Here is a 144,179-nt window from a genome sequence, read left to right on the forward strand (position 1 = left end):
GCCTGCAGAGCCTTGCAGAGACCAGGGCCTGTCAAATGTATCTCCTAGTGTGGGTCCTGGTCTAGGCTCGGGGTAGCATCACTGTAGCTATGCAACTGTGGCACTGTGCCCAATCCCTGTGCCCAAGCAGATCCTGTCAGGTGGCCAATATGCAGCTCTGGTGGCAAATCCTGCCTAGAATGTCTCATTCCTTTGATTAGATTAGGAATGGGTAAAGAAGTAATTTAATAATCTATGCCATATATGCACTTGGCATCATTGTCAATATTTATCTTTGACTCATGAAAGGTCCCTTACTCCCACAGCCCGGTTGCCACCTTCCCACGGGTCATATTTGTCCTGAACAGGCTTATTGCATAAATAAGAGTACCACAGTGCAGACAGTGTGTTGATTCTTCCCGGTAGGCCATGATATGTGACTCAGTAGCTTGGTAACATAGCAGAAACTGTACAATGCATGCCTTTGTTTTGTGGATGCCATCTCTGTAGGATGGAAACATATGTCCAAAGGAGTGTTCTGTAGTACAGGTACATACCACAGAACCCCACCCCCCGAAGTGCCATGAGTTTGCATTTGTTAAGGGACATGTCCACACATGGACAGGGAAGACGCTTTTTATGCCCACCATGTCAGTCCCTTCATTGTTCCACAAGTGTGATGTTTGAGTTTGTATTCTGGCAGTTGCCTGTAGGGAATGCATGCAGAGAGTCATTCTCACACAGTATCAATGTTTTGGTCCATTCATGCCTAATGAGTTTACCCTTCAGAAGCCACATAGGTGTGATGTGTTTCACAGTGGCTCACATCACAGTCCGGCTGCTAGAGCATGGGCTACATGATGTCAGTAAGGTTGCTTAGTCATTGTAGGGCCTGAACAGGGTAGTGTGTTAGCCTGCAGATGGAGAAATATATGCCTGTAGTCATGTCCCTGTACCTATTGGCTTGTATGTGTCACACTTGGGGAGTATTGACAAATGGGAAAGTCCTAGATTGAAGTTACTGTCATGTATATGACTCAACAATTTGTGATGAGACTTGTGATCATGATCTCTTTTTTTGTCTCTTGCATCCATGCAGTTCAACACCCATCAAAAGAAGGGATTATGGAGAGCAGTTACCAACTGTCAACACCAGAGCAGTACGTGCTCTATTGGCGACAAAAATGCAAGAAACCAGCACTCTCAAAACAAAGTAATTTATGCATTGTGCTGACATGTTGTGGTTTAACCTTTTGCATTGCAGAGTTCAATCCTGAAAACTTATTTTTAATATGCTTACACATACTGTTCCTTTGCAATGTATTGCTGCAGGTTTTCAGAGTGTGTTAGGGTGTGGCCCCTTTCCAGGGCCTTCCAGAGACTTTCCCTGCAACATGCCTGGGCGTGGTTCTGGGCTGGGCCAAGACTCTATAAAAGAGAGCTAGCCCAACTCCCAGTGCTCACTATTCAGAGGTCCCGGTGCAGAGCAGCAGCTTCTTCCTGAGCTCCTGCCCCGGCGGCGGCCTATTTGGATCTTCCAGTCTTCTGCCCTAATCCTTCATTGGTGATCATTGTTCCAGGCGGTAAGACAGTGGTTGGACTGTCCCCACACCGTTATTTAGAATTTTCATATTCTTGGTTTAAATTCTTAAATGAGTAACAGATTACTTGCGCGCTACCATTTCTTGACATTTATATTGTAGTTTACAAATAGGCAAGACGCGCAATTTATTTCATAAAGGTTTGACTTTGTTATTCATTGCGCGCTACCATTTCTTGACATTTACATGGTGGCTTAAGAATCGGCAAGACAAGCAAATCATTTTATGGTGTATAAACATTGTTGTCCATTACGTGCTACTATTTCTTGACATTTACATGATGTTTTACGAATTGGCAAGATGCACAACTCGTTTCATGAGCATTTAACTTTGTTGTTCATTGCGCGCTACCATTTCTTGACATTTTACATGGTGGCTTAAGAATCGGCAAAAGAAGCGCGATTCGTTTCATTGTATTTTGATCTTGTTATTTATTGTGAGCTGTTATTCCTTGACATTTACATCGTGTTTTACGAATTGGCAAGACCCGCGATTCGATTAATGATGATTTGACTTTGATATTCATTGCGTGCTACCATTTCTTGGTATTTTACATGGTAACACTCGAATTGGCAAGACGCACGATTCTCTCCTCGAGTTTAATTCATGTTGTTTGTTGTATGTTACTATTCTAAGATATTTATTATGTAATATTCGAGTTGACAAGTTATGTGATTTTTTTCCTGAATCCATATTGTGTTATTCATGGTGCACAATCCTTTTATGGTGTTTATTATATATATATATATATATATATATATATATATATATATATATATATATATATATATATCTCTGCAATATACGCAATTTGTGTTGAAACATTTTAAGAGTACACAGAAGACCAGAGTTTCTAGATGCAATATTGTATGGTCCTAGTATACATTATCAAAACAGGATTTACATGACTGGTTTAAAATTTAGTCAGAATATTTTTTCTGATTCTCATGTAAAGGAAAGTACTTGAATAAGAAAGTTTTCATTTAATTCATCTTGATTCCCCTACAGGTATCCGGCCATCTTGAAACTTAGTAATTTTAAACTTAACTCTTAGATTGTTCATGTTTTCAGGGTGACTAGGCTTAGAATCATAGTCTAGTATTGATTTCAGGAGATATAATTTTCATATTGTATATTCTAACCTTTTTCTTACTACAGGTCTCCTTCCCAGCTGTTCCCTTCCTAATCTCCTCTTCCCCTCTTGAACTCTCTCAGTCTCTGTGATTTATCTATCAGAGTCTTGGAACTGTTCAGTGGTGGACGTGTTGGGAACGTGCACAGACCCCGAGGATCTGGTGACTCTGACAGAATAGTGAGCCCACAAATTATTATCCTGCTGGCTTGTGTATGTTCTCAACATGGCCACGCTAGACGAGTTAGTCAAGGCTATCACCCAGCTCCAAGCAGAGGTGGTATCATCCAAAGAATTGACAACTAGCTTAGCAGAGAGAGTGAGTCAGTTGCAAGATAAGGTAGAGAAGAAGGAACAAAGTCCCACAGGTGTGTCTTGGCCAGGTACTTCTTCTCAGGCTTCTGGAAGTAATCCGATTTCCCTAAATGTTCCTTCTGCAATTCCTTTAGCTCCCCCAGAACGTTTCTCAGGTGACCCTTTGAAAGCGCATTCTTTCCTGGTTCAAGTAGAACTACACTTCACCTGCAGACCAAATACTTTTCCTGATGCCCAGTCCAAAGTAGCTTTCTTGTTATCATATCTGTCTGGGGATGCAGCTACTTGGGCAATTCCTCTTGTGCGTAAAAATAGTCCCTTGTTGTATAACTGGAGAAATTTTGTTCATGAATTTGAGAGAGTTTTTGTTCATATAACTGTAACACAGTCAGCAGATCGTGAATTATTAGATTTACGCCAAGGAAATCAAGACCTAGTGTCGTATTTAGCCAACTTTAACCAGCTGGTTGCCGAGACATTCTGGCCTGAAGAAAAACAAGCGGTCTTGTTTTACAAGGGACTCAAAGAGGAATTGAAAGATATCTTAGCGCAAATCGATCCACAACCTACAGACTGTCAAGAATTAATAAAACTTGTCTTGAGACTTGATCATCGTTTAGCAGAAGATAAAGGAATGCGCAAAAAGATTAAAAAATATTCATGGCGCGTTCATGATAACAGAGACTCAAGAACTCCGAAAGAAAGAATGCCGGAACCAATGGAAATGGGAACCATCAGAAGACCTTTGACCAAAGATGAAAAGCACCTCCGCAGAAAAAATGGACTATGTCTTTATTTTGGGCGAAACAGTCATTTTGAGAAAGATTGTCCAATCAAACCAAAGAACAAGCAAGGTCCAGTTCAGAAGGTCGCAGCCAATGCACCAGTCGAGTTGGAAAACTAAAACACCCGAGATGCAGAGAAGGGTTGCTCTTGGGTGTCACCGTGGACCCTTCACAATCTATACATCTGAAACTGGAAATAAGAGTTCAGGTCAAGAAAAATATCTATTTCAAAAAAGCTCTAGTCGATTCTGGGGCTACTGGGAATTTTGTTGATGTCCAATTGGTTCGTGCATGGGGGATCCCATGTATTGAAAAGAAGACCCCAGAAATCATCCAGGCAGTCGATGGAAAACTCTTGACTGGAGGTCCGGTAACTCTCCAGACTATCCCCTTGTCGATGATTTGTGAAGATAAGATTCAAAGAAAGAAACATAAAGAGAAAATCATCTTTGACGTGATCCATGCTCCCCAATATGGGATTATCCTCGGCTTGCAATGGTTAACTCATCACAAACCGGAGATCAATTGGCAGAACGAAAAATCGTGTTCTCATCTGCGCTATGTAACGAACAATGTCTCCAAAAGATTCAAGTACCAAAAGTTTACAAATCTTACATAGCTACTGCCGCAGAGAAAGAAATTCAGCTGCCCAAACAGTATTCATCTTACAAAGATGTATTTGATGAGAAAGGAGCAGAGACTCTACCTCCTCATAGATCTTATGACTGTCAAATTGATCTAGCCCCCGGTGCGATACTTCTACTTCCCAACTGTCGTGTATGTGCCCTGTCAGAACATGAAAATCAACATTTACGAAAATACCTCGATCAATTTTTGGGGAATGGCTTCATTCACCCCTCTAAGTCTTCTGCAGCTTCGCCTTTGTTTTTTGTTCCAAAATCTAATGGAGAAATTCGAACTTGCATCGACTATAGGAGTTTGAACAAAGTCACCATCAAGAATAAATATCCTTTGCCCCTAATTCCGGTCTTATTGGAACAAGTAAAGAAATCAAAAATCTACACGAAGCTTGACCTTCGAGGTGCTTATCATTTGGTCAGAATGAGAGAGGGTGACGAATGGAAAACAGCATTCAAGACAAGATATGGCCTTTTTTAATACACCGTCATGCCTTTTGGTCTGTGTAATGCTCCAGCAGCATTTCAATTTTTATTGAATGACGTTCTTAGAGAGTACCTCAACATATTTGCCATAGTCTACATCGATGACATTTTGATCTACTCAGACAATGAAAACGAACATGTCCAACATGTCAAGAAAATTCTTGCAGCCCTTCGAAAACACCATTTATATTGCAAACTAACCAAGTGTGAGTTTCATGTTACCACAGTTGAGTTTTTAGGGGTTATTCTTACCCCTCAAGGTATGGTGATGGCAGAAAAGAAAGTAAAAGCCGTATCTGATTGGCCCACCCCAAAGACTGTTCGTGATGTACAATGTTTCCTGGGGTTTGCTAATTTTTACCGGAGGTTCATAAATCATTTCTCCCAGACAGTGGCTCCACTCACTAAGCTACTAAGAAAGAAAAGTTTGTATGGTCCCCAGAAGCTGATCAAGCCGTCTCGACTTTGAAGGAAGCTTTCTCCACTGCTCCAGTCTTGACTCATCCTGATGCAAATCAACCTTTCATAGTGGAAGCTGATGCTTCGGATGTAGCAATAGGAACCGTCTTATCACATTGAAATAGAGACACTGGTCAACTTCATCCTGTAGCTTATATGTCTCGGAAGTTGAACAAAGCTGAACAGAACTATGTCATTGCTGAAAAAGAGCTTCTGGCGATTCGTGACGCCTTTAAAGAATGGAGACATCATTTGTTGGGTGCCAAATACACTGTTACAGTATATACTAATCATCCTAATCTTCAATTCATGAGTTCCACCAAACTTTTGACCCCTCGGCAATTACTATGGATGCTTATTTTTGCCAAATTTGATTTTGTAGTAACCTTCTGGCCTGGTAAAGATAATCGCAAGGCTGATGCCTCGCCCCGTCAAGAGTCTACCACGTTGCCTGCATTTCAAGCCTCCAGAGCTATCATTGCTCCTGACAAGGTTCTATGTATCATAAAAACTGAAGATTTCTTTGAAGGAATTTGCAACTCTTTCACTGTTGAAAAATGGCAAACATGGGCCCAAGCAGATCCCAAAAGGTCAATCAAGCAAGGTTTACCCTTTCATGACGCTCGTTTGTTCGTACCCACTACCAAACTTCGCAAGATAGTGTTTCATTGGTTGCATGTTATACCTACGGCAGGTCATCCAGGTACTCCTAAAACTCTTGAACTGATCCAACGCTATTTTTGGTGGCCTACCCTAACAAAAGATGTAAAAGCAATAGTAAACAACTGTGAAGTTTGTGCTCGCATTAAAACAAGTCATTCAAAACCAAAAGGGTTGTTACATCCTATTCCAACCCCCAGTCATCCATGGGAGCACATTTCTTTAGACTTTATTACCGGTCTGCCTGTGGTTCAACAGCATTCAGTAATTCTGGTGGTAGTAGATAGTCTCACGAAATATGGACATTTCATCGCCTGTAAAAAATTGCCCACATCTAGTGAATTGGCAACTCCTTTACTGAACAGAGTGGTTCATTATCATGGACTGCCAAAGGTTATCCTCTCCGATCGGGGGTCACAATTTTCCTCCAATTTCTGGAAGACATGGTGTAAAACACTCCAAGTGACATCTACGCTATCTACTAGTCACCATCCTCAAACAGATGGTCAAACGGAGAGACTAAATCAGACCTTGAAACAATACCTACATGCCTATGCTGAAAAGGCACTTCATTCTTGGACATCTATGCTCTGGTTAGCTGAGTTAGCTTACAATAACTCATTCCACACTTCTATTGGTGTCACACCCTTTTTTGGTTTATTTGGCTATCATCCTGACACCTTGCCCATCACAATTCCTCAAGAAAGTTCTCTTACTCCAGCTGTGTCAGAAACCATTCAGCATTTACATCCAACCCAGAAACTGATTCAACAGCATTTAGAAAAAGCCAAACAAAAATATAAAAGGCATTATGACCAGAAACATTGTGAGGGACCGCAATATCAACCAGGTGACACAGTGTGGCTTTCCACAAAACATATAGACTTCAAGAAGAAGCACATGTTTAACCCTAAATTCATAGGTCCTTATACTGTCCTTCAGCAAATCAATCCGGTGACCTATAAACTACAATTGCCCAGATCTTTACGGATTCATCCAGTGTTCCACACTTCCCTCTTGAAAAAGGCAGTCCAAAAGGTCCACCCTCATCCAGCTCCTGTTCTAGTACAAGGGGAAGAAGAATACAAAGTCAAGAAAGTGATGGATTCTAAACTGAGAGGGCGTAATCTATGGTACTTAATCTCATGGAAAGGTTATGGTCCTGAAAGTAACTCATGGGTTTCCGTATCTGATGTTCATGCTCCAGTACTTGTGAGACACATTAATCGTCTTAATCCAAGCAAACCAGGCCCTAGAGCGCGTCTGGAAGAGGGGAGTACTGTCAACAACGGAGCAGTATGCGCTCTATTGGCGACATAACTGCAAAAACCCAGCACTCACAAAACAAAGTAATTTATGCATTGTGCTGATATGTTGTGGTTTAACCTTTTGCATTGCAGAGTTCAATCCTGAAAACGTATTTTTAATATGCTTACAAATACTGTTCCTTTGCAATGTATTGCTGCAGGTTTTCAGAGTGTGTTAGGGTGTGGCCCCTTTCCAGGGCCTTCCAGAGACTTCCCCTGCAAAAAACACTGGGCGTGGTTCTGGGCTGGGCCAAAGCTCTATAAAAGAGAGCCAGCCCAACTCCCAGTGCTCACTATTCAGAGGTCCCGGTGCAGAGTAGCAGCTTCTTCCTGAGCTCCTGTCCCGGCAGCCTATTTGGATCTTCCAGTCCTCTGCCCTAATCCTTTATTGGTGATCATTGTTCCAGGCGGTAGGATGGTGGTTGGACTGTCCCGACACTGTTATTTAGAATTTTCATATTCTTGGTTTAAATTCTTAAATGAGTAACAGATTACTTGCGCGCTACCATTTCTTGACATTTATATGGTAGTTTACAAATAGGCAAGACGCGCGATTTATTTCATAAAGGTTTGACTTTGTTATTCATTGCGCGCTACCATTTCTTGACATTCACATGGTGGCTTAAGAATCAGCAAGACGCGCAATTCGTTTTATGGTGTTTAAACATTGTTGTCCATTGCGCGCTACTATTTCTTGACATTTACATGATGTTTTACGAATTGGCAAGACGCACAACTCGTTTCATGAGCATTTAACTTTGTTGTTCATTGCGCGCTACCATTTCTTGACATTTTACATGGTGGCTTAAGAATCGGCAAAAGAAGCGCAATTCGTTTAATTGTATTTTGATCTTGTTATTTATTGTGAGCTGTTATTCCTTGACATTTACATCGTGTTTTACGAATCGGCAAGACCCGCGATTCGATAAATGATGATTTGACTTTGATATTCATTGTGTGCTACCATTTCTTGGTATTTTACATGGTAACACTCGAATTGGCAAGACGCACGATTCACTCCTCGAGTTTAATTCATGTTGTTGGTTGTATGCTACTATTCTAAGATATTTATTATGTAATATTCGAGTTGACACGTTATGTGATTTGTTTCCTGAATCCATATTGTGTTATTCATGGTGCACAATCCTTTTATGATGTTTAATATATATATATCTATATAGTACACAGAATACCAGAATTCCTAGATGCAATATTGTATGGTCCTAGTATACATTATCAAAACAGGATTTACATTACTGGTTTAAAATTTAGTCAGAATGTTTTTTCTGATTCTCATGTAAAGGAAAGTACTTGAATAAGAAAGTTTTCATTTAATTCATCTTGATTCCCCTACAGGTATCCGGCCATCTTGAAACTTAGTAATTTTAAACTTAACTCTTAGATTGTTCATGTTTTCAGGGTGACTAGGCTTAGAATCATAGTCTAGTATTGATTTCAGGAGATATAATTTTCATATTGAATGCTCTAACCTTTTTCTTACTACAGGTCTCCTTCCCAGCTGTTCCCTTCCTAATCCCCTCTTCCCCTCTTGAACTCTCTCAGTCTCTGTGATTTATCTATCAGAGTCTTGGAGCTGTTCAGTGGTGAACGTGTTGGGAACGTGCACAGACCCCGAGGATCTGGTGACTCTGACACCAACAAGGTGCGAACCGTGGGGGTCCACAGCAGGCAGAGCACCCACTGCAGGAAAAGGTGGGAGGAACTGAGATGCTGGGCCTGGAAGATCGCTGAGGTCCAGCTAGGGATGTCCTCCCAATGCTGATGGGATGCCCATCAGATCAAGACCCCCTAATGGCCTGCATTTTGGCGGTGATCTATCCGGAGCTTGATGGGCGATTGAGAGCAGCACAGCAGCTACAAGGAGATGAGTACAGGACATATCCCTGCCTGTCACAATGCCAAATGACTGAGATAGGTTCTGAATGCCCCCATTGACACATAGGGATGAGCCACGTATCACACGGCAGGTGAGCGATTGTTTGTGTAGACACATAGGGGGTGATTCTCACCCTGGCGGGCGGCGGAGGCCGCCTGCCAGAGTTCCCCCTCTAAAATACCGCTCCGCGGTCGAAAGACTGCTGAGGGTATTTTGGGTTTTGCACTGGGCTGGCGGGCGACCGCCAAAAGGCTGCCCGCCAGCCCAGTGCAAAACACCCTTCTCACGAGGACGCCGGCTCAGAATTGAGCCGGCGGAGTGGGAAGGTGCGACGGGTGCAGTTGCACCCGTCGCGAATTTCAGTGTCTGCAAAGCAGACACTGAAATTCTTTTTGGGGCCCTCTTACGGGGGCCCCTGCAGTGCCCATGCCATTGGCATGGGCACTGCAGGGGCCCCCAGGGGCCCGCAACACCCCATACCGCCATCCTGTTCCTGGCGGGAGAACCGCCAGGAACAGGATGGCGGTATGGGGTGTCAGAATCGTCCATGGCGGCGCAGCTTGCTGCGCCGCCATGGAGGATTCATTTGGGCAGCGGAAAACCGGCAGGAGACCGCCGGTTTTCCACTTCTGACCGCGGCCGAACCGCCGCGGTCAGAATGCCCAGCGGGGCACCGCCAGCCTGTTGGCGGTGCCCCTGTCATTTTAGCCCTGGCGGTCTTGGACCGCCAGGGTTAGAATGACCCCCATAATGTTGTGCATACGGATGTGCCTTGCATATTGGCCCAGGAACCTAGGACACAACTGGGAACAATCCACAAACCACTTGCTCTGCAGGGAAGACATATGGCTGGGTACATTGATCAAACAGCTACTGTTTGTTGTTGTAATGTGTGTAATTTCTGTGCAACAGACCACTACTCCTAAATGTTACATGCCTAAGGTAAGTAGGTGATGGATCACTGTTCTCAGCCACATGTCTGCGTAAATGTGTAAATACTGTAGACATCTGCCACCCAGAGGCCAGTTGTCTTCAGCGAATGATGGGTGCTGCTGCCTCACTGCAGTCTGAAATATGAAGTTGTCCAACATACATGTGACAGAGCTTACAGTGTTCTTTGGAAGCAACTATAGGTTAATACTTTCCCTTGGTAAGCGGGGAATGTCCATTGACATGATTTATGTGTCATCAGTGTTGCCAACATTCCTTTTGCCTACATGTCAGCATGTGTCCCTTTCTTTTTTTTTTTTAAACATTTGTAAACTGCTGTTTCATGCATGGTCTATCTATGTTGATGAGCTGATGTCTATATTCCCTCATATATATGTGCATGGCAAACTGTTTGTGGGATAGTACATTTACAATGGGGTACATCTCATGTTGTGCCACAGACAGGAATGTGTCTCCTCTGTTTATGGGCTGACACATACCTTTACCCATCATAGCAAATCATTTGGCATGTACAACTGCAGTGGCAATGAGGAACATGACAGGTAGGCCTAGAGCTTAGAGCTACCACAATATGAATATCTATGCCCTTGATGTGGAATCATGTGGAAAAGTGCACTGCACATGTGTAATGGGTAAGGTTTGAGCCCTGACTGTTGGCCAGCATCAAGGAGTGACTTGCAGTTATGTTGAAATCACGTGTTTGGGTACAAGCATTCATTCACAGACAGACATCTGGGTCTACATTACCATAATGGGGACAGTGATGTACCTTCCAATTGGGCAACATGTTTAGGGCCTTCAACAAGTACTTGCACATCTCAGGGCCTCTCCAACATCCAAGGAACTAATGGTGTCTACTGATGTACTCGGAGTATGTCATTTTGAGAGGTGCCAGACATTCGCGGTGATTACCCTGGGGCTTACTCGTTCATTGTGTTGTGGATTTTGGGTACATCTCTCTCTGACATATTGCACACGATGTCTACAAAGTCCATTTCCATGCACGTGTGGCTTATCTGAGCAACATTTACACTACCTCCATGACTCTATTGGGACCAATATCACTTGGTGAACTGTGCATTATTGATACGTTTCCAGTGTGACTTGGCTATTTCCATGTCACCTTCTCGAGGCTATTATATTTTTTACATCAACATGGTAGGATTTTGTATCACCATTTCTTATTGTTGAATCATTATGTATGTGACAAATAGATGTGTGCATGACCTTGTGTGGGATCTGTGGAAATGCAGTTGGCACAGACCTACTATTGTATGGCAACAGGTAACTGAGGTCTGCTCTATGGGGCAAAGCTTTGAGGTTGATCGGGTCTTCTACTTGTTCAATGGTTATTGTGATTGCACAACTTCAGCCATGCAATTGTAGTTGTCTGAGATCATGAATTTCCTGTGGGAAACTGTTGACAGTTCATATGGCATGCATGCATATGGTATGGTACATGTATGGGCCACTTAGGTGGAGTTTGTTGCTGGGGCCTACTTGATATCCTGGTAATATTTGTTAATCTGAGCTGTTGTTCAAATGTGATCATGGACATATGATGACCCTATTTCTCTTTGTATTTACAGCATTAGCACTGGCAAGCGAAGGAGATGGGGTACAGCTGATTGGGGAAGCATCTGGCCACAGGACCTCGGGTCAAATCACCACCGACACAGAGGGACCCAGTGGTCTGGAGAGGGAGGGGAGTGCTATGGGCAAGACTAGTTCCTCATCATTAGCAGATTCTTCCTCCAGTGGACACTCCATAGTGGTGGCGGAGCCATCCGGGCAACCCCTGAACTATCTTTTTCCACCACCCATCCTATTCCTGCCCTCTCCATTGCTTCCAACCCAGTTTGCCATGCCTCCTCCCCCAAGAGGGTGAGCGTCTCCTTTGTCACTGGCACCTCTGTCCCAGCCCCTGTCACCCCTGCTGCCTTCACTGAGGAGGATATTGACCTCCTAAGAAGTATCTCTGTGGGTCAGTCAGTGGTGGTGAATGCCACCCAGGGATTGGCAACTCAACTACAACAGACAAATGCATTCCTGGAACGCATTCATGGTACAGTGGCTGGCATACAGAAACCTTTTCAGGATCTGGCCTCCTCACTGATAGCAGCCAGTAACTCCCACCTTCCATAGCCCCTCCAACTCCCTCTTCTCAATCCAAATCCCCCTTACCCTACCTACCCAAAACACACAGACAGATCCACATGCATCCACATCAATACACAAGAGCAGCACACACAAACACAAGCACCATAAAACACACCAACGTGTAAGCAAACAACATCCACCCACAGACACAGCATGTCACCATTTCCCCTGACACCCCTATCCCCACAGCATTACACACACAAACATCCAGCATACCCACAGGCACCACACCAACAGTCAGTGACATACCCACCACACCCATCATACCCACAGGCACCACCCCAACAGACCCCCAAACATCCACCACAAGCACTATACCCGCAGACACCACAATAGCAGCCACACATTAATCCACTGCATCCAGTATACCTGCAGTCACCACCCCAACAGACACATACACATCCACCACTCCATCCCCCAGCACCTCCACCTTCCAGACTACCAGTACACACAAACACTCTCACTCACCAACCCAACAGACACTCACGAAACACGAGCATACCTCACAGAAGCACGGAACCACAGCATCCACACCAACACCTCAGACAATCACTTTCTTGACCTCCAAATCCCGACTACCTACTGATGGCCGTTCATGTGTCCCCATGAATTTTTTTATGTTTGACCTTGTCCTGTCCCCTGTTCCCTCCACCCCATCCCAAAACCAAAAAGACCCCAGACTTCTCCCAGCCCCTTCATTCCACCTCCATAGCCTAAACTGCCCCCTCCAAGCACCCATACCTCTCCCCCAAGAAGAAGTCCACTCCTCAGAAAAAGCAGAACACCCCTCCCAAACCCAAGACCAAACCCCCCTCCCAAACCTGCCCCTCCTCCCCCCAGGATGATTCCTAAGGTGCCTTCCTGCCTGCTTGATGTCCCTTTCTGTGGAGGTTTCATTGCAGTTGGGAGTAAAGTGAGGGCACCCTGATGTGCCTGTGCATCACACTATAGACTGGCCAATGGGCTTGGACTTTGAAAATTTAAGGTTATGCCTACAGTTGTGTGTGTTTAAGCCTGCTTGCTGATCAATTTGCTATTGTTTGGGGCATCTGACTTTGTGGGCACTGCTGGTGTCCCCCAGGAGAAGGGTTTATATTGAATGGATGGATACAGGGGTGTGAATGCGTTGGTGGTGTCATGGCATTGTGTGGTGGTTGTTATGGTAAGTATTTCATCTTGTGATGTCCAATGTGAGCGTGTATGGTGTTAGATTTGTCCCCCTGATATGGATTATGTATTAATCTGATGTGTGTCAACTTGAGTTTTTTGTTTGTGCTTAGGAGGCATGTTCAAAGTGATATGTGTCCCACTGCAGCGTCCTTTCCTGATTGTTCCTTGTGGCCCCATCCCTATTGTGCAGGTATTGTTTGCATAGTGAGGTTTATATATTTGTCTCTCTGTCTATTGTTTATCCCATTGTCCTTCCATTGTGTTGCATAGCGGGTGATGGGTGTGTCCATTGTTGGGCTATTTATTGGGAGTGGTATTTGTGTTCCACGCCACATCCCCATACATATGTGAGTTGAATGTGATGAGAGTCCATGGCATATGAGGAATGTGAGTGTGTGAGTTGAATTTGTATATGTGATGTTGGTGTGTTGTTGGTGCTGTAAGACAATATAGTGTACCCTTTACTGTCCCTGTGCCTGAGATGGTCAGACTTGTATTTGTTGTAGTGTTGTAGTGCAGTGCGAGTGACCTGCCAAAGAGGGAGAGCCGTGACTGTGAGTGTGTCCTTCTGTGTGAATGACTCCAACTGTGGACACAATGATACGTGTACTTAGTGCCCATTGCATGACCCCATCTCATGTGGAAGACGGTCCAACGATCTGTTGTAGCAGTTGATGGCACAGGTAGGTGTGTGTACTTACGGTCAGCTTCACCCACAGTGGTATGGCTTTTGTGCACCTTTGATGATCATGCGTGATGGGCTCAATGGCACCAGTGGACTTGTAAGGTTGCCTGCAGGTGAGTGTCTCCCTTTACACTTTCTGTTTCCACCTGCAGGGATGTGGTGGTTGGCCTGCCACAGTCACATTGGTGGTGTGCAACCTCATAATGTGCCTTGTGGCAACACAGGCTCTACTGGCCTGTTTGTGTTGCCTTGTGCCTTTGGTGGTCTGTGCTGCCTGGTGGTGCCAGTGCTACTGTGGCAGTCTTTGCTCCATAGGCCCGCATGAATCGTAATCCGGCGGTCTGACTGCCAACATGACGGTGGTTGGACTGCTCCTGCCATGGCGGTCTACAGACCGCCAAACTCATAAGGAGACCCTTAGTCAAAATGCCACCCTGAAATAGACATTTGGACTGCAAGCACCTCACCATCCGACTGAGTAGTATCTGAATGAGATGTGTTTCAGGTAACAATCAATCACACAAATTCTTGAAATTGGAAACCTTTTTTATTATCGAATGCCACAGAAGAGTCTACTAGGAAACGGGGGATATATTTTAAAGATTTGGAGGCTTATTTACAACGTTTTAGTGCAGAGCAGGGCATTGCAGCTCAGCAACTCACTTTGCTGCTCTGCCCTACATGAAAAGACAAGGGCATGAATGCGCTGTATCTATGAGACACGGGTCCTTCCTGTCCATCTACACTACGCTGGTGCACAATTAGCTGCCTTGCGCCAAAGCAGTCACCTTTGCACCGTGGAGCAAAGGTATCTGCGTTGTATTAATGATTGTTTTTGTGCCGGAATGGACACCTTTCTACACAAAAACAATCAAAGGAGGGATTATCCTCCTGTGTGTGATGCAGAACGCAGGTTTAGAAATCCATGTAAATATGGGAATGAGTGAAAATCTATGAGTGTTGCATGGAAACACCCACTGCAACGCCCATGGAACAGCTCTTTGGTGCAGAGTAAGTCATTGCGTTGCCTTACTCCGTATCTACAAGGGCATGAAAAGCCACACAAAGTGGCTTTGAACGGCCTTGTAGATATGGGTCTGCAGTCTGCGCCACTGATACATCACAAAAAGTGACAGACTGGGGGTGCAAGCCGCCTGTAAATATGCCCCTTTTTTTCACAACTTGAAACTTTGTCCTAGGGCACACAATTTGAATAGTGGCTGCTATGAATATGAATGTTACTGTAGAAACACAATTCACCAAAATTGTGAAAAAGATATTTTTGAAATATATTGGTAAAATTATAAAGATTTATTTATGTCAATATTTGCAATCCTGACCTCACTTCTTTGGCTAACTAAACTAATCTTAGCACCAAAGAAATATCCTACTTCGAGTATTAAAGATGGTTCACACCTGCATACCTTGTGTGATCAAAACAGCAGTATTCTGAAGAATATCGGTATATGTATCAGCAAGTAAATTAATGAGCCTGCTGAATCAAGGCTTAATAGGCCTTCTAGTAGCCTTCAACGAAGGAAGGTGACAGTGCAGTATGGCCTCGGAGGAACATCTCTGGTGCAAAGTTCCTCTCTATTTCTTCCACTCCATCCATAGCTTTTATATCCTATCTGATTACTGTTGAATTTAAAAAAAAGAAACTATAAGCAGAAAAGGCCTTGATACTGCTAGCGTGTTGGTCCTTAATAAGTAAACTTAGAAGGTGATGTGAATAGGTCGATTAACCTTTTGATTCGCATAGAGTATCCTAGCTATGATATGACCAATGTTTTTGGTAATCAATGCACAATATTTATAACTAAGAATCAAATCATCATTCAATAGTCAATAAAAGCATGGACCATCATACCATGACCTTTCAGCCATGAATAACCACACTTCAGTATACGTTTTAGTAATTTTATTTCCCTATTGATTACAATTCTAAGTCATGAGATTAATTCAAGCGCAATTCAATTCAAATAAAATCCAGCATCAATTTGTTAGAAGACTCCAAAGACATAAACTGATCAAAGCTTGCATCAGAGTACGTTCTAAAGCATTAACACAGGCCAATAAAAGAATCAAAGATAATAAGCCATTCCGGGTCATGAAGTTCAGCAAAACAGTCCGTCAACCATTTATCTCTGTAATCTTGTCAACGTCATGTAAGGAAACCCTCACGTAACCCAGATTAGAATCAGCATGCGGGGCTTCATGCAAAACAATTTGGAAAACAAGAATTTTGAAAAAACATCTAACTAAGATCACTATTTAGACAGCGCAGTTGGTACCTAGAAAGGAAAGGCACAAAAATGCATTTCAGTCACATTGTCACATCTACCTATCCACGGTATGGGTCAGCAACAGAGTCAGTCTTCGTCCTCAGGTCATCAGTCGATCAGAATCACATCAGGCTCTCAATCAGAGAGTATGAGTCCAATGAGGGAATCTCGAATCGCCTCTACGACCTTGCAGTCTTGCTCCCTAACATTTGAACTCTCTTCTCTCTGTCACGTTGTTATATCAAAGTCACCTAGACTATCCTCCAATTTCCAATTGTTCAATTAGTCGTACGTTGTTATCCTAACCAATTGTATCCATGTACTATATCTATGAATTCTAATATTTCACAGTTCACATGTCGTTGATTGGTCTGCTTTACAATGTTCTCATCATCCGGCTTGTCAGGTATCAAAAATGTTGCATCTTCTTCTCCAGTCAGTGTCTTCAGTGTTCGAGTCCTGGGAAAGTACATCTCATGCACGTTGAACATTATTAGTTACATTACAAGAGACATCATCTCCTGTCCGTCAGTTCTCACAGAAGCTCCAGTTAAGCATTTTATTAAAACAATGAGCAGTTTACGGTCAGTTCATTTTGTCAGCATTTTCCATTAGAAGTTAAGAAATTGAGCTTTCTGCATGAGGTCTGGCAAGAGTAGGCCAAGACACTCGCTAAGTTAAGGCCTACAGTTACACAGAACATAGGTTACAACTCTTAATATGACATATTACTACATAATCTAATACGTTTTCAATATTTCACGAATGTTAATCACTCATTTAGTACACTTTGTAAATACTGGTGGCCATTCTCCGAGGTCACAATTTCAAACGTGCACATTATTTTCTACGTTATTCATTTTCTACTAAATTCATTAATCAGAACACATAAACATTCATTAATAATTTCTAATTAAGTCATTTGCATTAACAGTACCCTCTCAATTACATATTCTGAAATCGTGCTCTTTATTTACTAACAGTAAGTGATGTTATTAGTTTTCATGAATCCTTTTGCATAACTTCAAACCAATTACTGGAAAATAGAACTCCGGTCGGACAAAATACATAAATCAATCAGACTTGTCACATTGCAATGAATAATTATGTGAATGAGTGTGCATTCTATATTCAACATTCACATCTAAATAACTAATGTATGTAATTCAAACAGGAAACTACCAAAAAGAAAAAAACATAATAATTATAGCAATCACATCCATCATCTGAATGTGACACCAGTCATCCCCAGATACCCATCAACCCCTAAGAACTGGAATGATTAAGTGCATTTGATCATCAGCATTAATAACAGGCTTCAGGAACATGGTAGAAGGTGGGGTCTGCCTTGGAAGCTTGTGTGGATGTATGTGGTCAATGTGCATGGTGGAGGTGTTGCAATAGTGTGTCTTGTTGCTCTCCTGCATAGCCACAATGCAATTAAATGTTGTGAAAAGCAGTGACATCTGGTGAAGCTGTCCTTAGTCTTTCAAATGCCCAGCTCAGTACAGTGCACAGCAGGAAGCTAATTCTTAACCATAAAGCTAGCAGTGCATCTCCTTCCCCTCCAGCTGGTGACTGCCGTTGCTGTTTCCTGACACACTGACTGAGGGGCAGTAAGACAATCCTGGCTCAAATTTGTTGCTGCTATAACTCCCACACTTTGTTAGTGTGTTGTTTAGCAGAGGCTGGACACCCCATAACTACTCCCTCCCCTGCTGCTTATTCCAATTAGTGAACTCTAGAGTGTGCTGACACACGTTCTTTTCTTCCTGAATCAGCAAGCACTATAAAGTGCTGATTTCTTACACCCTTTAAATTTCCACCCATTTGAAAATTTCACACACATTTATAATGTGTATGCTTAGTAGGTGTGGCCAAACTAAAGGCATGATTTAGATCCTGGTGAGACTCCCTTTGTCTCTCCTTGTCAGCGTTTACAAGTACTCCATCAAGCTGACGAATTGCCACCCTCTGTATTTAGATGTGTGCCGGCTGACCCTCTGTCCGTGTTCACAGAGTGTTTTCCGTTGCATTGCTCACCACCAATGATGCCGCAGACTCATCACTGTCACAGTGGTGGGATTGCGCCATGCATATTAAGATTTCACAGTGGCGTTGTCCTAGCAGCAGATTCCTGGTGGCAGGTTTCCGTCACTGGATGCGTTTAACATTGAACTACACCTGTGGCTTTTTGGATGGATGCGCATCACACACCTGTTGTGTTTTGGTTAATTGTTTTCACCTGCATACCACTCTATAAAACACACTCCATTTCAGACCATGATCTTTAGCCATTTCACCATAGCACATATTTTCCTGGATGTTTAGTCAGAGAATTCAGGTTTGTTTTTGCTCCCCTTGTTTCTTGTTAATTTTTCTATTTTTCCTTTACTTGTGGGTTAACAAATTATTTTATTTTATTACATTATAATGGTATGGAGGAGAAATCCCTATTTCACTAGAGGGAGAATAGTCAGTCAGAGGATATAATTATTAGAGTGCTGGTTGGCAGCTCCCTTGTGCATTTCACCCAGACAGCCACAGACACAGGACACTCAGTCACATCTGCATTCATCTTCATACTGAATGGGTCTTCCTGGGCTGGAAGGGTGGAGAGACTGACACTTACATTTCAAAGGCTAGAGGCAGCCCTCACACAATGGACTGCTAAACCCCCTACTGGGACCCTGGCAGACAAGACAGGACTGAACTGAAAGGGGAACTTGTGCACTTCAAAACCACTCTTTGAAGTCTCCCCCACTTCAAAGGCATTTTGGGGTATATAAACTGGGACTCTGACTCACCAAACTAGGCACTTCTGGACCTACACCTATACCCTGTCAGAGAAGCTGCCTGACTGCCAAAATGACTCATCTAGGTTGCTTTGCTGAGAAGGACTGCTGCCCTGTTGTTGCCCTGCTGCCCTGCTGGCCTCTGACTTTCCTGAGAAGGACCCTACCTTCTTCAAAAGAGCTCTCCAAATGTTTGGATTGAGGTTGCCTCTTGTTTTCTGAAGTCTCAGGGACAAAAAAAGGTCATCTCTTCAGGAAACTCCTTGTGTGTCGTAAATAGACTTACTGCCTGCCGAAATCAACACGAAGCCTGCATTGGGACCAAGAAATCACTGCACAGCTGACCAGAATGACGCAGTCCCGACGTCCTGACTGAAAATTCTACGCAGTGCCTGCCTTGCAATGTAAAATTTGACGGATATCCTACCAGGTCGACGCAGCGCCTTCTTCCAGCACGTCAAAGATTTTCCCCACATCATCCCTGGGTGTCAAAATATCCCCGCTCTGCAGTGAGGAACCAAGATTGAGTGTGAAAAAATGATGCAAACCCTTGCAGTGTGGAAAGGAACAACACATCGTCTGTGTTGTGCTAAAAAATTTGACGTACCCATGTCCTTCAAAGCTGTTTAATTTTCAGATTATTGCCCTGCTAGACATTTGAATTTTTTTCACATTTCTCCTTATTATTGGGTTGTGTTGAAAGTTAGGTATATTTCACGTATACTTTATAACAATTTTTTAAATTTCAGAACATAATTTTACATGCTGTTTTGAAGTTGTTTTGTCTGTATTGTAAACTGTGTTGTAACTTATTTAAAAGACTACTGAAAAGTGTAACAGTATTAATTGTCTTTTACCTTTTTGATTGCATCATTTTTTGCATCAAACTAACTTAAAGTATAATCCAGACAAAAAAAATGGGTGTATTTACTCATAGGTCCAAACACCCAGAGGACGTGGACCACCATCTGCCACATCACGTGAAGATACCTCCACTCCAGACCAGGAACAAGCCTTTTGTGAGGATTCCACTCCTGCAAATCCAGATGATGAAAAGCAGCCTGGTCCATCTTGTCTATCTAGGAAGACAGCTCCAGTGGGTCTCACTCGGCCCACACTTCCACCCCCCACCCCTGCTGTTACAACTCCTGAGACCCTTGAAACCTCCACTTCCTGTTTTCATAGCTAAATAACCCCAATCTTGTGCACCCCCATTCCTGACTACCGTTGATCCAACACCACCACCATTGATTGATTGATTGATTATATTTGTTACGTTAAATTTTTGACATATATATATATATATGATTTTAAAAAAGTGTAAATAAAACATTTTAGATTGAATATTTACACAGTATACTTTTTTTATTTTTGTATTAAACATTCTCAACAATAGAAGTATAGGGAAAACTGTGCAAATATCGATTTTTATCACAGTAATGCACTACATAGTTCATTTTTGGAAAAACAAAGAAATAACCTTAACATTTTCTATATTTATATAAACTAGCCACATTCACAAACTCACATTTTAACAATCTAAAATGGCAGACGTCTGACCTTGCTGTCAGGACATTTGGAAGGAGACGAAAGTCCGTGGAAGTGGACCCGGTAGTGGGTGCAAAACCCCACGACGGATACAGCCATAGGCTAACGTATGTGAAAGCAACACACGAAAGCCAATGGATATGTCCATTTCAGTGGAAGTGGATTGGGTAGTGGGTGTGAAATCCCACAACGGATACAGCCGTAGGCTAATGTGTGTTAAAGCAACACTTGAAAGCCAATGGATATGTCCATTTCTGTTGACAGTCTCACACATGGAGTACATGTACGCGGTGTTAAAAAAAAAACTCAATTGCATGCTAACAGTTCTAACACCTCCTCAACTTTTACTGCCTCTTGGAGCTATAGTATCTGATACATCAGAAGACAGGGCCCCAAACATTTTGCCCGACGATCCGGAGATGCTGGCAGATGCGGTCCTGTCCCTGTATAGCTAGCTTTATGACTCACCAGAGGAACAGGTACATGTTTAAAACGGCAATTTTATTACAAGCAACTTTTTTTTAAATCTAAACACAGACTAGAATGTCCTGTTTAGTTCCTGAGTGAAGTATCATGATTGAAGTGAAGTTTCTGTTTATCGGAAAGAAAATTCTGCTGTGCATTTTTAAGCACATTTTAAAAATACAATACCACAGAGTTAGTATGTGTTGTGTGCTTGACCGTGCATATTTTTGGTGAGTATTTCGATATGTATGTTTGTATTTTTCAATAATATTTAACATTTAAAAAAATAATAATGTTGATTCAAACATGAACATATATTTATATTATGAATAAACACATATATTTTTACATATAAAAAAGATTTTAAATTTCAAAATTTCCACAAATGACTCAGCCTAGATGATGTCTCTGGCCTGGAGTAGTAAAATAAGGACATAACAAGGGATAAGGTTACTCAACAGGGCACTACAAATATGTGTTTTTTGGTAAAATTTAAAAAGCACACACTTTAAAAATATAAAAAGCTATGCCTTTTTTAGTGCCAAGAATGTTTGTGAGTGGTTTCTCAACTTTGTGTTACATCAAAACCTGAAAAAAACAAAAATCAGTCAGAAGTTTTGTTCTTTCATCTTTTGTATCCATACAGGTCATCTCCATCATAAGAAGGAGATATAGAAGGCCATCATCAAGAAGGTGTGGATACTGGGGTTCTACAAGCAGGGCAGCAACCACTGCAGGAAGTGATGGGAGAACCTACAATGCTGGTCCAAAAGGTCAGCAGAAGCCATCTCAGCCAGTCCTCCCTACATACCAAGCATATATGTAGCACCCTGACCCCCTAATGCCCCACATACTTGCAGTGGCCTATCCCCACAAGGATGGGCAGTTGAAGAACAGACCGCAACATTAAGGAGGTAAGTTTTTAAAAAGTTTTTCATGTTAAAAAAACAAATTTTTGTTACAGCAACAAACGTTGCCCTCAACATTAAGGGTGACACATGACCAACACACAAGAAGTGTTCTTGAAGGTGTCAATGTTGCAGAACATGTATCATGCTGTGTATTTTTTAATGATTTGTTAAGAGGGATACCATTATATTTATGGTCACTTACAAAGGACTGTTCTGAGCAGACACGTCTGCTTAAAATAAATGTAACATAATGTTGGTACATTTTATAATGGATAGTTGTACTAAACAGGGCGAACATGTTTTGTGCCAGGTGTGGTGCTCCAATACAATTGTGAAGGTGGCTATTTTCCCTCTATTACAGGTGACATAGCATAAAATACACTTATGATACAGTGGATGTTTCAAAATTCACAATTGTGAGTTCGAATTTTGAACAATCAATAATAAACCTATGAGCCAAAATGACCCAAAACTTCAGATTAAATAACTATTTAATAAAATTTGATCAATAACATAATAAAAAGATGATTTAATTTTAAAAACATTTAAATGTATATGAAATGTGACAATTTTACATCAGTCAATCAGTGATTTCTAAAGTGTGACTAATCACTCGTGGGGTCTCAAGGCGCTGTCTCACTCATTCAAAAATAAAATGTAAGCCAGTCTGTTTTTAGTCAGCTTCGTTCTATATGCATAATTCTTTCTAAAAAAACAGACAGGAATGTGAACACATTTGTGACAGGGTAACACATAGCAATCAATTTAATGGCTAAACATTAAATGAAACAGCCTTCCAATGTACTCAAATATTGATAAACATTACAGTAAATATTGACAAACATTGATTCCTATTTTTTTTTTATAAATTAAATGTCTAATCAACCTTTTTTTAGCCTTGTACACACAATATACAAAGTGTTTTTGTGTGATCATAAATTTTGTTAACATGATTTAACTATTTAAAATAACAAATCTGAAACATTCCAAAGTATAAAACAGTTACAGGAGATTGTAGAAATAGATAAGAACATGATCAGAATTGAATCAGGAGTAGTAATAAAATTACAAAACTGTGACCAAATGGTTTCTGAACATGTTCCCTAAATGCATACATGCAGGAGATAAAGATGTACATAAGCCTAAGTTTAAAAGGCTTGAATCAGGTGAAATTTGAAAAATTAGGAAATGTTTTGATAACAAACAACATGATCAGTTATAGTTACACAGATACAATAATACTATTGTATAGCTCTATACAGCAGCTTCAAGGGCTGTCAAAGGAGGCATTGACCAAGAAGGTTGGGAAGCAGCTGACCACTGTGTTTCAGATACAGAAACATCACACACCAATGGACACAATGGCATAGAGAGTGAGGGGACTGGAACGGAGGTTGTGACATTTTCAACATCTTCAGATGTCTCCACAAGTGACAAGACCCTAGTGGTGGTAGACCAAACTGGAACTGTTAACACATCATCCTTGTCTACCACCCAGAGACACATCTCCACCCCCCTCCAGTTGGCCAAAACTGTTCCTCTAAAAGGGTTGGGGTCACCTTTGCCACAAGCACCTCACTTCTTCCCATGTCACCCTGGCTGCACTGAGTAAGGAGGCTATTGACCTCTTAAACAGCATCCCTGTAGGCCAGACTGCAATAGTGTTTGGCACCCAGTGGTTAAGCTGCCAAATGCAATAAATAGTTACATTTCTAAATGCCATATGGAGTTCAGTGGATGGCATGTAGAGATTGCTTGCATAAAATAGCAGCCACCTCACTTACCCCAGCCTCCCAACCCCAAACCTTCTGCCCCAACTCAGGTTCCTTCCTCATCCCAAATCCCAACCCCCCACCCCACTCTCAGACTCACTCACTTCTTTGCAGGCACCCACTCCAATGGACATAAGCAGCAGAATCACACACACACATAAATACAAATACATAAAGAAAAATAAACAAAAACACTCACTATTGACACTATGCCCAGAACAACCACAACCACCACTACACTCACAACCACCACAACCACCACCACACCCACAAGCACCATAACTACTACCACAACCACCGTCACACCAACAACCACCACAACCACCACAACAACCACTACCCTCCCACAAGTACAACAAGCACACCAACGCCACAATACACTCATCAAAAACAATACACTCACACAAAAGCACACCTGCACACAAAACAAAACCAACCAAAAACAAACGTACAGACTCACCAGAATATCACACACCAACCAGAAAACATCCATCCATACATACACAACAAACACCAGGTCCACATGCAACTGACAAACATACAGAAGCAACCACATCACCCAATACAGACCCCTGTACCTCCACCACCCAGTCCTCTACTACCCCTCAACCCTTACTTCTCCTTCCGAATTCTTCTATTACTTTTTCTTGACCCCTCCGAAACCGAAACCCACCCCTCCCAAGAAAAAGCCTTGAGGTGCCTACTCTATTCCCAATAGATGCCCATTCCTAAGGAAGTTTCTATTGAACTATGTATAGGAGGCAAGTTATGGGCAAAAAGCCAACTATCTGTTGTATTGGACTACAATGTTGTACTTAGTTAATTTATTTTCATGTCAACAACATATTTTATGAGAAAATTATCTCATTTCTGAATAAAACTTTTAATTTTACAAACTTTGTCCTACCACCATTCGTGTACATTAATTGACTATTAGAATTTTTTATGATAAAAATGTGAAATACATATTCCTACTTACATTTATGACAGTAAATACAACATTGTTTATTATAACATATTTGTAAAGTCTAAACATTAGAAAAAGTTGATAATGTAACGGACATAAACATTTTGGTGCAAGCATTCATAATGATAACGGGCTTACACCAAAAAATACAAATCATATTTGTAATTTTAAGTGTCAATACTGGTGTGTTTATTTTCAATTAACAAGTAAAAACAAAACAGATATTTATTACACTTCAAAAAAAATTTGAAATTAAAGGTAATACAATACAGTTAAGGCCTGATTTAGTGAAAGTGGCGCCCCACCCAGTGCAGGGCTATTTTTCTTGTGCCCCTTAGTGCCTCCCTAATTCCTCCATATGTGCACTATAACTAAGATACAGCGCACTATGGCGATAGTTAGGGAAACTAGCGTCAAAATGTTTGACGCTAGTTCGGACTTTTGCAGGACTAGCTTCAAAAAAAATTATGCTAACCCTGCAAAGCCCATTTAGGCCCATTGAAAACAATGGTGTGCCTCCTTTTAATGTCTGCTTTGAGCAGGCATTAAAAGTGCCAAAACAAATGACACAAAGAAATCTCTTATATTTCTTTGCGTCATTTTTTCAGCCCCCCTAACAGGGCAACACCCCTTTTGCATACATAACGCCTGCCGCAGGCATAATGTAGTGCAAAGGGTTATAAAGTGGTGCAATGCATGCATGTAACCTGGCGCAGTGATTTTGGCCTTTTTAGGCCACATTAGAGTAAAAAAAGGAGGCTAATGTGCAGCAAGCAGGCGCTAGGGGCTCTTAAATCAGCCCATAAATGTACTAAACAAGGGGATATGTAACATAAGTAAATTAGTTATGATTTGAGCTTAAAACGTACGTTTATATTTACATTTATTTAGAAAAAGGTTTTACCTTGTCTAGTGCTATTTATGAATAATATTAGATGTAAAATATTTTTTTAAATGTGTAATGCATATGTTCATAATTTGTTAGTTTATGATAAATAAATAAACACACATGTATGAACAAATTATGTATTTAGAGTTATGTCACATTTTGGGTAACTGTCCAATATCATGATGGAAGCGTGGACTACATTTGGAAAAAAAAATGTTAATACAGGTATGTTTCTATTATTTCTGAAACAACATTACACACATGCATTACACATAAAACATTTTTGAAAATGCACAAGTCTAGAGCAAATGTAAACATACAATTCACATGATAATAAGTGAAAAACAAAGCTTACCGTTGCTTCCAGCAATGACGGGATTGATTAGATTCGTGGTCAAGCTGCAAATAAACAACTTGGACGATTATGTTCATGATGGAAACAGATTTGGAAAAAATTTAAGTTTCTACTTTGCATACCTTCAAAAGTGCCAACTCAGATGTGGAGGTTTACCCGCCACAGTTACATCGACTGGAAGGCACATGGTGATTGGGCCGGAGAAAATATTGGCTGTACAGTCCGGCAGCCGCTTTTGCCGCTATCATGTCGTTGACGTGGGTGGAAATTTCTGGTGGAGACGGCAGGACACTGACAGACTATCATTTATAGATCTGCCAGCATCTGAATTTAGTTAGCGGACTGCCTAGAAGACGGATGGATTTGCCAACCGAAAAGTGACAGAGTGACTAGGGGCCATATGTACGAACACATTTTCCCATTGACACACAATGGGAAAAACCCTTTGCTGCATCTGGTCCTAGATCCGCTAAAGATCTAAACAGGTCATAATAGATTTGACAGCTACTACATTCCACGGCACAGAAGTATGACACTCATTTTTTTATGTTTAACCAAAACATCCTTGCCTATAATTCATATAATACTGCAAATAATATTCTTTTAAGTACTCACGCACCATCATGTGTGCTTAGCGTCAAACTCCGTAGTTGTTTGCCTGACCTCAGGCTTGTAAAGCTGTTTGAAATCAAGAAAGCTGATAAGCTCACTCGACAACCATTTCATAGCTTTGTCCAAAAGGCTGAGTGGGGCACAATAGGACTGACAAGGTTTAAGATCAACAATCCCGTCAAGTCCACCAACTCCGTCATACCCACAACAAAGCATGTACCACCTGGATGCTGTGTGAAAGTTGGCTTTGAGTACATGGTATCAATCAAAGTATTATGCATGTTGATTGATTTTGAGACCAACTATATTTCTTGGCTTCTGTAATTCATTTAAAGAATGTATGAAACCTTCATGGTTTTTAATTTATTGATCCCGAGCCTTCTTGAGACTCAAGCCTTATTTAATTGGGGCTATTTGAAAATACTGTTTTGAATCTTATCAATAGGGATACATTTATTTGCCCATTTTTGCAGTCAAAATCATTCCTGTGAAGCTGCTTTATCTTTATTTTAGTAGATTACCTGAGGTTGCATCACCATCGGTGAGTCAAAACCGATGTTCCATTGGTGTCTGACTGATGTACGAGTGTCTAATGTAGAGGTATAACTACAAGAAATCAGCCTACCAAACACAATTGTATTAATTAATTGTGAGAGTGGAGAGCTGACCACTGGAGCCTCTGTAAACAGTGGAGGGCAAGCATTAAACGTAGTGCAGTCTCAAATACAGAATATATCGAGCCTTGGGACAGCCCTCTTTCTCTTAATTGTATTGACGAAATAAAGGGACTGTCATGGAACAAATCAACCAGTGACTCAAGGATTTCTGAACTAATGTCTCACTCTAGAATACAGGAGAATAGGATCTCTAGTGTAACTTATTTCCTGTCAAGTTTAACAGAAATCAATGTCTCCACTGTGACATCTATTAGAAAACCAGGAATAGACATAACTCACCTCCTACCAAATAAACTCAAGGGTCATAATCGCTTGAAGTGACATTAAATAAGTATATCTATAAATTTACTAAAGAAAAGCAACCTAACTTCTTGTTGATGCTGTGTTTTGTAGTACTATATGTTAGACCTGGCATCCTTGGCTTGGTCTCCCCTGAAGTTTTTGGTTTCGGACCTCCTGTTTGGATTTTCTAGGCATATTACCACTGCTGACCAGTGCTAAAGTACATTTGCTGTTTCCCTTAAACAAGATACTATTTATGTATCCATAATTGGCACATTTAATTTATTTATGAGTCCCTAGTAAAGTGCACTACGTATGCCCAGGGGCTGTAAATTAAATGGTACTGGTGGACTTGCAGCACAGATTGTGCCACCCACTTCAGCAGCCCTTCAAACAGGACCCAGGCTTGCAGTTGCACAGCCTGTGTGTCTGCAGTTTTAAACTGCCATGTCGACCTGGGCAGTTAACCCACTTGCCAGGCCCTAACCTTCCTTTTTAGGGTTGAGCCCACAAGTGAGTGCGCTAGCGCATGCGTCTTGCATGCAAGACTCTGTTGTGTTCAGTAAAGGGCGTGGAGCCTGCTCGTCACTCACCATTTGTTGGTTTGAGTGGCACTCTTTTTTACAGCCTTGAAATTCATCAAGGCACACTTGGCATAATTTCTATTCCTATGTGTGGAGCCGGGATCTAATTGATTTCAACTTAATTAGTGCCCATCCGCTTCTCCGGACGTGATTGAGTTACTGTTTTGTTCCTTGAACTTCTTGTGCCATGAAAGCAGAAGGCTTGTGTCTGGCAAAAATGTGCCCAGCAGGACAAAATATTGCAAAGATTTATTTTTTAAAACTAACTTTCTTTTATTTTCTTAAGTCCTGTTATCCCAGTTTCCACTCATGTTTTCTTTTGTTTTTCGCTTGTGGGAGCTGTTGTCAAAAGATGACAATTAACTTGTTCGAAATATGTGAGACCATTTGCATTGCAAATGCTTGTTATTACATGAGTCACCCCCAAGACTGGCCCTGGACCACCCCAATGGCAGGATGCAGTGTATTTAGAAGGTTGGGCATGTACTTTTAAGTTTTACATGTCCAGGTAGTGAAAAACTCCTAAATTCCCTTTTCACTATGCAAGCCCTATCTCTCCCATAGGTTAACATTGGGATTCCCTTATTACATTTTATAAGTGTCAATTCCAGTAGGGAAGAGATGAGAACCCCATGTTTGATGTTCAATCACAATTTAAAATCACAATTTATGGTGAAGGTGGATTTTAAATTGTAATTCTGAAAGTGCTACTTTTAGAAAGTTAGCATTTTCTTCCTTTAAATCATCTATTGCCTCTTGCCTGTCTCTGAATACATGTCTGGGTGGGTGACAGCTGGGCTCTTGTGTATTCCCTCCAGACAGCTACACACAAAAGGAGATAAGGTGTGGCTGAGTGTCCATCTGCTTGTTGATGGCCCATCCGGGACAGGATGGGAGGGTGGAGCTGACACACCTGAATGGGCTGTGTCCTGAGCCCTCACAAAGGGCTGCATAACCCCTTGTAGTGTGTCTGGAGCCTGGGCATGAATGGAAGGGAATTTGTGCACTTCAAATGTCTCTTTTTGAAGTCTCCCCACTTCAAAGGCACCACTGAGTATCAGAAATAGACTTGTGACCCTACCAAATCAGCACACTTCTAGACTTGAGGACATTCTGCCAGGAAAAATGATTGCTGTGCTGCTGAAGGTACTGCCACTCTGCTGGATCCTCTTGGAATTTCCGGGACTCCTGTTTTGCTCTGCCTGCTCTGCTCTGCTGCCTGCTGCATTCATTGCCTGGGAGTGAGGAGGACTAGACGTACATTTCTACATCTCCAGAACCAAAGTGACTGCAAGGGCTTGCTGGCTTTCCCCCTGTTCTGAAGTCACAGGGACATCAATGACTTCACACAATGCTGCTACAGCCTCAGGACTCTACCTTCTGTAAGTCCTGCCCTGCCAAGTGGTGCCAATACAGACCTGGGCCCTTGAAAGTGGGTTCTTCCACTGTCTCTACCAAAATCCATGCATGGCAGTTGTTGCCCCGGTCAGAACCAACACACCTTCCCTTGACGCCGATGCATCGAGGACACAGCTGAGGACATAGACATTATATCACTGGCTGTGCAGTTCGATGATGACCCATCACCTTCATTTCAAAGGTTTGATGCAGCACCGCTGCTCGAGGTCATCACATTGATGACTGCATGGCTACACGACAACGCATTCTCGACTACACGGATTGGAACCGATGCACCGCCTTCACATCGTCCCGCTGCTCCTATCAGATCTTTGATGTCGAACAAACTCTCCACACAAGGTGATTTTTCATTGGGACAAAGTTGGCCCCTGTAGCCAGGTTGAGCTCCATTGTGGTGACCTGAACTTTTGCATTTACTCAGCAAAAGACTGCCATGTTGGCGGTCATCCGACCACTGTATTGAATCACACTGAAGACCGCCACTAAACAGCCACAAATCTGACACCGCCAGGAAACAGGTGGGTGGGAAAGAAGGGGTTCCACCAACAGCACTGCCAGCCCAAACAACTTACAGCCACCAGATTACAACCCACACAGTGGTTCTGCCATGGCAGAAAACCATTGGCGGTGCGAACCACAGCACACAAAATCTCACTTCAGACAGAATACAACACCACATTGGCCAGTTCAAAAACCCTACACCTGACACAGACACACACACACACACACACAGAAGACACATCTACTCACTTCACTATAGAACACACCCCCACACAACCCACAATCTTTTGCAACTCAAACAACAATCGCATACACCGAGATCAGGCAAAAATCAACAGACACCACCTTTATAGTTTAGGGACACATACACATCTCACTCAGCATACACCATACAACTGCACGAACAACACAATACACACCTAACAAATACACACACAACACCAGCAACACAACCACCACCATGTTGCGACAAATGCACCCACGCTTCACAGACGATGAATTGAGGGTCATGGTCGATTAAATTGTCAGAGTAGAGCCACAACTGTTTGGAGCACAGGTCCAGCAAACATCCATTGCCAAGAAAATTGAGTTTTGGCAGAAAATTGTCAGCAAGGTCAACTCAGTAGGCAAGCATCCATGCACAAAGGAGGACATCAGGAAAAGGTGGAACGACCTACGGGGGAAGGTGCGTTCCTTGACAAGACACCACCAGATTGCCATGCAGAAGTCTGACGTGGGACCCCCACCTCCTCAACCAGAGTTCACCTTGTGGGAGGAGAAGGCCTTGCACATTCTCAACCTAGAGGGCCTGACTGGAATACCCAGAGGACTGGACACTGGTAAATAACTACCACTCCCCTGGCACTCATACGTCCTGTCCAGCATGTTTCCACACCACCCAAACTCTCCCCAATTCACTGGATCTCCCACTAAACCTCCCATCTTATCACCTAATGGCCCTCTCCTGCATGCCACACACCACCCAGCCCTAATGCCCACACAGTCCCTAGCAAGGGCCTGGCTAGCAGTGCCAATAACAATCACCATAAGTCCCACAATGCACAGGCCCATCTACATAAAAAACCTGATATGTCCACTTCACAGCACATCTCTTGCATGGATGACAATTACACTAGCTATACTAACTGGATTCTTCGACTGAGGACCACTACATGGTAATGACAGCGATGCAATGGCACTACACAATGTCAAACAAGTCCAAAGGCAGCCACAGCACTGTCACCAAACCTAATGCCACTTCTCCAGATCAACAACCCTGAAATGGACTGTAAGGAGATAAACCCCATGCACCATATGCACAGACAGAACAAGTTACCATGCATACACAAATACCCTCCTCCCACTTGGACACCATGCTACAATGTACAGCCATCGCCACTCACATCTAGCAAGCCTGATTTGCCAGAAGCAAACAGCGCACACCTGTCATGTGAATCATCACACAGGACCTCAACCCACCAAAAGTTACCTAGATTGATTGACACCAATCCTCAATGGAGTATGGTACACATGTCACAGTTCACAATCCACTAACAATGTTTGCAGTGCTGTATCTGTCATTGACATTGCTGGGAATCATGGCAAGCCACTGTATGCATCAAACAAAGAGATAACCAATCACACGTTCACCATTTAACTCTCTCTCACTCCATCCACAGGTAACCCACCACTGCCTCCATTGAGAGGATACCAGAGACAGCCAGCCCTTCTCAGGATGAAGGCCTCAGTGAGGACAGCGCCTCTGGATGTCTGAACATTGACGACTTACCTGATCCATCTGGGACACCTGGTAAGTCTACCACTCTCTACTTCACCCTGCCCACATCAAATCCACCCTCCCACCCCATGGCATCAACAGCACAGCCAACCCTCTGTCCCCAAACCTGTGTCGCATGGCCAGTTCAATCAATAGTGTGCCCCACAGTACAGGGACCTGAGTCGATCCCTCACACCCAAGACAATGAAGGTCCTGGTGACACTGGAGTGAGCACACCGTGCCAGGGGCATGGGCACATGGGGGCAGGCGGTGTGGGAGGGAACCTGTGGGCCAGAGGAAGGGCATCCAAAGGAGTCAGCAAACCATCTCCCAAGTCCTGAGAGCATACCAACAATCCCAGGACAGGATGGGCCAGATCATTACCATTCTGGGGGAAAACCAAAGGCTGCAGAGGGAATACTACCAGGGCCTCATGCAGCAGTGGCAGGCGTACAATGCCACCATGTCCTCCACTGCAGGGGTGCTCAGGGACCTCAACACCACCATGCCTGCTTCCACCACTCAACAGCAGGAACCTTCAACTAGCCACATCACACCTGAGCCTTCCACATCCGCCGCTGCTAGTGGAATTGAATCTCTGCCAGGGGAACCACAGACCTCTGGCACCCCTTCCTCTGTAGCTGATGACTCCCCCCACCACAAATGTGGACATCCATCTAGACATCAGGCTGGAGCAGATGCCAAGACTAAACCCCCTGCCAGGGAGTGAAACTCTCCTGATTTCTATCCCTTGTGTGCCACTGAGACACCCTGTTGACTGTTCAATGACATTATTCCATTTTCCCATGGACCTTGGACGCTGGACCTGTGCTACCTACAGCTGTGCCACCTACTCTGATGATTACAACTACCATGACCGCACTCATCACCTGTTTGTCACTGTATGCACCATAGATTGTTCGTTTACATTTCCCCTGTATGTCCAATAAACACTATTGGTCACAGCAACAGCATATGTGTCTTTATTTGAACATGTACAAATGTTTTGTCTGCAAATTGTTATGAGGGTATGTCCCCTAACCCAGCAGGCAGTGTAATGGACAGCAGAGGGAGACATCCTCTGCAGGAGACACAGCACAACAGATATGTCCCAGGGCAGATGTAAGGTTATCACTATTCCAGACACACACTACAGTAAATTAATGTATCCAACCTGAAAAAGAGACTATGATGTGGTGACCGACAACGCACATATGCAGTACATAGTTGTCCAGCCCAGTGTAGATTGCCACCGAAGCAGGGCAAAACAGATGACATTTCTACATCCCCAATCACAGGAAATACATGACAATTTACTGTAGCTGTCATCTGTCATGTGCAAAACTCTATTCTGCAAACAGTTACCAGGGGCTGATGAGCATGAATGCCTCAAACCATAAGTAGCCGAGGCATTTATTGACATAACACAGTCAGTGGGTGGAGTAACATGAGAAAAGGAGAATGCAGGACACATAGCTCTACACAGGTCTGTCCATAGGAGATGTGAATCTACCAACCTGTAGTTAGTTCACATGTAAGATAAGATACATGTAAACTCTGCACCTTACATTCAAGTACTCACTTCCCTCAACACACACATAGGGATAGGAACATATTACAACACCAGTGATAATACGAATCAGGACGACCATTGTCATCAATTAATGTGGATACTCATCACTTTCAAATACACAGTCAGCATACCTGTATGTCACTGGAAGTACTGATTGATGATCTCAGTCCTAGAGTCAGCTGCACCATCCTCATCTGCCTCCTCATCACTTTCCGTGTCTGCATTACCAGACACTGGTCCACCTGACTCGTCATCATCAGCTAGCAATGGTATCCGATATCTCAGGGCAAGATTGTGGAGCATGCAGCAGGCAACTATGATGTGGCACACCTTTTGGGAAGTATAGAGGAGGGCACCTCCAGAGACGTCCAGGCACCTGAACCTGACTTTCAAAAGAGCAAATGTCCTTTTGATTGTACACCTCGTCCTGCCGTGGGCCTCAATGAAATGGAGTTCCCCTTCCGTGGCAGGGTACCTCACTAGTGTCAACAGCCAGGGAAGGTTAGGATAGCCAGAGTCACTTGTGTGCATAAAAGTGAGACCCGTTACAACACAGGTACAACCACAGGGAAGAATGTGATGACAGGTGCCATAACACAGACACACATCCAAAAGTATACATACCAACATGCCAAGCCATCTCTGTGTGTAGTTGTGCCATCATGTGTGGGACATTGCTGTTCCTCTGAATGTAGGAGTCATTTACAGGTCCTGGAAATTTGGCTGCCACATGTGTAATGTACTGGTCTTCCAGACATTCCATTTGAACATTGATTCCTGTTCCTATACACCTGTTCATTGCACTGGGAGGAACCAAGTCTATATGGGTGCCATGTATGACCCCTAACACATGAGGGATGCGTCCCATATCATAGAAGTCTGCCTTCACGTAGGCCATATCTCCACGTTGGGGGAAACCTGATGTAGTTGCCCAGGTGTTTCAAGAAAGCACAAAGTACATCCTTCAACACAAGACTGAACATGGACTGTGACATCCCTGCTGTCAAGCCCATTGTATTCTGAAAGGACCCAGTGGCAAATAAAGTGTAGCACTGACAGAACTTGTACTGTGGGAGGGATGGCATTGGGATTGTGTATGACAGGCAATAGATCAGGCTCTAACTATGCACATAGATCCATGATGGTATGACAATTCAGACAATAGGTCTGGTGCATGTCTCCATCTCTTCATGGCAGGGTATCTAGGATAGAGAGTAGAAAATGTACTAAGTGATTAGTACTTCACACATGTAGGCAGAACATGTCATCATCACACAAACCTAACACTGTAGACATGCGTTGCACTGCTGACACATTCCATTATGTGTAAGCTGAAGCGTCACTGTTACATGCATGTCACATGTATTAGCTAAACTATGAAGGCACAACATAGGCCTACTCCACAGTGTGGACATAAATGTGTATGACACACTTATTTAGGGACAGCAAGGCATGATATGTGCACAAAATGGCAGCCGCCTGGCCAGCTGCACAGGACAGTTGGAAATGACCTAAGTCCACCGGCGTATGTCATGGCAGTAGGTGATCGCAACCACCGTGCAACTTCCAATAGGTTAACATTGCTGCCAATGGGGGATTGGGGCCAATAGCGATCACCGCGGGTGGTGACGGTTCTGTACGTGGTGGCCGTGACCTTTATTTCCTGCAGCCTTGCTCACTTGACTCCTGACACCTCTTGCAAGCAAGACCTGTTTCCTGTCTCTGGGAGCCATCATGCCACATCCTGCAGGTGATAGGGCCCCAGCCGTCACCCCAGAAGAGCTGGTGAAGCTCGTGGACGGGGTCCTACACCTGTATGGACAGCTCCATGGAGCACCAGAGGAACAGGTGATGGTGTAAGTGGCAGGTGTACTGGGGAGGGAGTACATGCATGCAGGGGGCATGGAGTTGAGGCATGTGAGCTGAGAGGAGGAGCATGTGTGGGCACTTGGTGAGTCAGATGTGTATTGTCCACTGCTGTTGGTATGAGGCATGTGTGCCTGATTTCTCCTTCTGTCTGTGTCATCCATGCAGGTGAATGCCCATCAGAAGAAAGGGATCTGGCTTGCCATTGCCAAGCAAGTGCGGACCCTGGGGGTCCAGAGCTGGCAGAGCACCCACTGTAGAAAACAATGGGAGGACCTGAGATGCTGGGCCCGGAAGACTGCGGGGCCCAGCTGAAGATATCCTCCCAATGAGAGAGGGGTGCCCATTGGATCCAGACCCCCTAATGGCCTGCATTTTGGTGGTGGCCTACCCTGAGGTGGATGGGCATTTGAGGACAGCACAGCAGCCATAAGGGGGTGAGTACTGACTGTATCCTGGAACTTGACTAGGCTTAATGGGGATTATGTGCCTCACTGTAGGGAAAGTTACATTGCTGTAATTACATCCTGTATCTACCTATTGAAATGGGTATTATGCATCCCTACTGAGTACATATAGTAGATGTGCTGGCATGATTTACTGTCAGTGTATGTACATCTCCCATTTCTAAACCTCTCCACATTTGTGGAATGTGGAGATGGTCAAATGACATAGCCACATATGTGAGACCATCCTGCCTGTGTAATGCATGTGAGTATTTGTTTCACCCTAAGCATTGAATATGACCAGCTCCATCCATCTGCATTTGTGGCTCTGATGTGCCAGTCTACACTCATCTGTGTAGTATTCTTGTATATGCTACTGTGTGACTCTAGTTAGATCACAGGGACTAGATACATCATGACCTGATAATGGTATTGACTGAATGTGGGGCTTCCATTAAAGTTCCACGACAGATATGGCCTTTATGAGACTGTATAATTGATTGATAGCTGTATTGCCATATATAGGTGATCTGCTGACTGTAGGGTATGTGAAGTTTGACAAACAGGGATACTGATACATGTCCAATTTATGATGTTTGGTTGCAGACATCAGGCATTTCTATGTGCAATACTTGTGGGGATGTTACAGTTGGACCAATGGGATGGTACTAGAGGTGGTAAGTGCCTTGACATGTCTTGTATATGTCACCATGGTATGTATATGGGATGTATGACAATGGCCTAGCAATTGATATGCTGCATTGTAGAGATACTGACTACATCAAGTCCTAATGGTGAGTTAGGGGCACACCTGATGGGCTCAGACTTCTCTGCTTGCCTTGGCCAATTGAAGTGGCAGATTAGGAGAGGTTGGCCTATTGCATGTCACATGGCATGTGGATGTGAATCTAATGTTGCATTTAGTCTCTCCTTGCTGGCTCATGTAGTAGTGGGACGTGTAAGTGGTGTACAGACAGTAGTGTTGGTTCATGTGTGCTTAATGCATCATGACATTTACAGTCTGAGATGTGTGTTGCCTGGGCTCTGTGACATGCATTGTCATTTCTGATAGGTGTGGCTGCATGTGTTGTGGCATTGTAAGTGGACCATGATGTAATATGTGTGTTCCTGAAGTACATCTGTTGTGACACTGCACTCAGTGATTGAGTATAGATGTGTCCTATGTGATCTATGGGCCTTTGTAGATGCACTTGACAGCATGATCAGTTGTGATATATATGTGTTTGGTGTCTGCTGATGTGGCCCTATGATTGGGACAGACTAATTAAATGGCTAAACCACAGACTCATTTTTTACACATCAGATGTCAAATGTTTGGGTTTCTGGCTTGTAAAGGCCAATTCAGTGTTGATTTCCATATTGGCATCACAGTACAGAGTGTTTGGTCTGGCATGTAATGTGACAGGCAGATGCTGTGTGGTCTGTGAGTGGAGTTGTCTTCAATGTAATGGATATGTTACAGAAGGCATGGTCTGATCATGAGTTGTAACTGTAGTGGTCAGAACTGTTTTGTTCAGTCAGCTGGACAGCCAATGGGCAATATGGGCATGGAGAGATATGCTATGCGTTCAGGCTTGCAATTTATACTGCATCCAGGGCATGCTGTGCCAGCAGAAATGGGTTTTGTGGTCATCATGTGAATGACTCCAGTTGTGCTGTCTTAATTAAATATTGATGTAGGTGTGAGGGTTGCAATGCAGGTGTGAGTAATAGTGACATGTTGTGACATGATGCAGATAATGTATATTGGCACCTGCAATGGCCGAGCCAGTATTGTCACAGATGTCATTGTTGACCAGTGTGTATGTGAGCTATTAGTTAACTCTTTTTGCCCTATCTCTCTCTCTCTTTCTCTATTTGTGTGCATCGGCATCGTCAGGCGAAGGAGAGGGTGCATGGGCCAGTGGGGAAGCAGCAGCCCACAGGGGCCAGGAAGCCGCAACCAGCAAGAGCGGGGGACCCAGTAGGATGGAGGGTGAGGGGAGTGCCACGGGGAGACTGGATCTTGACAATACCTGGTAGTGGCTGGCTCATCTGGGACCACCCCAGCACCACCTTTGGCCACCACCCACCTTACTAGAACCACCCTTTCTGCAGCTCCCCACCCCGTTGCCCGTGCCTGCTCACACAGGAGTGTGGGCATCTCCTTCACTCAGGCACATCTGCCCCTGCCCCAGTCAGGGGTGCTGCCTTCAGTGAGGAGGCTATTGACCTCCTGAGGTTCATCTCTGTGGGTCAGTCCACCATTGTGAATGTCATTCAGAGACTAGCAGCTCAAGTCCAACAGAGCAATGTGTTCCTGGAGGACATTCACAGTGCCCTGGCTGACCTACAGAGATCCTTTCAGGCTGTGGCCTCCTCACTTATGGCGGCCGGTCTCACTTTGTCTACGGTCCCCCCCCCCTCCACCTACCTCTTCCCAATCTCAAACTCCTCTCCCCAAACACAGGCAACGCACACTTACACAAAGGCATGCATCCACCTCAACAGACAAGGCTACCGCTGGCAAACACAAGCACCACAGGACCCACCACTGGCATGCACACAGACAACACCCACCTGCATACACACCAACATCAGCTACCTACACAGACTCCCCCCGCCCCCTCCTTCACAGACACTACTCCTGGCACACTTGCAGCCACCACACCACCATTCACGGACCCAGCCACAACACCTGTCTTACCCACAGCCACCACAATGTCAGACCCCCAGACATCCACCCCAGTCGCAACATCTGCACCCCCCACAGTCATGGACACCCCCACATGCAGCACATCTACCATAACTGCAGACACTACCCCCAACAGACAGGCACTCATCCAGCATGGCATCTCCCTGCACCTCCTCCTCCCAAGAAACCTACACACCTGCACTCACCCACCCATCAGACACCCAGCACCCACAAACATTCCACACCAACACATCTTAAAACCACCCCCTCTCCCTCCTCTCCTAAACCCTTTTGCCATGACCACCCCCATGTGTCTAAGAAGCATTCCCTCACTGAGTTTTCCTTGTTCCCTACTCCTCTCCTACCCCCAAGCATTCTTCCTCCCTCCCTAAGTCCAGCTCCTCCACGTCCAAATCCTCCCCTGCTCCCCCTGCTAGTGCCCATGCCGCATCCCTTGCCAAGAAGTCTACCCCTCCCAAGCCCAGGCCCAAGGAACCCCCCCTCCCAACCCCAAGGCCATGTCCAAGGTTCCATCTTCCAAACCCAAGCCCAAAGACCACCCTCCCAAACTCAAGCCCAAACCTCCCTTCCCCTAATACCTGAGGTGCCTGCCTGCCCCCTTGATGCCTCAACCATGTGGAGGTCAATTTGCAGTCTGGAGTCAAGTTGGGGCACTCTGAGGCGCCATTTGTGCCTTTGGCAATTTGGACTGGCCATTGGCCTTTTATTTGTACATGTGTTCATAATTATTTATTGTTCTTATTTATTAATACATCTGGCCCAACATGTTGTTGGATTCGATGTTGACCTACCTGTTCTGCCTTTCTTTCAACATGGTAGTTTGGTGTTTGTGGGCTTTGGTTTGTGCGTGTGTGACATGTGTGTGTTGGTAGTGCTAGCTGTTGTGCCTGGGCTGCAAGTGTGGATGTGGCCCTGCCATTTGTCAAGCTGCCATTGCTGTGTACTATGTGTGAGATATGTTTGTGTTTGTTACATGCATGTATGTAGCAAAATTGTGTATTGTTTGTGTAGAGATGTGTAATGGGGTGTTATGTGCCCTTGTGTGGTTGTTGTGGGTGTGTCCTTGTGTGTGATAACGGCTGTGTCAGAGGTGTTGTGTGTGGTGTTTGTGTGTTGTGACTTGTGCTTCGTTGTATGACAGTGTGATTGTGTTTATTGGTTGTCTGGTGCTGTTACATGTTGTTCTTAGTATGTGTTGTCATGTAGATGTGAGCAATGACACTGCTTGACGAAGAGTCTGTGTAGTTGCGGTTGTGTTGTTGTTGTGTGTACCAGTGCTGTTATGAATGGTTATGTTGGACAGTGCTGGTGCTGTGTCTGCGGGTTGGTGTGTGTTTGGCACGTGTGTGTTGGCTGTGGTTTGTGTAGTACGGGTGTGCGTCTGTGTTGTGTGGGGGTGTGTGTATGTGCATACGGGTGTGTGGTTACATGTGTGACTCGCTGTCGCAAGCCATCCCGGATGTGTCTGTTGCGTCTGTGTATGTAGTTTGGGATTTCCCTCCTGTATGAGGTGTGTGTGTGTACTCACTGTTGTTGTCTTCATTGCCGTCACTGGTTCCGGAGTCGTTGTGTGAGCAGGAGCAGTGGGAAAACTTTCAGTTCAGGTTCAATGGTGGCTTCAGTCAGGTATGTGTTTGAGAAGGTGCGTGTTTCCTGTTGTAGAGTTGGTTTCTGCCAAGGTTTTCATGGTGGTGCGACCGCGATGTGCAGTCTCATAATATGTTCGGCAGGAATATGGTCCCGCTGGCCTGAAGTTGCCTACCGCCATCCGTGGCGGCATGTCCGCACTGACAGTACTAGCGGTGGTGTGGCTGTGTTCTTTTGGGAAGGCCGCCATGTTCATAATTTGGCAGTCTTTACTCCCAGCCCGTTGGCGGTATGACCACCGCCAACATGGCGGTCCTGAGACCGCCAAACTTGTAATGACCCACATAATCTATTCTACTAACTGGGCGTGGAGCTGTTATGTGATGTTTTCACTGTGTTACTGTTTCAAGTGTTGCACAAATACTTTACACATTGACTCTTATGTTAAACCTGCCTGCTCTGTGCCAAGCTACCAGAGGGTGAGCACAGGTTAATTTATGGTGTGTAATTGACTGACCCTGACTAGCATTGTGGTTCCTGCTTGGACAGGATACATACCTCTGCCAAGCAGAATCCCAGTTTCTAACAGTACAATACATTTCTTGGCTGCCAATCATCTGACAAGAAGGCTCTCTCTTACTCAGATGTATTTCATTTTGGGAATTTGCTCTCTGTTTGACCCATTCAATTCCAAAGAAGTTGTTTACCAAACCGTCAATATTGGCCAAGTTGGAGAAGGCCTGGGTGGGCTAGGGAAGCCACATGTGTTTAGGCACTTTTTTTCTACACTAGCTCAGGTGAACTATGACCTATATTTACATCAAATACAACTATCTTCTCTTCTTAGGCTCCTTTTCCCAACCTTAGCATATGCTTAGGGGACTATATTGTTAAGAGCGTTTTTCAAGGCGGTTGTACTATAAAGCACATTAGCACCCACTATATGGGTAGTGCAGCACTGTGCAAATGTATAAAATAAATAAATACAAAAGTCAGGCTTTAGGAAAAAAGCACTGCTTTCAGTTGCAATGTGTTGCCCAAATCTGCTAAATTCTACAACAAATCAATGATTTCATAATTTCTTCGCCATAAAAAGACTTTATTTTCCCATATGTCTTATTGTTGCAGGTAGCTCCAAATGTTCCAGCCTGGCAGGTGCACCTTACAAAAACATCATACATCACGGCGCCAGGTCGCTAATTTCCACAGATCTTAAAAGCGGTTGAAAATTATGTTCAAACCAGCAATAATTAGCAAGTGGACAATATGAATAATCACACTCATTCCCACAGAGATTTCTTGTGTTCACAGACCAATCAATTACCTGCTTCACTGAACCGTCCTGTTGTTAATTTGCAGGGCTTTCACCCCTAGGTGATGGAAATACCTGTCCTGTTCCCAGTCTCACTCTAAGTATGGTTTTCATTAAAATGTATATTTCATGAGAAAATTTGTTTGTGAAGCATTCCACACAGGTCACTTACATCTAAGATCAATTGATAACATTCAGCCTAACGAGCATGGTCTGTGGTGAAAGAGAAAAAAAATAATGTTTTTTATTCTACATTTTGTATTACCAGCCGGGCGTGCGCTCACATATTTAAAGGTTTGTGCCAATTATTAAAATGCATTTGCAATTTTACTTACTGAAACAGAGGTTTATGGGCGATATACGTTTCCTTACTGAAGCGATGGATCCTATTTGCCTCCGTCGGCATTTCATGTTCAGAAATTAAATAAGCGCAGCATGGCAAAAGTAGACCTTCAAGAAGAAATGTTTTTATAAGTGAGGCTCAAAATTTGGTTTTATCATTTTGAGGAAGAAAAACTTTGCGGTAATTTTGTAACTCTTCTGCGTCCCTTTCTCCCTTTCAACTTACCCTATAAAATACATGTCGCCCATGATCAGGAATAATGTAACACGATTCAAAAGCAATTTGAAGGGGCCATTAATAAATGGAATCCTTGTTTTATAGGTTACTAAAACTGCCGCCTTCCCATGATCCATGTATGCAGCGGTGCATGCACCTCGGGACCCCGACCAATAGGGCGTGGTAAAAAAGAAAGGACGCAGTCACTCAACAGAACCCGTCAGACTGAATTTCAAAATGCTTCAGTTGTGTAGCCAGGCTGTACTCTCAATCAACACAGGTCCGCTCACAATCAGACCACACTTTGTGGGTGCAAATTCCACTCCTACAAATGTGTGCTAAAGAGGTGTTTGGAAATTAGTGGGCGCAAATTTAGTATACAATTACGTATGAATGGGTAATACTCCACAAATTGAATGTTATTCCTATGTCTGTGTCTGCAAACACCATATTTCTACAACTTGCACCCACGATTTGCATCACTGGTTGCGGCCAAATAGTGTTAACAGGCTCATAGTGGTCAGGACCAAGGAGTCAAGAGTCAGATAATTTAGGACATCAAGTGGAAACAGCACCAGGAACAATCAATATATAGTTTAAAGCTGCTGGGTAAAAATAAATCAGGCAAAAAGAGAATCAAGAGGAAATTAGGTTCATCTGTTAATTAGTTGAATGCATTGTCACACGTTTAATTTACTTTGTAAATTAAAACTAAAGATCATTAAGGAGCATATAAGAATGGCATCAAACTCAAATATCGAGCCCGAATTTGCTCGTAAGTAGGGGCATATTTTCATATCAACTGAAAACTCAGTCATATGAATAGCTACTATTTACCACATTAGAACTGATGGAAGTGTGGTATTAAGCGTGATATAAAAGTGTTTACTGGTTCTACGATTATTATTATTGTTATTAATATCGCAGCAGTTCAAACTTTTTAAATACAGTTGTTTTTTTGCACCACTGATATTGTTGCTTTGTATGTTTCCAAAGCCTTTTAAAGCCACTTATCCTTTTCCTGTCTGCAAGTTGTGTTGCAAAGAAGTTATGCTGAATGACCAATCTCTTGTTATAGAAAGCTTGGTTCACAAGAGTCGCTCTGAAACATGGATGCCATATGACCTCTAGGTAGCAAGGTATAGCCGATCTACGGGTTCGCCTTTACGCCTGCAACACACAATTGACTCCTACTGCAGTTAAACTCCATGACATCTAGACAAAAATTAGGTACACATAAAGTCAAGGCTTTAAGATAAGAGATAAATCGCATTTGAGTGAGAAGCAGAAAAAGTTGAGGATAGGCTGTGCCCCAAGAGTGGGGCCTGACAGGCCCTTCTGACACTCTGGCATTTCCTGTTTGGCTGCAGTCTAGTGGACTATTTTCTGAATAAGGCGCACTGCCAACGAATAACCATGACCTCGTGGCCCCATTCTAGTTAGGGCGTAAGGCACTGAGGGGCTTGCTTAACTATTTTGCCATGACTTTTTTTGGTTTTCAGTTTGGCCCTGCCCAAACTCAAAGTAAACAGAAGAAGCAATATTGATAAAAGAAAAATATATTTTCCCTCTTATTGACCCTTGAACAAGCACCTCAAAAAGGTAAGCAAGTGTAAGTACTAAGGGCCAGATGTAGCAAAGGTTTTTACCCATTCTGTGTCTATGGGAAAAAGTGTTCGTACATATGGCCCTAAATTCATAAACATGATTCAGAGACATAATTGCTAACAATGTCCTTCACTCCCTTTTAAAATGATATGTGAAAGTACACGTTCTATTCATAATGTTAAAGAGCAGGTTCACGGCCGCTGTTCATTTAAAGCCTGTTGTACAAAGGACTTAGTTGCAAATTAATTGCTGTTTCAGCATAGCCCTCGGATGCGATCTGATCCTTTTTTATTGATAAGTCACAGTGAAAACCCTTCCTTTGAAATACTTTACATCATGGGAGCTGATTCACTAAAATGTCAGGGGTAGTGAAAGTGGCCACACATCCGTTCACCTTAATGGCATTACAGGAAGTGACATCAGATGACCTATCACCCCAAATCTTCACAGGGAGTGGTCATGTGACCTTAAATTGAATCAGCTGAAGTTCTATAGTAACTGCATGATTAGTATCACAACAGAATCCAAAAACACGTCTATTTTAGATACCACCTAACTTAGGGTGCCACCATGATCTTTGAAAGTTGTCGGGTGTTACACTTGCCCATAATTATAGAGAAGCGAGTGAGTCAGACCTCTTGTATGGCAGTATGGGGCAGGGGGTTTCTCCCCAAGAATATTTTGTTAAATAGTACGTTTTAAAGTACACTTTTAACAAAAAAAAGGTTCTGATAGGGCCTACCAAGCCCAAGAAATCTAGGACTATATCCTATTTTTTTTAAATGTGCAGTTGGGTGTCCCATGTATTGAAAATTACCTCCATTGTTCCTGGGACAGCCTTTTGTAATGGGTGTTCCTCATATGCCATGGGTGCTGCTTATCATAAAAGTGGTGTACGATATGCTAGTGCAAGAATTTTGCTGTGAATGCAGTCCATTTATCATGGGTGACCCAATATGAAAAATTACCTCCGGGATAGTATTTTGTCATTGTCACCACCCCCCTATTAAACCCTTTATTATGACAAGAACTACTTCCAAAGTGCTACCAACATTTCGCCATGGTTATCCCCTATGCCAACAATTTCCTCAAGTATGCCAGCAGCAGATTTGCCTGCAGGTGCACCATATGCAGGAACTTCCTCTAGTTTGGTATTACCAGTATTTTATCATTGGTGCCCAGTGTTTGAAGAATTACCTCTAGTATGGCAGTACCAGAGGCAAGTATTTTGTTACAGGTTCCTATTTTTTGTCATGCTTAGAAATGGCTCGGGTATTCCACCAGTGCCAGCATTGGGTGCCAAGATTACTTTCAGTATGTCATGGCCAGTGGCAGACTTGCAAGCATAACACCACATACTTACGTATGCTTACTTACACTGACTCACTCACACTCATTCTGACTCACAGACTCTCATTTATTCACACTTACTTGCACTCATTCATTCTCATTCACTCTCTCCCACTCACTTTTACTCTCACTCATTCTCATTCATTCATACTCGCTCTCATTTTTACTCTGAATCACTCATAGATTCTCACTCACTCACATTCACATGAACTCACTCTTCCAATCTCTCCCTTATACTCAATCACTCTGGCTCATGTGAAAGCTGAATTTACTTACTAATGATTTTCATGTATTTTAAGTTAAGAGTTTGTCTAGAATTAAGCTAACATAGAAAATAATGTGCGACCTGGAAAATGTGCCCACTTGAGTGGTGCCATTAAATACAAAGTGGTTTTATTAAATGCATATTATTAATTGAAGTGCATGCATTAAGAACACTATGCATTTGCTTATTAATTAGAGGCCATAAGTTGTCGAGGTTTGGGCCTAGTCTGCATAGCCTCATATTAAGCTGCAATGTTTAATAAAATTTTGGGAGTGTATGTCCAGAGAGAATAAATACATTTATTGTTCACACTGTGTTGACCAAACATTAGCAGATGTCTTTAACTTTCTCATGAAAACTGCCTGCTAGAATGCCTTGTGTTAGAAGTCGCTACTTTGCAAGGTTTGATGCGTTAGACAGTGACGTTCCCGGGAGTTAAGAATGGATGCACTGACTGGAGTACGGATCGCTACAAGAAGATTTTAGGAGTTAAACAGTTCCTGATGTTTTATTGCTATCTTTAACTTTATTGCTTAAGTTTTCTAATGCTGAACGCTGATGCATTAGATATTGCTTTTTAAATGGTTCAGATAGTTTAGAGTCCGCCATGTCAGAACCATTCCCTTTCATTGCCTGTTGCCAATGCTGATTGAGCTGATGTCCAACGGACGAAGATAATCGCAACTTGTGATTCGCATGAGGAGAGGTATAACAAAATGCTATTTTTCTTGTTGTAGATTTTGTTCTTTGTTTTCTAGGTACCAACTTCTATTTTGATAGAGCTAGATGTTTTTCTAAATTAACTTTGACTAAAATTGTTTTGCATGAAGTCAAACATTCTATTCTAATCAGAAGGTTGGTTAGGGAGACCCAAAATTTTTAACAAATTGCTATTAACAAAGAGTTGATGTTCACTTGCTGAATCTAGATGTATGCTATTTCTATTGCACAGGTATTCTTGCTATTAATATGTACTGTAACTCTCGAATGCTTAGTTATAAATGCTGTAGTTAAATTGAGATTCTTTAGAAGATTTGGCCAAACGGTGCTGTTTACATATGTTTACCATTTGGTTTTTAGATTAATTTAAGTTAAGTGACAACCACCTTGAAACACATCGGAAGCCAGACTGGGGAAAGGCATGATTCCATCCAAGGCACAACAGCCAATCAGGTATCCCTCTTTCTGGCTGATTTTAGGGATCCTTTCACTGAGATACCTTCAAGTGAGCGCTGTGGTGAGTAAATAGATAAATAATTTAACTTTGGCGTGGCCTGTTGAATTTCTCGAGAAACAACAAGGTTGACTATGAATTTAGAACACGGCTAGCACTCCTTCAACCTATAAGAGCAGGACAGAAACACGTCATTATGTGTCCACTGAATGTCCCATTGTTTTGAACTGCTTTTATTTGACCTGTAAAAACAACGTATCTGTCTTTAACACAACATGACTCAAAGAAAGCCTAGCATTAACTGATCACATGGTGTTTAATGAGCAGGGCCACTGGAATTATGCAATTGTGCGGAAGCCTTGATTTTCGCATTTTTTTAGGTTTGCCTCAAATTTCCACATAGTCTATCATCTGCCTCATAATCTGCAGATTTTAACAAAAAAATAGTGTCCAGTTCAAACGTTAGTAAAAACACAAAAACACGTGTTGCTGGTGCAGCGGAAGGCACTTTGGAAAGGATGACTGGTCACGTTTCTGAATTTCTTGTTATATTTGGGTGTTAAACTGGTACCAACAAGGTGAATCTAATGTCCAAAGTTTACAAGCTTAAAATTGTAAAAATAATGAAATATCAGTATCACAAAATATGCTGCATATTTACCTTTTCTTGCTCTATAATTTACTCAACCCTGTGGCATATTTTAACCCTCCTCTGCAGCTTAATTCAATTTGACATGATGAGAAAACAGCAGGCCCATGCAACCTTATATCATGTGAATGTTGCTTTACGTGAGCACATTTTTTGTAAAGGGGAGAAGGGTATGATTGCAACGTGTCCTGTGCAAGCGCGCAACAACCATTGGGCTAAGAGGGATTTAGCCCCAGGCGAGGCTCGCACAAGGGAAAAGGGACAGGGCAGTGCATGGCGGGAAGGCAAAAAAAAATTCAACTTACCTTTTCCACACGCCACGCCGCTCCATCCGCTCTGCTCTCCTCCGTCTTGCTGCAGGCACAGGCTCCCAGCCTTCCCTGTGGCCAATCCTGACGCTGCTCAATGCAGCGTCAGGATTGGCTGGGACCGCCCAGCCAGGGTGATCCCAGGCAGACTGGGAGCCTGTGCAGGCTCTCTCTAGCCCTGCATCACAGTGCCGGGTTAGAGAGAGCCTTCTGCGCATCTGTGTTTTGCAGGCCAAACACATATGCGCTCTGAGGGGAGTGCTCTGTACACATGTTTCTGGGTTTAGCCCGTCATCAGTGGGGAGAAGCATGGTATAGGGGCTTGCTTGAAATAATGCTAAATGTCTTCTCGGGTTTAAGTACCACTCATGGCGCACAGGTGCCTCCGAAGGCTCGTCAGTCGTGGCTCAAGGGAGCTGTCAGTAACACAGTTTCAAAGAAAAGGAGCACACTGCCTACACTCCAGCAACAAAGTATGACCCCAAAGCATCATGGTAAATGCAGTCAAATTTGTAGTCCATTCAAACAGTAGAAAAGTCTTTCACCTACGTAGGTACAGCAAGTGCTGTAAATCCCTGTACATGTGTTTCTAGGGTTTATCCTGTCTTCAGCAGGGAGCAGAATGGTATAGGGGCTTCCTTGAAATGCTGCCAAATGTCTTCTCAGGTTTAAGTACCAATCATGGCGCACAGGTGCCTCCCAAGGCTCGTCAGCCGTGGCTCAAGGGAGCCGTCAATAAGACAGTTCTAAAGAAAGGGAGCACACTGCCTTCACTCCAGCAACAAAGTATGACCCCAAAGAAATTTGCAATTTGAGTGTCAAACCTTTAAGTAGCTTAATATAGCACCCCTCAGTAGGTTATTGAGAACCTCCATTTTATCCAATCTTACCAAGACTTCTCAGAGTCCTATCTCTGCCTAATGTATTTCCATTCTGTGCATTTTCTTTCTGTCTTCTCTGCCTTCTTTTCCAGAGAGAGCAAGTCAAGCCTTCTATTTTCTCCTCAGTGCCTGCACAACAGCTTTAATTGACCTAGTTTTATCTCACAGCTCATGGTGCAGGGCTTAGGTGGACTTAAGCGAGGCACAGTCAGTGATCTTCCTTTAAAGGTATTCATGTAGCTCCTAAGAGAGATTCTTCCTCCTTTTTAGCACAGATATTTTCTGGTTCCCTCTTTCCCAGCAATCATACCACAGTGAAGTGACAGGAAAGAGGGTGATAAAATCACCAAATGTCAGTCCACACTCCACTAGGTGGTCTCCATCCTTGTTCCCTGTACAGAGGCAGATGTTAGAGTCAAAGACAAGAAAATTCTGTCTTAGATGGCACGTTGAATATTATTGAAGCGATCAGTAGTGCTGATTACCATAGTCCTGGAGATTATAGAGATATGTCCATAAACCTGAAGGAAACTGTACAACTTCTCATTTCTGCTCATGTCAGCATTCCCATGTGAAGCACCTCAGGGCTAAGTCACTGTCATATTTAAATCTTGAACCTAGTAGAATGTGCAGTCTCCTCAGCTGAAAGTGATCTTGATACTTCTCTGACTGCCACAACGTACATTACAGTATCAGCTGCTTAGGGACTACCAACACTGACTCTGATTCAGCTTGCGCTGATGCACAGGTCAGTTTGCAAGCTGCAAGATAAAGGTGTGCACATTGGGTGATAATGCCATAGGAGTGCCAAATAGCCTCCCTCACAGAAGTGCAACCAGTGTCCAGACGCACATACCCTTGACAACAATCACAAGCTGTTCTGAAGACATGCACCACCAAGAAAACAGAGAGCCATTGTGGAATGCCAACTGAATGTGACCATCCTGGTCCCTAGCCAGCCCCACACGCCTTGCTCGATTTTTTTATAGGCAATTTTGTGGGTTATAAATGGAAATAGCAGTAAATTACTCTATTATTGTTGTAATTTTTTTAATGGCTGGACATTATTCTTTGCTCAAAATATGTCAGATAGTTACAGTTATATTTGCTCTGGTGACTTAGTAAGCTAGTATATTCACTCCCGAGATAAGTATTTGACTCCCATGGTCACCAGCTAGAATGCTCATGCATCCACTCAGCCTTACATTTTTCAGAGGTTGATAAAATGAGTTCCATTGAGTCAGATGTACTCGGGGTGATCTTGCACTTGACAAATATGTGTGTTATGCTTATTGTAGCACCAAAAAGATAGTCTCAGAAGTGCTGAAGTACAAGCTTCCTCCACAAATAGCAGCTCCAGCATTCATGCTACGATCCCGAGTACAGACACATCAAAGTGCACCACACAGAAACAGCAGTGCTATAGAGGTACCAGTACACTAGGAGGTACCACAGGACTGTAGCCACTATTACTGAACCATACAGCTCCAAACTGACTATTGGCAGGAGGGTCCACTGTCCCTGAAACTGCAGAGAGACATTAACTCTGATCTGTTTTCTAGCCGATAACCTCTTCATTTAGATTAGCCACATTTCTGACAGTTAGATGCAAAAACCACGTGCAGTCCAATTGAAAGTGTAGATCAAGAAGGAAGGTCAATATGGGTGCAGGATTAGGGACAGTAAAGGAAATATGAGTGATGTAGGACAAGGGGATAATGGACAGTATGACTGAGATGTGGGTGAGAGAAAAATGGAGTGATGAAAAGATGTAAGATAAATGAATCTCTCTAAATGAACTAAGTGTCCATCTTGCTGCTGTGCACAAACCACCATGGGGCATGAGACCTGAGGACAGAGGCCCAGAGAGAGCGCAGAAGATAGAGATTGTATACCATGAGTGATAGCAAGTGAGAGAAACCTTTCATTATTTAAAATAAATTACTTGGATTATTAATACAAAGGGTTTTTGGTTGTTCACTCTGGATGTTCCAAGAGATTAAGGATGTATGAAGGATTTTGCACGTCGCAAACAGCGAATCTGGCTGTTTGCGACATGCAAAATGCACTTCCCCATGTACAAACCCAGTTTTGCGATTCGGTAAACTTTTTACCGAATCGCAAAACGGGATTGCAACTCGCAATAAGAAAGGGGTGTTCCCTTCCTAATTGCAACTCGCAGTCCCATGTATGATTGTTTTGTGCGGTTGCAAAACAATCGCAGTTACCACCAGTGTCACACGGGTGCTAACACATTCGCAAACAGGAAGGGGTCCACATGGGACCCCCTCCCCTTTTCGAATGTCACTGAAAACATTTTTTTCAGAGCAGGCACTGCCTGCTCTTAAAAAAATGAACAAAAACGTTTTATTTTTTATTTTTGTAATGCATCTCGTTTTCCTTTAAGGAAAACGGGCTGCATTAAAAAAAAAAGCTGCTTTATTTAAAAGCAGTCACAGACATGGAGGTCTGCTGTCTCCAGCAGGCCACCATCCATGTGAGGGGCGCCATTCCCAAAGGGGTCGCAAATTGCGACCTACCTCATGAATAATCATGAGGTGAGCATTTACGACCCCCTTGCAAATCGTTATTAGTGTCAATGACACTATACTACATTCGGATTTGCGACTCGCAAATCCGAACTTTAGTACATGTAGCCCTATGTTTCTTATTTAAATAGATCTTTAAAGAACCATAATGTTATCTCAAAACACTGAGGATATGAAGAGTGTGCAGGAGAAATAGAAAACAACAACCAAGAGAGAGCAAAGGGGAAGGAACACTAACAGGGAATAAGAGCAGTGCCTGACTGATGGAGTGGTCTTCCACCAACCAGAAGTAGTGGTGCTACATGAGTTGCTAGCCAAAAGAGTCTGACCAACACATATAGAGGGAAGGAAATGGAACAATATTGAGAAGTAGGAGAGTGCAGGAATAATAGGAGAGTAAAAGTAATATATGTGTAAGATAACTGAATATGATCAGGACATTATATAGATTTAGCAATTGCTGCACTGTTGAAGAAGTACTAAGGGAGGCAGAGAGAGGCATTGATAGTCATGAAACAGTTCATTTTTTTCACCAGTGATGTTATAATGTGCTTCTACCAATGTCTATGTGTATGTACAAGTTAAGGTAACTGGTCTTTGCATTGGCAGCACCATGTAAACACACACTTGCTGATCAGTTCTTGTGCTTTGAGTTTCTATGCAACCAGCTTCATGCCAAATGTGAGTTGCATCTCAGGCACATCAGTTCCATTAATATTTGATAGGAGCTGGATTTCTGGCTTGCTTAGTATTATGAAGAAGTGCAGATTTAACAGCCTTTGTGTTACAATGCATAGACATGAGGTGTCCTGCCCATGACAGCACAAGAGACGTTTGTGTACCAATATCCTATCCTGCAAATATTGTACAGGAATTATATGTTGGTAAACACAGTATGAACAGAACACTAAATCAACAAATGTACTTTGACTGCACCATTATCCAACAATTTTCCAATGCTGCACAAGTGGTGGGCAGATAGGCCAAATCGCTTACAAAATATTTTTAAGTCTTGTTACGATGCAACCAGTTCAACTGGGCCAAGATTATTTACTGACTGGGCCAGAAACTACAACTGAAACATGAAACTCCATTTACTTTAAGGTTTACTACTAAAGAGTGCATTGAAATGTGACATTTAACAGTGTTATATTCCAAGTAGGAACACCAAGGAAGGCTAGCAACGAATGGCGTAGGTCAGAGTTCAGGGAGCTCTGGAGCACCGGGCTCCATCCACCCCATCCTGGCTCAGATTTTTTTTAAATTAGCAGCAGGAAATAGTGCCTCATACCCCTCGGGGTGTGCAGGACCTGTCACAGTAGCAGAATCCTATGCTATGGAGGGGGTAGACTCAGAGCCTGTATCTGCCCATGATAGCGCCAGCCATGCGGCCTTCTCCCTGAAACGGAGGTGTGCCACTCAGCAGGCCTGCCACTTGCTGCAGAGAGCAAAAGGTAGGACCGAGCTGGGCAGACCTATGAAGCTGTGCTGCAACTGTGGAGTGGCACTTCTACTGCAGCCTGCGCGGGGGCCGCGCCTGTAATATGGGAGCCGAGGTGATTGGAGCAGAGGCGACCTTCTGAATTCCTGGCAGTGCTTCCCCTGTGGATGGAGACTCGCTGGGGGGTACACGCCTTGACCAGCCCTGCCCCGAGTGTGACTCTCTGAGGGCCAAAAGCAAGGGGCCTGTGGAAAGGAGATGGGCCTGGGTCCCCGTGGCCTGGACCCTCACTACTTTCCTCTAGTGTAGCAATGAATGGCGGAGCTGAGATGATGAGGCCATGAGGCCGAGGATTGGATAGTGATTTCCCCCCATCCTGTCCTCCTCCCGAGACCCTGAGTTACAATAGCCTGCCTCTGGACATTTGTGAAACGAGGCGGTGGGTGAGATGGACTGCGAGGCCACACTGCATGTAACAGAGTTGGGGCTGCAGGCAGTGGCTGGCTGTGGGGGACTCTGGAAACTTCACACCTGCTGCCCCCCACCAGGTGATTACAATGAACTGACTGTGGTGGGGGGAGCGGCGAAGGAGGGACACTGGTCACAGGCCTTGCATGCATTGGCAGAGAGTGGCACAACTGACTGGAAGCAAGCCCACAGGCCACTTTCAGCAGTATGGGGCTCGCGGCACAAGATCCTCCCAAGGAATGGAGCCTAGACTTATGTGACAAATACAGGGCCTAAGCTAACAGCAGCCTCTGTCCACTCCTGCGATAAGCACCACTGCTCAACGTACATCTGCACCTGCCTTCAACCCAGGGAACCTAGAGACTACAACACGGAAAATATGCCGGTGGCCCTGGGGCAGATTACTTATCAGTGGAGTGCCATCTCCCATAGTGGTCACTGAAACTTCGGGGAGAGGCTATACTTGATCCATCCCCTTCAGGGAGTGGTCATAACAGATGTGGCCTCAGGGAATGCCCCCCCACTTTTCACCTCAGCAAGAGCACGAGGAAATGAGACACTGATCCAGGAGATCGCCCACAGCAGGGCTTGGAACCCAACCACCACAAAAACATTACCCACCCAGAGGGGCATCACCCCCAGCTCCTAAGCTGAAAGACATATTGCAGGCTATTGCAGCATTGCAGGAGGCCTTGCAGAAGGCCTTAGAAACAAAAATTGACATGCTGGGCACCGACTTGGGCATATTGTGAGATGATCACAGACGTCTTGCCAAACAAATCACTGCAGTTGGGAGAGAGCTTTTGAAAGCAGCCCCCGCCGTGGCTGCAGCTGATGGCTGTGGAAACTCCATGGAGTAAAGCCTGAAATCCCTGGAACAGAGAGAAGAAGATGCCGGAAATAGGGTGCGTTGAAATAACATTACAATTGTGGGACTGCCTTAAAAGGTTGAAGCCCAAAAAGAAAGACAGAGAGTGGTAGAGGTGGTGGCGTCCCTTAGTTGCTTGGGGACAAGCCCGCCCTTCCCATCCCATGGGGTGGAGGGAAGGGATCTGCTTCTGATAGTGACTCATTCACCTCTGATCATTCCAGCGTCCTTCAGCCAGTGGACACCCTCAAGACAGCAGATGAACTTATATGAATAATAATGGGTCTGATCAAGAGACTGGGTGGGACCAGGGGAGGATCAGTGTGGGTTCCCCCGAAAGGCCTATCAGGTATTGTTTCTTTCCTTGCTATAATATCTGGCACATCCCCATTGGTAGGATGGGTGCCCTGAGCGCAGTGCTGGACCACTCCTCCCTGAAAGATAGCTTTTTCTGAGCCCTTAGTACACTGTTTGGATGGGTGGGTTTTCACTCCCTGCCCATGGGCGTAGAAGTTGGGGAATGTTCCTTTTGTTGGTTGTTGGGGTTATTGGAGGTTTCCCCTTGAGTCAGAAGCTTTTAGCACCTCCCTTAATTTTGCCTGTCAGCATGCCTCCCAACCTTCCCAGGCCCCTAAATAGAGTTGCAGCTCCAATTATTCATGACAATCAACAACCATGGTACAGAAGGCTAGTTATAAACTAATATCCTGGAATGTCCTGAGCATTCATACCATGACTAAATGCTACTAGGTATTTTCCTATTTGCAGAGAAAGGGGGCCAACATAGCCTTACTGCAAGAAACACACCTGACGGCCATGGAGAGCGCAGCACTCCAAAGAAGCTGAAGGGGGCATGTCTTTTAGACTACATACCTATGCAAGGGGGACCCTACTATGGATCATGGCTGAGTTTCCCTTCTTACCCGTGCCATCAATAGTAGACCTGGAAGGCAGATATGTAGCAGTAGTGGGTAGACTAAATGGTCAGGATGTCACTATTCTGAATGTTTATAGCCCAAACATTGATCAAAATAGATTCTTGGCTTGACTCTCATCACAATTGCCACCTCAGCTCACCCAAATCGTTATGAAGCAGACCACAGCTTGTATTGGACATCCCCTACCCCTTTCTGTGACTCCCCTATACATTGTTCAGCCCAAGCATTCCGGGATTGGCAGAAGAACTGGGGCCTTTGCGATGTGTGGCATTGCCATCACCCCTAAGTCAGAGATTACTCATTTTTTTCCCCACTTCACAAGCTGTATGTACGTCTTTACACTCTCCTATGCTCCTTTGATGTCCATCCGCAAATGGAGAAGGTGGATACCTCCCCTGTGCCCTGTCAGACCACAATTCAGTCTTGTTGCACTTGAAGTGGGGCAGACCACTCTCCTACTTGGAGACTAAAAATGGAATCCCTGTTCAGGAAGGCCATTAGGGAGAAAATTGGGCACTACTTCACTAACAATGAAGTCTCTGCTTCTTCACAACTAGTAGAGTGGGACGCTTAGCCGAAGTGATGGGGATGCAGCCCACCCTTCTTTGGGAGATCACTGTTGCGCAATTATTACTCAGGACCACAGAACTGGTGCGCCCAGAACGCACTGACCAACAGCAGAGCCTTTTTGCTGCCAAAGAGCAAGTTGCAAAACATACTAAGTGACTTCACTAATTTGACTTTAGAGCGTTTATGGAGCGCTCCCACGCTGAATGGGACCACACTGGTCAATTACTGGAAGGCTCACCAACCCGGCTAGAAAAGGGACCCCTATAGTGGAGTTGACATCCCCTACGGGAGGTTCTCTATGCTCCCAGACTGATATTAATGACTGCTTCACCTCATACTATCAAGATCTTTATAAGAGCAAACTGGTGCTGGATGATCCGTCCCGGACCAGGTTTCTCACGGCAGCCACCTTTCCTTGCATTACGCAGGAGGAGGCAGATGATCTGGGGGCTGATGTTACCCTTCTGGAGATCCTTGGGGTAATCAGGGGACTGGCGAATGGTAAAACTCCGAGCTCTGATTGCTTACCTGTAAAGTTTTATGCTACTTATGCAGTGGAACTGGCCCCCAACTAGTAAAGCACTATAATGGGGCAAAAGCTACTGGTGGATTGCCACAGTCCACCAGAGAGGCTCTTGTTGTCCCCTAACTAAAACCCAGGAACCCTGTATCTGACGGTAAGGCGTACAGGCAATTGTTATTGCTCAATGTTGATTATAAGATATTGAGCAAGACACTGGCTACCCGACTGCTCCCACTTATGAAAAAATTGACCCATCCTGACCAAGTGGGGTTCATCCCAGGATGCAACACTGCCATCAATGTGCAACAGCTAATGGTAATTCTGGAGGACAATATATATGACAGGGAGAATGCAACAATATTGGCCGTCAACATCGAGAAGGCTTTTGACAGTCTGGAGTGGAACTATCCATGTGATGTAATGGCGCTCATGGGGATGGGACCCTACTTCGTGGCCTGGATGTACATACTGTATACCCACCCAAAGCCCAAGGTAATACAGGTTCTACCATTTTTGACAGCTATGTGCAAAAACAACAGATGATGGATGGAATGCAGCACAAATCAAACATTCACCCCCTGTCACAGATCTGGGTTTAATCCATCAGTTTGGTTGCTTGTCATGCCATTCCAGTTTGGACCCAGCCATATGCAAATCAGTCTTGACCCTGTTCCTCATGGGAACAGTCCAACCCGCCTCCCTGGACCAGAAACAAGCACCCTGGGACTGGTTTCAGGGAATCACCCTTCATCAGCCAGAGTAGCTTAAAAATGGTGGCATAGCAAGTACAGGACCCACGTCTGGGCATACCTTTCCCACTTGGGGTGAGAAATGCAAAAACAACAGATGATGGACAGAATGCAGTACAAATCAAACATTCACCCCCAGTCACAGATCTGGGTTTAATCCATTGTTTGTTTGGCTTGTCACACCATTCCAGTTTGGACCCAGCCATATCGAAATCAGTCTTGACCCTGTTCCCCATGGGAACAGTCCAGCCCGAACTGCCAGGCCAGGTCCTCCCTTGACCAGAAATAAGCATCCTGGTACCGGTTTTAGAGGAGCAGCCAGGCTAGCGTGAGTTGGTGGCATAGCAAGCATGGGACCCACGTCTGGGCATACCCTTCCCACTTGGGGCAAGAATTGCAAAAACAACAGATGATGGACGGAATGCAGAACAAATCAAATGTTCACCCCCAGTCATAGATCTAGGTTTAATCCATCAGTTTATTTTGCTTGTCATGTCATTCCAGTTTGGACCCAGACATATGCAAATCAGTCTTGACCCTGTTCCCGATGGGAACAGTCCAGCCCGAATGGTCAGGCCATGTCCTCCCTGGACCAGAAACAAGCATCTTGGGACCGGTTTCAGAGTATCACCCTTCATCAGCCAGGCTACCTTGAACATGGGACTCACATCTGGGCATACCCTTCCCACTTGGGGCAAGAAATGCAAAAACAACAGATCTTGAGATCTTGAAAGTCTGAGTAATCCTGAACTCAGCCACAGGAGTCAACACCTGTGAATTCTCCTAGATGAGTGACATTTAAAAGACCTAGCACATGCCCCACTATTGACTTGGGGGTTGTCCCGATGTGGTTGGATTGCGTCCATGCCATACTATGGCTTAGTGAGATGCTCTATCAATACTGAGGACCCTTTCGCTAAGATTTACATGACTCAACAAATATCTTTACACTGATTCAGGGGGGGGTGAGGCTTTTGAGGATTGAAGTATTGAGAACATTGTGACTGCTGACTAATGCAAGAGATTTTAAGATCTATTAGCCATTTTGCAACTTCCTGCCATGTTGAATTGAGCCATGTAACTAGGCTGTATTGTTATCAATCAATAATTAATAAAGTATGTTTACAAAAAAAAAAGGCGCGCTGAGGAATGAGAGTAATTTTGACTCTGGCTCTGCAGCTGGCTCTACCCCTATTGTTCACACCCCTGGTCCTGTGAGAGACTTCTTTTCCTTGAGCCAGTTTCCTGCTGACATCCCCCTTTGAACACACACAGTGCTCTGTGTTGGGTATTCATGGGAGATGCCAGCATGTGAATTCTGAGATTTTCGTACTGTATTAAAGTTTAGCAGAAAGGAATTTGAAGTGCTTTTTGGTAAATCCTGTGAACCAAACATGGAGCCTCAAAGTCAACCTGGGTGGTCACTGGGGACCAGCAAAGGATCATCCAAGGCAACATTTCCATGTCCACACCAGACGACTGACTACAAGTCTGGAATAGAGTTAATCTGCACAGTCCAATTGTGAAACTGTCCACATTCTTAGGGGTTTCAAATCTCTTATATTTAATCATAGTTTCCAAGTTCAAATCAATTTTCAAAATCGTCTGGTGGCAGGAAAAGGTGTGAATATCAGACATCTCAAAACTATTTGTTTAATTTGAAGCGGCATTTACTTATGTTTATAAGTCTTCCTTGCAGAAAATGCTGCAGCACTAACGGTTTATAATATTCTAAAATATGCCCACGGCTTGTCAAACCATAACAATTCCTTGTTAGCCTCTTCTTCCTTTGTTGGCATTTGGTATTGGGCTCAATCTGATTGTATTGATTTCCCTTTACATTTTCAGTGATCCGCATATTGTTTTAGAATATTTCAAATACAATGCATCAATATAACACAACACATAAATGTGGAGAGTGAACTGAGGGCACATCAAGTAACATTGGGCTGATAACAGCAACGTTTGGGTCAGCTTTAATTCCTGTACAGTAGAGAGACAGTCTGACTCTTAACTATCATTGAAGGAACATACACACAATGCAGCCAATAAGTGAGAAGTAGGCAAAACATCACCTATAAGTTAGATAACAGAGCATAAAAAGCTCATCTTCACAGAGGGGAATTTCTAGTCATCTTGACATGTTCTTCAGGGGGGAAGTCAGACAAAGGGGCTCATTACAAGTGAGGTGGTCGGATGAGCCAACCGCCAAACTCGCTTGTATGAGGCGGCCCTCAACCCGGCTGCCTCACCCACGTCATATTACGATGTTCCTACGGGGCTGACCGGCGGGATCATCATATTAACACATACCCGCCAGCCAGCCCAGTGGGAACAGTGCTACGGTAATGGTCTCTGCTGAGGCCAATATAGCACTAGAGCACCATTGGAATGCACACTCTCCGTAAAGCACAGTGTGCATTCCAAGGGTGATGGGCAGGGGAGCCCCTGCACTGCCCATGACATGGTCATGGGTAGTGAAGTCCCTCCCCACCCGTGTGGCCCCCGTATTGTGTTTCCACCAGCATTTTCATGGTGGGGTCCCTGCCATGATGGGTCCCTGCCATGAAAAGGCTGGTCGAAACTGGACTCGTGATCAGTGTAGCGGTGTTGAAAACAGCGCCACCGTAGCTAACCACAACTCTGACCACCGTCAGCCCATCAGGAACCAGGTTCCTGGCGGGCACTTCGGTCCCTTGGCAGTCCAACTGCCAGAGTCGAAATGTGGCAATCAAACCACCCAGAGTGCAGCAGTTCGACCGCCACCGCAGCATTGGCAGTCCTAGGACAGCCAATGTCGTAATGAGGACCTAAGTCTTTTCAGCTAGCCTGCATTCAGAGTTGTTCCTTATGATTAAAAGTTTGCAGATTTTCAAAAGTTCTGTGTCAATAGGATCACCCACATCAGTGAATCTATATTCCCTTCCTTTCATTGTTGTTTGTAAATTATAGTTACCTTTACTCGGATCAAGTTTGTTTAGTTAAAAAAACTGAATTAATCTAATGGAAAACTGCAATTGAAGGGGCATGGAAGTATGATCACAATGCACACAAAAATACAGAAATTCCCCTGATAAGGCAAGCTTCACATATGAAAACTCAAAACCAAGCCATGCATTGAGCATGACTCCCCACTTGGCTTCTCTGATAACTTCTCAAACCACATCACCAATGACATCACCAGTCACAGTATATAGCTGACCCTACACTCTGTGCTCAGTCCACAATGTTCCCATCTAAAAAACGTGCAGTCAACTTTGCATATGGTTAAGTAATTTGATCTGAGGAATGGTAACCTTAACGGACCTTCAACATTTTTTTCAGTAATTTTAATTTATGATATTTTGTACTTAGGCCCATCCCACTCAAATCAGCTGCTCCTTGGCTTTGGCTTTGCTCAGCTTTTTAACAGTGCATGGAGCAAGAGATGGCTACGGTCTGCGTCCAGCAACCATGCAGCCATAACTGAAGGCTATGCACAGCTGTGCGCCATCAGAATTCAGTGCTGAGCCTGGTCTTTGGCAAGGACTTGTGCCCAGCATCTGTGTGGACATAAACCTCTGAGCAGAGCCTTTGGTGCTTCGTAGGCTCTGGGTCCAGGGCCTAGGCTGTACTCTAAATCTGCATTGCATGAACTGCATGGTCTTCAGCAGCATGCAGCCAGTTAAAGGTTCAGGGAGTATTGTTTGCATACAGGCCTTGACCTTCTGGCATGTCCTGGGCACAATCCCATTATGGACATGCACATGAAGGCCCTACACTAAGGACCCATGTGACTATAACTCACTGTAGATGGCCTATGGTCGCGCAAATCAGGCTATGCACACAAACCCTTTGTCCTACCCCACAGTACTGAAACAAGCTGTACGTGTGGCACAGGGTCTTTAACCTTGCACAGGAAAGAGGGTTGGGCACAAGACCTAATCAAAAGTCAGAAATTGCTCCCAAATGTCATGTTGACATTACCCACTGAGCCTGGCCTTCGACCATGGTCAACAGGTGTTAGGCACAGATCTTGTCCACTTGTGGACATAATTCAAGCTATTTGACCTTCGGCACTGACTCCGGCTGTGCTCAGCTGCACTGTGGAATTTCTTGTTTTTTCCCCAATTTCTTATGGCATTGGCTCAATGAAATTCACAAACCTGACATATAAATATAATGTCACAATAATCTTTCTTTTTTTTGTGGTGAATTTTGGGGATTTTATCAATGTAAGCTAAGATCTTATTCACATACCTCACTATAATGCACTTATAACTTTGGTTTGTTTCAGTGAATTGCTGGGGTTTTGATCATATTCAAACTTGATCATATGCCCATGCATCTCAAACAAACTGCAGCCAGCCTCGGCCAAGCCCTGCACCCATCCCCACCACAGCCACCCAACCGCAGTTGCAAATGGCCAAATGCCATGCGCAAATGGGGTTGGCCACACTGACTGGTGTTGGAACAGGCCCTTTCGGCCATGTGCAGTAGGGTATTGATCCCAGGGCCTGTCCTTAGCACCAGCGTATGTCATCATGCCCACTGCACACATACTTTAGCCATGTATAGTGGACTTTAAGCTCAAGGTCTGGCCATTGTTCCTGACCAGTCTTCGTTCTTCTGAAGCCACTGATAACAGTCTTTTGGCTGTGTGTAGTAGGTTCTGGGTGAGACAGCCAGTCCCTGTGCTAGCCACCATGTTCACAGTGCCCACATCGTATGTCACAGACTATGCATAATTAACTTGTGAGTTTTAGTTTGTTAATTTTTAAGTGTTAAAAACATAAGTGTGTTAACGCGTCCTTCTATGTCAATTTATACACATTAGGACTCGTTTTAGGCCGATTAATCTTTTGACCCATTGGTGAGACACCGTAGAACGAGATAGCTGATCAATATGTCAAGCAATATATCGATAATATTATCAACATATAACACCACAACATACTTTATTTTAGACATTGGTTAAACTGTTGGCGCAACCATGACCTTACAGTCATGAATAACCACACCTTTTGGGAAGTTTTGTGAATTTTATTCCCTATTGATTACAATCTAATAGCAGGAGTATTAATCTCACACCTATGAAGCAAAAGAGCATAGTCACAATATGGCAACTGTGATAAGGTTTTGACAATGCGAAGACGATGAACATAAACACCAATATAAGAAACACTCAGATCAGAATGCATAAAACATCGTATACACCTTAATTCAGCATAGCACAATGTCAGTCATGTTCGTCGTGTCAGTCAAGGTGAACCCCTACACTAACCACTAATTGGCATTAGCATGTTGGACTTCATGCAAAACAATTTAGAACACCAATTTAGAAAACATCTAACTAGGGTCTCTAACCAAAAATACAGCAGTTGCTACCTAGAAAGGAAAAGCATATAGACAAATCACAGTAACAATTGTCATAATTACCCTCCTCAGAGTGAGTCAGCATACAGGATCAGTCTTCGTCTTCAGGACATCAGTTAGATCACTGTCAGTCTATTTCGTCTAAGGGACAGGGGACACTTTCCTCATAAGGAGGAAAAGTGTAATGGGGCAGTCTATGGATGAGGATGATTTTAAGTCTCAAATCACCAAACAGAGTGACAGAGTTTCTGGATACAATCAATATCATTCCCTACCTAATTCCCCGAGTGTCCTGTGTCATGAGTTTTTATCCCTTTTTCTCAATACCTTCCCCCAAAATTCTATTGGATAGTCGCTATACCCCACTATCTTCAACCTATCAAATTATACATTAAGTAATGCACTTGTCATTCCATGATAATTTATAACACTTTGATTGTTCTTCATAATTGACGTTTTTTCGTAGGTGGCACATCCGGGGTTACTTAATTTTCTGGCACATTCTTCCGGTCAAAAGTTCTCTTCTTCATGGTTGAATGTCCTTGGATGTTTCCATATTTGTTGCAAAACGTATAAAACTTATACTAAAACATCTAGCTAGCGGATGGGAAGAAGCTTGAGTTTGCTACATGAAACAAAGAAAGAACACATGCTGGGTGAAGGCCTTTTGCGAGTCAGCACACTGGAGAAACAGAAAAATATGCTTTAATATGAGAGCTACACAGCTACTTCTTCGACTCACGCTAACTTAAGGCTTATGGGTTCTAATAAACGTAATCCTCATAGGTGTTAACATATTCAATTAATCATAATGCAAGCAATTATTTCTTTTAGTCGACATTAGTATATGTGCACAATAGCAACTTCACACTTATAAATCATTAGGAATATTATCAAGCGAATACTATTTTGCGGTCGTTTTGTATGCAGCATTGTTAAGTATAAGCATTTCACATTTAATATGTAATATTCAAACTACGCTCTCTCAGTCCCTCCTCTGATGACGCTCGTCATCACACAAATTTCTCTTTGATCTTAATTTTTCACCTTGCGCATAATAAGCATTTCAACATCTTGCCCTTTATGTGAGCATTCCCATATTTCATTGAACATTTTCTCTCTTTCACTTTCTTCATTTCTTCTGGCTCTTTTGGTCCAATTTCTTTTTACCTTGTCATTAATTTTACATGCCCCCCATAGTCCTAATAGACAAACCAAAACGATCAGTAAACCCATGAGAATTTTTGCAAGTACCCCATTCCAAATGTTGGTAAACCAGCTTCCCACTCGGGCAATTCCCTTTCCAAATTTCTCCCAAACACCAAGGCCCGTATTTATACTTTTTGACGCTAAACTGCGCTAACGCAGTTTAGCGTCAAAATTTTTTGCGCCGGCTAACGCCATTCTGAAGCGCCATGCGGGCGCCGTATTTATTGAATGGCGTTAGCCGGCGCAAGCAGACCGGCGCTGCCTTGTGTGCGTGGAAAAAAAACACGTACACCAGGCAGCGCCGGCGTTGGGAAAAATGGCGCTAGGGCGTCTTAAAAATGGTGCAAGTCAGGTTGACGCAAAAAATCACCTCCACCCGATTTGCGCCATTTTTAACGACGCCCAGACGCCATTTACATGACTCCTGTCTTAGTAAAGACAGGAGTCATGCCCCCTTGCCCAATGGCCATGCCCAGGGGACTTATGTCCCCTGGGCATGGTCATTGGGCATTGAGGCATGTAGGGGGGCACAAATCAGGCCCCCCTATGCCAAAAAAAAAATATTAAAAAAATATATATATACTTACCTGGACTTACCTGAATGTCCTGGGGTGGGTCCCTCCATCCTTGGGTGTCCTCCTGGGGTGGGCAAGGGTGGCAGGGGGGGTCTCTGGGGGCATGGGAGGGCAGCTGTGGGCTCATTTTGAGCCCACAGGTCCCTTAATGCCTGCCCTGACCCAGGCGTTAAAAAGAGGCGCAAATGCGGGGTTTTTTGCGCCGCCCACTCCCGGGCGTGATTTTTGCCCGGGAGTATAAATACGACGCATTTGCGGCGCAGTCATTTTTTTGGACGGGAACGCCTACCTTGCATCTCATTAACGCAAGGAAGGCGTTCACGCAAAAAAATGACGCTCTTTACTCATACTTTGGCGCTAGACGCGTCTAACGCCAAAGTATAAATATGGCGTTAGTTTTGCGCCGAATTAGCGTCGAAAAAAACGATGCAAATTTGGCGCAAACGGAGTATAAATATGCCCCCAAGTTATTTCAGATCTTTCAAATCTGTACTATCTCTAGTAAGGTTAGTAAGCATGCTTCTAATTTTCTTACTGTTATCAGGTATAAATGAGCAACAATGACGCTCATTAAGCATTTTGCAGACACCTCCATTCTTTGCTAAAAGAATGTCTAAAGCAAGCCGATTTTGAAGAGTCATAGCTCTTTCTGTAGCAAGTTCAGTATCCATCAGGAGTATAGCCCCTGTCAAATTTGTCAGCATGTTATCCACTATAGTAGACAACTTTAGAATTTTCATAGAATTCAAGATAACCCCTACTGATGGGATTATAGCTCCAAATATATCACCAATGACAGCCGCCACTGATTCTTGTTTTTGTCTAGAATGTTGCAATTCAGATGTTTTAGGTATTTGTTTTAAGTCATCAATCTGGTATATCTTTGGGAATACTATCCCCAAATAACATGTCCCATACCATCCCTTAGGGAGACGGTAATAAGCATTTAGCCCACAGATGTAATAGATTCCAGGGATCGCTGGATCTTGTCCATTCAACATAAAGGTCCATTTACTCTGAAACAAAAACACATGTCTGCATTCACTCGTTCCCACAAACAAATTATCTTGATCAGATTTTGGCCTATATATACAAAGCCTTCCTACATGTAATGCATCTATAGCTAATTTGCCTTGCGTCTTGATTGCAGTATAAGCATAATCATTTACATAGGTGCGTTTCTCTAATCCTTTTTCTAACCTTTCTTTTAGTACTTTGCGTCTATCATCCGTGTGATCTAAAAAGCTTTTCTCTACAGGTGACAATAAGCAAGTCAAATTGTTGCGATGTGCATAAGCAGTGCCAAATGTAAGTGTTGGTTCAAAGAATCCTCTAACTATTTTTATATCGTGTTCTTTAGCTAATTTATTTAAGAACTCAATCACAGCCACAAAGGAAAACACAACATCCAAATTTGAATAAAAATATTGCACATGCTCTTGATTATAGAATCTTGTTAGTAGCAAGCTGCAACTAATTCCATAAGTAAGAGGGAGACTATGATAGGTAACTCCCTCCTGTACAGACGAAGGAATTTTAGTACATACATAACAATCTTTCGCAGCCATAGTTTCCACATACTCATTTAGTAAGCGATAGAAGACATTAGTAGATAGTTCTCCCTTTGCATTAGTTCCTTCATGCATATGTCTTGCATCTTGATCAAATCTCTCCCATGGTGTTAGTTTAGTAGTAGTCTCAGGTTTTGAAGTTGCGTTAATAGTTTCTTTCTCCCTCCACGGCATTCCCACAATCACTCCCACTATCATCACTGCACACACAACACCTATTATAAGACCTAACCAACCACACACCTTGCTCCCTTTGCTACTATTTCTATTGTAAGCCATGTTTCTATAGAATCAGAATAGCAGATCAACAATCAACTCGAGAATAAACTCTTTTTTTTTTTTTTCTGCGTATATTACAGCGTCTTCACTCACTCCAGGACCCCTTTCGTCAATTCAGGTTAGCAGCTTGTCGTAATCAGGTTTCTTTAAAAGTAAAATCCGGTTTTCTAATGTCACTTTCGATAATTTCTAAGTCTCTCTTTCTTTCCAGTTTTCGAATTTTCAAATTTAGCCAAGTTTTTCTTTGAATACTTTCAGGTACCGTAGTATTGGCCTGGTACTTCTCGATCAAAACAGAATGCTAGAAACTCTTGTTGCCATTCAGAGGTTGAAGCATATGCCCATTCAGGACCTGTATATCTTCTGTTTGCAATTCTTTTTCTTTTTAATCTTCGTTCACCTTGTTGTTCTCCCTCACTCAGATCATCTGCTTGTGAAGTATCACTCTCTTCTATTATGGTGTCATTCGATACCTCCCTTATCTTAGGATGTGGCTTGTCTGGCCAATTGTCACCTCTATGTGTCTTGGTTTGATGTTTTCCTTCAGGACGTTGGACAGCACCCTCCTCTTGTGATATGGTATTTTCTCTTGACGGACCTGCAACTGGTTCGGGAAGCTCTGACACGCTTTGATTTGAATTTACGCTTTCTCCTTCTCTTTCTTCTTCTGGTTCTATGTTGGGTTCAGATTCTAACCCGTATTCGTCTACTTCTGGGAGAACCTCTCCTTGGCTTAGTTCTCCTGCTGCCTCTACTGAGATGGGCACTCTGTCATCTCTCTCGAACTCATTGATGGTTTGAGGGACAAGGCTGTTCTCAGTGGGCTCTCCGGTAGTCTCAGTTCCTTCTTGGCTGTTCTCTGACCCTGAGACTTCTCTTCCTGAAGTCTCTGTGCCGGAAACATCAAATTCCTCTTCAATAGGACACGTTACCTTTTTCGTGTGACTGGCATGTATCCAGTTGGGAACTCCTGCACACTTCACAGCAGTGGTGGTCGTCAATATTACTTGATACGGTCCTTTCCAACGTGGTTCTAGACACAATTTCCTCACGTGCTTTTTGACAACCACCCAATCACCGGCTTGTAGAGAGTGACCTGGATCGCCAATCGGTGGCAACGTGTTAGCTTCCACCTGGAGAGAAAAAGAGCGAATCACGTCAGCCAAAGCTTTGCAGTAATCCAACAACATATCATCTGTAATATTTACTAGTGCATTGGCAGGTACTGCTGGTAATCTCATTGCTCTGCCCATGAGGATTTCATGGGGGGACAGTACTGTTTTCTTGTCTGGTGTGTTTCTCATTGACATCAGCACTAGAGGTAAGGCATCTGGCCACTTCATGTTAGTTGCTGCACACATTTTTGCCATCCTTGATTTCAAAGTACCATTCATCTGCTCTACCAGTCCTGATGCTTCAGGGCGATAGCTACAATGCAGCTTTTGTTCAATGTTGAGTGCGGCACACAGAAGTTTAATTACCTGGTTGTCGAACTGTCTCCCCCTATCTGATTCTATAGAAACCGGAAACCCGAATCTGGGTATCAGTTCCCTGACTAGTAATTTTGCAACTGTAAGACTGTCATTCCTACGTGTGGGATAGGCTTCAATCCAATGACTGAAAACACACACAATCACCAACACGTACTTCAATCCTCCACAAACAGGCATTTCGATAAAATTCATTTGCATTTTGTTGAATGGACCTCCAGCTCTCCCAATGTGGCTCAGAGTTACCACAGTTCCTTTTCCGGCATTCATCTGTTGACAGATGACGCACCTGTGGCAAGTTATTTCTGCGGCATGTCTGAATTTTGGATTGAACCAATCAATCTTAAAGGACCTGATCATGGCATCCCTTCCTAGATGTGCCTGCCCATGATAGAGCCGGGCAAACTGTGACAAAAGGCTATTTGGCAAGACCAATTTTCCTTCTTCTGAAACCCATAAGTCATCAGCTCTTTGTACACATTGCATTCTTTGCCAAGAGCGTTTCTCCTCTTTGCTTGCACAACCTTGTAATGTTTTTAGTTCATCTAAAGTGTCAACCACTCGTAATGCCATATTATTTAAACATGTGTCGTTTTCAGATTGTGGTAACAATTCCCATTGTTCCTTAAACGATATACAGTTCAATGCACAAAATTTTGTGACTTGATCTTCATAGCCGTTTCCCAGAGACACAAAATCTTGTGACCTGATGTGAGCACTGCACTTCAACACGGCAATTTCTTGAGGTAACTGAATCGCATGCAACAAATCTCTTATTTGTTCGCTGTTTTTCACAGGAGAACCAGAGGAGGTCATAAAACCTCTCTGTGACCAAAGTTGGACGAAATCATGCACAATTCCAAATCCGTATCTGCTGTCAGTATAGATAGTGACTTTCAAATTTACAGCTGCATGGCATGCCTTAGTAAGGGATATTAATTCTGCCACTTGTGCAGAGAACACTCTCTCTAGCCAGGAGGCTTCGACAATGCCAGTTATGGTACATACCGCGTAACCGGCTCTCAATGTCCCTGCTGAATCTCTTAGACAGGACCCATCAACAAACATAATGCAGTCATTTTCTTTTAACTGGGTATCCTGTATGTCTGGCAGAGGTTTGGTATAGAGTTCAGTCACTTCAAGACAATCATGTTCAAATTCTTCCCCATCTTTGATTTCAGTATTTTCATTAGGAAGTAAGGTTGCCGGGTTCAGTACAGTGCATCTTTTAAGAGTGACATTCGGTGACCCCAGTATGACCGTCTCATACCTAGTGAGACGTGCATTTGTCATGTGTTGAGTCTTAGTTCGTGTCAACAGAATTTCGACTGAATGTGGAACCATTACTGTCAGAGGGTATCCCATGACTATGCCTTCACATTGTAAAAGGCTCTGACCAACTGCTGCAACTGCACGCAAATAACCCGGTAAGGCTGCTGCGACAGGGTCCAAGGTAGCTGAAAAATATGCTACAGGGCGATTTGCATCTCCGTGGACCTGTGTTAAGACAGACAAAGAACAAGCATTGCGTTCATGACAAAACAACAGAAAAGGTTTTTCGTAGTCTGGCATTCCCAGTGCTGGTGCCCTGCACATGCATTCTTTTAATTCTACGTATGACCCAAGCTCCTCTTTTGACAAAGTTATAGTATATGGCTCATCTTTGACTTCCTTTCCTGTCAATTTTATTAACGGCTTTGAGATGATTGAGAAGTTTGGTATCCACTGACGACAGTAGCCCACCATTCCCAAAAACATCCTGACATCTCTTTTTGTTGTTGGAGGATTCATCTGCAAAACAGCTGTTATCCTTTCCTTTGATATTCTTCTGGACCCTTTCTCAATCAAATGTACCAAGTATTTTACTGCTTTCTGACAATATTGTAACTTTCTGGGCGACACCTTGTGTCCATTCTTTCCCAGATGATTCAGTAATGCAATGGTGTCGTATTTACAACTGTCTCTGGTTTTGGATGTAATTAACAAATCGTCGATGTACTGCACGAGAGTTGAATTAAAAGGCAGCACAAGAGGTTCCAAATCCTTTTTCAGTATCTGATTGAAGATGGATGGTGACTCTGAGAACCCTTGAGGAATTCTGCACCAACTGTACACCTTATCCAGGAATTTGAAACTGAACAAAAATTGACTGTCCTCATGAAGAGGTATTGAAAAGAAGGCTTGTGATAGGTCTACTACAGTAAACCATTCAGCATCACAGGGAACCTGGAACATTATTACTGGTGGGTTAGGTACCACAGGGCAACATTTTATCACAATTTCATTTATTTTTCGCAAATCTTGCACAATTTGAACTTTTCCACAGGGCTTCTTTAAACCCATTATGGGAGAGTTACACGGACTGCTCAAGACTTCTTTCAGAACTCCCTGTCTGAGAAAATCTGCAATTATTTGTGACACCTCAATGAGAACGTCTTGGGTCATGTGATATTGTGGCACTTGTGGGAACACTGCATTCAGTTTTATCTGAACTTTGACTGGTTCTACTCCCTTTATCAATCCTACTTCTTTCCCGGTCAAATCCCACACTTTCTCTGTTACCGTTCCTTGCAGTTCAACAGGCAGATCAATCAAAGTATGCATCGGGAATAGAGTAATCAAAGGGTAATCTTCATTTGTCCATGTTTCCTCCTCTAAAAATTGACTTTCGTCTCCCTCATCGTCACTATTTGTCTGTACTTCAATTCCGTCATTAGAACAGGTAATCGAACATTTTGTTTTGCACAGTAAGTCCCTTCCTAGTAGGGATACTGGACTTGAATCGCATACAACAAATCTATGCAGCCCTTGGAAATTGCCAATTTCAACTTGCACCGGATCGGTAATTGGGTTAGTCAAATACTGATTTTCTACTCCAACCACTCGTATAGTACGCCCTGAGAGAGGTAACCTTGGGACTTCTGCACTTCGAACTGTAGAGCGTGTAGCTCCTGTGTCAACCAAAAATGAAACCTTATAGCCCATCACCTTTCCCTCTACATATGGGCCTCTCTGATCGACCTCTAGGGATGCTGCAAGCCTACACTCTTCACTGTCTGAGCTATCATCCGACCAGTCCTCATTCATGACATTTCCACCTCGTAATGGAAACTGTTGTACAGTGTTATTTTGATTTGTTACCTGACCTGTGACCTGCTGTTGCAGTCCCATCGGAGCCATTGGTAATTGCATTTGTTGTCCTGGCACCATGGGAATCTGCTGTTGCACTGGTTGCATTTGTATTGACTGAAAACGCGGCATTTGCATCTGCTGCCTGGGCTGTACTCCTTGCATTTGTACCAGATTATTCTGAAAATTAGAGTTTTGATGTCTTATTTTTGGGCCTCGTGAATTTTGTAAGGTACCAACATTAGTGCTTTGCTGAACTGCACCATCCTGCACCATATTCGGACATTCCCGTTTCCAATGCCCCACGCCCCCGCACGCGTGACATGGTGACATCTTTTTCGCTCCTTGAACACCATTTTGAACAACAACATTATTCATATCCAAACCGCGGTTCACAAACCCTCAGCCTCTGCCTCTTGGTTGTGCCTGAAACACAGCATTCATTTGCGGTTGTTGTTGTATCATCTGCTGAACTCCATTTCCCTGTATTCCAGCCTGTGCAGCCCTTATCTGCATCACAATCACCTTTTCCTTCAACTTTTTCTGCTTCAATTCGATCTCATCACTACAGTACTTTGCATACTGCAATACCTCATCAATCGGTTTAGCTTGCCAACGTATCAAATGATTCTTAATCATTTGACTAACTTCTGGTCTCAATCCTTCGACGAATCTAAACACAAGGTGATTCATGTCTTTTGGTTCAATTGTCTCAGTACCACTGTAATGCTTAAATGCTTTCAACAAGCTCTCGTAATAAGCATGAATTGACTCTTTAACCTCTTGAGAGGTCCGATCGATTTTCTGCCAATCAGTCACCTTCGGCAACACCTTCTGTTTCAAAAACTCAATCACCTTATGATAATATTTCATTACTTCTTCTGAGGGTGCCCCGGTCATTTTATCTCTTGCCGGCTCCTTCGTCGGCCAATCTACCCCTCTCTTGCACTTGAGCCACAAATCAGGCGGAACAATGATCTCAAACAAAGTATTCAAGTCCTCCCAGAGACACTTTGCAAGTTTCACAAACCTGTCCGTTTGTTGATACCATTCGATCGGCTTCTCTCTCAGTCTAGGGTAATCGTTAGTAAAAGATAGAATGTCTCCTCTAGTCCATGGCATATGTACTAAAACACCACCAGCTGTCTCTCTCATAGGTAATATTTTTACCGAATCCAAATCAGGTGAGGTCCTAGCTTGATTAGACCCTGGACTATCACTCTTTCCCTTATCTCTTTTCTTTGCCCATCTGCCTTCCCATTTCTCCAATGCACCCCAAATTTGTGCACTCTGCAACAGCTCTCTCAGATGTGCCTTCATGCCTGCAGATCTTATGTGTTCAAAATCTTTTGAGTCAAAATCTAGTCTGTAATTCCTTTTCAAATGCTTAGTGTTTCCGATATCGATATTGTATTTGTCTGCTAAGTTCGCTAATCTCTGATGTACTTTGCCTACTTCCTTGGTAATCTTGGGACACAGTATCTCAATTCTGCCTCTGTGTATGATTCCAATCTATTTACTCCCATAGTCCCTTCCACTAACTCAGCAGCTTCTGCCCCTAGTCGTACAAGGTTCAGGTATTCGTCTTGTTTCTCTTTCTCGGGTTCAACTGTGGTCACTGTAGTCTTTTGCGAAGTATAGGTTTTCTCTAACCATTCGTTTAACTGTTGTACCGTAAATCCCTGCAGTGAAATGTTCCCTGCATGTATCATTGGAGAGTGTGAGGTATTCGTACTCATGGTTTGGGGAGTTAGAACTCCCAAACCTGCCTGATGCATTGCTTCGAGAGGTGCCCCCACTGGACTAAGGTCCATTAAGGGTCTCAGTGGCTCATTTGCTTGCTCTCCAGGGGCCATTATCTGTGGAGTTCCCATATGCCCTCCTCTTATCGCTTCTTGAGTCATCACTCCCTGATCACACACCCCTGCTTTACCTTGTGCATACAATGGTACAGGGGGACCAACAGTAATAGGTAATGATATAGCGGCAGGTGTCTGACTGGACCCAGACTTCTTGGAGCCTCAACTCCATATGTCTGTTCCAATGTACCCGGAACAGGTACTAACAGTGGTCCCACTACAGGGTTATACCCTGGTATCAGCTGTGGTGGTGGTTGAGACATCAATTTCGGAGTCGATTCAATCTGTATTAGTTTTGGCTTTGTGTATATTGGGTCTGGCGGCACTATCAAGTTTGTAGTAGTCTCAAGCACTGGAACATCAGGGTAGATTCTCTTTATCTGCGGTGGAGGCTGCAAATGTATCGGCAAGTCTGGTGCAGTAGGTACACTGTCACCATTCTGTATCAAAGCTGTATCGCTAGTCTGTACTGTATCAGTAACTCCCTTTTCCTGCGTCTGGTTCCCAGGATCTAAGCTAGTGCTTGGAGCGCTGTCGCTCACCGCATATGGTGGCGGACGATCATGTAACAGTCTATCCATGAATTCTTCATCGTCTGAATCATCGTCCTCTTCCCAAGACCTCTTATTTTCTTTAAATTTGCCTGAATCTTTGTCGGTTTTACAGGAGGCTTTCTTTCCCTGCGTTTCTTCTCCCTGAGTTATTGCTGGGAATAACTTCAGCCCATCTACAATTCCCCGTCTCCATATTTTGCTCTCATTGTCCCATCTAGCTTCTGCATAGGATTTCTCTGCCCTTCTCAGTCTTCTCTGAAACCTTTCTTGTCTATGTTTAAGAGCCATCAAGTCCCAGATCGCCAAAGCCTCGTATTGTGCCGATCTCGGAGGTGGTTTCTGCGTACTTAACATCCACCTTAGATTTTCTAGTAGCTTTGGATTAAATGTCCCATGTTCTGGGAACGCTAGACACCCCTCTTTCTCTGTTAATTTACGCCACTGTTTCATCCATAAACAAGGTGCAACACCCTTTTCTTCCATAACCGTATAAGCTGGTGTGCCCTCAGGTGGTGTAGGTTCCCCTTCGGTTGCGACAATATATACATCTCCCTTTAGAGCGCTCTTGAATGCTTTGACAAAATTCATTTTTGCAATTCTCTTATTTTGTATTTAATCAGAAATGGCTTAGTTCCCAGGACACTCTTCACCCGCCCTTTCTCAACCTATTGCCTCTCACGGATGGCAGCCAATCCGTGCGCGACCCCTCTCAACATCTGACCTATCTCAGCGCGGCACCACTGACGTCACACTCACACACACTGCAGCTGACAAAGTCTTGCGGCTTGTCTGCTCCTCACTGACCCTTATAATCATACAAACTAATGCAAATTATTGCGAGCACCTTAAAATGACAACACAAATCTGCCGGTTTACTACAGGAAGGGTAACACACTCGCTTCAGAACTTTACAGAGATTTCACTTGAAGCCTCGGCCGCTACTTTCTCCTTATCAGTTCCCGCATACGCAAGCAGAATTCGACCCGCAAATTCTACTCTCGACTTGTCAATGACTCCCTCTAGTGCACTTTAGAGTTTGTCAAATCTCCATCGAAGGTTTCATGCACACATTATAGCTCAAACTTGACTTGTCAACCACGCCTGATTGACCTATTAAACTGCACAGATTACAACAAAGACCACATTTATCTTCATACTCCGGAGTCTTAGACCTCGACAGGTCCGTACACAACAGCCAACCACGTGGATAATTTTGAGCAACAAGCGCTTCATTCACATGAAGTACGCCGACTTCCCTACTCTCATACTATGGGGTATGCCTACTCCCGCTAAACAACACTTAATTTGGCCTAAATACACCCAGATTTTCACAATCACCTGCAAAATGCATTAGCTTAGGCAAGCGCAAAGACCCTAACCACGCACACTATGGCACCGAGAACATTCCCAACTCATTTAGGCAGGCTCCGAGATCCCAGGAAAGCCATGGCGAACTTAGAAACCCATCATACCTCCGAATTGCATTATCACAGAAAAACAAATTAAACAATGAATCTCCGTCCTAGGGCCCCCAGGGGCCAAACCGTCGCTCTGCTACCAGAACTGTTAACGCGTCCTTCTATGTCAATTAATACACATTAGGACTCGTTTTAGGCCGATTAATCTTTTGACCCAGTGGTGAGACACCGTAGAACGAGATAGCTGATCAATATGTCAAGCAATATGTCGATAATATTATCAACATATAACACCACAACATACTTTATTTTAGACATTGGTTAAACTGTCGGCGCAACCATGACCTTACAGTCATGAATAACCACACCTTTTGGGAAGTTTTGTGAATTTTATTCCCTATTGATTACAATCTAATAGCAGGAGTATTAATCTCACACCTATGAAGCAAAAGAGCATAGTCACAATATGGCAACTGTGATAAGGTTTTGACAAGCGAAGACGATGAACATAAACACCAATATAAGAAACGCACAGATCAGAATGCATAAAACATCGTATACACCTTAATTCAGCATAGCACAATGTCAGTCATGTTCGTCGCGTCAGTCAAGGTGAACCCCTACACTAACCACTAATTGGCATTAGCATGTTGGACTTCATGCAAAACAATTTAGAACACCAATTTAGAAAACATCTAACTAGGGTCTCTAAAAATACAGCAGTTGGTACCTAGAAAGGAAGAGCATATAGACAAATCACAGTAACAATTGTCATAATTACCCTCCTCAGAGTGAATCAGCATACAGGATCAGTCTTCGTCTTCAGGACATCAGTTAGATCACCGTCAGTCTATTTCGTCTAAGGGACAGGGGACACTTTCCTCATAAGGAGGAAAAGTGTAATGGGGCAGTCTATGGATGAGGATGATTTTAAGTCTCAAATCACCAAATAGAGTGACAGAGTTTCTGGATACAATCAATATCATTCCCTACCTAATTCCCCGAGTCTCCTGTGTCATGAGTTTTTATTCCTTTTTCTCAATACCTTCCCCCAAAATTCTATTGGATAGTCGCTATACCCCACTATCTTCAACCTATCAAATTATACATTAAGTAATGCACTTGTCATTCCATGATAATTTATAACACTTTGATTGGTCTTCATAATTGATGTTTTTTCGTAGGTGGCACATCCGGGGTTACTTCATTTTCTGGCACATTCTTCCGGTCAAAAGTTCTCTTCTTCATGGTTGAATGTCCTTGGATGTTTCCATATTTGTTGCAAAATGTATAAAACTTATACTAAAACATCTAGCAAGCGGATGGGAAGAAGCTTGAGTTTGCTACATGAAACAAAGAAAGAACACATGCTGGGTCAAGGCCTTTTGCGAGTCAGCACACTGGAGAAACAGAAAAATATGCTTTAATATGAGAGCTACACAGCTACTTCTTCGACTCACGCTAACTTAAGGCTTATGGGTTCTAATAAACGTAATCCTCATAGGTGTTAACATATTCAATTAATCATAATGCAAGCAATTATTTCTTTTAGTCGACATTAGTATATGTGCACAATAGCAACTTCACACTTATAAATCATTAGGAATATTATCAAGCGAATACTATTTTGCGGTCGTTTTGTACGCAGCATTGTTAAGTATAAGTATTTCACATTTAATATGTAATATTCAAACTACGCTCTCTCAAGTGTATAAAACGTTACATTTAAAAAACATCTGCTGGCTCAAAACCTGGTCTTGAAACTCTAACCTATGAATCAGAAGATTACAAACAGACAGAGGATTTAAATGTGATGGCAGCATCATCCTTTCTGTGAATCTTCTATATACTCCCGGAAGTCCTCATTACGCCTTATGTTCATCAGCTAACTCTTCTCAGGAACCTTGCACTGGTGTCTGTCAGCTTTTATTGTCCGCTGTGAATACATTTTCATTTGCTGTCAGTCACTCGGATTGTTTCAATTAGTAGATCCTTCAAGGGTTTCTGTATCGCACAAACAGTGAGGGGAAAAAGTTCCCTCGTCCAGACGGGTTTATTTTACAAATTTGGGTCCTCAAATTCCCTTTGGACCCCAGCCTGCTGCCTTTACCAACAATGGGATGTTCTTTGATATCCTATTAGCTTTACCCTCGCCCGAAGGCTCTTGTCACGACCTAAGGTCAGACACCTTTAAGGATGTGGAGGCCAATTCCTCATCCTCCCTCCTCGTCGAAGGGGTCTGGTTATTGTCTCAAAGCTTGTGAAGAGGATGTGAGGAAAGGAAAAGAGAGAGAGAAGGGGAGTCTTGTTCCTGCAGGTTGGTTAGTGGAAAGGTTAGACTGCAATGTTATGGCACAACGTGTTTGGCAAGTAGTCAAGGGCAGGCAACTTCCCCATCATGGAAAATAGAAAGTAGAGTCATTGCGGAAAGCAAAACAATTATATATTTTATAAAAGGGTTAATTCATGATTAATCAGTTGTGGGTGAAGGAGGAGTTTAACTAGCCCCTAAGTGTACCTGAATCCGCGCACAAGATCCAGAGTAAGAGGGAATTACAATTCAATAGTATTAGCAAGAATAATGAAACCATTAGCAAGATTGGTAATACATTTAAATGATTCTCCTGCCTGATATGACATTGATTCACAAAGTACAGAGCATGAATATTCAGTTCTATGCAACACTGGCTAAATATAAAATTATGTTTCCCGCCATGCAATAATATTTTGAGAACACCCTGAAATTCCATCAGTCTTGGCTTAAATGTCCATCCGTAAACGTGCTTCCTCTAAAAGCCCATTAGATTTATTGCATGCCATTTGTGCCTAGCTAACAGTGCGGGGGTACTAAATTTAAGAACAGTTGGCTTCTGATTTATTGCTGGTGTCTGTGCCTTCGGTACAGACTGCTGTAGGTGCTCTCACAAGCCAAGGGCCTAGACCACCTACCTGTATCTGAGGGCAGCAAGAGCAACCCACTGAAATTGAGTAAAGTGTCACTGTTGAAAAGTTCTTTCTTCCTTAATGCTTCAGGAAGGTCCCATCCAAAAAGCTTTAGACAGTGGAAATAGTAGACACAATTAGGAATTCATAACTGGAAGATCAATCATATTGGATAACTCCCTTATTATTGCAAGCACCCCGTATTATCAGAGACGTTTTAAGGCATGGGAAAAGTGGACAATTGCCCAGCGCCCATTTAGTGGAGTGGAGGCATGCTAATAAAATAATGTCACACTTCTTAGTGATAATCTGTGGTTTCTGTACTGACCACAACTGCAACATGAGGTGCTTTTATTAACTTTTTGATGCTGGATGACAGAAAAACTAGTGGCAGCACAACCGCAGGGAAGCACCCACATGTCCAACCACCTTGGGCTTTCTACATGGTGTTGCTTAAGCAGTGGCAAAATGCTACATCTCTCCTTTACCAAGAAATTGAACAAGCATTAAACGGCATAACAATAAAACATTCATGGCATTTGGTCAGAGACAGTTAAGGATTATAACTTCAGTGTGACATATGCACTTGTCTCCAAAAGCTGCATAATGTCTTGGAGGACCAAATTTGGACCTAAGGTGATACCACCCTCTTCCACTTCTCTGGGTATATTCTAGCGCATCCGTTCTGGTCTCCGGGACTCTGAAAGCTTACAAATGCTGCTGACTTGGAGGTGGCAACACAGGTGGTGGTACCAGGGATGGCTGAGTCAGGGACAACCCCCTAGAGGGTGGGGTGTCTAGGACAGCTCTGTCAGCAGTCTCAGTAGAGCTGGGCAAACTATCAGTGGCTCGTAGTCTATGGTGTTACTAGCAGATAGTGTACTATCATGTGGAGAGGGAGCTCTTCCAAATTGAGAAATGTTCTGAGTTATAGGCGTTGCCCCTCTCCTGGCAGTTATCATGGTGCCTTTAACGCCTGTGACTATTCATGGGTCAGCTTCAAAAGATAGGTGGAACTTTCCGCCTGAGTGTCAAACTCTGACCTCTATGCAGATGCAGTGGAACAGTGGATCACATTGCCACTCTCGCTCGTAGAACAAGTGGCGATCATGAAAATGGTGGCTTTTACCATGCTTCCTTAATCTTTTTTTTTAACATACCAATGATTCTCACCAGAGCGACGTTTGATAGGATAAGGGTATGGCTGACACAGTTAGCCTGGGTGGGAAAGCAACCCAGAGTAGTATGGGTGACCTTAACTCTTCTGTATGACATGGGCGGCCTTAACGCTACTGATCTAGAAGCATACTATTGGGCGGCACACTTATAATATGCTCATTACTGGATTTACAGAGCGCACGATCTACTGCATGTGACAATAGAGGAGAGGTAGCCCCCTGCACATTACAGAGGCTTCTCATTAGAAGACCAATCAAAACAAATGGGATAGTAAATAAATTGAACATGACTTTCTAAGCATGGCATAGAATGCTAGAAAAACATGCAGGACCGCTACTACAGTTCCCACTCAAACCTTTGTCTTGGTGCAAATGGTTCCCAATTTCACAGGACCGGGGGCACTAAGGGCAGTGAAGGATTCAGGCATCACCACAATGGGACATATCTTTGTGGAGGGGAGGTTTTGTGATTGGGAGGCTGTGCAAGAGGATGAGACTCAGAGGACACCAGTAATACGCTTCTACTATTACAGGATGAGGTTTTCCCTTAGGGACTTACTGGGAGAACAAATCCTGGAACCGCCTACAGTTATGGCCTTATCCTCACTACTACAAGTATCTGAACCTCAACATTTAATATCCAGACTATATTTATGCACCCAGGACACGCGGAGACCAAGAATGTTTAAGGCCCGACAGGCTTTTCAGGGGGATCTAGGCACACCCATAGAAGATAAAATGTGGCAATACTGCTGCTCGGCAACCAAAACAATATCCCTGAATAGCAGGCACAGGCTGATATGTTTTAAATACATTATTCGAATTTACTCCACACCAGTCAGACTGTTTAAGTATGGGATTCAAGACGATGCCACGTGCCCCAGACACCCAGAGCCTGGCGCAGGATTACTACACATGGCCTTGACCTGTCTGGGCATATGCGGTTATTGGCAAGAGGTGTTTCAGGTTTTAAGCAACATGGTAGGGGAGCAGCTGGAATCAGATATACCATTTACCCTACTAGGATATGATAGTAGACTTATCAAAGTAATTAGGCGGCTGGTGGCAATCACATTGCTGTTAGCTAAGCATAGGGTGGCTAGGTGATGGATGAGGGGCCCACTTCTGACCATACAGGAATGGTTACATAACATGATGCTTTGCAACAAGCAATCGGACACTTACAACGAGCTTCTCCCCATCAGCAGCCGTCCTTGTGATGTATGGGACCACTCCAGGTATAGCTGGTGAAAACACTAGAGACTGGGCTAGAAAGGTACGGTACTACTGCACAAGAAGAGGGGTCAAAGTGTAGTGAGAATGGCCTAGTGCAGGGGTGGGGATTTGAGTGAAGCTATTTTGTAGGCTGGAAGTCTGTGGCATATCTGCATGAACTGTTGTGCTCCGATAAACAAGATCCTGCATGCACCTACGATGGACAAGCAGGGATGATTGGTGGAGGTGTAGAGGCTGAGATATCTGGAAATCATGATACAAATAGTTTGCCAAACAGTCCAATATTGATGTATGGGTTTCTGACTCTGCCAATGTGTTATATGTGCAATGAATCAAGATCACTTTTTAGCCTATCACATGTTGTAATGAAGGTATATAAATCTGTAAGTTGACTTGAACAACTAATAAAGGTATACAATTTAAAAATCTAAATCTCTGACTAGGGCTCGATCTGCATCACAGAGTACGATGTTTGGCATGATGTCATGGCAAGGCATGCTCATTGTTGCAAGCCCTTTTTGAGTGATTTGGGGGGTTTGGTTGATCAGCCCACAAAGGATGATGAGGAATAGTTTCAGTTACTGCCAAAAATATAGCTTGCATAGGGTAATGCTATTGATGGAGTGCGGCATAAGTTGATATTCGCACAATAAATTGTAGATGGCCCTCTCTACATTCCTGGTTTCTGCCACAGCAATTTGAATGATCTTCATCAGTGTTCTCACAAAAGGTTCCACCTCTCCATTGGCTTGGGCCCATTTAGGACATTATAAGGTGATGCTTTGTGTTCTGGAACGTAGATATTCATCCCACTTTTGACCGCTGAAGGGTGGCCCATTTCCTGCGTGAATTTCCCCCAAACAAACCGTGGGTGGCCATTATTTTGCCAAACTTTGGAATTACTTCTGATGTAGAGGTGGCTTTTACGATCTCCATTTGAGAATATCGGGAAAAATCATCAACTATGATGAGCATGTGAGACCTATCAGGGAGACCCCCAAAATATGCACTAACTTGTTGCCATGGAGCGGGAGGCCCTGCTTCAGTGATGACATGTGCCGGAGATTCCTGCTGGCTAGTCATTTGACAGGCAGGGCAATCTCTGACAACCTCTTCTACTCGCTGATCCAGGCCTGGAAACAATACCTTGCACCACAACTTGTTCTTAGATTTGACTACACCCTGATGGGCCCCATTAGCAAACAGAGCAGCTCGCTGCCTCAAACTGCTAGGGAGAACACTTTGTGGTCCTTGCATAAGGGAGCCTTCCTCTGTGATAGACAATTGTTGCCGAACATGATGCAGTGATCGAAGCGTTAAATTGGCTTCTTCAGTAAGATGGGACAACAAAGGAACCACCATTCTCTGATTAGTACTGCCTGGATGGAAATTCCAGTATGGCCTGATTAGTAAATGCTATGTGGCTTCTACAACATCTGAGAGGGCTTGGATCTGTTGATCACAAGGCGAACGTATTCCTCCATGTCATGTGCTTCTTTGGCTTAGGAGTGGGTAGCAGGGCAGGAATGGTGGCACAAGAAGTCGGCGGGGTTGCAGGTGCTTGGTTGATGCTCAACAGTAAAATTGAACTCCTGCAACTGCAGGATCCATTTTTCAGTCCTCAGTGGCAGTTTGGATGAGGACCCCCAAAACAAAGTTATTAAGTGTTTATGGTCTGTGAAGATGGTAAATGGGTGCTCATACAAGTAATGCAAAAGTGCTGGTACCCCATATGAAATTGTAATGGCTTCTCATTCCATTTTAGAATATCTTTGTTCTGTTTACATGAGTGCCTGGCTCGCATGTGCAACCGGGATCCACTCTCCACATTCTTGGCATTATGCCAAAACTGCTCCGAGTCCTGTGTGACTAAAATCTACCACTATCTGAGAGCCCTTCTTGGAGGTCAAAGTATGCCAGCATTGTTTCGGCAGACAGTGATTCTTTGGTGTTCTGAATGCCTTTCTTTTCACCCCAAACTCATGGGATGGTGGATTTGGTAAGCGCTAATATAGGGCTGGTGGTATCTGACAGATTCTTCATGAAATGCCCACAATAAGTCACCATACCAAGGAAACTATGGAAACCTGACACAGATGTAGGAGATGGGGCATCTCAAATGTCTTTCACTTTGTCCAGGACTGGACCTATATCCTGGTAAAAGACTGATGATGTTCCGCAAAGACTTGCACTTATCCTCAAGAAGAATCAAACCATGCTCTTTCAGTGTGGCAAACATAGCACGAAGGCATGTGAAATGGCTGTCCAGTGGTGTTGGGGCATGAGTCAAGATGTTGTCACTTATGTTCAATGTGACAAGGCGACCAGTCAACACCTCTAGTCATGTGCTGAAAAACCTCCTGCTGCACTTGAGATGCCGAAGTTTAACAGGGTGTATTGCCAAACTTATATGTGTGGAGAATATGGCTATGGTGTGAGAGCCCAGATGTAACAGTGGCTTGTGAGAACCAGATCGCAAGTCAATCTTGGAGAACCACTTTGACCCAGAGGACTCGCCAATGTTGTCATTAATGGTTGGTGTCAGGTGATGCTCATGGTTTATGGCAAGGTGGCACACCCTCATATTGATGCAGAAACACACAGCATTAGGCTGGCTGGGTTTTCATGCTACCACAATTGGGAAAAACCATTGGTCAGGGCAACCATTTTCTCAATGATGCCACCTTTTTTGAGAACGTTGGGCTCTTCTTCTCCTTTGGAATGAAGGTGGAAAACCATGAGGTCGACCACCATATTCAGTGTGCAGGTGGACAGCTTTGCCTTTCAGACATCTCATACCTTAGAATAGGGATGCAAATTCTTGCTTCAGCTTGTAAAACTAGCATGTACACTGAAGGCAAAGTGTATTAGCTTGAGATCCTGGGTGGAACAGGAGGAATGCAGTCACTTTGGGTTTTGTAGAGGTGGAGTCATAGGTGACTACTGCTTGGATACTCCTTCCAGTTGTAGGGGCAAATGATTCCGAAGGCGAACACGTTGCTTTATTGGTGCACAGAGCAGGTGGGTTTAGTTGGCTCTGGTATATACCAGCAACCATGAGGTTTATAGAGGCTACCATATCAATGAGAGTGGAGATAGGTTATTCTTGGAAGCCACTGAGGCACAGAGGGTCGTCTGTGGCTTGGTGTGATGCAGATCTACAGTTCACAATATATAGACTAGCTCCTGCTCATCACTCTCTGCTAGTGTGATGGGATAGGTGTTGACAGCACTGATGCCTTTCATCTGTTGGGCCCCTGACTGTCTCAGGGAGGAGTGGCACACCTTGCAGAAGTGATTGAGTTTTCCGCAGGCACCACATGTCTTCCCATGTGCAGGACACTCACCAGTGTGTGCATACAGGCCTTCACACTACCTGCAGGGTCGACTTCTTAGCATAAGTGTGCTCTGACGGCATTCTTTAGCGTTGTCTATGTGTGCAGGGGGGGCAGTTTCCACCACTTACTTGGAGATCTTATGTACCTCAGCTCTACCCAGGTGAGTGAACAGAGGCCTCTTCTTGTCACCTGCAACATCCACAGCCTCGAAGTAGATCTCTAGTTGCTCTACCCATGCTTTTCACTGACCTGGTTGCATCGGCTTCAGGGTGTGTTCAGTGAAAGCAAATGGTTCAAGGGCTGGATGGAAGACATGAGGGGGCGGCAGTTATATCCAGGAACAGATGCAAGACATTCTCACACCACTCCCACGGGTGTCAGTACTTCAGCCAGGCCAGGCAGGGCAGATCAGAATGAAAGTAGTCTACAGGTACTCACTGGCAACAGCAGGAGGCCTGGGCAGAAAGCCTGAGGGAAGAACTAAGGGCAGCTCCAGAAAAAGATGGGCAGTGTTGCAGTGGCATGCGCAGGCACTGACCACTAGCAGCTACTACCTGGCATTCAGGTGAACTCTTTGCCAGTAGGCCTTTTCAGCAAGTGGCAATATGGTCCTGGCTATACACGTGGTGCGCTGCAGGCAAAGTCACACTTTGTGACATGATGCAGGATGCAACACTACAGCCTCCGCCTATCAAGGTGCCCCTGAGAAGTTATTCTTTTTCCTCTATTTTACTTTTATCTATTTCTCATTCCCAACTTTTAATGCATGATTCAATTCAGTTGGCCTTCCTAGGGATCCAATTAGCAGAAAATGGGCAGTAACCTTTAAATGTTGTTCCAAACAGAGGCCCTAAAATGTTTTTGCTGTGCTCCCCGGTCCCCACCCCGAAGTCCTTAAAATGGCGCTGCCTGCTGTTGATTGGAGTTTTTGAATGAATTTTAAAAAGTCAATAGTGTGCCGACAGCTACACAGCACTACTCCTTGAGTATATGATCAATGAATTCTCCAAAAGTCGCCCTTTTCTCCAGGGTGTTGAAGGCCTGGTGCCATTTTTTGGGCAATCCTCTGGGTGCAAAACGTGCATGTGCTTAGAATTCTCAACGCTAGACTTTATTCTAGCTCACCTCACGTTTACCGCTGGTGAATTCAGTCATCATAAGCACTCAACAACCTTCTTTTACATTCAATGTACTGCACGAATTCGTGGATTGAAAGTTTCATACTAAGGCTTTTCTCACTTTTTTAGTTTCAAACGCTCACAATTGGCATCCTTGCTTTTTAGAATCCATATGCTAGAGAAAAAATATATTAAAAACGTTTTTCCTGTTTGCAATGTACAGTATTACAACCTTGCCTTGACATCCACAGATCATATGGTTGTAATTCCCCGAGGAAGAGTTTCTTGAACAACGAATTACATTGGGGACTATCACACGACAATTATTTACATAACTCACATTACAAAGTCGTATAAGACCTCTACCAAATGTACACATTTGAAAAAAAATAAAGAATATGAAGTCACAATAAATTGCACAGTCGTTCTAATTCATATAAACATAACACGGAGGAATATAAAAATTGTTTCTAGACCTTGGATACCCTGGATGAAACGGCGGCGTTTTGGAGTACACATGAGTTTAGGAAACAATACATATTTACATATTCGCTATTTTTAGATGTGTTACACGTCCATGTATGTTGTTTTGCTTTACCCTGCTGGCTACAGATTTACAGTACACAACCTTCGCACCCATCCACCTGCAAGAGAAATTAATTAACTGTGCCTGGTCCTTAATCTCCATTGATCCTTATCATAACTTTATAGACCCTTGAGCCCTTTAATAACAGCTTGTAAAGGAGTGCCGTGATTAATGGCCAAGTGCCATCTGTGAAAAAAATTATAAAATATGAAGATTATGAGATTTGAGACATAAATTAATCTGCTTGACACTAATTATTGATGGAACACTGGCGGTGAAATCTATTCACATGATTATCCAGCGAAGGATGAAATCTGGTCAATTATTACATTGACTATTTACTTAGCGCATAGATTTATGAGCCTACAATGTAATAATTAGGGCATCATCTGCTGCCGTTAATCTGCAACTCTGGCAGACAGACAACAGTCTGATGTAATATCATAAATGGAAAAAATTGACACAACATGCCCTGGTTACTGAAGAGAAAGAAGACAAGTCTGTCACATTGAAAAAACACTGGTTGCTTACTTAGCATGATTTTGCAGTTGAGATCTACCCCAGAGGTAAAATTATTTTTCTCAGATTTAGTAATATAATTATGAGGTGTTTTGCTGAGTGCCACTTGTCACCTTATAAACACCTCAGAAGACATGTCCCCAAGTCAGAAGTTATAACATAGAGACACTGACCTCTAAAGTCTATAACTCTGATTGATGCGCGAAGTAAATGCCACAGCAATAAGCTTTTGGTCAGCCATGCAAATGAACACCACACAACTGCTAAAAGCAAAGAAATCCAGAGAAAAGCGTGAGATAAGTAAACTCATAGAATATGTGGCAGTAGAGGACCAAATTAATGAACATATTTATGTAAATGGTGGTGCAGGGCAGTGCAGAAAGTGACCTTGATGCGCTGCCCTGCGTCATAGGGAAAGGGCAGAAATGCACTGTATTTACGAAGTTCAGTGCTTTTTTGTCCTTTCCACCTCCTCTGGTGCCCTTATGGCTGCCTAGCGCCAATGCAGGCATCATTGCACCATAGTGTAAGGGTGCCTGTGTTGCATGTTGGATTGTTTTTGTGCAGAAAGGGACACCTTGCTGCACAAAAACAATCAATGGAGGCGTTTTTCTCTTTCTATGTGTGGTGCACAGTGCAGCATACATAGAAGGAGGAAAAACAAGGAGAAACAAATATATTTCTCTTCCTTACGCATCCCCTAGGGATGCATATGGTTTTGACACATTCCAAGGTTCACACATCCTTATAAATCTCGAAATGCATCAAAACCTATGGTGCTTCGTGGGAAAACCCTCTGCAACGCCCAAAGAATGCCCCCTTGATGCAGAGTGGCATTGCAGCGACTTGCGCTGCTTTACCTTATTACATATCTATGAGGCCATGAAAAAACACGCAGAGTGGCTTTGCATGGCCTTATAGATATGAGTCTGCAGGCAGCGTCACTTGAGAGTCAAAAAAAGTGACACTCCGGAGGTGCACGGGGTTTGTAAATATGCCCCTAGGTGTTATGGTGGACTAAATAATGCAGTTAGAAAAAGCAGTTTATACTATAAAAAAAGGAGTAAAATACTTTGTCTATCTTGTCTTTGAGTGCAGGTGCTTGCCCAAATGGGTGTTAGAGGAAACCTATTCTATTTACAGTCACTATATTTGCTGCAGCAAAATAGGGAAAATAACTTTTAAACACACAAGAGGTAGGTAAAGCCAAAAGTGCCCGGTCACAAGGCACTGTTTGTCTACATATAATTGTGTTTTTCCCATTGGTTAATAAGCTTCAAAAGTTGTCAGCACTAAGAGTAAGTCTGTCTCTTGGAAGCACCATGCCAGTGCTATTTTAACTAACATAAGAAACAAAGCACCATGAACTCACCCTTCCTCCTCTTTTCCTTTTCTTTCCCCTGACACCCTCTACCATCACCAAAAACCTCGGGGTACTTTCCAATTTCCACAGGAGGGTACACTGTTTGCAGGACAGCCTCAGTAGTTTGTAATCAGTAGGCCTGGGCAGAATATTAGTCATCCTGGAGTAATCAGAGCAATTTTGATAATTTTGCATTATTCTTTTGACGTGAAATTACTGAAAATTCTGCAATTACAGCTGTTCACTTAATTATGAGTAATTTGGCACTAAAGCCCTGCCACAAGAGCATAGGAGCAAAACATTTAGCACTATTTTCTTAGCGCAAAATAAATGCATGGGTCCATTTTGAACTTGCACTGAGAAAATGGCACTGAGTGCTGGGTTAAGCTCCTCACATAGATCTTGCATACTTTTACTATAATTTTGCGTAATTACACCCCAACAAACTATGCAAGTTTCGCCCAACCCTAATTAGTATCTGAAAAATCAACAACTAGCTACCTTTCAACACTGCTGAAAGACACCTGAAATAAAATAAAGTAAAATAAGCTAAATTTCTGTAGCAACAATCCAAATACATACCCTTAATCCGATTGACAAAGTTATCAACTTTGCAAAGAACTGTATTTGTTTGATTCTTCACCATGAATCTGCCTCCTTATACTGTCATAATTCTGATTGGCTCTCAAACAATTGCGAGGCCACCGTTAGACTATCACAGCCCAAATTTGCAAAGGTTTTTCATTAGCTTTGCGTTACTTTTTATTTTACATAGACCCAATGCAAAATCCTCTTTGGGATTGTTAACGCTGAAATTTTATTAATGAATATTTGTGTATTCGGAATGTTAAATCTGCATAGAAAATGAGTTAATGTAGAAAAATAATACACAAGTTTGAAAATGTGCCAAATTGCGTGACCACCAATAATCACAAAGTGTACTTATTAACAGCTTACTAATGTAAAATGTTGAGCTCATGTTTAGATTAATGTAGTAGTATGGCATACTAATGGTCATGTATTATGTATTTGATTTATTAATCATAGGCCTTAATTTAGCAAGGTCTTTGGTCTAGTTGCACAGCCTCATGTCAAGTTGCATTGCTTAGACAAATTATACAATGGCTGCTTAGAGAATTCAATTGTAATTCTCCATTGCATTGACCAAATGCTAGTAGCTGGAATCCTTTTCCATGAGAACTGCTTGCTAGAATATGCTGCACTAGCTAACGATACTTTGTATAACTTAGTGTGTGTAAAGGTTATGTTCCCAGGAGTTAACAATGGATGCACTGACTAGAGTATAAGCTCATACAAATGTGTTACTTGACAAGCCCAATGAGGGGAACAGGAGAAGAGGAGCCTATCATCGACATGTGAACAACGGTTTAGTAAATTCTTAGATTTGAGGTTCTACTTTCATTGAACTACAAGTAAACGTACGATTCTTGGACCAATTGCAACTTGAGGAGTAGTTTTAGGAAATCTAACTTAGCCATACTGCAGCAAGAGGAGAGAGGTCATTTGTTATTAGTCTTTCATGACCATCCCGAAAGGAGACGTGCTTACTTTACCTAACTTTGTTGCCGCAAAGTGACATTCTATTATGTCCGTTCAATTTCTATCTTGAACTTTAATGCTGAATTCCGATGCTTTGCTGACCGAACAGATGTCCATTTGATGAAGACAGTCGCAGCTTGCTGAATCATACTGAGGCAAGGTATAAGACGATGCTACTGATTGCTATGTCTATTTGCTTTTGTTCTTAGGTACCAACAGCTGATTTTGATAGAGCCATAGTTAGATGTTTTCCAAATTTGTGTTGACTAAATTGTTTTGCATGAAGCCCAAACATGCTATTCTAATTAGAAGGTTAGTTAGGATACTCACTGGTTTATGCCTGCTAAGTATGAACAACAATTGATGTATTATCTTTGCTGAATCTAAATTTATGTCATTTCTATTGCACAGTTATTCTTGCTATTGATTTGTACTGTAACTTTAGAATGTGTAGTGATCCAAACTTTAATTAAATTGAGATTCTTTAGAAGATTCAGTCAACCAGTATAGTTTCTGTAGGCTTCTCATTTGATTTTGAGACTAAGTTATATGATATTAGCATTGTTAATATAGGGAAATAAACATTCTAACTTTTAAATAAAGGTGTGGTTATTCATGGCCAAAGGGCCATGGTGTGTGGAAATTATTGACTCCCAAGATTATTGATGTTATTGATTGGTATTGCTATTGATTTGTACCGAAACAGAGTTTATGGTGGGAACTACTGTAAGCAAAGTCAAAAGGTCCAATGAACCTCTAACGCGTCCCCTTGTAAATTAAAGATAAGAAACCAAATAAGGGCAGACATGCTGACAAGATTTACAAACCAACGCAAATGGGTATTTGTGTTGGTTTGTAAGAAACAGTACCTCAAACCAGGGAAAAGTATTAATTGAATTGCATTGTATTAATCAAGGAGGCATTGTATGGGAGGTACATGGGCATTCCTGTGCAAACATCTATGGTTTCTGATGCAAAGCCCTATCTACTAAAAATAATAGTAGAGAGGGTTTCACACTAAAAACTTAATGCCAGTTGAAAGCTTTTATTTCTCCGAACGTTTCCCACTTTGCATGTGCACTGCACTGGTCAGCACACATCCAAAGTGTTCATGCTCTCTTCCTGTCATAAAACACAGCACAGCAACTTTGGGTGCTGCGCTGCATTGTGTGATAAGTTTGTAAATCTTGGTCTGCATCTGACTTTGAAAGTAATCATTTTCAATGCCAGGACTTACTTTGCCAATACCCTCTCATACCACAAATTTACCAGCAGTGACATGTGTCTACATTTACCATCTTACAATACCCAAATCCTCAGTGCACAATCACACTTTTGTCCGTTTCATATACTTGAACTCCACCGAAGCGCGCTCGTCGCAATCTCGGTGTTACTCCTTACCCACCTTCAAGGCATTTCTCAAAAAGGCAACTCGTCACTCAGGAATCCAATTATAACTCGCCAAAACACCAACCACTTCTCATTGTCCATCCTGCTAACACAAGTAACATAACAAAAAACCTATAGATTTGTATATATGTGTTAATCAAGATGTTTCACAATAACCAGCTGTTTGTGTAGTCACACTTCAGTCCAGTGGTTCATCCTTCATTTTCACAGCTTTTGTTCATGTTAGCCACCATTATTCTCCTATCTAGGGCCATATTTATACTTTTTTTGCACCGCATTTGCGTCATTTTTTTATTCAAAAGCAGCGCTAACTTACAAAATACAACTGTATTTTTTAAGTTTGCACTGTTTTTGTGTCAAAAAGCGGCGCAAATGCGGCACTAAAAAAGTATAAATATGGCCCCTAGTGTTTAAAGGTTACTCTAGTTATTCAATGTGATGACATGCATTAAACATATGGAGCATATGTTAAACTTTCATAAATATGATATAGACACCATGGCTGCAGCACATGCACAGATGACCTCCTTTGGGTTCGATCTATATTTCAGGTTGTTAAATTATACCCACAATATCTTTAATTTTAGCCAGAAAGGAATAGGTTTACTGAATCAAAGAGCCCTAAGTTACCTATTGGGTAACTTTGCAACCATGCAGTCTTTTTTCCAGTATAAGCTATCACAACCTGTTTAGGGGTCCGTTGAAAAAGAAAACGGGTTTAATGGGCCACAACCGAGGAGGCTGGGTCCATTTACAGCTTCAGTCCCATATAATGGAACATAAAACTCAGCACCAAGTACACATTTCTGCACTTGACTCAGAGGCAGAAGGGCAACCAGTCCAAAGCTTCTTAGGGAGGTGGTGTTTGGGGACATAGACTTGGAGCTCAAAACATGCAATATAGTCACAGCTGTCCAATCCAGTATTTAGCTTTATGAAAAAGAGAAATACTTTATTATACGTGATGCAATACTACACAAAATAGGATCTAAATAGAGGTGCAGGGTCCTACTGAGTTTCTACAGGTAAAGGGCACTAAGGTAACAAACAAGACAAAATCAAATATATAGACTTGCAGTGAAATTCCAAGTAAAACCTGTCTATGACCCATAGGACAGTCCATAGGGCACTTGAAATCACGTTATTTAGAACTATGCACCAGTCCCAGTTCTAGGGCCTAGAGCCCAAGTGATTTCAGGTTCACCTTCACTCTTGGAAATACAGCCCCTTGGACACAGCACAGGGAGACCACAGGCTGCAGTCAAGGTTTTCTTTCTCCAAACCAGAGCAGAGCAGAGGAGGATCTTCTCCAATACCTGCATTTGTTCCCACTGACCAGCCAGCGGGTGCCACAGTCAACAGTCAAGTTCACTTGCTTTTCTTTTGCATACCGTGCTAGATTCAATTACAGTGATGCAGGGAGACTGACTTCAGCACCCAGATCAGCATCTGTGACGTCCCCTTACCAGCCCAGCCCACACTCCTAGGCTGATCACGCTTCCTGGGCACCACAGATCAGATTCTCCATTAGGCTATTATCCTCCTTCAGAGGTGCCAACCACTCCCCTCTCTTGGCAGCCCTGCAAGCTCTGATTCAAAGCAGATACACATCTTCCCAAGTGGCAGATCAGACTTCCTGGTGATATCCCCTCACGTTTGGGACACTGGTTGTCAGTGACAGCAGCCTTGCAATACAGGAATTCTCTGACCCTCAGCAAAATACCTCATCTTCGTTCAGTGAGAGTTTCTGGGGTATGTTTGGAAGGTTTCAGTACCTTTCTTAGTATCAGTTTCCAAAAAGGGAATGTAGATTCCACTGTCACTATTCATGAAGCAGCTTGAGGCAATTCATTCAGATAATATATCTCTACTCTCCAGGGCAGAATCTGGGCCTGATTTAGATTTCAGCGGAGAGGTTACTCTGCCACAACAGGGATGAATATTCCATCTGCTGAAATTTAAATCCCATAGGAAACAATGGGATTTAGATTTCGGCGGTCAGGATATCCATCACCGTTGTGACAGAGTAACCTCTCTGCTAAAATCTAAATCAAGCCCACATTCTTTGTTCCCAAGTGATAGTTCCACAGGAGGGCTGATGAGATATATCACCAAGTGGAGCACAATCAGGCATGAGGACCTAAACTTGAAGATATAAACATGGTATTAATCAGTCTTGTGGGAGAAGCACCTCTGGGAAAGACAAAAGCTAGTACCCAACATAATTATTCCCTCTACTCTACAAAAGGGACTGCTGTCTCCACCCCCCCTTCCCTCCATCTTAGGTAATGGGAGTGCTCAGGAAGGGGTAATCAGACTTACCACTGCTGAAAGATGTGTTTCTACTGGAAGCAATTTCTCCATTGTATAACACTGAATGTCTAGTGCATCACAAAAGCCTTATGAGTGCCAGCAATACTACTACAGGAAGCTGTGACCCAGCTGTTACCTTGCTCTAGGATTTGCTGGGGCAATTCAAAATGGATCCAACTCGTCCCACTGGTCTCACATCATTCACTCATTTAATATATAGGGGCATGCTACCAGTCATCTTATAGTCTGAACACTCACAATACTATCCACATGGGATTTCAGAGTAAGAACCCAGTTACAGTGGAAGTTTATAGGGTGAGGCCAGTGCGCTCCTTGCTAATTACGAGAAACAGGTCAAAAGGTCCCACCTGGCACTAATAATAAAAAAAACAGTAAGTTTCCACCACCGCTAAGTGTCTAGATGCTGGTACATGAACAGTAGTCCCATGTAATAAAGGCGGCATACTTAGAGTCACCCTCCAAAAGGTGTGCTTGCGTGATTGCCATGCCTGCTGGGCACAAATTCAGGTTTACCGTGGGTACTTGTAGTTTAGTTACTTGGGGCAGGGGTGCATGCCCACAAAATCCATGGAGGGGAAATTTCAATCACAACATAAACAGTGCTAGAACTCCTACAATGAACAATAGAAATCTGGACTCTCCTAGCAAAATCTACTTAGGTGGTAACTCTGTACCTCATAATCTCACTGATATCAACAGCACTTTTCCCATGCCCTGGTAAATTCACATTTGTCAAGCTTGTTACCTCAAGAGCAAAACACATCATGAGTGAAACTATGCCGATGTGCAAACTCACTAAATATGTGCAAATCTAGATGTGCTAAATCCACATCAGGCATGGCACTAAGAGCCAAAGTATCAGGTGAGAAATAAAAGGACACATGATATCAATCATGCAAATGTGGCATGTAAAAATTTGACAAGAATCTCCAAAATTTAAAAATAATTGCATCTTTGTTGACATTTTAATTTACCACTTAATATTTACTACTACGTGCTTTGAGACATTATTATTAAAGTCTATGGGATCTGATTCACAAAGTTACATTTTTTACCAGTTTACCACTTTCAGTATTCACAAACTCAGAATGTAAACTTACTACAAACTTTTAAGTTACATATATCCATTTTCAGAGTAAAGTGATTGGCTTACTCCTCTGTGGTTGGGTGAGGTCCCTATTTAAACTCTACTCCAACTCTCCCTAAACCCCTCTTACTCCTTTCTAATCGCATCCCATGTAGAAGTAAATCACTCTATTTCCAACCACCTTCCCTTTGTGCCTTCCATATTTACTACTCAAATATCTACTGACACATGCAGAGACTCCACAGTCTGGGAGGAGAACTCAGCACATAGATGTAAAGGCAAAATGTACAACTTGTAGTACTTTTGTAGTAATACAAACCATACTACAAATGCAGTTTGTGAATCAGACCCATAATGTCCATAATGTCTAAGGATAAACTTAGAAATATTGAATGAGGGATGCCCTCAATATTTGCCATGGCTGATCCAAAAGAGAATTATATTATATGTGCTATTTAAATGGTCAATGACACTGCTAAATATGGGTTGCTCACCCATCCATTACCAAACACAAGACTTTTAAACTGCTGCTATTTACTCAAATTATGACATAGAAATAGGAAACAAATCTTGTTTTTTGTGGTGTAACAATGCTCAATGGTGAAGCTGCAGCCTCTCTCTTTCAATCAATGTATAATTCTATGTTTAAAATACCACAATTCGAAACGCATGTTGACAATGGAGGACAAGTTTGAAAACCATGCTGCATATTTAAGCGCCCCTAGCGCCATTCTAATGCCACATTGGCGTCATTTTGTTTACGCTAATGTGGCATTTGAAGGCCAAAATTGCAATGCAGTATTTACAAAGTGGCGGAATGCACGCATTGTGACACTTTGTAACCCTTTGCGCTACATTTTGCCAGCGCCAGGCATAATGTATGCAAAGGGGGCGTTCCCCCGTTGGGTGGGGGCAAACAAAGAGCACAGAGAAAACTAAGAGATTTCTTTGCGTCATTTTGTTTCTGCACTTCAGAGCAGGTGTTAAAAGGAGGCTTCCACTGATTACAATGGGCCTCTGGGTGCTTTGCAGGATTAGCATCAAAATTAATCCTGCAAAGTGCCAGATTAGCATAAAAAATTCTGATGCTAGTCCCCTAACTACCGCTGTGGTGTGCAGTATTTTAAATACGGCACACACTTGGTGGTGTTAGGGGGCACTAAGAGGCACAAGAAAAGTGGCGCTGCACTCTATGCAGCTCCACTTTTCTTAAATATGACCCTATATATCACACAAAATTATAGATGGGTAACTGTAAATAAAATGAATGTTTTTCACCTCTAGATTATGACTGACATTGTTGATAATTCCAGCTTTGCTCTTATTTGAGCCATATCACTCAGACCTTGCTGTCTTGAAAAGTTAACCACTTATACTTGTGTTATAATTGTGTTCGTTATTTATGGCTCTGACTGAGAGCCGCTAGTATGAGAACCAGATTCTAAATCTGGTTATTAACTGCTATGTTGTAGCAACAGTGGGTCACAAAAGCTGTTTACCACTGCTGCTATGTCATAAAGGAATTCCAGGCTGTCTGACACTGCTCTCTGGGAGCCTGTGAGCAGAGCACAGGCTTTTTGCTCTTATGGAGGAAGTAGAAATGGGGTTTATGGTTGTCAGAGTATGCTCCCTGTACAAGCAAGAATCACCCCTCTGACTGGTAAGTCAGATACACACTTTAAATTAACCTGTGCGCACCCTCTGGTAGCTTGACACGGCACAGTCAGGCTTATCTAAAGAGGCAATGTGTAAAGTATTTGTGCAACACACACACACACACAGTAACACAATGAATAGAACAGAAAAAGACTCCACACAGATTTTGAAAAATAGCGAATATTTATCTGAGCAAAATAAGACCACAATGACAAAAATCCAAACAGTAGAAGCTGGGATATGATTTTTTAAAGAATAAATGCAACAATAGTGCTAAGAAGTCACTAGCAGTCAAAAGCTTACTTAAGTTCGCAAAGAAGCGGTGCCAATCCAAAGTTCAGGCCAACCACAATGAATGGCAGGCCGACCCCCCCAAGTGAAATCCCTGGCGTCTAGTGGTGTTTCCTGGCCCCCAATCGCAGCACAGCTGCGACCGGGGGCCAGGAAAGACTTTCAGGAAGGCCTCGTAAGAAAGGGGAGAGTCTCCCCTTTCTTACGAGGCCTTCCTGAAAGTCTTTCCTGGCCTCCGATCGCAGCACAGCTGCGATCAGGGGCCCAGGAAACCTGAAAGTGTTTCCTGGCCCCCGATCGCAGCATAGCTGCGACCGGGGGCCAGGAAACACTTTCAGGAAGGCCTCGTAAGAAAGGGGAGACTCTCCCCTTTCTTACGAGGCCTTCCCGAACGTGGGGAAGGCCGTTTTCCCCATTGGAGCAGGAAGCGGCCAAAAGGCTGCTTCCTGCTCCGAGGGGGAAATTAACTTTGTTACGTCAGCGCGCCTCGTGGCGCGCTGACGTTACAAAGGGGCGGGTGGGGGCGGGGGGAGACACGGAAGCTTCCGTGTCTCCCGGGGTTATAAAAAAAAAAAAAAAAATCCTCGGGTGCGACGCACCCGAGGATTTATTAACCCCCTCCCTGGTGTTGGCCACTGGTCGTGACCCGCACCAGGGAGGTAGTGCGGGCGTCGGCCAGTGGCCGACGCCCACAGTGAAGGGGTTAAGCAATATTGCACACTGTTCTCCAGTTCTCAATTTTGAAGATTTATTCAAATATCCAAGTTATCATTACAGAAACTAAAGGTTAATCATAATCCAGAAATAAGATAAATACAAAAGGACTGCGTGTAACAAATCTGTTCTACATAAAATAAACACCAGTTCTCTTTTTTCTGAACAGAACACTCATAGTAGAATAATAATGTGAGTAAAGCCTCTCTAAGGTAAAAACACAGCACTTTTGCACCCTTTTGCTGCTAGTACCCACCCGACCATATCCTAACCCTTTATTTGGCTATTTGGGATAGTTTGTGCTAAAGCCTCCACAACGTTTTGTCCACATAAGCTATCCAGTGCAAATTTGCATCCTTTTTCCCACCATTCTGGGGATTCTAAAGGTACCCAGCATTTCTGGATTCTCCCAGAAGGGAGTGAGAAAATAGCCAAAATATGGTTACATTTTTAGCTTTTTGGGAAAAATAGGAAAAAAGTGTTCTGGATAAACACGTCTGTTTTGTTTTCATTAAAATGGCATCAACAAAGTGTTTGCTGTGCTAAAGTCACCATTTTCCCAGCATTCAGAAACACGCAGAATGGAGTTAAAAAACACTTTTTTTCACACTTCCGGCATTTTTCAAAGAGGTAGCCCATTTTACCTATTTTTTATGCTCTAAACTTACTTCCAGTTTGTGGTGGGATACTAGTGTGAAACCCATGGGTGATCCAGAAAAGGTCTAGATTTCTGAAAAGCAGACAACATTTCAAATTCAGCAGGGGGTCATAGAGGTAGATCTCTCAAGGTTTTATCAAATAAACTAAACATTGAATTTAAAAAATATGAAAAATGAGTAGGTAAAAACAGCCATTTGTGACAAAGTTTTCATCAGTAACTGTTTGTCCCAATGGCTGATTTATAAAATAAATATATCATTATGTCCTCTAAGGCCCTTCTGGCTGTGGTGATATATAGAGTTTGTAGATTTTCTAAGAAACCAAGGTACCCAGAGCCAACAACTGAGCTGCACCATACAATGGTTTTTCATTGCATACTGAGAATAGACTCATATGGTGAAATGTAGAATGAAAAATGGGAATCAAGAAAACCTTTGTATTTATGAAATGGGCACAAGATATGGAGTTAAGGAGCAGTGGTTATTTGTACATTGCTAAATTTGTGGGTATCTGTACTAGCATGTGATTTTGAGAGTATTTTGTAAAATGTCTTCTTTCTCACACATTGGTGTTGTATAGCCATTTTAGTGATGCCTCTAGGCACGTTATTTTAGAAACAAGGCCTGCTACTTGTGGCCCTTAGAACCGTTACGTTTTATTCTGCTTCATTTTTATTATTTCAGAATCTGACTCATTCGTGGTGCTGTTTTATTTTCTTTATCTGGTTGTTCTTTTGCCTAGGAAAGCATTGTATTTCTTAGCAAGACATTCTTTCCACTTTGTGTTTTCCTCAAGGCTGCAGCGAGATAGGGTTGCCGGCAAAGTTGTAGAACGGCGTCTACAACATTCACAGAAACACACACTTTCTTTCGTGGGGACTTTGTCTCAGAATATCACCTGTTTTGTTATAAAAACACTTCTCTGTCCCATGCACGTTAGAGGGAGATTCCAGCCAGATGACCACAATTGCATGCTGATTGACTTTGCTACAGCAGCTTGCTGAGACTAACTGTTCCACATCCTTTATGGGGATGGTGTCTGTAGACAACAGGCTTCCTTGCTCAGGTATGAGGGATGATGTCTTCCCAGGGGGGTCCTGAAGGGTGGATTAGGGCTTATCATGATGTGTTCTAACATAGCTTAGGTAGAAAACGCATATATTACAAACAGAGACAGTATGGTGAGACGTTTCCTGTGTTTCACTTTCCCTGTCACCATTATGCTTTTAGCATGTTTCATCATTGTAATTATTGCAGTTCATGCTATTTTATCTAAGACGCAGCTGATTCAATAAATCTTATTGAACCATTTTCTGCCTCTGTTTGTCTGTACATGTGTGAGACTAATGTAACTGAGAGAAAAGGATGAGATCTGATAACCACAATTTCCTTGAGAAGTCATCTTGTCATGCATACGGTTGCTACAAATCACCCATGCTCTTGGGCAGAGATAAGGCACTGCTAGCTAGCCAGAAATGGATTAGGCTAACAGATGGTGTGGGATTAGTCTCAGTTTCCAACAATTCAGGTGATGCTGCGCCCAAATCCAGCAGCCTCATTAGAATCATGAGAGCCCATGCGACACTGGCTTACCTTTGGAAGACACAAATGCAGTGAAATCTAAATGGTAATAACATATATCCTACTATTCTATACTTCCACATGTCTTCTGATAAAGATGGTACCTCGCTTGTGGGGGTAGTCCTAGTGCTTGCGACCAGAAATGGCCCAAAACGCAATATGGGTATATCACATTTTTCCACTCAAAATGTACTTGTTTTTTGCTAAGTGCGTAGCTGTGGATTTTGGATCCTTGCTCAGCTGGCACCCAGGGAAACCTAGAAAACCTGTGTTATGTTGGCTCTAATTGTACTAATGGGACTGCTGGATTCAGGTGGCAGCACCACCAGGTTGTGGGGAAAAGAGTCCAATTCCACCCCCTACGACAACTGTTGGTCTAACCCTTCTGGCCAGCTAGCGCTACCTCACCAGCACCTAAAAGTGGCTGTGATTTGTGGCAGTTGTGCACATGACATTTCTCAAAGAAATCATGGTCTCACAGATCTCACCCTTTTCTCTCAATAACATTTGGGTCACACATGCAAAGACAAACAGAAGCAACAATCGGTTCAATACATTTAATTGAATCAAGTGTATTCTAGATAAAATGGCATGTACGGCAATGATTAGGATGATAAAGCATAATAATAACAATGTGGTGACAAGGAAAGTGAAACAAGAAAAGTACTACAATAGTGTCAGAATGCTAAGGATTGAAATTCCTACCTACGCTACCAAATTACTACTAGAGCACAGCAGTGTTAGCCCTAATCTACCCTTCAGGATCCCTAGGAAGACACCACCCCCATACCTGAATATGGCAGTAGCGAAGAGGGCTGTTGGTCTACTGAGAGCCCTTTCCCATATAGGCAGGAAAGATGTCAAGTCTCAGCAGATAGCTGCAGTGAAGCGACAGCATGCAGTAGCAAATCTCCTGGCTGGAACTCTCCCTCTAACATATAGGGGGCAGAGGGATGTTTCATAATACAACAGCAGGTATTCTCAGAAAACTGCCATAATGTAAGAATACATATGTTTCTTGTGAAGTGGAAAAGATTGTGGTGTTACACATTGTACTGACAACGATGCTGGGTACAGTCTTGAGCAGAGCACAGAACACAAATGTCTGAGTGGAAAGCTGCAACTGCATATGTACCACAACATAAAAACAGTTTGAGTGTCAGCTGATTGTTGTGGCCAGACCCATAGAAATCAGGAGCATGAGCCGACAGTTGACTAGAATGTATTTGTGTGCACCATCTGGTGTCAGGAGACCACAGTGGCACTGACACACACGTTGTAGTGGTTTGTTTTAAATTAGAAGGGATGTCTGCAGTGGGCGTTTAACAGTGGATCCTTTTATTTGCTGACAGATGTCACAGCAAATGACATATTGTTTTGTCTGTTTCTACAGTATAGACCTGGCCATCAATAGCGTTTTCCGAGCAAATAAATAGTCTCCGCCATACCTGCATAGGCAGAGGCAACTCCCTCATGTGCTGCTTTTATCAACTCAGATCTTTGATCTTGGTTGGGGATCACACAATCACCCACTACTGGTGATTGTTACCAAGGCAGTATTGAGGCTAGTGTTGCGGTCGGAATATTTGGCAGGATAAGCTGAAGCTTTCACAGCAGCAAGTGTTTTGTCATCCAACCTCTTTCGTGAATGAGTTATTGCAACAATAGAAGCTGTAGCTACTGCTGACTTGGCTGCTTCTACAGCCAATGTATTGCCTGCAACATGTACTCCTACACATTGATGTCCCAATGTATGAACTGCATGGGCATTAGGTAGCGTTTTCTTCAGATCCCCTACTTTTCCCCACAGTAACCTGTGTTTTATGGTGTTGTCTTTTGAATCTCTGAACCCATTTTGGTGCCAGTAATGCAGATATTCATTGAAGGACTAGACACTGTAGTATGAATCACAGACTATCAGTGTTAGCTGTTCTGGATCTGTGTGTTCCAGTACCATGACCAGAGCATTAAGCTCTGCTAGTTGTGCAGTGAAGCCCCCTAAGGTCTGAGTATCAGTGTTCTGTGGTTGGAATTCACCATCTTTAATGTAGCCACTCACAGCCATGCAAGCGGTGGAGTTTTAATGTTTTGTGCCTTTGGCTGGTTAGGCCGACCCATCAGTGTAAATAATTGTTTGATATTGATTGTAATGAAATGCCTCCTTGGCATGGTTACCCCCTGACTTTTTGCCTTTGCTGATGCCAAGTTATGATTTGAAAGTGTGCTGAGGCCTGCTAACCAGGCCCCAGTACCAGTGTTCTTTCCCTAAACTGTACCTTTGTTTCCACAATTGGCACACCCTGGCATCCAGGTAAGTCCCTTGTATCTGGTACCTCTGGTACCAAGGGCCCTGATGCCAGGGAAGGTCTCTAAGGGCTGCAGCATGTCTTATGCCACCCTGGGGACCCCTCACTCAGCACAGACACACTGCTTGCCAGCTTGTGTGTGCTAGTGTGGATAAAATGACTAAGTCGACATGGCACTCCCCTCAGGGTGCCATGCCAACCTCACACTGCCTATAGGTATAGATAAGTCACCCCTCTAGCAGGCCTTACAGCCCTAAGGCAGGGTGCACTATACCATAGGTGAGGGAATAAGTGCATGAGCACTATGCCCCTACAGTGTCTAAGCAAAACCTTAGACATTGTAAGTGCAGGGTAGCCATAAGAGTATATGGTCTGGGAGTCTGTCATGCACGAACTCCACAGCACCATAATGGCTACACTGAAAACTGTGAAGTTTGGTATCAAACTTCTCAGCACAATAAATGCACACTGATGCCAGTGTACATTTTATTGTAACATACACCCCAGAGGGCACCTTAGAGGTGCCCCCTGAAACCTTGACCGACTACCAGTGTAGGCTGACTAGTTTTAGCAGCCTGCCACACACCAGACATGTTGCTGGCCACATGGGGAGAGTGCCTTTGTCACTCTGTGGCTAGTAACAAAGCCTGTACTGGGTGGAGGTGCCTCTCACCTCCCCGTGCAGGAACTGTAACACCTGGCGGTGAGCCTCAAAGGCTCACCCCCTTTGTTACAGAACCCCAGGGCACTCCAGCTAGTGGAGTTGCCCGCCCCCTCCGGCCACGGCCACGGCCCCACTTTTGGCGGCAAGGCCAGAGGAGATAATGAGAAAAACAAGGAGGAGTCACTGGCCAGTCAGGACAGCCCCGAAGGTGTCCTGAGCTGAGGTGACTCTGACTTTTAGAAATCCTACATCTTGCAGATGGAGGATTCCCCCAATAGGGATAGGGATGTGCCCCCTCCCCTCAGGGAGGAGGCACAAAGAGGGTGTAGCCACCCTCAGGGCTAGTAGCCATTGGCTACTAACCCCCCAGACCTAAACACACCCCTAAATCGAGTATTTAGGGGCTCCCAGAACACAGCAAGATAGATTCCTGCAACCTAAGACGAAGAAGGGCTGTTGAGCTGAAAAACCTGCAGAGAAGACGGAGACACCAACTGCTTTGGCCCCAGCTCTACCAGCCTGTCTCCCCACTTCTAAAGACACTGCTCCAGCGACGCGTTCCACAGGGTCCAGCAACCTCTGAAGCCTCAGAGGACTACCCTGCATTTAGAAGGACCAAGAACTCCCGAGGACAGCGGCTCTGCTCCACAAAGACTGCAACTTTGCAACAAAGAAGCAACTTTGAAACAACACGCGTTTCCCGCCGGAAGCGTGAGACTTTGCACTCCGCACCCGACGCCCCTGGCTCGACTTGTGGAGAAAAAACGCTACAGGGAGGACTCCCCGGCGACTATGAGACCGTGAGTAGCCAGAGTTGACCCCCCTGAACCCCCACAGCGATGCCTGCAGAGGGAATCTCGAGGCTCCCCCTGACCGCGACTGCCTGCTTCAAAGACCCGATGCCTGGTAAAGACACTGCACCCGCAGCCCCCAGGACCTGAAGGATCCGACCTCCAGTGCAGGAGCGACCCCCAGGTGGCCCTCTCCCTTGCCCAGGTGGTGGCTACCCCGAGGAGCCCCACCCTTGCCTGCCTGCATCGCTGAAGAGACCCCTTGGTCTCCCATTGAAACCAATTGCGAACCCGACGCCTGTTTGCACACTGCACCCGGCCGCCCCCATGCCGCTGAGGGTGTACTTTTTGTGTTGACTTGTGTCCCCCCCGGTGCCCTACAAAACCCCCCTGGTCTGCCCTCCGAAGACGCGGGTACTTACCTGCTGGCCGACTGGAACCGGGGCACCCCCTTCTCCATTGAAGCCTATGCGTTTTGGGCACCACTTTCACCTCTGCACCTGACCGGCCCTGAGCTGCTGGTGTGGTAACTTTGGGGTTGCCCTGAACCCCCAACGGTGGGCTACCTTGGACCCAACTTTGAACCCTGTAGGTGGTTTACTTACCTGCAAAACTAACAAACACTTACCTCCCCCAGGAACTGTTGAAAATTGCACTGTGTCCAGTTTTAAAATAGCTTATTGCCATTTGTGTGAAAACTGTATATGCTATTTTGCTAATTCAAAGTTCCTAAAGTTCCTAAGTGAAATACCTTTCATTTAAAGTATTATTTGTAAATCTTGAACCTGTGGTTCTTAAAATAAACTAAGAAAATATATTTTTCTATATAAAAACCTATTGGCCTGTAATTGTCTTTGAGTGTGTGTTCCCCATTTATTGCATGTGTGTGTACAACACATGCTTAACACTAACCTCTGATAAGCCTACTGCTCGACCACACTACCACAAAATAGAGCATTAGAATTATCTCTTTTTGCCACTATCTTACCTCTAAGGGGAACCCTTGGACTCTGTGCATGCTATTTCTTACTTTGAAATAGTACATACAGAGCCAACTTCCTATATTGATCAATAGGCAACACGTTTGCCGGTATTGGATATTCCATTTTGTGTTGAAGGAACTTTTACGTTTGTCATTTTGGGTCAAAAATGTAGTCAATATCAGTGGCTGTCAACGATGTTTCCCATTGGATTCAACATGGATGTAATGCCTTAACGTTCAGGACGCTGGCCTTTGTAACAGCCTTGAGGCTGGAATCGGACAGACAACAAGATTGTGTTTTCTGTGAGCCAGACGTCTCGCCTTAATTACAAGCCATTTCAACAGCAGTCAGAATTTTTTTCTGTGGGAGCGAAGTATTGTTCAGCTGTGGAGTACAAATGTGATTTGCATGCAATAGGGACTTTATCACCCTAATTAAATGTTACATAGGTGAAACTGAAGGCACCAGCAAATACTCTGATGACCAAATGTGTCTTCTTGTTCCTTGTGTGTAAATGTTTTGCTGCAAGCATGTCTTGTTGCAATGCTCTGAAAATGTGTCTGTGTTCGACTGTCCAAAATGTGCTTAAAAATTCGGGCGCATTAAATCATATAACAGTTTAATGTGTTGTGCATAATCTCACAGGTGTTTTAGCCTCATGCTTAATAGGGTATTGAGGTTGAGGCTGTGGTTGGGACCTAATTGGTTTTATGTGGTAGGGAGAATCGTTATCCCACACAACATGATTGTGATACAGCATGGGGGCCTGTGTTAATGTCCAATTGAATGAGTATGACTTTATTAATTCTATAGGAACCAGGGGCGAGAAAGAAGGCTTAACAATCTCCCCTGCAGCCCCCCAACTGGACTTCACACACAAATTGCAGCGGCCAATCTTTTTCGGCCAACAAAATGTCATAAATGCCAGTTCATCATTCCCAAAATGCAATGTAAATTGTGCACTCAATGTCTCACTCTAATTGTATCCTCTTTTTAAACACCCTTTTGGGATATAGACTGCAGTCTTGACTTTCAATAATGTCGTCAGTTGCTTTTTCCTCCAGATGCTCTAGAAGATTCAAGCAAACTATTGTGACCTCTGCTGCATTGTCCAGCATAGCCAGTGCCCAGTTCCAGTTCTTCAATAAAGCTCCATCTTGTGTGGCATTTCATGTGGAAAAAGCTGCCACTTTCTTTTTAGGGTCGAGCCTGCGTTGCATGCGCTCGCGCATGCGTATAGCAGTGAGACTCTTTAGTATTTAGAAAAGGGTTAGGAGCCCTGTCAACTTCACGTCAGTGTTTTTTATTGGTTCCTGTGCTTGCCTAATAAAATCTGCTTGCTTTCATTAGTCGAAGGCACGCACACGTCATGCCTTTTCCAGTGGCTAGCCCTCCTCGAGCGCAGCGACCAAGTACAGAAAACATGCGAAACTCGCTGTTTTCCATCGGGCTCGTGGACTTCTTTTTCTCTAATTTATGAGCGCGATCTCGCTTGGCAGAAGTCGAGCGCTTTACATAGTTAATTTCACTTTTTTGGGTTATGTACATAAATGCACTTTTGCCCGATAGGTGAAAAGTCGGGTTAGGAGTTTACAACGCGATCAGCTCTAACATGAGCAAACGCGAGACCCGTTGCATTGTAAATGCTTGTTTTGAATTGGGGTTTTTGTTGTGAAAGTTTCTCTTCTTTTTTAATTGAAACTTCTGCCGAGCGTTGTGAATCTTTTCTCAGTTTTACATACTCTGTTCATTGTTCTGATCACCCACCTCTCTCAATACCTTTATCCAGTGAGTCCTGAAAGGAACAAGATTTGCTTGCATTAGTTTATTGATATCTATCAGGAGTTTTTATAGTATCCCTATTTCTTAAGTTATAACTTTTGTCAGGGGGCTCCGAATGTGGCGATTCTCCCCTGTCTTTTTTAAATGTTTGTTTTTGTTTATCCCAGCTTTTTTTTTAACCCTCAACTACCTGCTTGGTAGAATCCTTATTGGATTTACCTTATAATTGTAGTTTACTAGGTCTGACTCCCAAACTATCCCGACCTATACTCAAATAGGTTTTGGCAATAATTTGAGGCAGCTCACGTTCTTGATCCTGTGCAGGAACATCCCAGAGTTGCATTCGCACTGCTAGTGCTACTGCTTCCCATTGAAGGTTACTTACTATTAATGAGGACACTATAGCAAAATTGTCCATTAATAACATCTCCAAATCAACTGCCAGGGCAGACCCATTATCTTCTTGAATTTGTTTTCTCACCTCTGGAAGATTGGCAAGTGTTGATGTACTGTGTGCAGTAGTGTAGAGCGTGGCAAATACTGTGCCCCAAGTGTTGCAGTTATCCACTGCTGAACCATACCAAATGGCAAATACATAGTGAAAATTCTGTGCTTATCTTAGGGTCACATTTATTTTTTAAGCTAACCAAAACAGAATTTCTTCACATTTAGCGGGTACTTTACCCATGATCGAATGCACCGTCTCAGGGTTAATACTTGGTGTGACTGCATGCGGATGCGCTGGAGCAGCCGTGCTGGGTTAGCATTTAATGTTTACATAACAAACTGTACTAAGATTATATATATTGCTACAAGCTCAGTGTACATGAGGCGAACCTCAGCTACCGCAAAGGGCCTTCATCAGGATGCAGTGTACATGGGGCCAATTGAGGCCAGATAGGACCATCATTACTCAGAGGACCTAGCCTCACATGTAGTGTTGTATGAGGTAGGGCGCCATCACACCAGTTCTAGTGGTCTTCAAAATATAGAAGTATCTCTATGTATGTGTATGCTCTGTATTGTGCATGTGCATTAGCATGTGTATAATGATAAAATGCATTAGTGTTCGAATCAACTGCTGCAAAAATTGAAATTGACCCAAAAGTAGAACATTTCTGTTCAATAAGCTGGACGAGCCTCAACCACAAACATAACAGCACCCCCTGGGCTATAAGGCTATTATTTAATAAATGATTAAGAGGGGCCACATATTTACTACAATTACCACCCGCTGTGGGTTTGCCATAGTAAATGTGTTAGTTTAAAGATAAGGATACCAATTGGGAATTAATCCATATAAAGTTCAAACTTGAACAACCTTCAGTCTAGAATAGGTGCTGCCTATCTTGCAGAGGAGGAAATCCTCAATACTACAAAGTCTCTGTGTATAGTATTGGGGTGCCTTTAACATGTAGTGAAACAAAGAAAATCAGGGTGATCCATCAGTCAGTGCTTAACCAAACGTTGGTGGAGCCATGTTGTGTTTGCTCTCAGTGTACCAATGAGACTGCTGCATTCGGGCGCCAAAACCAACAGGTTGTGTTGAACTGAGTCGAATTCCACACTGTGTGACAACTGTCAGCCTAATCCTTCCGGCCAGCTAGCAGTACCTCACCAGCACCTGAAAGTGGTGGTAATTTGTGCCAGCTGTGCGCATCACATTCTGACTCCTCAGGGAAATCGTGGTCTAACAGATCTCATCCTTTTCTCTCAGTTACATTATTCACACACATACAAAGACAAACAGAAACAAGAACTGGTTCAATACATTTTATTGTATCAACTGTGTTCTAGATAAAAAGGCCTGTGCTGCAGTGAGTAGGATGATAAAACATAATAATAGCAATGCAGTGGCAAGGACAGGGAAACATAAGAAAAGTTCCACCAGAGTGTCAGAATGCTAAAGATTGGAATTCCTACCTACGCAATAAAGTACTACTAGAGCACAGCAGTGTTCGCCCTAATCCTCCCTTCAGGATCCCTAGGAAGACCCCATCCCCCATACATGAATATGGTATTAGCGAAGAGGGTTTTGGTCTACTGAGAGTCTTTTCCCATGTAAGCAGGAAAGATGTCAAGTCTCAGCCAAGAGCTGCAGTGAAGTGACAATATGCAGTGGCAATTCTTGTGACTGGAACTCTCCCACTAACATAAAGGGTGCAGAGGAATGTTTTATAATAAAGCAGCTGGTGTGCTGAGAAAACTGCCATAATGTAAAAATACATATGTTTCTTGTGAAGTGGCAAAGATTGTGGTGTTACACATTGTACTGACAACAATATTCGGTACAGCCTTAAGCAGAGCACAGAACAAAAATGTCCTACTAAAAAGAATGAAAACAGTCCCTAGGCTAAAGGTCTGTGAGATAAAACATCACCGCAGACATCAAGCTTCTGCTGAAAAATGTAAATGAATAAAATAAAGTGTTATTAGGTGAAGGGGAGAAGCGGCAGGTCTACGGCTAACATAACATGGCCATAAAAAGCTCACTAAAATAACATCACAACACCCTCTCCTTGTTGGTTCAACCAGCCAAAGACGCAATATGGATACATCACATTTTTCCACTCAAAACTGACCCATTTTTTGCAAAGTGGGTAACTTTGGATTTTGGGCCCTAGCTCAGATGGCACCTAGGGAAACCTAGCAAACCTGTACATTTTTTAAAACAAGGCACATAGGGAAATCCAGGATGAGGTGACTTTTGTGGATCCCACGATTTGTTACCCAAAATGCCCTGAAAACCTCAAACTTTGCCTGAAATCATGCATTTTCCTTACATTTCTGTGATGAAAACTTCTGAAATCCACAGTAATCCACAGAATTCCTACCATCCAGCATGCATGATTTCAGGCAATGTTTAAGATTTGCAGGGCATTGTAGGTAAGAAATCCTCATGAGATTCACACAGGACACATCACCCTGGAATCCCCTTGTTGTCTACATTTAAAGAATGACTGTGGTTGGTAGGTTTGCATGGATGGCGGTTGAGCATGGCCCCAAATCCTGCAGCTACCTCTATTGCTGATCTTGTCACATACCACTTTAGGGACTTTTGTGTCAAGGTCTCTTGGCCCACCCACACAAGTGAGGTACCATTTTTATCAAGAGACCTGCAGGAATACTGTGTGGTAGAAAATGTGTAAATTACCACACATTCCTTATGTTTTCCTTACAGAAATGTGAGAAAAATGTGTTTTAATCAAGATTTGGGGTTTGCAGGGCATTCTGGGTAAGAAAACAGTGGAGATTGCATGTGAAGCATACCACCCAGACTACCCCAGATGTCTAGTTGTCAGAACTGTCTGGGTCTGGTAGGTTTTTCCAGGTGGCAGCCTGCCCAAGCCAAAAAGGTGCAGCTGTTCACCATTGCAAGTGGGATGATACTGGGAGTTAGCCAAGCTCTCCTGGCCCATTTGTAAAAACAACACCCAAAAGGATAAAATGTCCTCATGTTTACCAGAGGGTTGGGATGCTTTAGCACGCAGGGGAGCAAAAAGACAAAGGGACATATTTATATTTGGTTTGCACCCAATTAGCGTCATTTTTTTACGCTAATTCAGTGCAAATCTAACTCCATATTTATACTCAGGTGCTAGACACGTCTAGCGCCAAACTTATGGAGTTAACGTCATCTTCTGGAAGTTGAAACCTTCCTTGCGTCAATGAGATGCAAAGTAGGCGTTCCCGTGCAGAAAGCAATGCTATGGCCTGTGTGCCATATTTACCCCCCGTGCTAAATTCATGCACAGGATTATGAGGGGGCCTTAAATAATATTTAACGCCTGGGTATGGGCAGGCGTTAGGGGACCTGTGGGCCTATTTCCATGGTCAGAGACCATGGAAAGAGCCCACAGGTGCCCTTCCCTGGCCCCATAGACAAACCCATCCACACCAGGAAGACACCTAAGGATGGGGGGAGCCCATCCTAGGTAAGTAGAGGTAAGTAGAGGTGACTATTTTGTTTTATTTATTTTTTAAGTGCCATAGGGGGGCCTAACTTGGGCCCCTCTACATGGCACTGGGCCCAATGACCATGCCCAAGGGACACAAGTCCCCTGGGCATGGCCATTAAGTTGAGGGGTCATGACTCCTGTTTTTACCTTAGACAGGAGTCATGTCCATGGGGGTTGTGCGCCGAAATATGGCGCTAATCAGGTTAGAGCACTTTTCTTGACTCTAACCTGACTAGCAATATAGGAAATTGGTCTATTAGTAAGAACAAATCTATCACCTTTATTCAGACACAATGAGGCTGTTAATCCGTCATTGGCAATGGAAATGAATTTCAACATTTATTAATTCATTGAATTAGGCAAAAGGAAGAAAATTCATGAAAAACCAAACATAAATTCAAACATCTATGGACAAACATATATTATCAAAAGCCTATAGTATCACAAAACACTCGCCATTGCTCTCCTAATTTAAAGACAGTGTGGTTATATCCGTTAATAATGTTATAATCCACATGTATCTGATGGTTGTACTCAAAAACACATTTCGAGTTCTATAAACACTTCATCCTAAATTTTAGCGAAATGTGTTCTACAATCCTTTACAGGTATGTTAGATCTTCCTTACAAACTTGCAAAAAAAGTCTATGCGTTTTGGCCTCCTCATATTCGGGCCTCATCATGACTAATGGATACTACAATGCCTTTTATTCACTGCTCGCATCACTTCCCCGATCTATGCTTTAAACTTTGCTTAACCACAAAAACTCTCTCGCAAGTAGTGTCGCGGTGCTGCACTCAGGCATGTGTGCTCCGAGGCAGGAAAGCTGGATAAATCAATAACTTCTAGTCCCTGCGCACGGGCCGTTGCAGGAGCTGGCTAGTGCAATTCTTTGATGCACAACCTCCAGTTTTCCCTATGCATTCCCTACCCAGTAACGGGCCTTACTGCTGACTAACATCATCCCATAAATATAATGCCCGGCTGTTATCTTGGGATGGCGCTAGCCGGTGGTATACTTTTTGATGCTAAACTGCGTTAGTGCAGTTTAGCGTCAAAAAGTATAAATCAGGGCCTAAGGCCATTGAGGTTTTAGGAGTGAAGGAGTGGCTTGATGTTAAGCTAGGAACCCCATTATTTAATTAAGAATATATATTGCCACCCTACAGTGGGCTGTCTGCCCCCTGGAAAGCAGAGCAGGGGTAGTTACCCCATCTGCCCCCAGGAAGGGCAGAAAGACTGTTTCCCCATTTTTATGAAGGTGGGGTATGGCCATGCCCAAGCTGGGCTGTATCCACCTCTTCAATTAAACAAAAACGAATCCTTAGTGTCTAGTGGGCTTTCTGCCAGCCCTGGGCGGGCGGATGGGGTAATTGCTCCATATGCCCCCGGGGGCAAAAATATGGGGGTGGGGTCAGCCCCCACCGCTTCAATTAAACAAACAGTAATCCCTGGTGTCTAGTGGGTTTTCTGCCCCTTCCCAACCCCCTGAATGGGCAGATAGGGTAACAGCAAGGGGGAACAAAAGCTCTTCCCAAAGGACTGCTCCCCCCTCCCTGGTCTCTAGAGGGTGAATCTTTGCTTGGGATCGACCTCCTGCTGCTATCACCAAGCAGGGATCAACTGAGGAATGGGACTATGAGAAAGGGGAGATTCTCCCCTTTCAAATGACACCTCCTCTGCCTGAATTGGTGCACAGGGAGGCTGAGATATGCCCCCTCCCACTGATGCAGTGAAACGGAAATGAGCCAATCAGCTAATTTCGCTATCACTTTCAGTGTAATGACATCAGCACGTCCTGCATACCGAACATCATTACATTGAAAAAGAATGCCTCGGGCTGCTGGGGAAGGTCTTCCCCAGGTTCTGAGGCTGAAACAAAAAAGGAAATCACACCGGAGTGATTTCCTGCATGATGTGCGAAGACGTCTTGGAGCCAGCCTCAGCACATCCTCACTGGTGTGGAGGACAGCAGGGAGCTGTCCTCCACACCAATGTGGTTAAAATGTTCAATGCAAACTGTACAAATGTCTAAAGGAAGATCATCCCCAAAGCTAAAATGATCTGGTCCTAATGTGAATGACATAATGTTTGCAGCCTTTATATTACAAAGAGATGTGGCATGCACAATAAACCAATCACACTGGTAATTTCTAAAACACCTTCTTACAAATAATTTTCTTTAGAGAGAAACATGAGAAAAGCATCCTAATACAATGGACTGTTCGACACATTCATAACAGCGACCAGAATGAGTCAAATATAAAAGTTAGATGTCTGCATAGGACATGGACCATCATGGGGTAGCTTACCAGTTTATGTCGGAATGATATCAAGCTCTCATGAGGACCGGTGTTTTCATAGCCATGTTGGGATGCCAAGGGCATCATCTTAAATAACACCATACAAAGTACTTCCCTATTACCTGTGTCCAACATGGGTGAGGCACTTACAATGTCATTGAGACGTACTCATCACCCGTATTGAAGTTGCCTCTGACATGAACAACATGGGATTGTTTTTTGCAAGAATGGCATGCATCAAAAAGTTTAAAATGCTTGTATTGAGAATGTGATAAAAGAGTCAAAGTCGGGCACAAAAGTCAAGTGTGTCATCATAGATTTAACTGAAGGCCTCCTGATATGGCTATCATAATACATCATCTCAAACCTAAAGAAAAAGAGACTTCCAAGCTGCAGTAAAGGAACAATTGTTACCCTAATTTACATGATGAAGTCAGGCACACATATCCTGTTAGGAAATGTATGGGAGCTTGAGTCACTCACTGCTTGGGGTATATATACTATTCTTTTCTGTCAGTGGAGAGACTCAAATATGAAAAACAGTAGTCCAACTGGGCAGAAAAGGTTGTGTTTGTAGCGTGAATTATAGGACACGTATATTTGGCATTGGGGAGGACAGGCCATCAGTCTCTAGAACAGTCTCTGGAAAATCAAGTGCGAAAGAGAGTGGGAAAACAAAATGAAAGTAAAACATGAAAATACAAATTAAAGCAAAATGTAATCTGAGTTTCCATCTTTTCCAATTATGTGCCAATTTGTTGGAGTATTAATGAAATAAAGTTGTTTTTCACCCTGATTCAATACTGTTTTTGTGATTCTAAATTTTAAAAACAACTATGATTTTTGCAGTTGTATTTTGAGATCCATGTCACCTCCTCTTGAACGGCTTTTATCTTGTCTACAGTCTGAAAAGTAGAAATGTGTTCAGTAAAGTTATTTTTATTGTATTATTCAGAAAGTGTGTTTTTCTTACAAACAATAGCCTGTTTATTCTTGCCAAGGATCTCCTTTGTACTGTTCCATGGTTGCATTTTAAAGTCTAATTGGCAGAAAAAAATAAGTAAGTGATGAATACTTAGGATTTTATTCAGTGTTGGTTCGGGTGGGAAATCACCACTAGACCAGTCAAATTCAAGTCAGTATCAATAATACATCAAATATTGCCAATGTTGAGAGGTAATAAAGTAGGGGAACCTCCAAAGCAAGTAAAGAGCTATACCCAAAATATATTTCATCAAGAAGACTGTCATAAATCTGCTTAAGTCAAGGAATCTGGATAATACATCAACAAGCAGAATGACATAGAGTCTGCTCAGTTCTAAGATGAGAAAAAGCCTAAGGACCTGATTTTGACTTTGGTGGAGGTGTGATTATCACAAAAGTGATGGATATCCCATCTGCTGTATTATAAGTTCCAAAGGCTACAATGGAATTGTAATACAGCGAGCAGGAGCTCCATCACATTTGTGCAGAGTAACCCCCTCCCGAAAACTCTAAATCAGGCCCTAAGTATAAATCAAATAAACAGACTGACATGGAGTCAGCATGGTTTAGAAAGCGAGAAAAGTCTGGTACATCTCGCAAAAGTGCATATTTTATAGTTCTCAGTGAAAGGCACACTCTTGACATGGGAGGATTTGACATAATAGGGGTGTTCTAATAATGTTTCATTCATACAGGCTAAACATAAAACCAGAAAATGGGATATGTTAAATTAAGGCACCAAACTCTGTGTATAAATAGATATAGGACATAATAGTAATAATAAAGTGACATTTGTGCAAAAAGCAAAAACAATACACATTGCATCTGCTCGGAGCAGAACAGGGCAAAGGACTTTCAAAAGGTTGCAAATATAGGTACACTCAGCAAATGGTTTCCTTCTCGAGAAACACAAATTAACACTTTTCAACTCAGCAAAATAAACAACACAACAAAATGAATTCTATTTCACTTATTTTCTAAAAAGCAAAAACACAGAGAAGAGAAACATGTATGTAGGAAACTCATTCGGGTAATTTAAAAAAAAAACATTTTCTCTGCTACAGCAAAATGAATGTCAATGCAGGCTGACTTTATCTTAGTCATGTCAACTGAAGTGTGGTAAGGTAAGTAAAACACATTTAAGTAATGTACTATTTTATATTTATTAAAAATCCTCTCCCAGTGTCAAGGAACAATTATACTAATAATATATTTTAAGCATTAACTAATCTATAATAATAATAATTAATAAGTAAATGATGACAAAGTGAAATTTGTATGTGTTTTTATCACGCATTTAGATTTATCTTCTGCTAGGAATTGGTGAGGATTAGAAGGTCTGATATATCTTAAAATGCAAAACTAAAGAATTTCAAGAGGATATATTTTCTTTTTATTTCAAAGCATGTAGTATGCACTGATTTGTCTAGATATGATTGCAATATCCAACTCTAGTGATCAACAAATACTGCAGGAATGTATGGTGCAAGAACCACACTGAATTGGATCAACTCCTCCATGCAAACAGCATCTCCAAAGCAAAATATCAGCTACCACAAGTGTCAGCTGCAGAGTACTTATATTATCACCTTTCATATGTGTTCTAAAGAGGACTGTTGAAAGTTTTTCTATCAAAACTTGGAGTCCAAAACCATGAAGTTGGGCTGTATTTTGATCTGATATGTATGACTAAATAAACCCTCCTGAATGGCCTATAATTCCTCTCAAAAATGAGAGATCCCTATTCACAACCCTCTTCCCATTTCCCAAGGTTCTTTGTGGTCACGCTCCTGAATTTCCCACCAGGATCTTTCAACTTAATGACCCGCTTAGCAAAGCAAGTTTGACTACCCAGACCATGTTCACTTTCTGCCAAGCTAAATATGAAAATGTGGCGGGAGATCGGTGCATGTTAAAGATTTAACGCTCTGGCAAAGGCCAGTCCAGCTTCACTCACTCTTAGAGAATCCTCTGATGCTTGCATCTCAGAGACAATGGAGACGTCTCACACTGTTTAAACATCCAGGCCAGGATCTGCCCAACAACAGGGCCTGGGGAATGTGTTTGTTCAATGCCGAACAAGCTCTTTTCTGCCTGTCAAAGGCCTGCTTGAAGGAGTCCACCTGAAGTTCGGTCAGAGTTTAAGACCTACCTGCTTGTTGCTGCTTATGATTAAGCATCCACTTCCTAATTCCAAAGACTCTTTGCATGCTTTACTTTGGTTGAAACTAACATTTGAACAAAACTCCAACTGACCAAGGGCTGAAGAAAACTGACCCAGAGCTATTTTTTTCATTTAATAGTACTAGAATATGATGCATTCCTTTTTATGGTTTGGCCTGACAGCGCAGTTGTCACCAGGCAGTTATCTGAGCATCACTAGAAAGGAGCTTTAACTCCGCCCACATGTTGGAAGACAGGAGTACCTGTTTTGATTGGGCGGAAGTTGTGTACTCCCACAGAAAAAAGTGATTGCCTTCCACTGCAGATGTGATAATCTTATTTAGTCAACTGCTAAGGTTTAACTTTCAGGGGCATAAAAATGACATAAAAATGCTGTAAACGCATTTTAGAGAATTAAATAAATGTATCTGTTTTTCTTTTTCAGGCAGCAGCATAGATGGAAGGAGGGCAGTTGTTAACCCACATTGATTTTCAGTGTAATTGTCATCTAACTTTTTAACCAAGGCTGATATTGTTGTACACTTCTTTGCTTCCCCGCAAATGCATGGTTATCCTCGTGCTCTTCACTTGTAACGTTTCATATTACCATAAAACATTCCTTCAAAGCCAGAACAATTGGCATTGCCAAGGCTTGTTAAACCTGCTGGCCAGACCTAAAAAATAGCATGTTGACAAAGCGGTCCGCTCTCTCCTGAGACTTTCTCCTGACAACCACTGTGACTGTTCCTGTATCGAAGCCACTCTACCGGAAACAGTCAAATGTGATAACCACCAGAAGCCCCATTTGAAGATTTCAAAATAATTTTATGTTTTTAAATTGAGAGCGAAAAACATCTCAGGATATATTTTTCAAGGGTTTAAATACGTTCCACCCACCACAAAAACATCGGTGTTTCTTGCACTGCGAAGCCTTATTGAGAAGGTTGTTGATTAACTAAAGTTGTGCAAGTGAGCTGCGTTACATCGCCAGAGGTTATTTTTGCTTATTAATGAACATGATGCTGATTTTCCATTGTTCAGTGAACTTGAACACTGCAGGTCCTAAAGACTTCATTTCACACCAAAGACACATTCTCCCCTCAGAGAACAAAATCATGAGACTTATATATAGAGGAAGTGACGTCAAGACTTTGAACATTGCCTCCAAACTGCGTTCTGTTGGACAGTGAACAAACACATAAACCCAACTCACGGCCGCGTGAGTGAGAAGACACGTCTTGCACTTATATAGACCATCAATGCATCATTCGTTGGCAGGCCCTTACAAACTTTTAACCTACGTAAAAACGGAAATTAATTTAAAAAATCCTATGTCTAATGACACATGCTCACACGGCAGAAATGCGTGCGCAAATTATATGGGGTTGGACGACAACTAACAGTCGCTGCTTATTGTCAAAATCTGACCTAGACTCAATAATACACGCTCACAGGGGAAAAAAGCAGTTTTATGATTTTTTCTCGTCTTTCTATTCACTTCAGACCTCCCCCCCCCCAACCTCTGCTCTACTCAACCACTGCTCTACATCTGGGTGACATGAAAGATAATTGCAGGGCGCTTACTTCCCTGATACACCGCGCGTCCCCTGCTCTGGGGTCCTTTGAAGTTGCAGACACTTTCGTGGTAATTGATAATCTAATCTCTGCCCAGTTTACATTTTCCGGGCTGCCCTGGAAAAGGGAGGTAGGGGAAATATTACAGCACAGCAGCGTGTATTGATTGCCGAATGCAGAGGTCACTGCGTGGGGCTGCACTTCTATCACCGCGCTCTCGTTAAAGGTGAAGTGTTGGCAGCGTCCAAAGAACAACCGCTGAATGCCAGTTAAGCAGGGGCGTGGGGCAGGAGAGGAGGGAAAAACATTTTTTTTTTAATACTCGCTTGTACCGTACCTCTAGGCGGTACATGGCCATTACTATTTAGAAGGCCATAAAGAAGCTGTTAATTACAGCGCTTATACCCTGGTAGACTTAAGAAGGAAATAAAGCACTTTAAGTTGCAAAGTAATAGTTCATACAACAAAGGTGATGTTTGCGGGGATATTTTCGACCACCTCTAATATTTAATGTGGGGTTTGCCTTGAAGAGGTTTGCCATCTGAATGAAATTAGTGCAAATCATTGCTGGTCTTTAGAGTAAATGTGTCTGTCTCTGGCTTGTGTTTTTTTTCTCTGTTGCGTTTCAGTACTGAACCATGGTAAAGGAAATGCGTCCAGAAGATTTCCTGTACTCTAAAAAATATTTCTTTTAATGATTTATTTATGTTGTTCACTGTAGCGTCCGTCCAAAAATGGTGGCTTTTAGCCTCTCCACAGTGCTCAGCTGTCCAAAAACTTTGCGCATAAATGAGCCCAATTCACAAAACGTTTTAAGTGTGTAGTTGTGTCTTACTCAAGTTTTGGGCAAATTACTCTGGAATCTCAAGGCCCAGTTCACAAAGTATTTTCTGTCTGTTATGTAAGTGTTATTCCAAACTTATGTGCGCATTTCAATAGTAGCCCACCCCAAGAAAAGCTAGCATGAGTAAACCAAATTGAAATGTGGCGTAACAATTAATTACTCGTAGAAAACTGTGAATCAGACCAGGGAATTCAGGAGTGAGTCACATTTAAGTCCTCGGTCAGACACAAATACTCATAGAAAATCATTTGTGACTCAATTCATGAATTAGTCACACCCAAGTCTGTAATAAAATAAGTTTGTCATAGAAAAAGCTACGTGAATCAGGCCCATAGAGTTTACATTTCTCTTGGTTCCACATAAGGTACCCAGTGAGGGCTTATGTTAATAGGAAACTGGTTTCAATATACTAAGATCAATATACTAAGATCAGCTTTCAGTTTTTACATGGGATACTCTGCAGTTCGAGAGTGACTAAACAGAAGTCAGAAGTCATGGCAATCTCGGGCAGTTCATGCTATGTGTGAAGAAAACTCTCCATTGTGCTACGAAAATCTGAGGTCTGGCCATCTACCATTTCTCAGAATAACAATCAGAATTAGAAAAGCCAGTAAGACTTTTTGTCATTTTTTTTAGCTATACTGCACAGCCAAAATGTTGTGCAGCATGGCTAAATAACAAAACAGAGCCTATGATGCGGCCAGCTATGCCATTTTATAGGCACAGACAATAGGTATGCATGCGTATCTAAGATAAGGCATCAGCCTTTTCTTTTTACTTTTTAATTGCCGATTCAAGTAAGTTCGACAAATAAAAATAAAAAGTGTATGAAAGCTTTTTTTGAAGCGCAAGTTAGAGGGGGATCAACACAGAGGGCACAGATGGGGCATAATTAATTAAGGGTGCAGGTGGTGGGAAGTAACGCCAGGAGTGTGGAGAGGGGAAGCAACAGGCGACATAAATGGAGGAAGTGGTTGGGGAAAAGCAACATGGAGGGTGGAGGAGCAAAAGCTGCACAGAGGGTGGAGGAGAAGAACTGAGCAACAGAGAAGGGGGCACAAATGGGATGAAATCGCACAGAGGATGGGAATGGGGAGGAGAAGCAATGGTCGAGAGAGCCATGTGGAGTGGCTGAGGGTAAATCACACGAGTGAGAAAGCAACCGGACAATGACACAAGAATGAGCACAACATGGAGGGGCGTGGGGAGAAGCAAACGTATGACAGAGTGCAACATGGAGTGCAGGGGTAGAAAATATGTACAGGAGACAGCTGGAAACCACATGCACTTGATGTAGCAGAAATTTTACTACTGTCCCTCATGTCTCAGTGATCATCTACATGGCAAATTATGCATTATGTTACCAAAGTACTAATAGTTTGGATGTAAAGTACTGCACTCAAAAGCCATATTGATGTGCATTCACTGTAAGTTATCAGTTGACAGGTATGCAGTGTAGCCATGTGAGTTTATGTTTAGCAGACTAATTTATTTCCACTTAATAATTTATCATGTTAATTAACAGTTTTTATTGAAACAATACTAGAGTTCATGCAAGAAATATTTTAAAAGTGACATGCAAATGTAGAGAATGCAAATATGCACTAAAAAACTTATGAAAGAGTCAACATAGTTATTTGCTTTGAATTTATTGTAACATGAACAAATCCGGTAGCTTATTAATATTGAAATTATGGTTTAGTATGTTAAATGTATATTGAATGCATAAAATGAATGTACTGCTTTAATTCACTTGCATTAGCCTAAGCTAGGCCTGTAAGGCCCTGCTTCATGACTGTTTAGTCATTCTCGCTAGCAGGTATTTTCCTTTCAGACATTGTTCTCATGAGAAAGCTAGCTTGGAAATAGACCATTGTTTTATGCATAGTGGGATTAGGAACTAAGGGCCAGATGTATCAAACAATTTTGCATTCGCACACAGTGCAAATCGCAAAATTCCACTGTTTGCGAATGCAAAATAGCCTTTCAGGGTTTATGAAAGGCATTCACAGGGCAATTTGGTCTTTTTGTGTTTTTTGCCCATATGTGCTTGTCTCAGTACATGCTAAATGGATTTGTTAATTCGTAGGGTTTTCCTTTGCCATGGTTATTAGAACTCCAGAATTAGAATTGCTAAATGATTAACAGGATTAGACAGCGTTTGTTTACTCCTTTTCAAATGTTCTTCTTGCTTTTGTGTAAAGCTTTTATTGAGTGTGTAGTATTTCTAATGTTAATTCGTTTGAACTTCTTTAGGAGGTTTGGACAACCTTTTATGATTCTGTATCTTTACAGACTTGTTTTGAGAATTACCTATGTCACCCTGAGCATTAATTAAAAATAAACATCTTTGGACTTTATTTCAGCTTGGCGCATTTTTTTGTGTGGCGAAATGTGTCATACTGTTAACTTGATTGTTGAAGTTGATGCCCCCTTTTCTCCACACTCTTATGCTGGGCCAAAAGATTCATTGACTCCGTTTAAAGCATAGTCCTGCAAAGGAATATACTCCAGCAAATGTGGTAGCTGAGGTATAGTCAGATCCACAAGGGATGGAGGAGTGGAAATAGCAGAGTTCTCCAGAGGGGAGAGAAAAAGTTAGCGATAGTTTGGGAGCTAGGATTATTTCCATGTGATCTGTCCTTTAAAAATGTGCCCACCCCAATTTCAGTCCTATAGTCCATTCCTGATGAAGTTCCAACATTGTTCCTCGCAGAAGTGGATGTGTAAGTATTAATAAGGTGTGGGCTTGCGTTGCTTTAGCTCTGAGACTGTGGTAAACTGTGATGTAGTGAAGTATTTTGCAGAGTTTCTGCAATCGATTGGTTGTGGCCCATGCCACTAAAAAATTTCCATGGTTGTTGTTATTGATGGGTCTGTCATAGCCTAAGATCCTAGGATAACTCACAAGTGTAGAATACACTTGGGTAATTTATTGTCTGCAGTGAGGTGCTTCTTGTGAGATATCATTGACAGTGCCAATAGTTTTCACTGAGTGGGTGTGGGTTGGGTGGTATTAAGTGAACCCTGAGTGCACATGGAGAATCTGTATCAACTGGAGTGAGATTTGCTGGTCAAGTTTCATTTGCTGTGTAATTGTGAAAGCTAGAGTCGGAAAGGGTATCTCTGTAATGCTTTGAAGTGTTTGGTTACCCTATCCTATAGTAACCAGACATGTTGTTGGTTTTTGCTTGTAATATTTTGCATTAGGTTTGAGTGAAAAGTGAACATATGAGAGAAATTGGAAAGGAGGGTGAGTTGCTGCAAGGAGTGAGTTTGATGTCCTTGTGTGCCACACTTGAATAGGTTGGTTGGTGTGAAGCCGTGCTAGTATTGGTGGACAGTGCTGCGTTGCTATTGGTTGAGAACATCGAAAAGTGGATTGTGAGATTAAAATTACTTCCTGCTTCAAATTCAAAGTTATTGTGAATTAATTGAAATTCATAAAAAATGAAGGTTTTCAAAGCATTGAATAGTGCATTGAAAGAAGATGAATTTATTCCAGTAAGAGAGTTTATAGAGACCAGACCTGAAAGTACTCCAGGTCATTATGTTGCATTCAGTAAAGGTCTTCATGAATGTTTGTGGCTTGAACAGTGGTGCAAAATTACAGAGAAAGAAAGTGCATTAGCATTTCCCTCATATGGAACTTTCAATACAAGAATTTTTGAGAACTTGAGGTGTGTACTTTAATAGATGAAAACGCCTCTGGGACCTGCACAATTCGAAGCACTTAATATTTGGGAACACATAGCACGACAGCAACTGAAAGCCAAATATGAGAATAGAATGCAAAGAGCATTAAAGACAATTGCTGAGGTAAGATGGGATAGTGAGCAGAAAGCTTGGAGAGCAGAAATTATTGAGAGACTGGCTTCTATACAGTTATGTCTAGTGAAGAAGGAGAAAATACTACCCCAAAGAGTGAGAGAAAGACAGGGAAAACAGAACAGACAACAGATACCATAAAAGAAAAGACTGAAACGTATGAGAGTGATTTGGATCATGAATTTATAAACCAGATATTGTTAAATTGTCCACCATTCTGCAGAAGTAGGAACACCAAGTGAAGCTACACAAGATGTGACCCCTAATGTGCAGAGTGCTCCAGTTGCACAAATCCTGAATCAGAAAGGGCCAGATACATCTGCAAGTTCAGTGATGCAGATTCCTAGTGTGAATCAACTAGTTCAGAGCTTTAACACAATTCAGCCTGTTCAGAGTCCTAGAACCAAACAAATTTCACTGGTTCCGTCTGAGTAACTATAGGTCCAGTTGTTCCTTTGTATGTTCCAGGTATGCCTGGGAGTAATTCACACTCATTTAATGTCCTGATTGTTCCTGATACTCCAGTTACATCCCATGGGATGACAGCAAACAGTGTACATGGATGAGTATATTCAAATGATTTAGTAATGGAGGGAATTCATTCTATTCTGAGACCAAGATTTCAGATCCAACTTAAATGACAAGTCAGACAGTGTTTTCTCTTTATGTGAGTTTTCCTCAGAGATCCACACCATATTTTGTGCCCAGATCAGCTCAGACGCTAACTGTTAATTATAGTACCCCACAAGGAAGTATACCTTTTAACACACCAGAGAACATGTCTAATACATCTACCCAAAATCAGCAGATTGCAGGTCCTTCAAGAGCAGAAGTGCTGCCGAACAAACCAGTGAGTTTTAGAGGTTTCACTGATCAGCAATTAAATGATTGAGAAAGTAATTTTAGTCCTGCAGGTGTGATGGGTGAAATAAAGGGCAATGTGAGAACAGAAGATACCCTAGAGAGATAGATCACTGAATGTGTCCAGATTAAAATTGGAATTAAATGAAATATTAGGAACTTTAGACACAGCCAAATTAGAGACTTAAACAGAGGACAAATTGTTGTTTGTGTGCAAGGACATTATGCAATGTGCAAGACAGGTGTATGAAAGGTTAGCTGACATGCCCGAGAAATATGATGTGGATTTGGAGAAATCAAAGCCCTTAAAGAAAAGTTACAGATCAGAATTCAGCAACAAGGGTATATTAAATATAAGACCTCCTGGAGATTGCAGATTAGAGAATTAATCACACACATTCATAAATGGGGAGCGATAGATAAGTGGGAAGATAGATGGGAGAAGCAAAGAGCTCAGCAGAAAACAAAACCAGATGTGTCTCCAGCAGGAGCAAATCAAATTGAGGCTAATGTGAAAATGCTTCCCATGAGAGAGATACCAGGTGGAGGTTATGCTCATGTACCTTGGAGTAGAAGTGATATGTTGGCCTTCACAAATGATTTCCCGAAATTAAGAGAGAAACCAGAGGAATGGTATAAGCAGACAGAAAGATTTGTGAAACTTTCAAAATGCCTGTGAGAAGATTTGAATACATTGGTTGACATCATGGTTGCAAGTGACTTGTGGACTGAGTACAAAATGTTTGCTGATGTGCCAGAAAGTGACCCACCAAGAGATCCAGTAGTAGGTGTGCCACCTGAAGAGGTGATGAAAATGTACTACAGTGTAATTGGGTATTTGAAAGACAAAGGGGGTTATTCCAACTTTGGAGGAGGTGGTAATCCGTCCCAAATGTGACGGATTTACCACCAGCCGTATTACGAGTTCCATAGGATATAATGGACTCGTAATACGGCTGGTGGTATATCCGTCACTTTACCGTCACTTTTGGGACGGATTACCACTTCCTCCAAAGTTGGAATAACCCCCTACAGTGTCCCCGAAAGAAACTGACTGGGTAAAAATTGACAGAACAACTCAGGAGTCGAAGGAGTCAATTCACTGCTTTTATGAGAGATTGTTGCAGGCTCTTCAAATATTACAGTGGTACAGAAACCATAAGAGCTAAAGATATGGGTCATTTTATAGTCAAATTTGTTCAAGTATTGAAACCACAGTTAAGAGAAATGATTCAGCAGCACTTGATTTGTTGGCAGAGCAAATCAATAGATGAAATCCTGCGTTACGCAAAGTATTGCAGTGATAAATTGGAATTGAAACAGAAAAAACTCAAAGAGAAAATCATGGTTATGCAATTAAAAGCTACACAGAAAGCTAGTCAAAGTCTACAGATGGTGGTGAACACTGCTGGTATGCAAGGAGTACAACAGCGGGGAGCTAATGTTTTCCAGCCCAGAGGTAGAGGACATTGTGTTCATGTAGAGTGGAGTTGTTGTTGATGTCCAAACTTTGAAGAGAACTAATCCGTGTCACGCTTGTGGAAATTTGGGACATTGGAAGCAGGAATGGCCTCCTAATGTGAATAATAATCAGATGCAAAATGGAAATGTGATGCATCACAAGGTAGTAACCAGGTTCAAAATCTAAGAACTCCAGGACCCTGAATGCAAAATGTAAATGTGCCCCAAGGACAGCTGATTCAGATACCACGAGCTCTGGTGGCTCTACAGCAGATAGTTGTTCCCTGACAGGTTTTAAATCAGGTTGCAAACGTAGATTCAAATTTGTTGACAACACAGTATCTCCTGATAACTTTGAGCGATGAGGACTTTTCAGAAATTATTCATTTTGATTGCTCAGGTGACAAAGACTGCATGCTAGGTGTTTCCTTAGAAGTAGATCAGTGTGGTCCTTATGTAGATGGCAATGTAATGGGTCACCATGTGTAATTTCTGGTTGACACTGGGGCTACATGCTCCACTGTTAGAACAGTGAAAGTGCAAAATTTATTACTTTCAGGAAGGACAATTTCAGGAAAGATTGTCCCACCCAGTAACAGAATCTGTCACTATAAAAATAGATTCATTTGAAGATCAGCATCATTTCATGGTGTACAATTCTAGTCCTGTGAGCTTGTTAGGGTGTGATCTGTTGTGTATGCTAAACTGCTCCATTAATTACACACTCAATAAATTGCCATACAGACAAATGATGAAGAAATACCCTCTAAAATTGTGAAGCAGTACCCGAGTGTCATATTGTACCCAATGCTGACATGTAATGATTTGCCTGAAGATTTGATAGACACTGTGTCACCTGAAGTTTGGGACTTTTCAGCAAAAGAAAGAGGACTCATTAAAAGAATTGAACCTGTAAAAATAACAGTGATGCCAAATGCAATGTATCTGAAAATACCAGCATATAACATTACTCCTGAGACAATAACAGGAATTACTCCTTTGATAAATTGTTTGATTGAACAGGGAATTCTGAAGAAGATAATAAGAAGTCCATGTAACTATCCCATTATGTAACTGTGGAAGCCTAATGGAAAATAATGCATAGTTCAGGATCTTAGAAAAATTAATGAAATTGCTCTTCCATGTTGTCTCGTGGTACCAAATCCAGCAGTGATTTTAATCCAAATTCCATGTGTAGCAGATTAGTTCACCGTAATTGACCTTTTGCCAAGTGTTTTTCTCCATACCGGTGCATGAGGAGAGCGAGTTTCTCTTCACGTTCTGTATGGCAGTCATGTTTTAGCATGGTGCTGAGTTCCACAAGGGTATATTGAGAGCCCTTTCATTTTTAACCAGATCTTGAAAAAGAATCCGAAGTCCCTTAAAATTCCTTGCCATTCAGTCTTGGCTTATTAAAGTAGTGACCTGTTAATAGCATCAAACACTCAAGAAGCCTGTAGGAGAGACACAATTGCCATTTGGGCTCCTTTAGGAGAAATGGACATAACGTCTCCCCGGCAAAACTACAGTATTGTAAGAAAGAAGTTCTGTACTTAGGTCACCACTTTGAAAAAGGTGCAAGGAAAATGTTGCAAGAAAGAATCTAAAAAATTCTGAAAATGAACCCTCCCTACCACTCAGAAAGAAGTCAGAATGTTCTTGGGAATGGTTGGCTACTGTCTTCAGTGGATTCCAACCTTTTTCCTTTTGACCAAGCCTTTACAGAGGCTGGCACACACAGATGTGACTGACCTGGTACCATTGGATGACAGCTACAAACATGTCTTCACAGAGCTGAGAAAAAATCCTTGTCATGCCACTGTTCTGGGAATGCCTAATTATAACAAATGATTTTCTTTGTACTGCTGTGAGAGGGAGAGAACCATCCTCACAGTTTCGACTTAGTTGCACAGAGGTGGAGACAAGCTGGTGGCTTATTTTTCTGTCACTATTGAACCTGTGGCTTCAGTTTTGCCTGGTTGTTCAAACCTCATGAAAACTCAAATGCTGACGAAGGACCAAAAGCTGTATTGAGAAAGCTGTTCCAGGAGACAATTGGCCAACTGAGCAAACTGTGCCACCTGTACAAGTGCCCCCAACGATTGCTGAAGAGATGGAGGAGTCAAGTGAAAACGACATTAACACTGAGGGTTGAGTAACTGAAAGATCTAAAAGAAGGAGAGCATCTAGCTGAAAATATTCAGCACTTGAATGGACATACTTTGCAGCAAATTAATGGTAGAAGGAATTTATTTGCAAACTCTTGCTTTAACAGTTAGAGTCCAGTTCAATATTCTTGAGTTTTTGATTGCGGTGGAGTTGAACTTTGAAATCTCATTACCACTTGATAAACAAAGACATTACATTTTGGAAGTGATTATTGGTGATTATGAGCTGTGCTTTCATTAGAGACATTTGAACTTTTATTAGAAGTATTTTGAACAATTACTAAGAGAGAAACACTCGATTAACTTTCTGGATGAATGAGGAACTTGTGGCCACATGTATCAAAGGATTTTGCCTTCACAAACGGTGCGAATCTGTAAATTCCACCGCTTGCGAATGCAAAATCGCCTTTCAGGATGTATGAAAGGCATTCGCAGGTAAAATGTAAGGAATCACAAAAATAGCGATTCCTTGCAACTACGACATGAGTTTGCAGGTCGCATTCTGCGATGCGCAAATAGCGACATGATTTTGCGAACCGCAGAATGCGACCCACAAATTCCGTATCGCAATGCAATGCATCAACAATTCGCAAATTGCAAATATTTGCAGAATGGCTTTTTGCACGTGCAATTTACCACAAATTGAAATCAGGTGCAACCTATATAAAGAGGCCCAGAATGACTCAGCCTCTTTTCCACAATGGCTACACTCTACATCATGGCGAGGAGAATGAGGATCCTAGCAGGTTTGAGGGGAGGGAGGAGGAGACAGGAGCACATTTTTAGAGTGTGCATTACCCTTTTTGACCAGACAGAGAAGTAGATATATGATAAGTACAGGTTAAACTCAGCCACAATACTTGACCTGATAGCTGATCTACAACCCCTACTGCAGCTAAACACACACAGGACCAATAGCATACCCACCCATGGGCAGGTATTATGCTCCCTGCACCTGTTAGCCTCAGGGAGCTATCAAGGGGTCATAGCAGCAGCTGGAGGTGTCTCAGAGAGTGCGTTTTCACGCTTCTTCAATACATTCCTCAATGCCATGCTTAGCAAAATCCATCAGCACATAAGATTCCCCAACACCCCACAGGAATTGCTACAAGGCAAATACAACTTCTACCAGATTGCCCAATTCCCACATGTCATTGGCTGCACTGATGGTACACATGCAGCTATCTGTCCACCATCGGCCACAGAGTAGGTTTATCGGAACAGAAAGTGTACTCATTCCATGAACATACAAGTCATATGCAATGCCTCCAACGTTATTATGGCTCTTGTGGCCAGAGACCCAGGTAGCACACATGACTCCTACATCTTCAGGAACAGTGGTATACGCACAAGACTATTGCTGGGGAGTTTGGTGACGGATAACTCCTTGGTAATGTAATAGCTGACAATGTCGCCTTGATGTATATGTGATGTCATGGATAACAAATACTCATTTTACTCTCCTGTCATTCTAGGTGACAGTGCCTATGCAGTGGGCTCGTTCGTACTTACACCTAATCTGAACCCTGACATGCCAAGCGAAAGGGGCATAATGCAGCAACTGCGAACGCACAAGGTGTGTGGGGAGATAGGGGGAACAAGTCTCTTATGGCCTATTCAATGTACGCCAGTTAGGTGATTGCCTTTGTGGATATGGAGCGACGGATGCGGCAGTTGGATAAATCTATCAAGGAGTTCCCTTTATGGACTAGGTGGTCTCACACACATTATAGTGTCAAGCTTCATCATATGACCACCTAGCCCCACCCAGGTAAGGTGATACTACCTGGGCGGACTCAACCTTGTTGTTAAAAGAACTCAGAGGGAGTGCTGAATTTTATCTTGCTGGATAATACAAGGGATCCAGTTGAAAATAGTGATAGATAATAAAATTACCTTGCAAATCACCAGTTTGGTTTGAAAATATAATATCTGTGTTTGTAGGTAAAGTTAAAAAGGGGGGTGGGGGCACCTTTCAGTTTAATGGCACAAGGTGTCTAAAAAGGTGGGGGCCAACATGTTTCTGCCCGCGCTAAGAGCCTAGATGGTCTGGGGCATTTTTCAGGGTCGAGGATCCCTAAAAGGTGTGGAGCTAGACTGATATGCTCCTAGAGAAAAAGTGAATGCTCAAAAGGAAGAGGGGCCTACCTGATTATGCTTTAGAGGTATGGCCTAAAAGAGAAAAAAGATCAGAATTCAAAAATTGTGAAATATCTGTGCCACATCAGTCCAAATGACAGCACACTAACAGTGTCAACATCATGCAGTGCAAAATACACACATACATGCAAATGTTGTAATATCTATAACATGGGCTGCTTACTCATGTTTGTCTTACCCTGTACGAACAAGGCAGGTAGCCTCTGGTCTATGAACTGACGGAGGGTAGTTAGCCCCTTATAGTCACACTCTATGAGGGAAAAATGGGTTAAAACAAGGCTAAGGAGGTAAAGATAAAGGTGAAGGGGACACCACTGACATCTTCAGGAAGCAGTGTGGACTCCACCGTGTCTTCCATTGGTGTAGACGGTGTCTGGGTGGGTGGTCCTCCTCCGGTGCTCCTTGCCTCCTTCAGCCTGCTTGATACCCTCTCCTTGGCATGTGAACTCAAGTCCTACCATGGCTTGTGTATCTCCTCGACGGAGCACTGCACAACACCCACTGTGCATATTTTGGTCTGGATGTCTGACCACAGTTTTCTCTTCTCACTTTCAGGTACCTGTAGTGAGTGTTTTCCAAATAGTTTGTCATGGTTCCTGACCACCTCCTCGGTGAGCACCTCCAATTCCCGCTCACTGAATTTGAGTTTGCCCTTCCTCTCTCCTTTCTCCTTCACATCCTCATCAGTAGCTATCATCCTGTTTGGTCCTGGTGCTTGGCTGGGTCTCTCTGCCTGCTCCTGTAGGTAGGGCTTCTGGAAACAGAATGACTGACTCACTTCCTGGTTGTGATGTCATCCGACTGTTCCAGGTTGCCGTTTTCGCAATTTGCGATTTGCAAATACAGATTCGCTATTTTTTGCGATTCGGTATTTGCAACTCGCAAATTGCGATTGTGAATTTTAAGAAATCGCTATTATCTGCTCACAATTTTCATACATCCCATTTTGCATTTCTTAAATAGCGATTTCTTTAAATTCGCTATTTAAGAAATGCAAACCAGGAGCCTTGGCCCTTGGTGGGCTAATTTGAATTTTTAAAAAGAAAGAAAATGATATTTGCTTTGCTCAAAATAAAAAAAGGACTGGAAGAGACAGTTGATGTTTTACAGCTGCATTTGCATTTTTTTGATTTTTAATTTTTGATTTTTAGTTTGACTGTTGGTCTGAGATTAGAGAACTCACAGTGCCTGGTGGAAATAAAAAGTCGGAGCTTAGGTACATATGTGTGGGGTTATTAGTGATTATATTAGTGCTCACTGAATTTGAGTTTATGCACACCTAGTAGTTCAGACAAGGTCAGATCAACAATTACCTGGGTTCTGTAACCCCCACAAAAGGTAAGAAAGCATTTTACAATGAGAAGAGAAAGATTTGCACACATTTAGATCCAGAGATGATTTGACCACAAAGGTGTATTGCAAGTTACTTTATGAATATATAGAAACCATGGAGGTTAGAGATTACTATGTTTGTACCCAGTTGCTATCATAAGTTAGTGAAGGCATCACTTATCATAGTATCCCCTTAACCTATGTAATTTTCTGTAGCCTGTTGCTAATGCTATTGCATCAACAGTAGTATTATCATTATTATTATTCCAACTATGATTTGTTTTTTTCAATTGTCTCAAGCATGAAACACTTGAGCAACATTTCTAAAGTGAAAACCATTGACACAGTAGTTCTTTGAACCTACACTGACATTGCGAACAGTTTTTGCCCACAGAAACAGCCTGACCTGTATTCTTACCCCAGCAGAAAAGGAATTCATTGGACAAATTGAATACAGAAGAAGAGCTATGAAACCTGAAGTAGAAAAGGAAATAGTCTTATCAAGGGAAAAAGAAGGAGCTCACTCAGTAGCTGGAAATCAAGGATTCTTAGCACTAGATTGGCAAAATGTAGGGAAAGTGTGGGTATACAGATCCAAATCGGAGACTGACACAATTTTTGTATAGACCAGTGAATGTAGACGTGCGTTTTTGTCATGCCAAATGTATGGTATGATACATGTTATTTAGGAGTAGTCTTTCCAAAGATTTGTCATGTGGACCATTTCACTGATCCACTTTGGGTTGATAAGTCAAACAACAGAGTCAAGAGAGATGTCAGTACTTCAAAGGTGGTTGTTGATATGTTGGTGCCATAATTCCATTGGTAGATCCTTTTCTGAATGAACACAAGATAAGATAGTTATCGACAATTGTAGGTAAGCTTTTTACAGACACTGTTGGTGCTTTTCTGTTAGTGGACACAGAAATGGTTGCCCTAAGATCAATGTCTTTATAGAATTGTCTTGTGTTAGACATTTTTCTTGTGAAAGAGGGCGAAGTTTGCAAAATGTTACATCTTCAACAGTGCTGCACCTACATTCCTGATAACATTAGGGAGCTGAGAAAGTATATTTTGAACATTATAGAATTGCAAAAAGACCTGAAGGAGTTAGAAGTGACAGATGCCTGGGAGACAAAAGGTAGTAGTTTGTCAGCAGTTGTAAAGTGGTTTGGGAACTTAGGAAAGGGTATTGTTGGAACGATCTTGAGACCTATGTTGATTATAGCCCCGTTTGCCTTAGTTGCAGTTGGTCTTTATAAGTCAATCAAGAAGCTGAAAGAATTCAGAGCAAGGAGATGAGATTGGAGAGAGGAGTTTGAGATGGAGACTAGACAATGCCTTTATTACAATGACATCAAGAAGGAGTCCAGAAGATCTTTCCTGGATCAACCTCAGACGTTTTGAGTTGTCTCACCAAAAATGAGAGTTAAAGTTTTATGTGATGGCTTGAGATGCCAACAGAAGGGCGACTGATGTAGCAGAACCTTTAGTACTGTCACTCATGTCACAGTGATCATCTATATATGACAATGTATGCCTTATGTTAAACAAATTGCTAGTAGTTTAGTTGTAAAGTGATACACTAAGAAGCAGTGTGAGTTTATGTTCAGCAGATTAATTTGTCTCCAGTTTATAGTATATCATGTTAATTACCAGTCTGCATTCAAACAATACTAGATTTCATATAAGAAATATTTTCAAAGTGACATGCAAATGTAGAGAATGCAGTTATACACTAAAATCACATGAAGGGGTTAACAGGTTTTATGTTTTGAATTTATTGTAACATGAACACATCTGGTATCTTATAAACATAAAAACTGTGGTTTAAAATGCTAATTGTATGTTAAATGCATAAAAAAATGTGCTGCTTTAATTCACTTGTATTAGCGTAAGTGAGGCCACCAAGTCCTGCTTCGTGACTGTGTAGAAAATGTTTAGTCATTCTTGCTAACATGTATTTTCCTTTCAGACCTCGTTCTTATGCGAAAGCTACCTTGAAAATAGATACTCTACTGTTTTATACATAGTGGGCTTGGGAAGTAAACCTTCAACAGCAAACATTCAGGAACTGTGGATTAAATACGTATATAAAATATTCCAATTTGCATGGATGAGCCAAGATGAAAGCCGTTTCACATGGAGAACTTGAGAACTTTTACCAGTGTTGCAGTAACTGTTTGCCTTTGGCCATTTTCACCTTTTGCGTCATATGGAGTGATGGATGGATGTATGATCTTGCCCTGTGAAATTTAGCATCATATTTAAGAAAAGTGCAGCGCCATTTCCTTGCACCCCTTAGCGCCTCCCTATTGTCACCATGTGTGCGCTGTATCAAAGATATGGCGCACCATGTCGCAGGATAGGAGGCAATAGTGTCATTTTTATTGACTCTATTGATGTACTCTGCAAGAGTAGCACCAAAATATTGGTGCTACTCCTGCAGAGTACAAAGGAGCCCATTATAAATAATGGAAGCCCCCTTTTAACGCCTCCTCTAAGCAGGCGTTAAAAGTGCCATAAAAAATGATGCAAAGGAATCTGTTAGATTTGCTTGCGCCATTTTTTTGGCCCCCCAAAGGGGTAAATATGGAGCAAGGATTTTGGCCTCGTTGGGCCACATTAGCTTAACAAAAAATTAAGTTAATGTGACGCAAGGTGGCGCTAGGGGCTTATAAATATGCCCCTAAATACACAGTTCTCCAGATAGATTTGCAGCATTCTTCTTCTTTCAGAGACCTTGCCACCCCATCTCGCTTGCTGAACCCCTTCAACACAGAGAGATATAGGGCCTGATTACGACCTTGGCAGAGGAGATTACTCCGTCCCAAAAGTGACTGATATCCCGTCTGACGTTTTACAAGTTCCATAGATTATAATGGAATTCATAATACGCCGGGCGGGATATCCGTCAGATTTGCAATGGAGTAATCTCCTCCACCAAGGTCGTAATGAGGCCTATAGTCCTATCTACCCTTTGCCCCTCTAAAATGCCTAGCTGAGACTTAGATAGATTTTTTCCCTGTCCCACAGCAGAAGACTCTTCTGAGCTACGGAAATGCTGAGGCCTTCCCTTTTTATCTATATTTTGTCAACCATAGCTAGTTACCTATTTCCCCCTATATCCAAATTCTTTTTGCCATTGTGTACTTTCTGCCTTTTTGCCCATATGTGTTTATCCCAGCACATGCTAAATGGATGTGCTAATTCATAGGGTTTCCCCTTGCCCAGATTATTAGAATTGCAGAATTACAATTGCCAAATGATTAAAACAATTAGACAGCATGTGTTTCCTCCTTTTCAAATTTTCTTATTGCTTTTGTATGTAGCTGTAATTGAGTGTCTTGTATTTCTAATATTAATTTGTTTGAACTTCTTTAGGAGGTTCGGACATTCTATCATGATTCTGTGTCTTTACAGTCTTGTTTTGAGACTTATCTATGTCACGCTTAGCAATAATCTGTGATAAACACCCTTGGACTTTATGTCAGGTTGGAGTATTCTTTGTGTGGCTAAATGAGTCATACTGTCAACTTAATTGGTTGTTGAAATTGATTGCCCTTTTTTCTCCACACCCTTATGCTGGGCCAAAAGATTCATTGACTCTGTTTAAAGCATAGTCCTGTGAAGGAAATTGCTCCAGCACACTCTTGCTGTGCTTGTAACCAAAAAGAAAAAATAGTGCTTGAAAAGCTTTCAGTGGAAACATAGAAGCCAGCCAACCAATAGAGATGGTAAAGAAGCTATGTTCCATAAGAGTGACAAACAAGCACATGAATAAGAAGCAAGCAAATGAGCGTGACAAGAAAGTCAAACAATGGCAGGGAATGGGTGGGTTCCACCATCCTGAATGTTCTTGGTAAGCCCAAAATAAGCCATGCAACAGATAATTCACTGTCTAGTATCTCAACCTAAAAGGTAAATTGTGGAATGCTTGCTTTAATTTCAGTCTCTAGTAATTACTCAGGGCCACTTTCTAGTCCATGGTTTTTTGCCCGGTATGCAGTCTAGACAATGATCAACCATATGCAAACCCGAATCGGTCCTGCTGCCATAGAAACAAACGGTCAAGTCAGGCCCTTTCAGCTGGGAACAAAACCAAACCAGACCTGTTTCACCCTTGTAGAGCCTCATCACTTTGGTGCAACTTGGGTCCTAGGGCACAGTGAGTATGGGACCCACATCTGGCTATACCCATGATACATGCCAAAACATAACACAACATAACATAACTTAACATAATATAACTTAAAATAATGTAACATCACAGAACAGAATGTAACAGCCATCCACACCAGAGCACAATAACAAGAACATATTTCCACTGAATAAGTGAGACTCTGGTTGGTAATGGGAACCATGCAATCATATGGTGAGACATTGCTAAATTTCCAATAGCACTATGAGGTGTGTTAGAAATGGGGTCTCTAGTTGGCAGTCGGTTTACACCTTGTCCAAGAATGGACCCTCACTCTAATCAAGGGAGATACCCAACTCAGATAACCCCTGATCACCCCCTTGGTAGCTTGGCACCAGCAGTCAGGCTTATCTCACAAGCAATGTGTAAAGCATTTGTGCATAACACACAGTAATACAGTGTAAACACTACAAAAGGACACCACACCAGTTTTAGAAAAATTACCCAATATTTAGCTGTGTAAAGCAAGACCAAAATGAGAAAAATCCAACATACAACAATAAACATATTAATTTTTCAAGAATTAACTTAGAAATACAGTTCCTTTAAGTTGATTGCTCTGTCTGGGGCTTTTACGGCATTATGAACAACAAATACAACAGTTCAGGCTTGCCGCAATGTCAAAGGCCAGCTTCAGTGTTGGTAGGACCTGCAAAAAGTACATTGTGATCCTCGTGATGAGATCTGGAGTGCAGCATCACTGGCATTGCAGGTGTCGGTTCCGGATTTCGGTGCGGGTGTCATCGGGCCCTTGAAGTCACACAAGTTGCAGATCGAACTTCGGGCTGATGATGAAGTCAGGAGCACTGGAGGTGAGACCAGGGCTGCGTGTGAAGCAGGGCGGTGCGACGTGCTGTGTCTCAAGGTCACACTACAGGCAGTGTCATTGTCATTGCTAAAGTGCTGTCGTCAGTAGGCCCAAGGCGGCAGTGCGGCATGAAGCGGGCTCTGTGCGGTGCCCATGGGTCGTGGTACAGACAGGTGAGTCTGTTGATGCTAGAGTCGATGGCACTGGCTTCGGTGGACCGGGGCTGAAGTGCGGGACAGGACAGTGCTCCATGTACCTCACGAGCGGTGTCCTCAGGCCATGGTGCAAGCAGCGGCATCAGTGACAGGTGAAGCTGAAGTCTTTGATATCCCTGAGTCTTCCAACAGGAGGCAAGCTCTACTCCAAGCTCTTGGAGAAACTTCACAAGCAGGCTACACAGCAAAGTCTAGTCTTTGTCCTCTTTAAGGCCGAAGCAGCTACTGCAGGCCAACTCAGCAAAGCACAGACAGCAAAGAGGCACTGCTCCTCCTCCAGCTCTTCAGCTCCTCCCCTTGACAGAGGTTCCTCTTGATCCAGAAGTGTTCTAAAAGTCTAGGGTTTTGGGTCCACTACGATATCCCTTTCTGCCTTTGAAGCAGGCAAACTTCAAAGGAAAGTCTATGTTATTGGCAAGATTCTGCCTTGCCCAGGCCTGGCCCCAGACAAACTCCAGGGGGCCAGAGACTGCATTGTGTGAGGACAGGCATAGCCTTTTCAGGTGCGGGTGTCTGCTCCTCCCTCCCTACTCTAACCCAGGAGACTCATCAGGATATGCAGGATACACCCCAGTTCCCTCTGTGTTACTGTCTAGACCCAGACGTGGATTCCACGGGCAGGCAGAGGCACAGAATGGTTAAGTAAGAAAATGCTCACTTTCTAAAAGTGGCATTTTCAAACAGACTATCTAAACTCTACCAAAAGATGCATTTTTTAAATTGGGAGTTCAGAGATGATCCAGAACTCCACTATCTCTATCTGCTCCCAATGGGGAACTACACTTAAAAAGATATTTAAAGGCATTCCCCATGTTAACCTATGGGAGGGATAGGCCTTGCAATAGTGAAAACCGAATTTGCCAGTATTTTATTATCAGGACATGTAAAACATACCAGTACATGTCCCACCTTTTGAATACACTGCACCCTGCCCACGGGGTGGGGCTATCTAGGGCCTACCTTAGGGGTGCCTTACATGTAGTAAAAGGGAAGGTTTGGGCCTAGCAAGTGGGTACCCTTGCCAGGTCGATTTGGCACTGCCAGACTGGACACACAGACACTGCAGTGGCAGGTTTGCGACATGTTTACAAGGCTACTCAACAGCATTTGATTTTCAGGCCCTGGGCACACATAGTGCACTTTACCAGGGACTTACTAGTAAATCAGTTATGCCAATCATGGAGAAACCAATCACCAATACAACTTATATAGGGATCAATTGTACTTTAGCACTGATCGGCAGTGGTAAAGTGTGCAGAGACAATAAATCAACAAAAACAAAGTTCAGCATACCAGAAAAATCAGGAGGTCAGAAGGCAAAAAGACGGAAACACACCAAAAGATGCCAGGTATTGCATGTCACATTAGTGCATGCAGTGCACTTTGCATATGCCAACAACATAACATAATGATGCATAAAATAACTTAAGACTGCATAACATAACAAAGAGTATTATAACATAAGATAGCATAAAGGCAAAATAAAAAAGCAAATTATCTCCATTTGTAAAAAGTGGACAACTCTAACTTGCCAAATAGAGAGAAAATGATGCGCAAATTACTCCTTCAACTTGGCCGTTCTATCCAAGATACAACTTTGCATATAGCAAAGAGCACTAGTTAAAGTGAAATCAAGCTTTTTCTGCAGTTGCATTATGACTGCCAATAATTCACCCCAACAATTTTTCAATTGGGAGAGCAGAGGGAGGCTCAAAACCCCTGAGATGAAGAGACGGCACATCGCAGAACTGCTGGCCTGACGGCGGGGTTGGGTCCAAAATAAAACACTGCACAAAGGTTTGGAGTGGCCTCGCAGAGGGGACCAGTGGAGCATCTCAGAGCCTTTGTCTTGAGCAGCATGGTAGGACAGAAGCACACGGTGCATGGCAAAGGCTTGAGCGTGTATGGTGTGGCCCCTCAAGCTAGGTTGATGGTGAACCCTGCGGGGGGGTTATGTGGGGCCACAAGGTGTGGTGTGTGGGGCCTCACAGATAGTCCTTATGTTCAATCCCTCAGTGGGTCAGTTTGCACAACACGGCGTTACATGTGGACTGGAACATGAGGTGTTGGTGGAGGATGTTGAACTGGACTATGAGGAGGATAATCAGGAGGAAGGAGAGATTGTTGAAGTAGCCGGACTAGTAGCACGAAGCTTGGGGAGAAGGTCGGAAACTCGTGGAGGGGGCAATCTCATTGTTTTCTCAGTGCTAGTTTTCAGGGACAGTGGACAACGACACGGACAGCGAACAATACAACGCCATCGAAGGAGTCACACTGGGCAAGCGCCAAGCTTCAGAGAGGGCGCCGACTTTGAAGCCAGGTAGGATTTCATACACAATTCACAGGGGAGCTTATCACAGGGGTGAGACACAGGTTGTGGAGGAAGTCTGGATGACCTGCGGCTTATGAAAGGTTTGTACATAAAGGATACCGGGGTGGAGATGGATGAAAAGGCCAAGGGAGATACTTCCAAACAAAAACAAGAAGTTCATGTGAGTACGACGGATATACAAGCAGGCTCAAGTGATGTACAGGCTAAAGAACAAGTGGTTTGTATAGTAGCAAAGGAGACTGAAGAAGTGGTGGAAAAGGGAGGGTATACTGGAAAAGAGATTAAGGAGATAAAGGGTAAAAAAACTCCCTTACTTGGGGGTAACAAAACCTTTGGGAGCTCCTCTGATGTTCACTATGAAAGAGAAAGTTTGGAAGGGGGAATATGTAGAGATACATAGGGAACTGAGGGTGAAGAAAGGATCAAAAGAGGAAGAATCTGAGACTGCAAAGCGCACACTGGTGTCAGTTATGATTGAAAATTGGACCTCAGCCTTTCTGATGTACACAAGTGTTTACTGTGAAAAGTGTTCAGTGAGGAGTGTGGCTTTGTTTAAATATATGGACGGTATTAGAAAAGTGCACCTTTCTTTTGGAGGTAATGCTTGGGCTCAGTATGATGAGAAATTCAGGGCTAAGATGGTGCGGAATCCAGAAGCCAATTGGGGAAATGGACACAGATCTGTGGCAGCAAACAACAGGGCCTGCGAAGTTTGACAAAACAGTTTACATCACAAGTGGTTTAACAATTTTTTATCGGCCCTTTTAGGCACGTCCCACCCGGGGAGGGGTGGGGTACACAGGCAAGAGTTAAGGAGGAGCTTTTGCGGTCATGCTGGTATTTCAACAAGGACCTCTGAATGAGGGAATACTTCAAGCTTAAACACAAGTGTTCCAAATGTTCAGGGAAGCACCCCCTGGTGCAATGTTTTGGTAACACAGGGGGGGCTTGTGGTGGTCACACAGTGAATAACTCAGGACAGTGGCAACAACAGTCAGGAGTGCAGGGAATAGCTCACGGCATGCAAGGGGGCTTCAGAGATGCTCGGTGGGTCTAGGGCTGGGGGAAAGGGCCCATACTCTGGTTAACCCAGAGTGACTGCTGCATTGGTTGCAGTTCTACTCTAAGGGGGACAAAACATTGTTTCTGCTAGAAGGTTTTAGCCAGGGTTTTAGACTAGGCTATGAGGCACCTATGACCATAAGCTGGGTGGAGAATTTTAAATCAGCCAAAACACATCCGCAGATAGTGCAGGAGAAGCTTCACAAAGAAATTAGGAAAGTTAGGATGGCACGCCCTTTAATTGAAAATTTGATCATGTCCCTGATTGGTGTTGTTCCCAATTAGGAACAAGGACAATTCAGACTCATACAGCACTTCTCTTGGCCAGCGGGCATTTTGGTCAATTTGTTTATTGATGAGAAACTGTCCTCAGTGTCTTACTCATCTGTTGATGCTGGGCAAGGTGCACACATGGCAAAGTGCAACATAAAGTCAGCATTTCAACTCCTGCCGATACATCCAGGTGACTTTCAACTACTTGGTATACAAGTTGGGGGACAATGGTATGTGGATTAGGCACTGCCTATAGGTTGCTCGATATCATACACACTGTTTGAGTGCTTCAGCTCCTTTCTGCAGTAGCTCTTCACTTGGTGTACGGATGAAACTTGGGTGACTCACTATTTGGACAATTGTTTCTTTGTCACAAACTCCTGTTCCGCGGATTGCCAGAAGTTGCAGGTAAGTTTTCAGGAACTCATGGAGCATGTGAGGGTGCCGTTGGTACCAGAAAAAATGGTAGGCCCAAGTAAAACCATTTACTTTTTGGGAAATGAACTGGATTCTGGGGTTCTGCAGGCTTGCCTTCCTTTGGAAGAAAAAAAAAGTGGGGATGCAGTTGCTGTTAGATGCCAAGCTGTAGCGGTCAAGGAAGCACAGTCCTCTTAGGTCATCTAAATTTTGCTTTAGAATAGTCAGGGAAGGAAGGACACTTTTAAGATGTCTAGGTTTGGCTCCTCCAGGACTATCCTTGCCTCATCACCACCTAAGATTATCTGCAGGAGTAAGGGAGGATTTGAGCATGTGGAGCATAGTTTTGGACACGTTCAAGGGTATCCCTATACATGCTCCTTTGGAGATGGAGTGGGATATGCAGATGCCTCAGGTGGGGTAGGTTTTGGGATCTATTGGCAAGATCGCTGGTGTGCAGAATGTTACTGAAAATATAGAAAAAGAAGGCCCATTTTTGCAAATGCACGAGTTAGGAGGAAAACGTGCAGAGTCATATATGCTCAGAGAGGAATACAGGCCCCGAGTGCTCATGGCATCCAAGTAAAAGGTCAGTGCAGGAGGCAGAGAAGTGAGACAAAGGCATAGTTATTCACAATGCAATTGCACGTAGAAGGGCCTAGAAGCTTGAATGGTCACAGGAACGGCACGCATTTCAAATCCACGTTCATAAGTAAAGGGAGTTTCAGGACAGGAACACAATGAGCATTGATGCTTGAAGGCCAGCAGCTGTGTGAGGGAGGCCAGACAGACGGGGGGTTCCAAGTCTGGAGTTAGAAAAGGAGGAAATACAGACAGCCTTTAGAACGTGAGATAAAAAGGTATTGCCGTTTATTAATAAATGTGCACATGACAGCTATGTAACCTTCGCTTTCCTGCAAACGTGTAATTAGATGCTTTTTCATGAGAAACGTGGTTTTATGTTGCCGAAAGTAGTGATACAATGTACCAAACAAGCACTTAAATTAAAAATGCATGACGAGCGATAAGACGACTTCAAGGTGGTAAAAACATATAAAAAGGGCTGCTTGAGTCGATGAATTCGAGTGCGGTTTCAGACTTAGAGCTGTGCTGCCCTCCTGGCTGTTATTCATAAATGCTCATATTAATTGCCAAACTGAGTCCTGTCGTTCTTTATTCGTGACCTGCCAACATCTGGCGCAGCTCAGCCAGGAGCCCTCCTTCTCTTCTCCGGACGCAGCTGAAGGAAGAGCCGTCTGTACTGCTTGAATAGAACACTACGCGCAACATAAACAGGTGAGATTACACCTGCCTATTCAACCAGGCAGTCGGGGATTCCAGATGTTGCTGTCCTAAAGGGTGGAGAGAGGTCTGGCTTGTACCTTATTATTTTTAATTACATGATTCTTTTTGGCAACTATAATATGACAAAATGCATGCATGATTTATGTGGGATTTAAATGTTTTAATGCAATGTTATGCTGTTATGCTAAAATATAAATTGTGATTCCCCGGTTAGACCGGAAGACTAGCCAGGGGGTTAAAGCAATGTTTTGATGGTATGGTATTACTACACTGTGATTCCCTGGTCAGACCGGAAGACTAGCTGGTGTAATAGACAGCAGTGTATTACCCAGGGGGCAGCCCCTGGACGACAGCAGTGTATTACCCAGGGGGCAGCCCCTGGATGACAGTTGTGTATTACCTAGGGGGCAGCCCCTGGACGACAGCACTGTATTACCCAGGAGGCAGCCCCTGGATGGCAGCAGTGTATTACCCAGGGGGCAACCCCTGGATGACAACAGTGCATTTCCGAGGGGGCAGCCCCTGGACGACAGTAGTGCATTACCTAGGGGGCAGCCCCTGGAAGAGACATTCATTTGGGAATGCCTAACAGATATTCCGGTTAGAACAGAGAGGTTAGAGTAGGAAATAGTGAGGTGGACCGAGTAACAAGTGTGCACATTTCGCTCTGATTGAGTCACACGCCCGGTTCACCAGATTCCCAGATTTACTAACCTCTGGAAGGCATTTTTGAGGGGAAGCGACAAGGGCTGAGATATTAGTGGGAGTCTGAGTACAGTCAGACCCCTTGTTGCAAACCTACAAAGCGCAATAGGGACCAGTGAATGCGTTTCATGAGTAATGAGTAAAAAAGAGAACAAAAATAGTACTGTGTTTTACAGTCATAAAGGTCAGGTTATAGAGAAATGGCAGGTGTCCCCACCAGTGGTCACGCAGTCAGATATAATTGAAGGGGAGAGGGTGCGAGATCTCGGCCATATTTTTGACATCCCAATAGACACCCTTAAAGCGTTCCATAAAGGGGAAATAATTAGTGAAAATAAAAACACAGGAGGTCCGAATAAATAACACCAAAGCAAGTAAAGGTTGATAATAAATCCCTATGAGTGAGGCTGATAATTCTCTGTGGCAGGAAACAGATACACTTGAGTTAAAATTAGTATTTAAGTGGGCTCACGGCCAACCCCCATGCCCATGTAACACCCTGAGGTTTGAAATAATAACTCAATCACCCCTTATAATGCAGGCTCTTCTTGATGCATTCCTCACAGATATTCGTACCTTCACTGCTTTAAATAATGAATGGCTCAACGCGTCCCCGAGCACCACAAATACTCATCTACATACATGACAACGTTACAACACGCATTGCTTCAGCTACAAATCCACTTAGACCCCCCATAAATTCACCTGCCCCAGACATCACCATAGAAGAAGTGTTACACAGACTAGCGATAAGCATGGCTGATATCCACTGATATGGTCTTACAACAATATATGTGAAGTCAGGTAATACTGAGTAGGACCGACCTTATACAATACTGTTGTAAGTTAGTGACAGTGGCATAGTAAAAAATACGCAAAAGATAACAGACAAAGGATTAAAAAAAAAAAAAAAAAAAAAGCGCATCAGTTATGCTGCTAGAGGTACGCATAGGAAACACCCGTCCTATGGGGATCATGGATACCCCTTTGGACCATATGATGAAAACGTTCCCTTCAGATAAGGGAAGAATACTAAAATATTGCAAACAGTGGCATAAAGGCACTGAGGGTCACGCTCAACCATGGCCAAAAGATGGGACATTTGACCACGACATAGTTGAACACACATTAACTTACATTCGTTCAACATATAAGAAAAAGAAAAGACAGAAGAGGGAAGCTATTCTATCACTATGGCGAGTATTCTGTCATGAAAAAGAAAGAGACAAGTCTACCACGCCCGAAGAGGCAGTGACACCCATACAAGAAGTGGCACAAACTCAAACAGAGTCCCCAGGAAATTCTCTAGGGGAGCCCCCACCTTATGGGTTGTACCCTATCCTGCCAGCTGCAGGGTACCAAGATCCCATTTCGGGTTGAACCTAAGGAGGAGAGGCTAGAGGCACAGGGAGCTGAGGCAACCCTGCGCCTGTCCCTTCGGCCCCTCGAGCTGATTCAGAGCTGAGCGGGAGAGACAGGTTAGTAAGTGAATTGCAACACACAGTGAGACAGGCAGAGCAATCTAGGAGTCTTGACCCCCTTCGGGGACAATGGACTAGAGGGCATGTTATTCTCAGGCTTGGTGACACGTCTGCAGAGACACTAAGAGAGGCAGCAGAGGACTGGATGAAGAGCAGGGGAAAGGAGGTGTAGACACGCCATCATACGAGGAGCCCCCGGAAGGTTCACAAGGCATAGCAGGGGCAGAAGAGGATGAGGAACGGGACAATGGGTTTAATAGGGGTGCACATGAGCAAGGAGTTAATAGAAGGTTATACAATTTTCGTCCGCGCCCTCAACGAGAATTAGTAATGACAGCCAGAGGTGTCTCAGTCACAAAAAGACCGTCAACACTCAAAAACAGGTCAGAACTGACACCCATGGAGATAATAGAGCAAAAGGAGGGTAGTTATTTTTGTTACCCCTTCTCAAATGATTTGGCGAGGTGGACTAAAAGAGAAGGAAGGAAGCCGTGGCCCCAACAAGGGTCTTTTCAACCCTTTTATTCAGCGACTGCAGAAGATTGCATACGACATGGACAGGGTGACCCAAGTTGGAATTACCCTTACATGCAAGAATGCCTTGCAGTCTGGGAAAAGTATGTTGAAGGCAAACCAACTCAAGTGATACATAGTATTAGACAAGATCCAAGATTAAGACGCAGATCAGGAAGCCCCTGATCAATAACTCAGTTGCCCCTTATTTTTAAGGGAGGGCAAGTGCCCACATATGTACCATGGCCACAAATGGACAAAGAGAACTTAAAGAGAGCATTGCCTCCGTTGTCTGAAGGTGCAGGGAAATGGATAGGATGTTTTGAAAAACATACTACTGGGGTCAACCTTGCCTTAGGAGATGAAGTAAACACAATATTTGTAAGGGCAGGGTTCCCTCAGGTAACATTGATAAATACACAGTTTGATGGGTCACCTTTTAACAATGTCCGCCAACATGTTTGGAATGCGCTCCGACGGACGTACCCAGACAGGCCAGACATTGGAGCCGTCATGGCAGAAAGTAGAAAGCCGACTGAGGATATTCCAGATTTTATCAGCAGAATGAAAGAGCAATGGGTTCAGGAGGTAGGATGTAACTGGGAAAATACGGGAGGAAATGCAATTTTGTTTTGTAATGTATTAAAGCGAGGCCTTCCCACTGACATTCAAGCAAATCTAGATGGAGTGGTGGGAATAGAGGCTAAGCCATGGCCTGAAATACAGACCCACATAATACATTATTTTAAGCGAAAACAAGAAAAAGACAAGGAGAGGACAGAGCAAGCAGAAAGGGCCGCAGCGAAGTTGGTGCAACAAAAACTTATGAAGCCGAGTACAGAAGGGGCACTCTTGGCTGCACCACCAATGTCCGTCACCATGCCAGTACAGGTGCAGACACCAGGGGGACAACCAGTAAGTGATATAAAGAAAGGACATGGGAGTTTTACAGGAGAGCAAGGGACAACAAAAGGGAGAAGGCAGGGAAACTATAGAGCAGGACAGCAATGCTATTATTGCTTAAAGATGGGCCATTTTGCACGAGAATGCAGAGCCAGGAAAAACAATGAGAGAGCGCAAGGTTAGAATACCTCACAGGGCCAAATGAGCCCCCTGCAAGTGCAGTGGGCACCCCAACAGCAAGCCATGCAGGGACCCCCGCCAGGGCCCCAAGCTCAGTGGGCTGCACCTCAGGGGCCAATGCCGCAAGGCGGGCCACAAGGTGTTAACAATACAATGGGAGGACAGGCACAGGTGGGAGGGGAAATAGTGCAAGGAGGCAACCCCTTCCAAGCAACACCCCAAATGTTTGGGGGAGGACCAACTCAAAACTACATGCAATGACAGAGCCCGCAGATAGCCACTGTGTGTCCAATACTATCGATAACCCACAGGTCAGACGAGAAACCCACTGTGACGGTAGCCATAGAAGGTCGCCTCTATAAGTTTCTAATCGACACTGGGGCCACCAAATCGTGTATTAAGGAAGGGAGATTACCTCTTTCTTGCTACTCAATGGACTCACAAGGGTTTTCTGGGGCTGTGAGTAGGGTTCCGTTCACCAAATCAGTAAACATGACTGTGGGAGATAAGCAAATTGAAGGACCGCTACTATATTCCCAGAGTCACCGGTTAATCTTCTTGGGAGAGATTTGATGAGTAAACTGAATATGACCATCTCCTATCTGGAAGATGGGTCAATGGTATGCTATACACCAGGTGTTACGCCGAGCAGAATATTGTCCCTCATAGCTCATGAGGAGGTAGGACAGCAGGTCAGAGCATCTCCTGTTGATACAGAAGCTTTCTTGCGTGGTGTGTATGCCCTAATAGCGCACACACCAGCGCTGCAAGGGAAAACAGTGCAGTTACCAAAATAACTGCTGTTCAGGCCTCATGAGCCTGTGGATCCTATTAAAGAACGTGAAATGATATTGGAAATATCTGCCCTTGAAATCAGACCCACATATGCTGTGTTGTTCGCAACTGACAGGAGAGAGGAGATGTGGGCGTCAATAATATTCACAGATCCTGGGGTAAAATTAGGAGATATATCATATGATGAACTATTTGATGATTACCCACAAACTGAGACAGTTGTGTTTGAGATGGACATTGAAATTAGAGTACAGTTACAATACAGAACAGCGTCCAGACATGCATGAGACCCAACAATAATTGAGAGAGACTTGGCAAAGGTCCCAGAGGTACTGTGGACCAAGGGTCCATATGATGTGGGGCTGATCAAAGGGGCTGAGCCTATGAAGATTACTTTGAAGCCTGGAGCAATTCTGCCCAGGATACGTCAGTACCCCTTATCCAAGGAAGCAGAAGAGGGTATTCTCCCAGCAATACAAGCATTACTTGAGCAGGGAGTAATATACGAGAGGTCGTCACCGTGCAATACTCCGATCTTCACGATACGCAAGGCAAAGGGGGGAACTGGCGAATGGTTCAAGATTTTCGCTCTCTTAATGATGTAGTGATACCAGAGTTTCCAGTGGTACCTGACCCATCAATCATACTAACAAACATTTCTAAAGAGGCCACTTACTTCTCAGTGGTCAATCTCAAGAATGCATTTTTCAGCGTTCCACTGCATCCTGATTCCCAATATTTGACCGCTTTTACATTTAAAAAGACTCAACTTTGCTACAGGAGATTACCTCAAGGCTACTGTGAATCGCCAAGTGTTTTTAACAGAATAGTGAAGAAGGATTTAGCAAACATAGAGTGTAGGAGTACCTTGTTACAATACGTAGACGACATCATGGTTTGCAGACGTGCAGACAGAGGTCCACTACTTGGGACAGATAATATCCAAAGATGGGAGGAGGGTGACACCAGACAGAGTACAGAGTATTAGGAACATGTCTAAGCCCACAACAACTAAACAGATGCAGAAGTTTTTAGGACTCTGCAATTATTTGAGACAGTGGATATTTGATTATGCCACCCTAACTGCACCATTTCTCACTGCCTTAAAAGAGTCCCACGCAAACGCAAATAAAGTAGATTGGACCGATGACAGGAAAACAGCCTTCCTGGAGCTAAAGGAAGCAATAACAAATGCTCCAGTGTTAGCTACACCTGATTACAAAAAACATTTCTACCTCTTTTGTCATTGTAATGGAACAACAATGACAGCAGTACTGACTCAAAAGACATCTATGGGGCACAAATCAATTGCCTACTACAGTGGGCTGCTAGATCCCGTCATGAAAGG

Source organism: Pleurodeles waltl, chromosome 2_2, assembly GCF_031143425.1.
Source record: "Pleurodeles waltl isolate 20211129_DDA chromosome 2_2, aPleWal1.hap1.20221129, whole genome shotgun sequence".
Classification (NCBI taxonomy): Eukaryota; Metazoa; Chordata; class Amphibia; order Caudata; family Salamandridae; genus Pleurodeles; species Pleurodeles waltl.